Below are 144,179 nucleotides of genomic sequence, written 5' to 3'. Positions count from 1 at the left end.
CCTCGGGGGGTTGATTTTATATTATAAAATATAATATACATACATTTAATTCATTTCTGTGAAGAAGACAACAAAATTTAAGAGTTATTTTAGTTTACAAGTTTATATCTTTACTCATTTATTATAGAACCAGGCTGCTTGGCCTATTAAAATATATGTATGATAGTGAAATTAAAAGAAAAGAAAGAAAGAAAATACATCACAATATCCACAGGAAATAGTCTATTCAGAATTTTATACAAATTGCTAGTTTTACACAAACTTCCTGCAGGTATTAAGTTCACTATTTAGGTTAATTGTACAGTTAATTGTTCTATGCAATTAATATAATGAAATATGCATAAAGATATTTCAAAAGAAGTAGGCTACTTTTACCCCCTGTAACTGTATGTGGGTGGGGGGCGGTGGGGGTCGTCAGTGTATACCAGGTTACAAAAACGAATTTGATTGTAATGACATTTTTGAAAGATTTCTTCAGACTATGAGACTAAAATCTTTGAGGGTCCAGAAGTCCACAACTTCTGAACATCATAATCACTGTTACAGTCATCAAATGTACTTAACAAAGTGAACTACTTGGTTTAAAGGGACCTATTGTTCTCATTTCCAGCAAAAGCCCCTCAGTTCACCCTCTGTCTGAAACAAGCCGTTTGACCTCCTGTCGTTTTAAGGCCCCCCTCCCTAAAAGCCCACTTTCTTCTCATTGGCCGGCCATGTTCCAGAAGTCTTTGGAAGAATTTCCAAAGGCAAACCGTAACCTTAATAAACTCTTGCAGGTTTCCTTAAAACTTTCTGCTAAAAATCTATGATGTGTATATGTACACATAAATACCTTAACTTACAGAAGCACATGTAAGTAACAGCTGCACTGATCCAATCTGCTAGGTTGGTATCTGCACAAATACCAGAGCTTATTAAGTGAATCGGTCACTGAAGTTTAATACAGTTTCTTAAAAAAAAATCACATTTTGAGGTATCAGTAACAGAGAGAAAAGGTCAGATTAGTGCATGACTGCATGTAAGCAACAACAAAATATTGTAGAGTAAAAGCCCATGGATTAGCTCAATAACAATAATAGGGAATCAATGATAATACAAATAAGACAAAAGGCAAGCTAATGGGCAGCATGTTACATCACCACCAGAGGTCATGACTCTAGTCGGCCCAATTTATTTATTTATTTATTTGATAGGGACAGAGCACATTAATGAACATCAGTACAATAATAGAAGATGTAAACATGCAGTTTGCGGCCTTCATCGTGGGCCCCTCTGAGCATTACAGGGTCAGGATAAAGAGGGAAGAAAGAAGGAAAGAAAGAAATTATAGAACAGAAAGAAATCAAACAAACAGACACAAAAATAAATATGGAAAGAAAACATCAAGTTGGATGCAAAGATGACGTTTCATAATGTTGCAGATGAGACCTACACATTGATGTGGACAGTGGACTTTAAAAGACCATACACCGTACCAAACACAGCATTTGGCACTGCTGTCTGCTGTCACTGCGCAGCTCCACACATGGCCTGAGGGAGCTGCATGACCAGCTCACTGCCAAGACTCATTTCAGCACCACTGCTGTGGACAGCTCTACTGACACATGAGCAGAGAGACTGTTACCTTTCACCACAACACATATAAAACATGTATTATTGGGACCTGTTTTGCGTAGATAGTGCAATAAGTAAGAAAGCAGCATTGAATTAAATGAATTTCACAAATTAAGATTACAGTTTAATCCTCAAATGTGTGACAGTCTCTCTCCTCTCCCTGTTATCTGTTTTCACTCACACTAACGTGCTTTCCGCAGTCGCTCAGTAATTGAATTCACGTCGCTGACAGAGGATGCAAGCTCAAGAGAGGTGAAAGGCAACAGGACAGCATTTACAAGACAAACACTGCATTAGACAGAAAGCAAACACAGGGAGCGCTTAAGAGAGCAACCAAGCTCAAATAAACAAGAGAAGAGACCAAAACTCAGCGAGGGGTACAAAGACTGATCATCACAGTACGATGCACGTAGGTTCCTGGCAACAATTACCTTCCAAAGAAACAACAGACAATCAGGCTTAATTGGAGAAGCAAAAGAAAATGCAGCCATGTGGGGTCAGAACGTGCCGGCAGAGCCTTTGTTTTTACAACACATGCTCTCCTTTAAACCACATTTTTATCAGCTAATTGACATCCTTTTCATTTATATTCTGTTTTATCATTTAGCGGCTTATATACTGCCTGAGACTGCATCTCTAGGCAACACCTGTCCAAAGCCTGTAAACAAGCACTTTGCACCAAGCAATGACTGTGCTGTGCTGTTGAAGATGTCTTTCTTTCTGGGAGACCAACAAACAGTCATTTATTTAACTCTCAATAAACAGTGTGAACATCTTCAACTGCATGCTAGCTCCCCCCAGTGATCACTGGTTGTCTGACATCTTTATGTTGGTCAAAAAATAAATAAAGATTCAGCAAATTTCTCACAGGGCAATTCCCCTTTTAATAGTTCTTACTCTGGAGGCTTGTGTTTATTTTATTACAAAAAAACAGACACAAATTAGGGTTTATCATGAACACATGAACTTGTTGGATAGTGAGGCCATGCAATTCTTAAAAATCCAACTCATTTCACTTGATTAATGGCATAAATGTTTTCTTGTGAAGGAGATTGTGGATAGAGAATATGAAAGTCTGAATCCATGAACAGCTCTGCCTACAGTCGCGGCCATCATCTGAGAGAGACAGACAGAGAGAGAGAGAGAGAGAGAGAGAGAGAGAGAGAGAGAGAGAGAGAGAGAGAGAGAGAGAGAGAGAGAGAGAGACGACTAACAAAGGCTGGGACAGTTTTGTTTGATAACCATTCATTATCAGCTGCCCTCTCTCTCCACAGACCAAAGAGCAGAAAGCCTCACACAGCCACAGCCACTTAAAACCAACAATGCCAGGCAGCACACCATTATCCACCATGTTTGTGTATAAATGCATCCCTGAGGGTTTTTTTTCCAGTGCACAGACAGCACAATATTGCCACGGTGATGAACAAGGCACACACATAATGTCATTGACACCTGTGCAATCTAATGCAATGCAATACAACAGCTTTGCAAAGCTTATAATTTCCACATTTAGTCTAAACTGTGTTGCTTTTGTAGTGGTGTTGTTAATATTTCAAACATTATTAATCAGCAACCGATGTTTTTGGATTTGATTTGTGTCAATATTGTGTACCGACAGTCAACATGTAAATATATATATATATATATATATATATATATATATATATATATATGGCCTTTTCACATACAGAATCTAATGTATTTTATACTTGGCAGGGAAGACCTCCAAGCACTGGACACTGAGGTCATTTCCTCAAATAAATAGCAAAACACATACACACTACAATTAAAAAAACATCAACATGGTGGGCACGGTATATTATAATCTGACTCCAGTATTTTCAAACCCAGTGTTTTTAATTTTGACTACTTCTAGGCCAACCAATAAATAAATGTATAAAGGATACAGCATTTCTACACCAGAAGGTTATTACTGGCCGTGTAGAGAAGGCTCTGAACCAGCATTAAACCATGTTGGGTCTAAAAGGAAAATATAATTAAGCGGTAAAATCCAAAGACTTTAATTAAATTAAAGGGACTTAAATTAGAGGGGCTCACAGGAAAACGATGCATGCATGTAATCCAGCATGATTTTATCTCCCTGACAACAGTCTCACTGTTTACTGTCCACTCTCCTCGCTGCTATATTGAATTACTGCGAATGCAAAGAGAACAGCTTACTGCTACTGTGGCTTTTATTGTGAAGCAGCCACAGGAAACAGAATGTGTTTGTCACTGTAGTTAGCAATGACCACAATCATTCATCAAAATCTACAAAACGAGACATGGTCCTTTGTGTCATTTCTTGACAGCGTGATAGAACAAGGAGGAGCAGCCACAGTGAGCTAGTGGATGAAGAGCTGAACTTCACTGTGCACTGCAGTTGTGTGGAAAACTATTCGCTACTTGGAAACTTCTGACAAAGTAGCTTCTCAATGAGTGTTTGCTGTAGCCTTTAAACTGCACTTGGCTGTTGCCACGGTAACCATGGGTGTCATCCAGGACTGAAATCTTAAGGATTACAACTTTAAATAAATAAAACATGACAAATACAAATAATTAAAACACGGTAGAGGCTTTATTTCTAGTGTCTGGTCAAATGTTTCTGAGGGGTGGGTGTGTGATGGGGGGACTTGGACCTCGAGCATCTTGACTACAGCCCTGCCTCTTATACAGCATTTGGACCACTGGAATTTTGAATAAATTAATGAAACATGCAAATAAAATGAATAAAATAAAACAGGATGACTGTAATTTTAAATTGCCCTCATGCACAATGCCAGTACAATCCTATCAATCAACTATGGCTGCTTATTTAGGAACCAGCTGTTTCCATTCAGCTGCGCTGCCAGCTGTCAGTCCGGCCAACTCAATCATCAGTCACGTCCCCTTTCGTCCTCTGGTCTGCAGTGACTCCTTCAGCTGTCCAACTGGCAGCACACCTGCCTCACTGAGTGTAAATACTGCTGAGCTGCGGCTGTAAATCACAGGTTAAGGATGGATAGCGTGTGGGCAGCGCTTCATAGTTCATCACAGATCAGTACAGTACTTAAAGGTCATCAGTTCGGCTCTGAGAAAACACGCCTACGTGTGTCGCGGAGTAATGACAGAGCAAGTTTTTAGTCTGCAGGCAGAGGCAGTTTTTCACTGTCTGGATATTTTAGAGGGGTAATTAACAAGTCTGCAAGTCTTTAATCAAACTTATTATTGGATCTACCAAGAGAGGACTTTCAGGGGGAAACAATTAATCTACCGTTGTGTTGTCTGGAATTGTTTGGACACACACACAGACACACACATCATTAGGAAGGCTGTGCTGCTGGTCAACATACTCGTTATAATAACCGAAACAGTTGGTTCACATTACATACTGTACATTCACATTTTAAGTTCCTAAGCATCAGATCAATACTGTTTTATAGTTTTATTTTTATATCATGCAGTCAGTTGAAGCTAAGCATGCCATGTTCCTGACATAAAGTGCAGTGATTGTATTAATATAACCAATTTTATTTTTGTATTTGTTTTATTGCTTCCAACTTATACCTCTGGAATACATGTTCTTTTTCCAGTTGGCTTCTGACATTTACACTAAATCCAGTATGGTGTATGCGAGGCAATTGCATCCTCCCACTACCAACCTGATTCCCATCCATTTCCGGCCTTTTTCCAGAAAAGTATAATTTCTTGTCAGTTTGCACTTTATTTCTTATGATTGATTCATGTTCACTGTTTTAATCAGTGTTTAAGTTGCATCTTTAAAAGACCTTTAGCACAGAATACTACTTACTATTGAAACAACATTGTAAAATGAGAAAATAAGACCACAAAGGATGAAATTGGTTTATTTTATGTGTTGCGTTTTTCCAGTTTCATTATTCATTTTGCATTATGGCAGTTTCACATCGCCTCCTCTGACTGGCTCATCACTGTAGTTTTTTATGCGCTACAGTCTGCTGTGTTGCTGTGTGCCCTATAAAAAAAATGTCATATGTGGTAACCCAAAACGTTCGCTCCTCTAAACAACAACAACATCCCTAGCTCTTCACTACTTGCACTCACAACTTTCAAGCCGAGACTCTCTCTCCCGAGGAAAAAGATTATCTCAGCTGCACAAGAAGCCACAGAGCAGCGTGGAACAGACTTCTCAGTGAATGCCTCCAGACTCAAACAGAAATAAAAGATCCATACAGATCATTGTCTGACAAAAAAACGACAGCCTCCAGGACCAAAATGGGATTCTTCCAAGGGAAAACTGTACCGTCGGAGAAAATAATGGAAACAGTATTACAGTTGCCAATAATGGAGGCTCACAATGTGATCCCAGTTTGGCCTCCACAGTAGATCTCAGTAGTTACTCATATAGGGTTACATTAGGTTCCCGTGAACATATACCCTCACCTCAAGGCTGCTGGGACCAAAATGTCCTTAACTTTAGGACAAGACACAAAACCAGACGCTGCCACATTGCAGACCGGACTATATCCAGGATAATGCAGTCTGTACAGAAAGATCAAACATAGAAGACAAGATCTAAAAGAGACTCAATGCTTACAGGACAAGAGCTTTATGGGGCGCCATAGAGCAATGAAGATAGAGAGAGGAAGACCTGCAGCCATGACAGTACCTGATCTCCTATAGTTCATTTAAACCAACACTTGAAATACTTGAAATGATTTTCTGCTACCGACCTCCTTTTCATTGTTTGGTTTATCCCTTGGTCAGGCTACATGCAACACCAGGTTAGCACATAGGTTAACAGAAACCATGATCTTTTCCTAAACCTAACCAAGTAGTTTTGGTGCCTAAACCTAACCAAACTGCGACCATTTCCCAACTTTAACCATGTGTTAGAAAGTCTTTCTGGCAGAAAGGCCTGAGGCCTATTAATGTTTGTTTATTAACTGGCCCCTGGCCTCCTGTCATTTTGCAAAAGTGGCCCCTGGACAAAGCGAGTTGAGCGTACCTGCTGTGTGGGAATGTGGCAGCCCTCTACTACATGACCCCTTGTGATACCACACACTCAACACTCACACTTCATCACAGGCCACTGATGTCACACATCATGCCTTGCTTGTTTTAAATTATCCTTAAAGATCCCCTCCAGACATGTTTTAAGACATTTAAAAATACTTTGCTTTGAACAATAATTTGTGTCTGATGTGTTTTTTCAACAAAAAAGTTGAATTATCTGATAATTAAACTTTTAAGCATTAAATATGCTTAAAATTACATCTACTCCTTCTCCCTCTATAAGAATATGCAAACATGTTCATTTCAAAAGTTTAACTGCTGAAAACAAGATGTCTCCTACTTCACTGAAAAATCCATTCTCTCTGTATGTGCACTGGAGGTTTCATGTTTCCATGTTACAATTGTGTAAATTGCACTACGATTGGCTTCCAAACTAATTCTGCTCATATGTTTTAAACTCAGATTTGAGGTGAGCACAGAGAAGCTTTCCCCCTCCAGCAGATTAATTTGAAAACAGCTTCTGCACATACGTCATTCTGCAAAGCGAAGCTCAAACATCTAAGTGAAGTGACAATAAGCAAAACGCATTTTGGAGTTGGAGTTATCAAAGTTTTTGTCAGGTATCTGGGACAAATTTGATCCCCCAGGACATAGACAGCTGTGTACATCATCCTAATCTAATGTGTGGAAAGTTACAGTGACTCCAGAAGAACATCTGAGTGTCTCTCATGAGTTAATTCCATCAAAGTGTCTTTTGAAGATTGCAGTAATTTACAAAAACACCCAAAGGCACCTTTGCGGTCAAAAAGAAATTAAGCAGACAGAAGTTGAGTGCAGCTCTACTGAGTGGATATGACTCAGATAATAAAACACAAGAGCGAGAAAATTATGTCAACAAGAAAACAGTAAAGTTGCTCGTTAAGTATGGCACATGGGCAGCTGGCATATATACAAAAAGAGACGAGCAGGGTGAGTCAGCATGCATTTACAGAGCATTGACCCATCTGCTGATCTAGTTCTCGTAAAACAAGACTTACGAGCCACATGAACTTTATGTGTGCTCTTCAACGGCTTACAAGAGGCTCATAAAATGAAAAGAAGAATAAAGTTTAAAGTTAACACTGCATTTTGGCAAGTTGTGATGGAAATTTGCTGGAGATAAAGCACAGCCACAAGGCCAATAAACAAGGAATTAGCAGCAGCGTGCGCTGTGTATTCAGATCAGGGAGTTACAAATCATCACATAAACAAAAGTCACAGGTGTAAAAAATGTGATTCAGTGGGCCAAAAGGAAATGATTATGAATCACATACAAGGATAGGGTAATTAATACACCAGTGCTGTTCTATTCTTCTTAAGAATGGAGTAGTAGGGATACCGAGGGGAGTGATTAAAAGCAAATTAGAAGCATCTGAATGAGTAGTGTTTCAACATTACCCATTCACTGCGGGTTTGAAAAGGTTTTCATCATCAAGCTACTCCACATCTCCAAGGACCCCCACCAACAAAAAAAACAAAAAAACAATTTAGTTTATGTTTAATTATTCTCTCTATCTCTCTTTATTAGTACTTCAAACCCAAATGAGGTATTTTACAAACACACACATACTAACCTGTATCTCTCTCACACAAGCACATGCACACACACCGAGATAAAGACAGACATCCAAGAAGCTGCCCGCCCAGAATAAGCACAAAGCTATTCTAGTGTCATTTAAACCTTCATTAACTTTGCTTTAAAAGGGCCAGTTCAACCAAATCACAAATAACTGTTTTTGTAGAGGTCCAGTATCTAGCCACACAAATAGTTTTGGTCTTATTAGTTCAGGTTTTGAGATATGTCTCTGATATTTCTGCCTCTACCCCAGTTCTATGGAGGTAAAAGGAACAAAATTAATTTGTTTTTCAATCTAAATAAAAAACAAAATGACAAACAAAATAAATGTCACCTCTATTGTATAGGTGTGAGTGCAGACATCAGAGACAGATATCTCAAAACCTGAACAAATAAAACTAAAACTATCTGCGTAGCTAGAAAACATTAGAGGTAGATGAGAAAAAATGTTGTTTTTCTGCCAGTTGAGAGAAACAAGCTTTTAACTTGATCATTTTAAATGAAATAACAAGACCGGCCCTGTGAGACTGTATGTCTGTATGTATACATCGGCTTCCTAACATGCTCACAATGACAATGCTGCTACATTTAGCTGCTACATGGCTGTTTACCATGTTAACCATCTCAGATATAGGGTGTCAGCACATTTGCTAATTAGCACAAAACACAAAGTACAGCTGAGGCTGATAGGAATGTCATTAGTTTTGCAGATATTTGGTCATAAAACAAAGTATTGGACAAGTAAAATTTTTACCTGATGGTGGTGCTAAATGAAAAGTTAAGGGATCACCAAAGTTATTACAATTCGTTCTGTGGGGAACATGAATGTGTGTACCAAATTTCATGGTAATCCATCCAATTTTTATTGAGACATCTCACTCAAAACTACCAATGTCAACCTCATGATGGCACTAGAGGAACAGTCAGGGGATTCCCAAAGTGATAAAAAAAAAAAATCATCTGGGCATCATTGATGTTTGTACCAAATTTCACAACAATCCATCCAATAGTTGTTGAGATATTTCAGTCTGGACCAAAGTGGCGGACCAACTAACCGACCAACATTTCCATTTTATATTATTACTAGCACTGGTAGTAGTTGTAGTAGTAGCATCCTTGAAACACAGAAAATATGAAAATATTGTGACAGCTTGTACACCATCAGCTCACTACCAGAGCTCAGCCTCTCAGGGGATTTGGATTTGGGCTTGTGTCAAACTTGTATCATGTCAAAACGAATGCATATTTAAGGCATCAAGGCAGCCATGAGGACAAACCCCAGGATGCTCAGCTAGATCAGTATCAGCTGCTAAGCTGTAGCCGGAGTCTATCAAAGCCAGACAGTGTCTCATTGTGTTGCCTCCTGCTCGCTGTGTGTAGCTGATAGCATCAAGTGAAACATCTTGCCCTGCTGAGCTCCCACGTGTCTTACTATGTCCTTAATGAGATTTTATTGCTAATTTCACTGCACTCTGCAAACAGCCCTTTCATCTGTAGACAAAAGTCAGTGGACATTTGTTTTAAATTTTAATTTGGAAATGCATGTTTTTTCCAGCTGAAATGCAAACACACACTTCTTACTATGATGTTGATCTGCTAACTACCCACACTAGCTAACAGTCAAGTGCTGTTTTATATGATGAGGTTGATTAGACTCCTCAAGTCACATTTGATTGGATGCATTTTTGTAACTGCCACCAAGTTCAAGATGAGTCATGAAAAATTATTTCACGTTTCACAGGAAGAGAAAAGAGAGGGATTTTGATATAAAAATTCTCAAAAATGATCTTTTCTTTTTTACACATATTTAGCATGTAACAAGAGATAGATGACACATGTACATTTACTGTGTCTTTATATTATTATTTGTGGGACGTTGTCTTCCCTTTATTAGAGAGAAGAAGGTGTAGACAGAGAACGCTGTGATTGCATGGTCCTTAAACTCCTAAGCAACCAGGACGCCCCAAATTTACTCAAACAAGTAAAACAAATCTGCCATTTGGGTGAAATAATAAAAGTTTCACAAACATGCAGAAACTAGAATCACTATATCTTGAACTAAGGCAAAGCTCGCCACGAGTTTAAATAAACGAATGGTTTAAGATTTGACAAAATTTGTGAGCAAAGTTTAATTTAATTGGAAACATCAGTTACAAAGTCTAATTACCTCATCCCATCGACACTTGCTTCACACTAAATGCTGTTGAGGTCCAACTTTGTCTAGTGGGGTGTGCATTGAATATGTATCATGGTAGAAAAGCTGATAATGCACGATGGGACTGGGGAAGCACTCTGTGCATTACAATGCAGCCTTTGCTTAACCACAATTAATGCTTATAAGGAAAGTGCATTAAGGTATTTCCATGCTGGATCCTGTGTGTCTGGCTTTTTCTTTTACGTCTCACTGCAGCATTCAAGTAAGACATTCAGGAAAAACATTTTAAACTCCACTTATACACACATGTAGAGATGCAGATTCAGTAAAAAGAAGTGACAATGATTCTGAATCAACCAAAAATCAATTTACCTCAAAAACACTTTGTATAAACTGCAATGTAGCACCATTTAATATACATTAATAACACCAAGTTGCCCTTCAGAGAGAGCCTGGTGTTTAAATTTACCAGCTGACATTTTTAGATATAATGTTCATAATAATAATAATGATTATGATTTTGCAGCAAAACAACAGCTTACAACATGGGCTGTCATCTAACGTGCTCATTATATCATCAGACAGTTTGAAAGCAAAATCAATCAATAAATAAACAGCTCTGACACCAGCATAGAAACAGCTTGTAATTTCTTTTGAAAATGTCCTCCAAGTGCTCAATAACAGATTGATTAAAAGCATAATTAGAAAGAGGAAAGACGCTAAAATGCTTCACATTAAACAAATGCCAACACGAGTTAACACACTCACCTTCCACAGTCTCTCAACCCGGGACAACTTGCGTGTTTTCATTGTGACAGAGAGGCTGCATACGAAGTGGCAACGTTAGAAAGGGCGAGAGAGGAGTGATGTAGATGCAGGGAGAGACGGTGAATAATGACCTGGTCATAAACGAGACACACCTCAGCGCTCAGGGAGAATAATCCCACAGTCAGCATCTGAGCACTAACTTCCACACATTAAGTTGACGTGAGTGCCCACGTGGGTGGGTGTGTGTGTGTGTGTGGCTGTGGATGTTGGCATGGACTTTTTCTAAGTGTAACACAGCCCTGCTTTCTCAAGTAAAGACCACGTCATCGAAGAGACCCCAGAGCGCCAAAGAGAAGGCGACACCGCTGCCGTCACACCAGAGGAGGTCACATCAGAGCCCTCAGGGAGAACAGGGCACATGACAGCCGCCGACGGCCGCACTAATCTCTGAAACACAACCCCAGAAAAGAGTGAGGACGGATGAAGCCAAAGCGCTCGGCCCCCTTCACAACATTCAGCACTGAACCACTTACCTGGGCCATTAGCTGCATCTTGCCGTTCAGCACAGATCAGCATTACACACCACACACAGAGCTTGGCCACTTTATGGCGCTTTTTACCCTGGGTTGTTTATCCTGTCTCCCGTCTACTTTTCTCCCAGGAGCAATTTACCCACAATACCACCTTTCTGGATTGATAAAAGCGCTGCTCATACAGATCCAGGCTGATGCAGGCTAGAATTTGAGAGGTCAAAGGGATAAAGTGAGGCGTCACTAAGTGTGCATACTATCTGTGCCCTCAAGGCTTTGCAGGAATTCTAATTACAGTGTTAAATGTGAGTACCTGTCGGGTCCCCCGGTAGCTCAGCGGGCAGAGTGCGTACCATATAGGCCTTTGCTACATGTCATCCCCTCTCTCTCTCTCTCTCTCTCTCATAGTTCCTGTCACTCTCCAAGCTATCACTATCAAATAAAGGCAAAATATGCCCATAAAAAAATGTGACTCCCTTGAGCTTCGTTTCCTTGTGAATGATGAAAAAAACAATGCAGGTCGAAGATGCTGGTTTCTGTAAACTAAAAATAGTCAGGAATGTCTGACTGTGTGTAACGTGAAAGATAATATAAGATAATAGACACCCGACTATAAGATAATAGTCACCCGAACTTGCAGTTCCCCATCTTTAGCATCTTTCAGCTAATTGTTTTGGTTTTCCAGCCCACAGCTTTACTGATTTGGTTCAGTTTCACCACTCTCGTCAGAACTGTTTAAAGCTACAGCAAAAAAGCTCTAAAACCCACTGTTTGCTACTCATACATGGTTCCTTCAGGAGTTGGTAGAGACCAAAAACAGAGCTAAAAGAGAGTGAACATTGGACTCACATCCATCAGGTCAGAAACACGACTCCAAATGAATGCTAATGTTGTTCCGTGTCTGCTTGATTAGTAAATAGGCGACTGCTTGTTCACCATATCAACTTTATGAGGTAATAAAATGTCACTATTGTGTTCACAGCTTATTGTGCTGCCCCCAAGTGGCAAATTAATGAATGTGAATTTAAACAACAATCGATTTACTGTAAATAGAAGCTGGAAAACATTACTAATTAGCTTATGCAAATACTGAATTAACTGTTGTTCAGGTTGAGGTCTGGCCAACATTAAAACATCATGGACAGCTGACAGTCAGACTGACGGAAAGAGCTTTCCCCGTGAAGCTGATAAGGTGTGTATGTTTGTCTCAATACATAAACCATAATGTCAGCGCAGCAAGATGTCATCCTAAACACATTCAGCAATAAAATCACTGTATTCCCATGATGCAACAGCCAATCTGGCGAGGGGAGGAACATCAATCATCGCGCTTCGGCTTTCCTGTCTTGTGGTGGGGTACGATTTGACAGGCTGCCAGCTCCAGAAAAGCGAATCACTCAATAGCGCTCCCCATTCTCTCCACCTCCGCTACACCAAACAATCATTATCTCCCCCATCTCTGTTCTGCTCCATGTGAGCTCCACAGTGAACATCATCACAGAAGTCGGCGCTCGACTCCCAGCTCAGGGAAAAGCAATCTTCTTGCCTCGTCCCCCGAGCTCTGGGTCTCATTCAGACTCCTGACTCCTGGCTTAGAGGAACAGGAGAGAAATATTGACTAGAGATGATGATGCACGCGTAGGGAAAGCTCCACAATGCAGAATGCACCTGACAGAAAAAGCTCTCAAAAATGACAATAACCTGCATGTGGCCGTACACAAGAGGTAAGTTAACAGATATACACTCTCTCACACACACACACACACACACACACACACACACACACACACACACACACACACACACACACACACACACAGTACCAACGCAGAGAGAAGATGCAACTAACAACTTGTTACTCCGTGCCGAGTTGGACCGGCCACCTTCATGCTGAGCTTTCTAACAGAAGTAACAAGCTACAGACCCACCTTCATGGCTGGAGGGACAAAACTTTTCTCTCCTGTCGCTCCTGGCAAGACTAGAATGCACCGAGAGGTCTGGCGAGGATGCAACATGAAAACCTCATCTCATGCGTTATTCATCAGAAGACTAAACCAGAGCCTGGAGGCAGGAGAAGGCCCACATCGTTCTGTGAGTGAACACCAACTCCAACAGACTTTTGACACAGCAGACATTTTGACTTGTCAAACACAGGTGGAACTACAACATCCATAATGGCTGCTTTTTTATTTAGTTGTGGTTCCAGGGCTCTGGTGCAGTGCATGTTAATTTAATGGCATGGATTACTGACACACTTAAATGGAACACAGCCATCATTAATGTTATTAGTTACAGCTGTGCTCTTCCTACAGTGACAAGTCTAACTGTCTGATATGACGGTCTACTACTACTAAGACGTCGCCATACTGTGTCTACTAGAGGTGCACCACAAGTGTACAGCGTATTTAGAGTTAAAGAGTGGTCTTGGCTGGTGTAATATGGAGAGTTAAATCATTCAGAGAGCTGTGCTTAAAGGAGAACTTCGACATTTTGGGAAATTCTCTCTTGCAGAGATGAAGATCAATACCACTCTCATGTCTGTATGATAAATATGAAGATACCACCAGCAGCTGATATCTTGGTGTTAAGCTTGGCTGAACATAAAAACTGGAAACAAGGGGATTCAGCTAGCTTCATCCATCTATCAGCACCTCTAAAGCAAACTAATTCATACACCATGTCTCTTTTGTTTAATCCCTTCAAAAACAAAGTGTAAAGACAACAAGTCACAGAGGTGCTGACCTTTGGACAGAGGCAGGCTAGCTGTTTCTCCGTGTTTCCAGTATTTATGCTAAGCTAAGCTAACCTAACCTGCTGCTGGCTGTAGCTTCGTCTTTAATGGACAAACATGAGAGTGGTATATCAATCTTCTCCTCTAACTCTCTGCAAGAAAACATATTTCTCAAAATGTCAAACTATTCCTTTAAATATAGAACTCTGTGTCATCTCAGTTTTGTGAGGTGATTTTTTTGCAGCACCATCATGTATTGGCGCTGATAGTGCTGCCACGAAGATAAAAAATGATGATGGAGCTAACCAGCTCATTCTCAGCCTCAAGGATGATTTGATATTCAAGCATATCCACTGCATCAGGATGGAGATCTATACACTAGCACAAACTATTTGACTATCTTTTTCCTCTGCAGTGAAAAAGCTACAGTTACTTGTTGCTTCTGTTGTTGTTTCCCTCCAGGATTTACTACTCTGTGATATGACCCTGTTGACTTTGCAGCCCTGCCTTTCTTTTTGCATGTGTTTATCTACCAGTTAAATGATGTGTGTCTGCGTGCACGCGTGTCTCCCAGAGGCGTGTCGCCACTGTATCATGGCGTGGTCGATAAGAGAATCTGCCCGTGTGACACAACGGATTACTGCTGCCTGGTCTCAGCCCGAAAAAAAGACTGTGAGAGGACCAGGAGAAATGGCAGCTCCGCTCTGCTGCTCTAATGCCAGCTGACAGAAACGTTATAGGAAAGATTTCCTTCACTTGCTCTAAAGTTCCGTCTTCATTATTAATGATCTGCTTTGGATTTATTTCCTTTATTTAGAAAAAACACATTTGTAAACATGAAGCGTTGCTGCACAGCAACAGAAGATCAGAGTAAAGGGGAAGATCCAGTGCCTTGCTCAAGGACACCTCAATGGGAATAATTGGCTGCTGGCAGCTGAGATGGGCCGCCTGGTTTTACTACACACCCTCTGCAACCGATATGATAATTTGATCTTTTCCCCCTCTTGAATTAAATGTTGCAATTAAGCAAAGCCGCTGATGATGAGCCTGTCCACAGGTCAGAAGTCCCTTAATGTGGCTGACTTTTCGAGGTGACCGTATAACCTTTACAGTCCTAATTAGAGGTGACATTATGTTCCACTTCTTGGATCCGGATGAGACACTTTTGGCCGTGGCAACTGGCTGGTTTCAGCTACAGAGACTGTGCAGGAAACCATAGCAACTCGGCTTTTTGTGTTTGTTTGTTTTTTTTGGTACAAGTAGGATTTTCGGCTTTATTGGCACTGACGGTGCATCAGTGGCAAATACCCTGTCTGAGTCTGTGTCCACCATCCAAAGCCCGAGCTCACCTACTGTACTGTATGTTGATGAGTACAGTACAGTGTGGAGTTGGTGCATTAATTGGAACACAACAGTCTCTAGTGGCAAAACAGACACAGTGCACATAAATAAATGGCTCCCTGCCTGTGCTTGACATTTTAAACATCAATGAAACGACACAGTCCTCTGGATAAAAACTGTTATTTTAACAAATGGCAGACAAAAGAGTAAACTCATGCTTGAAATACTTGCTCTTTCCTCCATCCAAAAGAGCTGCACTGCTGATTATCGCGACTAATAAAGCTTATCCTCAAAAGAAAAACATTGAAAAGATATAAATAAAACAGAGACATGAACACAGGGAGAACAGGAAATGGGGACGAGCTGGGTTAAAAGACAGTTATATTTAGCTACACACTCACATAAAGTTAAAAAAAAGCTGCAGAAATCTTTAAGATCCACAGTGAAGTTACATCTGTGGACTGAGCTAATCTCCTGTGTAAAGCAGGGAGGCGATGTGACTGCCATCAAGAAGCAGAATATCAAAAAATGAAGGCTGACGAAAGGAGTGAATTTTTCTTTTACTGCATGAATATTTAATCTGAATCAAAAAAAATTGACCACATAGATTACAACTAATGTTAAAATGAAAATCTGTGAAAAGTGAAGGGGATTTAAAATGTGATATGAATAAAACTTGAATCAAAATGCACGGAGGCTTAATGACAGCCAATGATGTGTTTGTTACTTCACATGATCTTCAGAGCAGAAAATCGACCACCAGAGACTGAAGCTCAGCATCAAACCATTCTGCAGGATCCTCGTCTCATCAGGGAGTAATAAGGCTCCTCTGTATTTAAGCACTGACTAATACCCACTGTCAGCCTGTGTAATAATACAGTAAATCATCAAGAGGAAGAGGGACAGTCTCCCAGCGAGGCAGCAGCCTGCTGACGTGCTGTTGACAGGTCCGTGGAGGTGGTTGGAAGGGGGGTGGGTTAGTGTGGCGAGGGATGATCGATGGCGCGTCAACAGAGCATTGAGGTGCTGGGTGGGGGATGGATGACCTGTTGAGATGCCCTCTGGGATCAGAGGAGCAAAAAAAGAAAGAAAAAACAAAACAGGTCGATAGTGAATAAGCCTGTCAGCAGCAGCCAAGCCACTGAAACAGGAGTAGAGGCTGATGTTCATTAGGAGCCAAATGTTTTTAGAATGGAGGGGGGGAAAAACACACGTCATGCTCGTTACGCTGGTCGTAGCGTGTTGCATGACACCGACACAGGACGCTCAGTGTGCAATGTGAGAGCTGCGTCATCTCCAGATGGCAGTCAGAGCAGCAGTGTGTGTGTGTGTGTGTGTGTGTGTGTGTGTGTGTGTGTGTGTGTTCCCAGAGCTTACAGCCTCACCCTCTCCACCTTTGCAACCATGGCAACGCCGAGCAAGAGGTCCTGCGGAGGATGCTGTGCTATCCTGAGGGGAGGAGCCGCATTGGGTGACGGCACGTTTGCCTTGAGTTTTTTTTCTTTCATTTTCTTTCATTTGATTTGTTTTATCATTTTATGACGAATCTCATTCAGTTTGTCTTTTCTTTACCTGAAAATCTCTTTCCACATTTGGGATTTAATTGTTTTCCTTGTGTGAAGCACTTTGTAACTAAATCTTGCACCTTGCATTTTAACTCAAATTTGTTATTACATTTTGAGATTAGCTTTATGATCCAGTGAAGCTGCTTTAATCAATATTTTTATATTGACAATGGATCAAATGACCACGTTATGTAAAAGGGGTCATAGTGATGAACCCACAGAGAATTACTGTATCAGAAACTCTGCAGTTCCCCTCAGATCTATGGAGCATTTCAGCATCCCTCAGCTCACTGTTTCAGACCCACAACTTTAATCTTTTGGTTCACTCTCACCACTTTCATAGTGACGTTTTTAGCAAAAAAGCTCTAAAACCCACTGTACACTACCTGCTCAGCACCAAACAGCAGACAGACAAAGTAAGCGACTAGCTGGTGAACATAGTGGAGCCAGATATTTTCCCCAAGAGTTCGCCTGAGAGCAAAATGGAGCTAAAAGGAGTGTTAATATTTGACTTCATTTAACAGAAACATGACTCCATGAATGCTAATGTTGCTCCATAACTGCTGGATGCATAAGTAAGCCACAAGTAAAACTGTCAGATAAAAAAGGTAAAAGCAGAATTGCCTGTTGTGACTTCAAAATACAATCCAAAGGGATTCCCTGGTGGTCTGGAGGATTAAAGTGCTGACCCTGAAAAGCAAAGTCCCTTGTTTGAATCAAGCCAGGGACCTTCGCTGCATGTCAATCCTCATCTCTCTCGCCTCTTATCTCCTTTCATCTCTCAACTGTTGACGCTGAGAAAGCCGTAACATTTCCCCCAAAACACTTAAAACATAATAACCTGTTCAGATTTGCACACACTTTGACAGCAAATCTGGAGTTTTCCCACTGGACCGTGTTGTAAGAGGGGGGGTCACTTCAGGACACATCATCATTCTACACGAGTAAAACAGGTAACAAAGCCATCAGAAGCCTTCAGTTAGCAGTCATCACCTGAAGCATACAGTTAGCCCGGCCGTGGAGATAATGAGGACAGCCTATCACATCTCGCCGCTCTCTGTCTTTTATCTGGCTGTTCTTGTTGAGCTCCGTCTGGCTGATTTATCTGAGCTCCGGACCTCAAAGGAAGCACAGAGCTAAACTAAGACTTGGGAAGCGGGCCAAACTGTCTTACTCAGATCTGGAGTATTTCTAAGTAGAAGGCACAGTTAAGTGCATGTGAGGACAGGCAGGGTGTGTGCGTGTGTGTTTGTGTGAGTGTGTGTGTGTCAGCCCTGGGCAGTGGCATCTAATGTGAATTAAATTTTACACTTAAATCACACAGTCAGGGTGATTTATGTTTCACTCCTTTGGAACTCCAATTTCCTACGATCCAAAACAGGCTAACATAATTATGCGGACAGGCAATTTGACTTTGATAAAGTACAATTTTACCTTTGTGAAACTTAAGCAAATTAATTTACAGATGACAGCCATGCAGGTGTAAAGACACTTTGCAGGATGAAGGCCTGCGACATCCAGCTAAGAATACACCCTGAAATACAATGGTTACACTATAAAAACACTCCAGTAATCTCTAAAGAGAAATCAGAGCTCTTTGTGTGCATCCCCAGAGATGTAGCCTGCGTAACTTTGATGTTTCAAAACCACGTCTTTGCCGCTAGCCTCCTAAGGGAGAATATGTGAGGAAGCTGGTGGGAGGAGTATCTTTCTCTCTGTCATAAGGGCATTGTTGTAAGTAAATTTCGTGCAGGAGCATCCCATTAGAAGTAATATTAAAACACATTTTCAGTGTGCTTTTAATCAAACAATCTGTAGCCTAGGAGGAGAAAAGATGACTAATGCATTACAGAACAGCCTGCCAATCTCAGATTAAGATAGCCCTGTGGGAAATGAGCTTTTCAGTAATGACTAGTGCTTATAGTTAAACAGGAATTCACAGTTGGAGTCACAAAATCAGCAAGGTTTAGGTATTTTGAGTAAATATGTTGTGTTAGCTTATAAAGTATGCATTTATTTCTGTGATGATTAACAGTATAAAAGTCAATATAATATGATTAACTACAAACTTCAAATTCTGCTAGCACCCTCTCTCCCAGCATCTTTAAAACATGCAACAGAGGAGTAAGGGAACAACTGAAGGAGGCCGATTTTTACAAATTTGGTAAGAAAGTCAATATAAACACCAGCATTGATGTGTTTCATCACAGTGCAGTCATATTGTTGTATAAACCTGTCAGTGTAATCATGATACAAGTAGCTGAAATCAGTGATTAAAGTACAGCAGGTGTTCAAAGCTCTGAGCTCTAGCTTGAGGCAGAACCCTGCGATATGCCTTAAGGTAATGTAATATATCCCAAATCTCTAAATAGTCTTGTTTAGCAGAGAGTGTTTAGATCACCAAATCCAGTTAAATTAAAAGGACTCCACAAAAAGATGGTGAGGAGCTTCACTTTGAGATGAGCCATTGGAAGTCAGACAGACATTGATTCCTTGAATTGTCTCGTTTGAATCTCTGATTGTAATGACTAATCACTTTCAAGGGGATTTCTTTTAAGTTTGGTCTCATATTTTAATTTATATGAAGGAGGAAACAAAATAGAAAGTAAACATTCTGAAAATGTGCTGTTGTACTTCGCATTTAATTTTTTTTGTCTTATTTTATTACCATTAGCTTCTGTTGTGTGCACAGATTTGTTCAATGATTTCCTTGTGTCTTGAGCCTTCATGTCCACATTTTTAAGAAAACCTGCATGAATAATTGCTTTGTCACTCATTACACATTTGCAGACTGTGATCCCTGTAGGGTCAATGTTTGCATTTTCTCTGCTGTTGTTGTCCTGACTCAATGCACAAAACTTGCATTTCACTGTGATTGTACCTTATGTGATTACACAAATAAACGTGATTGAGCTGGAACTTGATTGAAAAGTCAATACAGGTCATGAAAGTGGGGTGAGATGTCAGCGTATTTCACCTTTACATTAACACAATTAATTAAGGACACTTGTGGGTTTCTATTTGCAGTAAAGGGTAGTGAGGAGGAGAAAGAACCACTGCTGCTGTCTCCCCAGGTGACTCAGACTATACCACAAAACACTGACGCTCACAAAGAGCACCTCAACAATTAATCAATCCCACAACACACACACACCTCCTACCAACAAAGATGCAGCACCTGCATTTTGTGAGCTCAGAAGAACGCTGCAGTAAACAAATTAAACAGTTGTTTACTAAAATCTAATTATTTCCATCTTTTTTTTTATACCAGTTTTGGTTAAATAAAGAAGCAGCTCAACCTGCTTCTGGAACTGAGGGATTTTAGAAAACAGGCTGAACAACCATGCAGGTAAATATCTGGATACATTAAATGAAATTCATGACATTTCCAAATATATTTTTGCCCATTCCCTCTGCAAAATAAATGGAAACAACAATAGCGCATTCAAACTTTTACCGAAGTGGAAGGGGTTGAAAATAGCACTCCTTGAAATGGTCTCCCCATCTCCTGAGGCTAAAGGCAATTTCATGCTCCAGCACGACTCGGGGGAACATCAGGACTAAAGGTGACTTCAAGGTTAACAGTGCAAACCTAATAAATATCTTGGAAATCCAACAGCTCCTGGTCACACTCACAAAATGCAATCACAAGGTTTAATTGCTGGAGGAAATCATGATTTAGAATTTCCCAGCAATGAAGTACCTCATAAAACAAACACAGAGGCTCTTGAAGGAAATAAGAGAAAATACGGCGAGAACTTAGAAATTGCCTTTTTTTTGTCGAGGCGTTGTTGTTGACAGTGTCAGCGTTCAGCCTGTTGCCAACCTTATCACTTGATGTGACAGACATCAATAATTCAGAGGAACGTCACAGTGTTGGCAGCTATTTAAAGATGAAAGGCCAGTCAAGTATACTTGTGTTTGCTGTAGGTTTGAACGAGTGTCATCTGCAAACAAGCAACATGCGTATTAATGAATCACTTCATCAGTGCCTTCATGGAGGCAGAGAGAGTAAAAGTTTTCAGGCAAACCGGAGACTAAAGCAGCTGTGTTCATTCTAATCTTTAGTTCAAGGAGGGTTAATCAGTGAACATCTGCTGTCTTCTGAGGTCTTTGGTCAGAAAAAAAAAGACTATAAAGAAACCAGAAACAACCTCAGATGATGAACCATGATTAAGGCAAGAATAAAACATTTTGTGCTGGAGAAGAGTTGCACAGTGTGTTTAATTTGTAACTATTTAACTTGTATTTACTGTTCTGTATTTTGCTGTGTGTGAACTATCAGAGAAAGAAACTGTTGGAAAGACAACGTGGACATTGTTAACTCAAAGTGGTACAAAGTGTACATAGTTCACGTCCGTCCTGTGGAAGAAAGCAAAGCCTTACTTTCATTATGCACATCTAGAAGTTATGAGGCTACATTTGTAAATCGTAGGTCATACACTGTCTCATATGAACAACCTTATTACATTTTTTTTGTCACTCGAATGTTTTAACAATTATAATGGCACTGATGTACCTGCAACAACATGAACATCATGGACCAAACTAAGCAAAAGCCACCATCGCTGAGAAGCGAAGCCAAAGTGTCTTCAGCTACAGATCTTCTCATTGTTGCTTGATAGCTAGAAGCTCCAAAAAAATCAAACTGGATGGACATTTTTATCCAAAAAGTGCAGCTTATCTCTCAGAGTACAAACTGAATAACTAGCAACAGTAGGTCAAAGGCTACTGGAGTTGGTGTTCGGTCTTGAAGACAATTCCGCAGCTCATCCAAGAGGCCCAACGTCCCCGTAGACTGACTAAATTTAGATTTTCTGCTTCAGCACAATAACTGCTAAGATGGTGACAAGCATGTCAATCAAAGCATTAAAATGATCATTCAAACGACAGTGGGTGACATCACACACTACATCCATGTTTTACAGCAGTCTAGGACCTAAACCTGATGGTAATTTCAGCACCACGGACAGCACCAGGAGAAAGCACAGCCTCTCCCTACAGACAGACGCACAAAAACTACAGAGAATCACACCAAAGTGTGATGATTTTCACATCATCATCATCATCATCATCATCATCTTCTTCAGCTGTCAGGCACCTGCCAAGGATGTGGATGCTCTCTCTTAGGTGTTGAGCCAACAGAATCTGACAACATTACGATGCAGCCAAACACAACAAAACACAAATTCAAGCAAGAGTGCAGCCGCCTCGAATAAAAAGCAGCCTTTTAAAACTTTCTTGACCATCCTATAAAAGTAAATCCAATTACAGAGCTTCAGTATCTCAGGCCTATGACTGTATATATGTGTATATATGCATGTTTGTCTGAGTGTCTGTTTGAATGGGAATGATCTAAACTACACATCGGGAGATTTTTCATGGGGGGGGGGGGGGGTATGTTGGCAAATAAAGTATTAGTGTCTTACATCCTCATCCTCCTTCAAGCATTTTTTGCGGTACTGGACGTGAGGTCTGCCGTCGACGAGTTGCTGAGGGGTCTTCGCTGCGTTTTCCTCGTCTGCAACCTGTCCACCGAGAAGGTGGCTGGCCTCAGGTGGGTTCGGGAAGGAATTGGTCGTGTTGATCTTCCCGGTGAATCTCTGATACAACGAAGCCATAATATAGGTCCAGTCCAGATAAAAACAACTTACAGCATGTCAGAGCCAACAGACCGGTCTCGCCTGATTTGGGGGGGGGGGGGCAGATCTATTGGTTTTCTGTGCGCTTCGAGAAGAACCGATGGCAGGCAGCCAGTTTTCACCTCCAGGATGGAGCAAAAAAAGATAAGGTGAAGATACTGAGCTAGTAAATAAGCATCTATGGGTAGTGGATGACTCACAACCTGTATTGATAGACCGATAAAAAGCTGAATCCTTCGCAGCGATGTCCTTTTTAGCTTTGTCCACGCGCACAGCAGACTGGTGGGCTGAAGGTGTCAATAGTTGCTCTCATCTGTATTCACGACACGTTGTCTTCCCTCTTCAGTTTTCCCGATGCCTCCTTACAGCGAGATAGCAGACGGATGCGCTGAGTTTCCGATCAGATATTCGATCCCCACCAGACTCCGGGCGATTGTCCGCGAAATAAAAGAGCAAAAGATAATGTTTCGACACTTTCGGCTCTGTTTTTTGGTGGACCGTCCTCACGCGTGAAGAGTGTGAAGGACGCAGAGAGCCCGGCGGTCCTCTCCTCAGACGCGCTCTGCATGAGAAGTGACCAGCGACTGAGAGAGCAGCCTTCACTGTAGCGCTGCTGTCACTGCAAATCTCCGGCTGCCGTTTTACGCACAAAAACATGCACCAACACTGCACACGTGTCACTAGAATGCACCTTCATTTGAAGCCTCTAATTAACTAGTGCCTCTCATTTATGATTTCATGATCGGGGTCATAAAATGTTCTCCCAAATGATCGTGTTATGGTCCCAGGACGGAGCTCGAGTGCCTCTCTGTGGCGCACTGGATTAGAGCAGGCTGACCACACACCTGAGAAGAAGTCTAGTTCAGAAGTAAAACAACAAATATCCTTGTTTTCGTGTTTTCTGAGACAACTCTGCTCTTACAAAGTGAGTGGATCTTGTATGCTAAACCCGAGATCAATAAACCTATACATTCTTTCAAATTTCGGAAAATAACCAGAAAATACAGTCACAGGCAGCAAATATTTTAGTCCTGCATTTGAATAAAATGCAAAAAATGTATACAAACTAACTTAGATAAACCTCTCTCCTGAAGCATCTTAAAGTTGCATAAATATTTTCCTTAATATCCCATCTTACAGTAATAATTCAAACCATGAAAGTGTCTCTTCCTTCTCTTAATTTATGCAGTTTTCCTCCTTCTATCATATATTTTCAGTCAGTCCACATCCACACGTGTTATTCAGCTCATACACTACATTGCAAGTGATTTCATGCTTGAAATGCTCACAGAGGCCAAAGCAATGCAGCTCTCTGGTAAATGTAGAATATTGGCTTATATGTGGTAGAGGAGGGGAGGGGGGTGGGGGGCTCTTGAGTCAAAGTGTTAAAATCTCTGCCACCCCTGTCATGAATGCCACAGGCGAACACCCCTCAGCCTCTCACTGTGACAGCTCAAACTATCACTCCACTGGGGCCGAGCTGTATTTCTGGGAAATAGGTCATCTTCACAGGGGTACAACTTCAAAGCAGCACTAAAGCGTGGCTCCAAACAGCCCCCCCCCCCCCACACACACACACACACACACACACTCGTTCTGTTGAATACCACTGTTTCGCATCTCCCACTTAGTCAAATCAAGTTCATTTTGTAATCGTTTGCAAAGGCTACTCAAGGCTGACTGACTACAAGAGAAATGGAAATATTCTGTATTCAACTTTGAACAAAGAGCGAGTTTCAATTATTTATTTTTTTTATACAAATGGTGAGTCATCTCTAAACTCTGAAAGAACTGCTGGAGGCTCATTGATTCATGGCTTGAATTATGAATGTAACCTCTATAATAGGATTTGTATCTGGAATACAGAATATTGATTTCAAAGGTTTGGACATTCATTCGAAAACAAGGACATAGGGCATTACTGCCAAATTAAAGTTAGTCCCTTATCCCTCCCTTTCTCTTCAGTTTGAATCAATTCTCCTTTGTCCCTGAGTATAATTCATAAATTAATTGAAGCGCAGTTTTGCGTGGTGCTTTTTAATTGTAGCAGAGATTTATGTTGAGGGCTGAACATCTGGGCTTCCAGCAGCCTCCTCTTACACAGTGGCTCGCCTCGGTCCCTGTCATCATTTGTTTCTCTAGTTTATAAATGCCTTTCCCGGGTCCGTGCACCCCCGGGGAAATAGGTCCGAGTCACTTGACATCCATCCCGGCTTCTCTGATAGATGTCTTCCAATCTCCCTCACCTTGTTGGGGAGCTATTGTGAACCGCCTGGCTGCTTTAACGCTCCCCTCAGGACCGTGCCGGGGAGCCTGGGCTCAGCTTGACTTCCCTATCGCCTTCTCGCAGATACAGCAGCTGACTGGAGCTGAGCCTTTCCCCCCGCTCTCACAAACATCACTGCAGACAAGCTCTGCGTTATAAGAGGCAAAAATTTGGAGAGGCATGTAATAGCAGCTATAATGAGGATGATAGCTGCAGCATACCTAATAACTCTGCGGGTAGCTAATGGTGCCGTTGGAGCCAGTGCAAGCCAAAACTTACTTCAGGTGTGATGTGGGACATTGTAGTTATATTTCAAGCTTATAACAGATGCATTTTAATCCAAAAGACATAATACACTTCTGTGTTCTTTATGATGCTGTGAGTGATGGCTTTATGAGGCTCTGCTGTGCAATAAACTGGGTTTAGAGTTTACTTTTGATTCCTGGAAGGGATTTATACACAAAAGTTACCAATGAATTTAGCTGAACATGCACAGATGTTATCTTGTTAGGTAAGGCCCAGAAGGAAGTAATTTACTTTCCCTTCATTGTTGAAATGCAATAATCCCAAAATGCTAGTGCTCACATGCTCCATAGAGTGCTGGAATACTCCGAGGTAGCCTGCAGGTCAAATCCCACCACTGCGTAAAAGATACAGGCACTTTAGTTTTGTTGGCAAGAAAGACTGAACTGGAACCAAGAAGTCTGAGAAACAAAAATGGCGAGCAAACCATTGTCCAGCATGGAAAATAAATGTTAAAAAGTGGTAACAAATAAGACTTTAAAATGCTTCTTTCTTATCTGTTTTAGCATTAAGAGTTTACACCTTAAGAAAAGCACGTTTAAGCCCATTTATAGTATTTTCTAATTCAAAATATGTAAAACAGAGGCAATAGCTTGAGGCACAGCTCGGTGTCACAATACAATCATAAATGTACATGATTCATAATATCATATACACTATAATGTAATGCACTGCGTTAACTGAAATGCCACCACAGGCTACCTTGTTTCCATCTGCATGCTACACACAGCAACAAAATGACACAAATTAATTGGATGGAAAAGCGAGCAGATCAATCAATCAATGTCTTGTGGGAGAGCAGTAATATCTAATTTCCTCTGAACATCACTCAGCTGAATAAGGAAATTACTGTGCTGCTCTCTCCATGCATGTAACAGAATGGATTTAGTTACAGTCCGCCATAATCACATAATTTTGCACCATTTTTCCATTTGGTATTAGCTGGACACTAATGATTTCCCTTGATGCTGAGCTGAGCCAACCATGGAAACCCTTTTTTTTTCCTGTCTGTTTTTCTGTGTCGGATAACATGGCCCAGCTTTGCTGTGGACTGGATACATATATTTGATCTTAAAGCTCACAAGAGCAGCTCACAAGACTGTCCATTACTGGGAGGTAAATAGTTTACTCTTACACTGATTCAAAATCATAAATTCATAAATCAAATAAACTGAGTTGTATACATACATTTGTCCAATTATCAGAACAAGACTTCATGCAGGAAATACACACCATAAATCACTATGATCCCTCTCGAGCAGAGGTTTTCAAACTGTGACGCAAGAGGCAAAGATACTGCATGAGGTGAAAGGAACAAGTGCATCTAAAAACAACTGGAAGTTAGTTATTGTAATTTGGCCTGCTTACCAACACAGTCAACAGCACCAGCACTTTAAATCCCTTGGCGCCTGATTGCCACACTTTGCATCAAAAATCTTATTTCTAAATACACAAACACGACACACACATTTTTATATTCAGTGTGACTTACACGTTTATAAAAAGAAAGACGCTGCTTAGAACTCCAGAACTTCCCTGTTCTTTTCTTTTCTTCAGTATCAAAGTAATACAGTGACAGTTGTCTGTACATCCATGGATACATAGTAAACAGTAACTGCTAATAGCTAATTCGGCATACTGTGAATGGTGCTAATTTGCCCAAATGTGAACAGATATAGGCTAAAAAACACACCTAACTCAATGACTCCATAGCAACACTATACTTCATGTTTAGATCCATCATAGACCCCAAATTATGGAAACTGTAGCTCCAAAACTATTCCCTAAATAGTAGTAAGACAAAGAATAAAGAAAGAATAATAATAGGAGTGACAAAATACATTCACATCCACATTTCTATGTTGCACTGGCAATAGTTATATATTTACATTAATGTTGGGGGGGGGGGGGGGGGGGGGGGGGGGGGCTGAAAACTCAACAGAACAAAAGTCAGGGTGAAAAAGTGTGTGTGTCACATGACGCCTTTCCCTTCAGGATGTTATATTGAACATGTCTGGATATAACACTCATTGCACCCCAGGGTAGAAACATCGTCTTCTGTCAGTGTTTATCAAAATTTAATTATGCCTCACTGAAGGCCAAAGTCAATAGGACAGCGCAGAGGAATACATTCCTTATCACTGAATTACACCCTAACAGTGCATTACAACACTTGGCTCATTTCAGACCATGTAACGATGTTGAATCCAATTACTGTGTGCTGCAAGTCATGGCACTTTATTACAATTGTGACCCACTGCACAAAAGCAGAAACCCTCCACAAATCACTCACGCAGACGCTGAATTCAGTTCAGGTCACATTTACCTGATAATATGCTAATGCGACCGGCATAAACACATGCTGAGTCTCGTGTAGATTGCACAGTTCATGTATCATTTTTATGGAAATCCCACTATAAATTCACATTATGGTAAATATTCTAGTAAGTGCTCATTCCTAACTTTCTCTAAACCCATTTTTCACTGAGCCGTGTGTAAAATTCAACTCTGTTAACAGCTTTCCGGGGCTGAAACCAGCTGAGCATGTTGCCTGTTGGAACTGGCATGTTATCATCCTCTACAGAGAATAAGTGCTGAATCTTCCAGCACATTACGGATGAAGGGGAGCTATGTACTGAGCCCAAATTGAAATGGTAGTAGATAAGTCACTGAGGAAATGGAGTTTAATGCTGGCTGATGTGGTGGAATAGACTGTGGCTACGTTTGAGGGGAGCAGCAGACTCCAGTTGCGGATTGTGGCAGCAGCAGATGAGGAGGAGGAGAAGGAGGAAGGAAGGAGGGAAGGGGAGAGATAGGGTGCGGAGAGACCGAACAAGAGAGCGTGTCACTAAGAATTTATTGTCACGTGTGTTTGTGTGTGGATAGATAGATAGTGTCTGTAGCAAAACATGGGCTGAAAAGGGGTTGAATGAAATAAAGGAGCTTATCACATGAGAAGCGTGAGACGTAATCTAAACCACCCTGATCTGATTCTCCCGCTCTTTTTTCATTCAGTTATTGGTTGCGTATTTTTTCTAGTGATACAAAATATACCATAACACACATGCATGCATACATCCATGCATTCTTAAATCATCTCAACCACATAGAAACCTCTAAAAATGACCTTCAGCTTGTGTCTGTTCTTACCTTTTACATCACTTTAATTGCTTGAGAACAACAAAAGTTATCCTAAACTTCTACTCCTCATCAATCTGGCTCGCAGCCCATTTGCATGCAAGTACGAGAGCAGCATCAAGTTAAAGCTGAGCAATTAGCTGACCTCAAAGTCACCTGAATGATTTTCACAGAAACAAAAGAGTAAACAAAATGTTTAAATTCAGAACATGCCAACAAGGATCATCTGAAAATCCAAATACCTCGCACAACAATGCATATGTACTTCCATCCAACTTTTCCCCTCGATGGCCAGCTCCCAGTGAAGTCATTAGATGGCAACACATCACAAAGAATAACAATGAGGCACTGAGCGTCCTCCACAGCATATGTAACCAACCATTCATTAGGAGTCGGCTCTTGAAAAGGAAATTAAAAACGGGAAGCATTTGTCCATTAAGATCCTCAGAAGGGACGTCGGGAGCCGGCGCTCCCCTCCTGCCTGTCCAGTTGCTATCAAAAGCAGCCAGCAGCCTTCTCTGTCAGGAGCAGGAGACTCACCCATAAACACAGACATTCCCCCACAGCGTGCCATGCATGCTAAAGGGGCCCCTTACCCTTCTGGAGGGAGTGCTGGTGTCTATCTTCAGCTGGGTGGCTATGAGGACAGACATGGTGAAAAGTGCCACTTGCCTTTCCCCCCTCGCTGTGCTCACACCTTTGTGCTGTGAAGTTGGGACTGCTGTAGGTGTCTGAGAAGCCCCCCCCCCCCTCTTTCCTTCCCCTCCCTCCCTCCCCTACAGCTAAGGGAGAGGATAACCCGGGGGTCCAGGAACCCAACCAGAGCGCCTCCCTCTCTCCTGGCAGGGTGAATCAATCACAGAGACACTGGCATTGCCTTCCCAGGGGGGTGAGGGGGTGGGGGGTGCATCTCCTCCTCTCAGGCTGCTTTAAACGCTACTTATCTCTCCCTCACTCCCTGGCTCACTCGCCCGCTCACACACACACACACATACACACACACACACACACACACTTAAACTCCTCTAAAACAAGACTTTTCTCAGCAAAGGTGGAGAGTTCAATATACATATATATACATACATACATACACGCAATAAACACAAATTGTTTCTCAACACATCAGTACCAATACTGCCTGCTAGGCATTTTCCCCTGCGAGTGTGTGTGTGTGTGTATGTAGGGTGTGTTTTTCCAATCAGAGTGTGTCCACATATTACCAAGAAATGGATCAATTCAGTCGTCTTTGCAGCTGGGTTGTGATTAAGCGCAACTTATATTTATGCTGCCTGTCCTCCACATCATAAAATACAACCCCTCTACCCACACACACTCACACACACACACACCCATCAAGCCATGCTAACGGGACAGAAGCCTGGCACAAGACACACTGCTGCTTTATTTATGTAGCATTTGTGCCTTGCGCATTGAATCCCAAGGCTGAGACTGAGTAACCAGTTTATTCAACAAAACCACAGCATGGAGTCATGGGAAAGAGGGAACGACATGGCTTTTGTAAAATATAAAGAAGTCATATTTCTCAATGAAAATCCGAACCATCCTCTCCTTTCTTAATCTAATCAACTCAAGTGAATGTGACAAAAGCCGGAGGCAGGAAGCCCTGAACCTTGAGAAGACCTGCACGTATAGCAAAGCATTCATAACTCTTTCACTGAAATGGTGCACGGAGGGTTTCAAGAACAGTGAATCACATGGCCACCTACAGTCAATCCCCGGTCAGATATGGACTCCTCGAGGGGCTGAATCACATCTCGTATTGATGATGCTGTCCAGCACTTTGCTTGTGTGTGAAATCAAGATGCTGAGTTGGTGTGAACATTGAAGACGTACTGTATGTGGTGCGAGGTCATTACAGCACCATCCCAGTGCAGAGCAGTGCCTCAGGTTTTACACTTCACAGCTATGGAAGTTTGTATCTCATTTAACATTCATGAGCAAAATGTGCACTATTTTAATACGACCTTGCCATTTGTTCATTGGAAAGTGAATAAAATAAAGTTGAGACTATGTTCTTATTTCACTGACAGCGGTATGTTTTATAGCCTGTGGTAGGAACTGCTTTGAGGTTTCACGGCGCTTCATAAATACTTATATTTAAAGTCAGCTGAATTTCTTTTTGACCGTGACTCATGGACCCGTTTAAAGTCTTTCCCCCTGCAGCTGCAGCAGTTTATCACTAATGACTGCCGGGCCTCAGCTCATATTTTACATGTTTGATTAGCACACAGACGACACACCCAAGATGACAGCAGCAGTTGATAGAGAACTGCACTAAGTTAAAGGGAGGCAGTGTAATCACAGAACATGAGACAATAAAGTAAAAAAAAAAAAAAACACACCAACAGCTGCAAAAAAATTTTCATGTTAATCAGGCCAACATGTAAAGCCATACTCTACACCGAGGATAAAGATGAGCTAAAGTTCATATTTGCATTCCCACCACAGGAGACAAGGTTTCATCTGATAAAATAATTGCTCTGGTGAAGGTACGGGGGAATAATAAAGTCCTTTGAGTTAATACAAGACGTGGTGGTTGCAGTTGAAGCCATCGCTGTTAACAAGCTGATTTTGTGCCATGACATTTCCCCAGGGTCCTTTAAACAAGCCCCTGATTGGTCATCTTCCGCATTAATTTTTGTCACATTTACAGCCATGACGTACACCTCTATGATTATGAACATTGCTGGCTTGCAGTAAGTCACTGTAATTGCAATTAGAGCAAAAGGTCAGCGCCGTTATTGGTGTAAAGCACAGAGGTGATGTGGCGTTCTATCATACTGACAGAAGATTAATGAAGCACGCCTTGAATTTCTTTACTTGTTTACTTTTACTGCACAGAACCGCTTACACTAATTTACTAATTTCTTCCATTTGTCCTGTCAGCTTCCATTAAAGCATTTTAAGAGCTGACGTCAAAACAAAATCATTAATAAAGTCTATGATCGATGGCATGGACAAACTGAAGGAGACATTACTTTATATCGGAACTTAAAAATCCCAATGGCAGTATGTCTTTTTAAATCACACATATCAGCATGTTCGAGGGAAACGCCTAAAGCACTCTAGATCCAGAGAGAAAGCTGGATTTATCACCAGATACCACAGGGATAATGAAATCATCAGTTCAGGTTTTGGCTTATCTAAGAGTGCTTAACTGGAGTCTACAGCTGCTGAATTAAAATGATAAATCATAAACTGATCAATAAATAAGGCTGGTAAATACCAAACAGCTCTATGTGGATGGCAAGAAGCAAATCATCCCTAATAGTGTGTTCCTATTGCCTTTTTCTGTGAGCAGCAAAGTAAGAAGAACTGAGCAGAACTGCCTCAAAGATTACTGACAACCTTATAAGACTAAGGTCTAAACCCAAACGGACATTCAAAGGACTTATGTGACTGCGTGTGTAGAAATGTGCATCAGAGGCTCTTTGTTCGCGCTACTGTGCAGCATGAAAGTATCATCTAAACTCAATTCCCAACTTTGTGTCCCATGGTGCCGTCAAACCTTTATGTCCTTCGCCCAGCTCCGATCTTGACCTTCAGTCAGACCACAGTACCTTTCCCTGGCTAATCGACTCAAAGGCCCCAAGCACCCTCCACCAGCGCTCCTCCCTGCGGATCCCAAAGATTCACACAGCTGTACTTGGTATGCTTCTCAGATCCGCTCCGCTTTGAGCTCAGGGAAGGGCAGTGGTGCAAAGATATGAATAGAGAAACACATCACTGTTTGTCAGAATAGGAATGAGTCAAGGAATACGTGCATATCGGGCTATGATGTGTTATCATTATCAGCAAGACGCAAGCGGCTTCACCAAGACCAGAGCTCTATCAGGTCATCTGTCACGCGTGACAGCTACAGATGAAACCTGTACCCAAGGGAGGAATGCAAGAGCAAGACTGTGTCCAGGTTTAAGAACTTAGTGGTGCTTGAGGGTGGCCAGGAGCCGCAAAACCCGGACAGCTTTCATAAACATGGTTCTCATCTACAGCAAACCTTCCCTGTAGGGCCAGTCTCAGCACAGCAGTTAGTGGTGACAAATGACTGCTGCTGAATGGTGTTGTCCCTTGCTGCCATGCGTCCCTGGTTGTTTCTCAGTCTCTGAATTTCATTTCATTGGACAAAGTGCTATTGTTTGCCACTGCATTATCTCTCTCAATGCGGTCACTGGATAAAATAAACAGATGGTATCGAAAAATCTGCACGTAGTATGTGTGTGTATGTGCACGTTAGGAAAATGAAGTCGTTTTGTAACGACTAATAGCGGCTGTGGGCCGCAATACAAACATTTTAAGCAGGCGATTGAAAGTGCAGTGGTTCAATGCTGAAATACAGAGGCTCACGAGATGAATACAGAATGCTTTTGAAAGGCATTTCATCCGTAAATATTCTTGCTGCATACAAATCTTTTCAGTGAAAGTTTGTCTGTACGATTCTCATCCAGGGAACTTTAACATTCAGCTCAGGCTGCCGGCAAATCCTTGACACGCAATTTCAAACGGCTCTGATGCAAGTTCACTCAAAACTGACCTGATCAAATAGTATACGATCATGTTCCCTGACATACACACTAAATATAATATACTACAACATGCAACATGACCCCACAGACACATTTATAAGAGCTGTGTGCCTGAACATTTGAGACTGTAACTGCAACTTGGACATTTTTGCAGAGAGTGAAACAATACCATTCGTATCTTACAGAGAGCACAGTCAGCTGACTGACTGCCTCTCTGTCTCTCAGCAAATGCAAATGATGGAAGTCTAGACTCGGGAGACAGGTACTGGCCTCGAAAAACGTCAGGCAACGGGAAGCACCAGAGGCAGCCAGCACAGCAGATGAGACGAGACACCGTAAGGCAAAATATGAAGTGTATTTTCTGCTCCGTGGTGTAGGAGGTGCAAATGGATGCCAATGATTCAATCTTGGCCATGACTAAATATGGTTAAATAATGCTGAGTAACCTTTCCATCTGATTTAAATGCATTTTAAATTGTGTAAATCTAAGATGCACTTTGAATTCTGAATAAAAATTATGAATGGAGGGTTGTTGATGGGACTCAATATGTGCAGTGCCCTAAAGCGCGACAAGGTACTAGAAGCAGCAAATACACAGGTCCATGTAACAGCCTAGTTTCTACAGAGCGCTTTTGGGTGTTGGGATTTGGGTACCCTCTTGGGTGACATTTCATTATCAAAGCAGTCGTGAACATAATCTCCACGGAAAACATCAAAAATACATCATCACAGCAGCAGCTGCAGCTTACAAACGCTGCAAAAAGCTTAATGCAGTACAGCAATGGACAGCAGTAATCAACAATGTAATGTGGTCAAAATTAAATTGTAGAAATGTATTTTTAGTGTTTGCGTTGTGCATCTCCCAACAAAAGCTACAGCTTCTCTCTTATTATGAATTACCAAAACTTCCTATTAACTCCTGAAGAAGGACTTGAAATGACCTCACTGAAAAGGTGCAAAATGTAATGGCTTAACAAAAGATTTGATGGGATTAAAAGCTTGAAACACCATAATTGCAGATGACTGATAACCTGCGTTTTTAACACTTGTCTGTGAAGAGCAGCTGGTTTACTCTCGGCTGTGACTTGTTCAGAGTTAATATCCTAACAAAGTGTCGTGCAAATGAGGGCTGCAATTACTAAATACATTTATCAAAGAAAAGACAAGAGGAGAGAGGGGGCAGGAAGAAAAGAAGAAAAAGAAAATGATTATTATGAATGTATCCATGTAGATTCAGCTTGTAAGTCTCTGTAAGTCAGAGCTCTCTCATTCTCAGCGCAGGATCATAATAACCAAATCAGGCGTAATGAGTTTTAGTGAAGACATGTCTGCATTTTCTCCAAAATTTGCTCCATCCTCTGATGAAGGGAGTTCAGCTCGGATATCCACAGCCAGACTTAATGATTTCTTTTCTATGCAAATTGACTACAGATTATGGTAGAATGTAATAGGCTGTGCCTAGGAGTCCTTAAAGAGTCAAACTTTGGTCACAGAAACTTTAGTGTTCAGGACGCTTGGGCTTTCATAGCATCGAGCTGCAAGTGGTGTCAGCAGAAATATGGAATATAGAGAGGTATAGCTTCTCATCGCAGTGGTGGAAATCTGTTTGAAAGGAACTGAGTGGAAGCTTGTAAAGCCTGAGTTCTAAGAGAAAATCTGTCAAGATGCAGTCAAGTAGGAAAAGATTGGCAAGGAAGCTTGATCTTGAGTCAGTGTGTGACTTTGTGCATCCAGCAGAGGGCAAACTAACTCCAGGATGGGATGATATCAAGAGCCAATCCAAGTCTAATCTATGACAATGCAGTAGCACTGACTAATGAGTGAATCCCCACAGAAAGCAGCCACACATCCACATTTGACAGGATGAAATTACACCTAATTATATCAAACAAAATGAGCAGAACTGTGAGATCTAAATCAGACTAAATGAATTCAGTGAATCGATGGGGACACGTGACAGGTGTGAAATCTTTACCCTAAAACTAAAACAAACATATTTAAAATGTGAACTCTGCATGTGGCACTATATGTCTCATTCAGCTTACAGAAACACCTAAAAATAGCCTATTACATACAGCCTGTGATCTGAAAACATTTTTGGAGAAGACATGCCCTCTAGAGGCAGACAGATTTGTCACAATTTAAATATTCCACAGCTCCTCCTCGAAGTAACACATGCAGGGAAACTGATTCACGCATCAACACATTTTTATCCCTCATTGAAACTGCAATCGATGCGTCTGCCTGTGCAATTCAAGTTAACTTTGGGTCTTTGTGCGAGTGTTGCTGGGAAATGGCATTATGGGAGTGCTATTGCTGGGGCATTACTTTACAGACAAGATTTTTTTTGTGGGTTGATTTGTGATGTTTTCTTTGTGGGAACATTGCAAAAAGAGCAATCCCTTCAGTTTACCTAAGTAGGTAATACACAATCTGGCAGTTGAACAGAGTAAAAGTTGTCTCAAAGAGCTCTAACAGAAAATAACAACCAGACTCTTATCAGGACAACCTAATTGGCTTGAGTGCACATGGAGAAGCTGTGGACAGACACTCCATTTAGGCCATGAACTTTGCAAACAAGTCTCTTATCAGATGATTTGGTCTATTGAGCCTTAACTTGTAAAGGCAAGTGGAAAACTACCAGTGAGGAGACACTTTTTAGAGTCTTGATACCGGCAGATCTGTTGCTAAATAGTGGCAGATATTTTCTGATATAAGTGATCCTGCACATTCATATATAACTGACTATGATACTGAAGTGACATTTCAAACTATAACATTTGTGCAGTGAGTCACAGAAAGGAAACTCTGAATCTGATCTGGAAAAAGTACCCAAAGTGTAAAATCAAGATAAAAGACCCAGAAGACAGCAACACCTCAACATCTCAACAGCACTTAACACGACTCTGATCGTCTTCCTGTTCTTCTGCTGAGGGTGAGTCCACAGCAGAGGAAATAACACCGTCTCCTCGCGCACCAGTCCGCCTCCAAAAGTACTTTACCAACGCTCCGCCAATTTGGCGACGGGTGGATTTTAAGGCTAATGGTTAGAAAAGAAATGCCGGCTAGATGTGAGCAAGAAGTGGAAAGAGCAGGCTGAAAACATAAATTACCTTTTCTCCCTTGGTGGATCCCCCGCGGTAGTGTCCTGCACCTGCTGATGAGTTCATGGTCCCATGTAGCAATAGTCTGCAATACAAAAATATTCACCTGAAACCGACTGAATATTCAACTTTGATCTCTCACACACGCGCGCGCACGCATGTGTGCGTGTAAGGACGCACGCACGCGCGCCCACACAGCCAATAACCACGAGAATATCTGCGCTTTTTGAAAAGCCCCATATGGCGACATTCGCTCACTGATATTGAGCTCCAGCTATTACCGCAACGAGCGAGATGAAACGCCACCCACCTGTAGTAATAATGCTATTTCAAAGTGTTGTCCAGTGGTAAATCAAAGTCGCAGCCTCCCTGTATACAGTGTGCCCTTTCTGCCCACGGCTGCCGGTGAGACGGATGATCGGCAGAAAGTTTCTCCACGAAGACAAGTCACTGTAGGATTTCCAGTCAGCAAATGAAGTTTCTTTTATAGTTCTGTGCAGAGGAGTTGCTTAAAACGAGCTGATCCACGGCCAGTTTGGTGCTCCGAATTAGAATATGCATTTACAAAGAAAAAGAGAGAAGGAGAAGCGAAGCTGCAGCTTTATCAGCAAATTGCATATGCGTCTCTGTTCCCAGGAGAGAAGAGCCGCTGCAATCCTCAAAGTGTCCACGTTTAACTGTGCAGTTTGAATCCACTTAGTTGAATAGGAGTCTTTATTGGCCGCCTCATCTGCACCTTTTTGAAATGTTCACGCCCCATCCAGTATGTCAGAACATATTGAGGATGGGTTGTGACAAGTTAAGAGCGCTTTTGTGGCGCGCAGGGAGCAAATAGAATCAGTTCAGACCAGCATCTATAGCTTCTGCGTATCTGGAGAGGTTTAGACATCTGACTCTTGCTTTCACAACTCGTTTCTGAATAGTTTGTGTCTCTGATCCCGTTATGAGCTGGACAACAGCATAACGCTGTGCGTCGTTTGCCCTCAGGCGCGGTTTCAGGGCGGAAACTTCCGCATCGAGCCAGCAATTAGAAGCTTTTAGCGGTGGGTGGTGATCAAAGGCGAAACTATGTCACCCTCTGGCCCCCGTAGCGGTTAATATTGTTCCATAGGCCTAATGAGGTAGGGGTGCATTCATTACAGAGAGTAAAGTGTGAATTTAGTGGAACCACAGGGAGCAAAGTGGCTGCGCACTCTGCAAATACTAATGATCCAGGGCTGGGGAGTTTTCTCTAACTTCAGCTGCAGCTAATTAGAGGGAACAAAGGACAGGCTTTTCTTTTGTTAATAAGAAAAATACGATTGATATTTAGTTAAGGATATTTGTGTAAATCCTATGAGGGGGGAGGACTGTTCTTTCCACTTCCGTCTTCCCTTTTTTCTTCTGCAGACTTGTGTGATGTCTCAAATCAGAGATCACACTGAGGTACATGACTGATTACAGTCAGTGGCCAGTAAAGACAACCTTGATACTGCTGTCTGTGGAGAGTTGAGGAAGTGTTGAGAGGAAAACAAAGTATGTGCTGTAGCCCCCCCAACTTTCTTTCTTGCTGTTATTTTGCCGCATTGCACTGGTGTTGGAACATAAATAATTGAACAGTGGAAATGTGGTATATAATGCCCAAAGACACGCAGTTTAGGTATGACAATTCCCCATTGGGCTGCGTTGGCGAAAAAGTAACAAGGCAACACAAAACGCATTCATATCTCCTCCCCTTAAAGGCAGATAATAAAGAAGAAACAACAAAGCCAGGCACAATTTGTGCTCTTTGTTGTACATTTATGAGTGGAGACAGTAGTAACATCCAAGTCCCAATTGCAAATTTTATGTGAAAATAATTCAAAATTTATATCAATGTTTGTTTTTTGTTCAAATGTGAAAACCATGCCACAGTCATTCTTGTGTTGGTGCATCACCTTCAGATGAAGTTTGCTCTCTCTCATTTTATAACTTCAAAAAAGGACATTTCATGATTGCTTTTGTGTATTGCAGAAAAGCAATCATGCATGAGACGGGAGAAATTATAAAGTAGCATTTGTGACAGAGGGCCGAGCAGCACGGTGGCATCCTCCATCGCAAAGCCATCATTTACAGATCAGCACCATGGACAGCAGCCAGGCAGCTCTGTGGTGGTGTTAATGGAAGAACAGGCAAGGGGCTCTGAAGCCACAGGAGACCAATTACAGTTGTTATATTGTTGTGGGAATGTTCAAGTGGAGTAGAGGTTTTAGACCAGGAACTGAGTTACATTTAACCCAAATAAATTGGAAATCAGCCAGATGAAATAAAGTGGGGGAGCATGAAGGAGGGAAATCTGCATAACAAATATGCTTTCTGGCGCTCCTCTCTTTTTGTCTTTCTCTGTCTGTGTTTGTGACCCAGCTTTAGTTTTATCACAACAGATAGACAACCTGCAGTACCAATGAAGCATATGCATAATGATAGCTTTCAGTGGACCTTCACCAAGTGGGGCCATTTTAGCAATTGTGGTAAATAATTTGGAAATACAAAATGTTCAAAAGCTAGACAGGTTGGAGAAAAAGTTCAACCAATTCAACCAGTGATTCCCTCTCTGCTTGACAATTAAGAAGAACTTGCTAAAAATCACCTGTTCTTAATTGGTTCGTTGTTTATTGGTTTATTTCCATATTTTCTCTAAAATAAAAAAAAGCATAGGTGTTGACAATAGTAGTAATAATCACGGTGTCCCCTGAGAAGACTTCATTTATAATCACCGTGCCATCAAGTCAGCTGAATGATTATCTATACTGATTTATATCTTTATAGCACAAAATCAGCTGACTATTACAAAGTATCAGTGTTCCCAAGATCCTGTTATCAACAAAACATTTCCTATCAGATGGTATGTGAGAGCGCCATGAATCGTCCTGCATTTTCAGATTTTGTTTCAGTCCCTGAGGTCTGTAAGCCCGTTATTTAGATGGGAAATATACATCAGGACATTTAAAAAAATAAAAAAATAAAAAAATAAAAAGGGAGACATAGCATGGCAGGATATTGGTCAGTAAGATCTGCGTTTATTTTATTTTTTAAAGCTGCAGCAGCAATTGCACGTTTCAAAAAATAAGTTGGAAATCTTTGACTTGCATTGTACGCAATTTTGGGATTCAGCCTTTGGAGGACGCATCCGAAGTTCCTACAGTTTTAATACTGACAAGACAAGAACCCAAAGTGTCTGCTAAAGCAAGTTAATTTCTAAATGGCCTTCATGGATTTGCATTTGACTTATTTATTCCATCACCACCTCTGAAACCGCAATCTAGACACAGAATAAATCATAGACTTCTTGCTGGAAATCCAATTTTTCTCCCAGTTGGCCTTCCCCTTTCCACATTAGAATATCAACAAAGTTGACCACATGGGCTGTGGGGCGATAAATAAATCTCTGTTCTGAGCACCACAGATTTAATGGACCTGAGGATCTCAGGGGCTGGAAGTGTACATTTTGGGGAACACTTGCAGCATGTGGAAAGCCAAACCCTGTAGTGATAATGACCTGAATGACCAGGGGAAGCAGTGCTATCATCTTAAAAACCTCCTCCACTTAATGATGTGTGGGCTGCTGAAGGGCTGACATGAGGTTGGAGTGACATAAGACTGAATACAGACAGCAGCAGCAATTCCCCCTGCCCTTGACATTCATTTCCACTCTTCCACTTTGCCTAGAATTACTTAACACAGTTGCCTGCAGAAACATGGGTCATATGGTGCCTCTGAAATACATTTGTAGTGCCAGACATGGTGGGGAGCTCTTTAGAGGGCAAGCCACTTTCCAAAAACCTACTTATAACTGAGAGGAGGAACGACTACAAAGCCAAAAGAGCCATATTACTGTTTAAGTTCATATGCTTTATTTGACCACATCAATAAGAAACAAGACCATACATAAAATACATTAAGGCTGGTGATATTCCATATTTTTGTTATTGTCAACAACCTGAAAAGCCCAAAAACAACAACACGTCTCAGCCACAAGTCCATTTTTTCCGTACTGAAGACATTAATCCAAAAGAAAAGGCTAAATAATTTCCTAAAACAGCTGGGCACTGTAGTTTTTAGCAAAAGTTAGGAGTTACAGGAGTAAATCGTGTATTTGTTTGGGACTATTTAAGGCAGATATGGGGAGCTAATGAGTATTTATGGCAGAAGGATGGTGCATGTTTGATGGACTCAAATATATGTTTGCTGTAGTGAAGGACCATGTCACCCAGTGCAGCGGTGAGACAACACACAGAATTATTGTCAGTAATATCACTTTCCTGTTGGTTTTGCATTTAAACAAATGTTGATTAAAATGTTGTAATGAAGATCCTCTTTGTATACAGTATGGGTAAAAGAAATAAGGCACAAACTTGAAGCGTTGAATGTTTTCATTGAAATTGTTGCGTGTATTATTGATGTGTGTTTGGTAGATATTGTAGCTGGAATTGATTCAAGGCCGGCCCTGTAGAGACAAACATACACTCAGTTTTGCTAGTTTGGTTAACTCAGCAAAATGTTGTGGCTTAACCTTTGCCAAAATGATGGTGGATTGACTGTAGAGTTAACTGTTGTGCAATAATATAATGTGTAATGTTTGTGTTCAGGTCACTTATCTCTGTTTTGTCTCCTCTCCAGGGTGTTCAGGCTAAAAGAGTCCCCATGGCATCTGAGTACCATGTTAAAGGTTCCGGGAGATACCATGTGGTAATTAGTGTAGGGGTGTTAGTGTACTTTCATCTGCTGTTCAGGTTTTCTATGATATCTGTTGTAATTATGCAGACTATTTGACAGTATTGGAGTATAGATGTAATGTTTTAATGTATTTGTTGTGTTTTGTGGAGTTTTGATGTCAGGGGAAAGGCGGACTTCCCTATACTGTGGTAGGGGTCAAGGCTATATAAGAAAGCCCGGTTGCTGTCAGGACCACATGCTGCCTGTGGTCCACGTGCTTTTATGTGGAGCATTATGACTGTTATTATATCTTCATTGTGGGTGAAATAAACACCTGGTTGGTCTGCACCTAACCTCTGCCTCAAGCCTCCTGCTGTTAATGTCCAGCCGCTACACAGCCATCCTAACAAAGGTAAAAGATAGTTCCACATTTTGGAAAATATGCTATTTGCTTTCTTGCAGAGAGTTAGATAAGAAGATTCATAGCACTCTCATCTGTTCAGTATGAAGCTACAGCCAGTAGATGGAAGATGGGAAACATGGCTGTGTCTAAAAGTATTAAAAAACACACCTACCAGCACATCTAAAGCTCACTAATTAATACGTTACATCTCGTTGTCGTAATCTGTATACCAAAATGTATAAACAAGTTGCAGTTTTACAGGGGGTTATGTGCCGGACTATTTCTTGAGAGGGAGCAGTGACTAATTGGAGTCACTGTGAGGTTGCCAGGCAACAAGCAGAGACTCCAGGAAGTCACTGATCCCGGCCAAGAAAGCAAATATGCATATTTAATAAAATTTCAGACTATTCCCTTAATCAATAACAAAAATGAGCCATTGACACAATGGATTCCCTAGCCCCTAACTGTAACCCTTAGCACTGCAACTAACCCAAACCCTTGCCCTAATCGTGTGACCAGTAGCTGACAAACAAGTGAATGAAAGACTTGTGCAACACACACACATACACACACACACACACACACACACACACACACACACACACAAAGACCCACTGCATCAGCTTTCAGGGGCAGGTCTCAGACTTCCAGCCACTTTATCTCAGGTTGTGGTCAAGAGCAACTTCCTGTCAGATTGTCTTTCAGCCATGCAGTTCCACACATCTCCTATTTACTACTCCACTGACATCCATATAGTAATTACAGCTGACCCCAGGGCCACATCCAACGTATTTACATAGAAATAGTGTGTACCAACTACTTGCAGGCTGTACAGGAGGTAGTCCATATATCCACATATCTGTATATTCAATTTGAATTGTGCATCTTCATCTCTCTCTGGCACCTGGTGGATATTGAAACCTCTTCTCTAAGCTATTTGTTGCAGAGTGGATGGGAAGATTGGCTGTTGGGAGATACAAAGTGTGACTGTCTGTATTAAAATGAGCAGTTCTTGTCTGTATCAGAAACAGTCCAGTGTAAGAAAAGCTCACAAAAACAACTCGCACCAACAAATGTGTTTTGAAATGTGGAAGTGTTTCTGTGGCACTGGGGGATGTTAGTGATGCTCAATTGCATTCAGTATGGCCATTTGTTATGAGGCACAGTCAAATTTGTTTGTGGGATTTTTGTCAGAGCTTTTGAGTGCCCCACATGGTAAACATTCATCACATGGGGTGTAATATGACAATCTTACATCAGTGTGAGGAATTCCCAACCCAGAGTCAGTGTTGTGGCTGTATTAGAGGGATAAATCATGCCATTAGTGGCTATGCTGTTTCACAACGCCACAAGGAATGTGTTGGCCCAGATTAATCTTCAAAATGAGCCAACAATTCAATAACTTCCACGGTCTATGTGCAAACTGTCATATTTTATTACAGAATTTGTCAACAAAGGGATGAGAGGAGACAGATAGTACACAAAATAAGCCTGCAAGAGATTTCATTTGGACAGATTTGTGTGGGCTCACAACATTGTGTTTTGTACTGAGGAGCTAAGCAAACAACATTACGTGCATGCACTCTGAGTAAGTGGCTGTCACGTAAGGTACATGCTGCACGGACAAATCTCTCCATTTTCTCATCTGAGCTGCATTCCCAGTAATTTGCCATAGCTACAATGCCTCTGAAATGCTCTCAATTATGGACGTCAAGAGGTCAAGATGTTCTACACTCCAATCAGATGCAAGCAGGAAGGAAACGACCTCCCTGATACTGTTGCTCCATCACATTATTCCGGGGACACCCACCTTAATGCATCCCCTTGGCAGCACATTAAGCCTTATGTGCTTCATGAAGAGGGATTATAAAGGGAAAAGTGAGCCAAATATCTCACATTGACAGAAATACTCTGCGCACACACAAATGTGTACATATTCCAGCTCAAAAACAATTACTCATCATCAAAGCCTTTTGTCTCTGCATGCTTTGTTGTTTTGACAAAGAGAGGGGGACCATTCATCACTGTGAATGGGGGGAGACACTGTGAATTTTCACTGTACTGTACTTCAGCATATTCAGCCACAGTCAGCGCTGCTGGATCTTTGGCTTTGAGACGGTGGTGATTTGTGGTTTATGATTTATGATTCTTGGGGCTTGGAAAACAAACCTGTCCTGCATGTGTACATTTTTCACAGTGGAAAAAAACAAAGTTGGTGCTCTGACACTATTCACTGCGTTAGTTAAACAGGTCAGCAGCCCCACACCACATTTATTATAATACATCAACCACACTCGGTAAGGGAACAAGTTGGAAGGGGCTTCTAATGCAGTGGTTGGGGCCCTCACAAGGGTTTTCAAGATTAATCTGAGGGGTCGGGAAATGTTTACTAAAAGAGAAAAGAAGAAAAAACATATTTCTGCTACATTAAGTTATAATTATTTTGATTCCTCTTTGTCTCTTGTGATTATTGGATAATTTTTACAGCTTCAGGAACCCACAGTGTTTAAATGGAGAACACACACACACACACACACACACACACACAGTGAGGTGCAGACCAGTGTGAGCAGCGTGGACGCGAGTCCATCAAAATTAAAGCACATCTCATCTCCAGTACAGTATGCTTTGTTTATAAATAATATTATTATTATATAATTTATTTGTTTAAATAATTTGTTTATAAGAAATATAAATGACCAAAAGTACAAAACATATGTTACAACCATCTTTTCAGAATATTCTCTAATAAATATAAACCCATCAATACGTAAAAAACTATTAAATATCCATTTTCAATACAAAGCAACAAATTCTGTATTCTTTCAACCTCAACCTCTTTCAAGTTATTTTTAAAAACAAGGTAAACTCAAATCTTCTATCTCTTAATATTTATGGATAACCCTAATTTCAAAGTCAATCTGCAGTTGACCCTAACATATTGCTCTAATGTATGTTGTACAAACATAAAATCATAGCTGGCTGGACAAAGACTGGAGTTTTGCATATGCTTCAGTCACAGACTGTTTACTTCCTACACTGCTCATGCACTATTTTTGGCCTGATAACTCTGTTTGGCTGAGGATTAGAGAAGACCTTTATTGTTTTATGTCTGAGATTATATTTAACATTTCAAAGAGCCCTGATCTTTTCTTCTGGCTCCTTCCAGATGACATGCAGAACATTAGCAGGAGAATCTGAGATGCCCTGTCTCTTTCTCTGTCGACCTCTTTCTGTCTGTGTGTTAGAGCTGCCCACATAGTTACCAAACTGTCTTTATCAACACCTTGTTTATTACATCTAAATTTAACTATGTCACTCAACCCATGGGGTAAATAAGTTGATAAAAACAGAAGAGAAAACAATCATTATACTTTTTTACATGTGATCTCAGATAACTTGGTTCACAACACCAAGAAAAACCTTTGTCAGGTGTGAGACGCGTGCAGTCTCATCGCCTCCCTCATCAAACTTTGAAGTGATCCCTTGGTTGCTAGCAAAGAGAATTCTGGCAATTCCCTAATGGACTTGGACGCCATGATTTATTCAGCAGCCTCACATTCAGCCCAGCACCTGAATTTGGGATAGTTTTCACTCATTTCATGTTGGTTCACTGCATCTTTCCCCGGACTGTCAAAGACCCTGTTCTAAAATACATGATAACATGAAGGTCTGTGCTGTGGTCCTCTGGCTGTTTTTTTGGAAGGGTTGTGCAAATACCCAAAGAGAACTCATTTAGACAGCCTGTATATTTTACTAATTAGTCTCTTTGATAATTCCAGTTACCTTCAAGGATGTACATAGATATTTATTTTCAACCAAACAGACAGACACTGATGTATGATTTATATTGCATATAGCCAGCAGGAGCGGTAAAGCAGCATCTATTCCTTTTCATAAGGATTTCTGAGTTGGGCTGCTGACCTCAGCACCTTCTGCCTGACCAACTTTGAAAAGTAGCTTTAGGTAACACAAACAACAAACACTAAAACAATTGTGACATATAGGAATGTTGCAGAGCATTTGGCTGGGAATTCACTAAACCCACTAATGCTAGAGTTTAATCGCATGTGATATTTTTTACAGCTAGTTTACAGTAACAGGAAGGGTGTGATCAGTAACCTAAATACTACCTGCAAACTGGGTGCACACTTAATTATTGACAGATGGACTCCTCGCTCTCTTACCCAGCTGAGAGATTTAGGACAGATGCATCTACTGGTTGAAGAAATTGGCCTATTTTGAAAGGTAGCCTTGTTCCCTTTAGAAATAATCCATCTGGACCCTCACGTCAAGGGAAGCAAAGTTAACAAAATGTAGACTGATGAAAACATAATCTAACACTCATGACCCTAATGGTCCTACAACTGTCAACTTGTCAGTGAAAGGTTGGACTAATTAGTGTGCTCTGACCCACAGTCGAACAGGAACAGGGACATCTGTAACGAGACAGTTGGTCAGACTGAGCAACAGCATCAAAACTTAATGAAATGCCCTCAAAAGCTCTGCCGTACCTCATTGTCCTACCTCACAAACGGAAACATTTCAGTAATCTGCTGGAAGGAAAGGGAGTCATGCCAGGGATGGGCAAGGGTCTGCAAGTCTGTGTGCAACCAAAGTCTGTCACTGATTGGCACACCTTCAATAACAAAAGGAACTATTCACTGAACTTGCTCTTGTGTATGAAAAGACTGAGTCTACATCCATGCTATTGGCTCTGCAAGGCTATACTGGCTATATTAAGCTAAATGCTAAAGTCAGCATGCTAACATGCTCACAATGACAATGCTAACATGCTGACTTTTCAGCAGGTGTAATGTTTACAGTATTCAATATTCTAGTTTAGCGTGTAAGCATGCTACCATTTGGTAATTAGCACTAAATTGAGGCTGAATGGGATGTCTTTAGTTTTACAGGTATTTGGTCATAAACTAAAGTATTAAATACATTTGACTTGATGGTGGTTGATGAAAAGGGATCACTAAAGTTATTACAATTCATCCTTTGGGGGACATGAATGTCTGTACAGAATTTCATGTCAATCCATCCAATAGTTTAATTTCACTTGTAACCAAAAATGTCTCAATCTCCATTGCGCTAACATTAGATGAAAAGTCTGGGATTACCAAAGTCAGTAGGATTCATCATCTGGGGACCATGAGCGTCTGTACAAAATGGCAATCCATCCAATTTTTTTTTTAGATATTTCAGTCTGGACCAGAGTGATGACCAACAGACAGAGAGACAGACAGACATTGCTATCCCAAGAACCATGTCCTTAGCTTGGCTAAAAACCTGGAATAAACAAAACCCTGGATTGATTTGCATTGCTTTAGGGTCATATCATTACTGGTTTAATTTATCTGACTGCAATATGAACAGCTTTATTGACTACATACTGTAGCTTGGCTGAATGCACTTAATTAGTTAATCAGTTGGGGTCTGATATTTTATTACTTGGAACTTTCACAGAGTTCATTATAATCTTAAAGCCAAATGTTCTTCTACAGAAAATAACAGAATGAAAGCAAAGCTGTGTGGACAGTCGCAGATTATTCAAATGTAAAAGGCCATCTTTAAAAGTGTGGCTACAGCTCTCAGCAGAGGCTTGGTGAACCACTCAAATACACAGAATTTAATTGGCTCTACTGAGGTCTGTGTTAGCCCTGTGGTAGACTGGCAACCTGCCCAGGATGTACCCCATCTCTTGCCCAATGTGTGCTGGGATAGCTTCCATAAGCAGATGGAGGGATGGATACTGAGATCTTCCTGTTTGACTGCTTGTCCTTCCCTCAAAATGCTGACCAACAGCATTTCTATACACAATACTTAAATCAGAAAACAGACAGGGATGGCCTTACATACATTTTTATGCCGCACTTCTCAAGGAAATGTCTTAGACAAAAGTTATATTAACCTGTCAGTTATATCCAAGCAGCGTGCATATTGATTATTGTTGAATTAGGTATAGGCACGCAGCACAGAGTCACTTATTTTAAACACCTCAGTGTTTTCTCTTTCCTCCCCTTAGTCTTGTCCCTTATCTCTTGTCTATGATTTCTGACATTGTGTCCAGTGTAGAGCAGCAATGAGGAGAAATATGATTGCCTGTAAATCACTTCCAAAGCCCACACTTCATCATAGCTCATTGCTATGTAAACAAACAACATGACAGCTTGATAACACAAGGCATGAGCTGTATTTTCTGTCTAGTACTCAGTATCACACTTGCAACAAACTGTCATAGATTTTCCTCCCTTCATGAGCTTATTACCAGGATTCATATTTCTGGGGAGAGAAAAACATAAATATAACAGAAGTAAATTGAAGGAAGGTTTGACATTTTTTTTGGCACACTGATATTGGAGTAAGTGTGATCCGTGCTGTAATGTTATAGCCTTGTTCCAATAGCTTTGACAAGCATCTGTGCAGTGAATACGCAATGCATTTGGACTCTCATTGTCATGGAAAACAGACACTGTAAACACAAAAATGTCTCATTTTCCTTTGATGCCTTGTCTCTTCTGTTCATAAAATTTCTCAGGTGGCTGTCATAATATGTTGAATTGAGCGTAATTATTCAAAATTCATACAGGCAGGGATGTTTTTAGTTAACTTTTAATAAACTTTATAAAATAAACCTGCAGTTTTGAGCATGGAAGTTCATTCTTGACCTTGGGGACAGTGTGACAAAATAAACATGATTCAAAAGTTAAAGAAAGACAGAATAAAAGAATTTAAGAAATTGTGAGCATGAAATAGTAGTATGTGGACCTTCGAATTGTAATAATTCTGTCACATAATCCTGCACTGACCCGTACAGCAGCAACACCTCAGCAGAGGACAATGTTAGGATTCATTTATATCAACAATCCTTGTAAAGAAGAGAGACAGAAAACATTTAAACACAGACAGAAGTTTGTGAATAGCTAAAATCCCAAACTTTATGAATCCATTCAAGAATGTATTGAGGTTAATCGTTCGTGATCTTTAGACTGTGAAAGATTCAGTCTTTTGTCAAATGAGAAGAATAATAAAACCTACACAGACCCCTTTATGATTTGGAAGAATCTTGAGAATTATGAGCTGGATTAAACAAATGACATACTTTGGAAAGAACTAGCTGTTTCTACCTGCTTCCAGTCTTTATACTAAGCTAAGCTAACTGCCACCCATTTGAATTTCTCAAAGGTCAAACTATTCCTTTAAGTGGGATCATTTAAACCCAAACAGAGGTGACAACTGAGCTGAAGGAGTGTAAACTCTACTGTTGCTGGGAATTAATTCATAAAACTGTTTATTGTAATAGTTTTGTGACACAAAAAATGATGACTGTATGTTATTATATGCTGATGCATAAAAAATCCTCAGCATAAAGAGAATTTTTGGTGAATAACAGGATATGGTGCCCCAAACAACCCCCACCCTCACCCATATGTTCACCCCCCTCTACTCTCCTCTACAGACCTGGGATCTCAAAGTAAAGCCCACCTCAATCTTTTCTGTCACATTCACTTCACTCCCTGATATGGCTTGAGGACAGAGCATCAGTTCTGGTGTCTCACGGCCCACTACCCTTTCTCCTGGGTTTATATGGGAACTTGAGCCCTATGAATTCATCTCCTCTATTGCTGCAGCAGGCTTGAGAAATTCCATAAGGCATTATCTGAGCCAGACAACTGATTTATGCAGCAAAGAGGTTGCTTTATAGTGCCATACGACATACAGGATAATGCTGCAACAAAGGCATTTTACACGGAAGGTTTCTGTTGCAGTTTTTCCACGAGTGAGCAAATCACTGCAGGAAAGGTGACAATGTTGAAGGCTCTCATGGGATTGGAACAACATTGTTTGCCTGCTTCTATCAAAAACAGCTGCGTAAAATGGAAAAACAACTTCTAATAACATATAATGAGGTAAAGTAATCTCTGACCCGAGCCAGACAAGCTAGAGATGGCCCATTGTTCTCCTTTCCACAGGGTATTCAGAGCAAAAACAGAGAAGCATCTCACCTTGACTCATTGCAACACTACAAGGGTTACTGTATCATACAGTGCTCTGGGTGTCTCTGAGGAGTTGAGAGTGCAGCAGAGAGTCCAGGATATTAGAGAACTCTTAGATTGGATACTAGTATGAAGTGTAAGACAGAGCAGAGTGGGATTTAACCTTGGCTTTAATAAGGCCTCTTGGGTGTGCCTGTAAGGGAGGCCACTGTCTCGCAGCTCTTTGGTGCTTTACCAAAAGAGAGGGACTTGAGTGTCTCCTCAGTGGTACATAGGAGAGACAATTGAGTAAGGGGGAGAAAAGATGACAACATGGAGATGATGTGATAGAGAGGAACAGTGAAGGGCCCATGTTTGATAGACAAAAACATCTCATTTTACATGCTGTTCAGATGTTTTCATCCTGTCACATCAATCAATGATTGCTCGATGTGGAGAAAATCAGGTTGTTATAAGTGGATCAGAGGATATTTCAGTTTGTACTATTTTTGTGTCCTTGCCTTTAAATAAACACTGGCTGAGAGAAGTACCAATGCTTTTCTCATCTGAGCAAATGTGATATAAACAGCTCATATGGAGCATAGTGCATTGACCTGTGTGCTCGTGTGTCCTAGTTTGTCTGTGTGCATGTGACTGGGTGCTTTAGTGATTCACAAGTCCAGTCAGACACACTATTAATGATATAATGATATGTGGTCCACATTGAACTCGTTGGTTTGCGTCTGCTCTGGGTCACATCATTGCATAAACATAAGTGGCTGGCTGCAGAGGGCTGACAGCATGGTCATGTTTTTTGCACAAAGTAGTGAAGCAGTGAAGCTGCTCCTGATTGGAATCTTTGATGATGCAACCGCTGAGAGCAAGTGAAGGTTGGCCAGAGAGACGCACCAAGCAGAATTACAATATGTCCTGTTTAATATGCAAAAGTATCTTAATGTTATTTTTGACAAATGAGTTGTGATAGTTTGATCATGGGGCTCACACATTTTGCTTCTTCACTGTCTTTTCTTCTCGTCCTCATGAGAAGGGTCTCTCTGTACTGGCCCCTGAGAGCTTTACATAAGACTTGACTACTGAAAGCTGTTATGAGAAGTTTCTGAAACTTGTAACTTTAAGATCAAGCGATTCCTCTTCATCACTCCGCTTATGCCCTTGTGTTACTCAAGAATGTGCTATAAACTGCTGCTCCACTCCTTTTCCTCTTCAACCAAGAAAGAAACTGTCTGTGCAAACCTGTTAATTTGGTTTTGTCTGGCTCTTTGGTTTCAGATATCACAGCTTGCCGACTGATTTTATGACACCCATTCCCCCCCACACACGCACCCCTTTCAGCCCCCTCTCTCTTTCTCTATCCTCCTCACTCTCTTAGCTCTTTGGATATATTCCCCTATGATTATAAATAGATTCTAATTAGCTCCTCCAGCCATGGGCAATAGAATTGTTCATCAAGTAGGGACTGCACTCAGAGGCCTTTACACATTAAAGCTTGTGCAAAAGTCAGAAGAATAGCAAATCCCCTCTCTGCCTCAATTAAATTTTTTTTTTCTGCAAAGCAGGGATTAATTTCCTATATTTTATCAGTTCAAAAATAATTCTGCAGAGCAATCAATTTCCCTCATGGGTCAAAAGGAGTACGAAAGGTCAACCCAACCTTATGACTCAAAGTTACACAAACTCAGAGGACACTGATGTGGTGCAAAGTAATGAAATATAATACTGACAACAAAATAGTGCAGTGAGTTATTAAAAAAACAAATTATATATATCCTTTTAGGATTTTATGTCTGCCTTACCCCACTGAAATGAGGGTCAATACTTGACCTTCAGTCCGCCCAGCGTCTCTTCATCAATCGGCTGATAATTATTAGATTGATTTTGACTCCTTTATGTAGCTTACCGATGTCTGTACAGTTTAATAATATCTGTTCATAACATCTAAGCACATGTGATACACTTTCTAATCTCACTCAGACCTAAAACTTTCCACTTTATTCAAAGCTCGTCAATGCCAAAGACTTGATTTCTGAGATATGGCCAGAAGAAGAGACAGAGAACGAGTCTGTCTCTTCTTCTTCTCATGTCCACTTTCCTAATTTTGCCTGTTTAATGTATCCCAATCAAACAAAGTCCTTCCAGAAGTTTCTTTCTTAAAAGTCCGCATTTTTGGTCTTTAATTAGACAGTGATGAAAAACCCTCTCTATTTAAAGGTAAGTAACAGTCATTCCACACTGTGTTTAAACTCCCAGTTGTCAGAAGAAATTATGATGCAAATTTGTCCCTGAAATATTTAAACATTTTATCTCTTTGAAATTAAAGATTAAAACAGATTCACTATCCTGAAGCCTTTTGAAGTTTGTGTACTCCCTGTGGTTCTCAACACTCACACTGAGCCTCATTTTTACAACATGCTAAAGTTTTGAAATGTGTTCTTCACGTAACTATGGAAAATAATTATCTGGCAGTGCGGTGAATTAATATGAGCTGAATTCTACAATACCTGTTCTTGTGCAGACAAAGAGCCCAGCCAGCATCTGGTTTCATGTTTCTTGTCTCCTCTATTATATTAATAGGATCCATCTGTTCACCTGGCAGCTGTCTGTCCTGTTATTCTGCAACTATCTATGCAGCTGCCTTTTTCCCTACCCTGAGAGGCATCGCTGCTTTGTCTCTAAAAGCCTCCTGTAAGAAATATACAGGGAAGCTGAAAAGTAAGGTGGTTGTCAACCTGATCTCATTCTTGTTGCAGGAGCAAAATAATGATCTGATGTTTCTTCAGACAACTGTGAGTCTGACTACGTGATTTATCATCTTTCAGTAATGGCGTCTTTTGTTTTTAACATCTTTTATAAATGCATGCATAATGGTATCCCAATGCAACACATAACAATGTCAGGGTTTGCATATTATGATCAGTAGATTGCATGTACGACACCGATAAAAACAGAAGGCAATTACTTTGTAGGAATAGCAGAGGGGATCCGCTGCATTTAAAGACTTAACACCCACATGATGGCTCGCATGGCTAGCAAAGTGTAAGTCATTAGCCTTGAAAAAGCCTATTTTATCTCCCAGTCACAGTGCCTCCATATTCTCTTGAAAATTAGTCCTTAATGCTGATAGCCAAAGGGCATCAATTAAGCTCAACAACCAGAAAAGAGCTCCTTGAGCATTTATCCACTCAGCATGTAATTATGTTTTATTTTGCTGAAATGACTTATTGTTTTAAAACACATTTGTCTGCTAATACTTATATAAACTTACATAATAAATTTTAATCATAGAGATTTAAGATGAGCATGAAAAGGTGGAGAGAGTCTCATACAGAAATGTGGACATAGGTCAGATGGGTCTACCTTCCACTGGATGCCCGAACATCATTCAGAAAATGCAAAACTTTGTGGCAAATGTTGAGTTTTTGTTGGTGTAATACCACATTGCGTTAGCTCAGTAAAGACATATCATATGCATATTGCATATTTAACCTTTCGCAGGGTTTATTGTTGCTCTGCCAGCTCTACAACCCTGAGATGTCTTGACAGGACTGCTCATCTCATCCCTCATAGTGGAACAGAGAATATTTTACTCATGGACAGGATGTCTCTCAAGTATGGAAAAAAACACCACAAACTGGGTTACTGTTTATCACTTGAACAACTGGAAGAACAAAAGAGATAGAAAAAAGGGATGTTGGACAGGCAAGGAAACAGCCAGACTGCATTTCTCATGTTGAACTGTAAAGGGCAAATTGATCTGATTACTATTCCCAGTGTTGTATAAAATAGAGCCATGCTGCCCTCTATCTGTAATATGCCAACATTGTTCTCCTCTACTCAACACAAATGAACATTTATTCAACTTCAGAAGAAACTTTGAGTTTAATCTTCATTACCATGAAGACTTCTTCATGGTAATACTTCATCTGTCATTCACTACCTCACTATTTATTGTGATTGTTTAAGTGCAATACATGTATAGTGCAATACATATATAGTTATACACTACAGTGCAACACATCCATACATATATATACATTGTTACTGTATATATATATATATTTTTTTACCTCACTTCACTTAAATACTGTAAATGTGTATATTTTTTATTTTCTATTTCTTATTTTTATATTTTGTACATACCTTTAGTTCTAAATTATGCTATTTTCCTACTCTGGAATGGGAGCACCGGTGCTGTACAATTTCCCCCCGGGGATCAATAAAGTATTTCTGATTCTGATTCTGATGTGTTTGTTTTGTGAATTGAATTAGAAGTTGCACATTGTAGTTTATAAATATCATGTGGTGCTAAAAGAGATCCCTTATTATAAAAATGGCTTTCTAAATCTACAACAACCAGCAAATAGAACATTGAAACTTCTTCTTGAAATGCCTTTTTCATGTTTTATAAGTTTTTCATTTCATTGTTGTAAAAATAAGAACATTTGAAATAGGTCAAGGATCAGTCGGTTATAATAGGCCTTTTTCATTGAAGACATTTTGACATGTCACAGTAGAAAGATCACAGGTGTAAATAAAAAAAATGAATGATGGCTGAATTCCATTTAGTTGCTTCAGTTTCAGGGTCCTGGTATTGTGCATTCTGGCTCACTGCCACACTGTCTCGGCTTACTGGGACACTTGAATAGAAGACAGCCATCATTAAGGTTATTAGTAACACCTGTGCTTTTCCTACTATGACAAGTCAAAATGGCTGCTGTGAAAAACACAAGGATTTTTAACAGAAAGTGAAACAGATATGTAAAATTAAAGCAAACCTATAAAAATATGTCAAAATTTAGTTCCAGCATAAAACATAAAATAATTTATTGCATAAATATTAAGTCCCTTTAACTCAATATTAATTGTAGAATCTCCTTTGATAGTAATTACAGTCTTGAGTCTAGGTTAGCAGGTCTTCAACAGCCAAGAGTATCACAGATGTAACACTAAACAGCAGCTTCATGTGTTTCAAGGTAATTAGGTCAATGGTGGTTAGTGGTGTAAACGTACACCAGCTCCAAGGTCATCATTTAGAAAGTGACACCTATACCTGTGGCGTCTCACACTTCACTACACTGACATCAGGCAACACTGCTGACCAAAAATTAGACTTTTAATGCCACAGTGCATATTTATTCATTTGACCACACAATGACTTAGATACATCTATGAATTCCGATCAGTTACTGTAGTTACTTCCATATCATGAAACAATGCTGATGATGAATTCTGTGATAAATAACAATCCAAACCCAACTCTAATAAACATTTTTTTTGAGCATAATCCATGGACTTTTGAAGCAAAATCAATTAAATTACCTAAGAATGCACACACTGGGTTACACTACAAGACACATTTTCCAACTCTGCATCCAAACGTCCATCCTGCTTGCTTCACTATCTTAATATAGACTTTGTCTATAGTGTATTTAAAACCACATTATTCCTATCAAACTTGAGAACTGCATGTGAGGATTTCTTTCTTTTCTCAAAGGGAAACATGTTGGTGAACACTTCTGCTGACAGTAACTACTCTGTACTTGAGGCGATTGTTCTATTTGTCAGTGCTCATTTCAGTACCTAGAAATTATATTTGATCTGTACTTGAAGATTGTATTTTGACATTTGATGTGTGTGTGAATGATTATGCTGTGTGTAAGGCCTAATGACTGTACATTTATACACTTATTAAAATACTTTATTGCATGCATCATCTATCTTTCCTTTTCTCTTTTTTCCTTTCCTATATTTTTGTCTGGTTCAGTTTACTTCCCTTTATTCTCAATAATATTTGCCTGCTTTTGTTATCACCACATTCTAGGTTTGTCAGTTCCCTCATGTTGTCTGTCTCATCTATGTGTCATAACATGTGTAATACATGCTGTGCATGACATATATACAGATGAGTGACAAAATTAAGGAAACCCCAACATGAAGTGTCTTTGTGAGGTGTTATCTGATCTTAAACCTGTCATATAGCATCCGATTGTGCTGTTTGAACATTTACCATATATTTCTGACACTTTTATGCAATCATTCTCCGTTGTTCAGAACTCACCACTGCAAGTAAAGCTGCAGATGAGTGACAAATTAAAAACAACAACAACATCAACATAATGTACCTTTGGTGTTATTGGTCCACCATGAGTTGCTAGAAAACCTTCAGTGCTTAGATTGCTCAAGTCTCTGTAACTCTACTGGACGGATTAACACCATTCTTCCAAAAGATATTCCCAAATGTAATGTTTTGATGCTGATACATAGCACCAAAATCTCTCATCGGTGTTGATTTGGGTTTAATTTTTACACTTATCAAAACAGTGACCTCTCTTGCCCTTTGTGAAAGCATCTGCATTTGTTATTTTTCTGCACTCATTTATTCAGGTTTTCCCTTTAATTTGTCACTCGCCTGCTATGTATTTCGTTTGAATTGTCTCCAAATTATTAGTATTAATAAAAAATAATAATACATTGCCAATATTGTGTGTGTCTTGTGTTGTATTAACCAGCAGGGGGAGCTCATAGTCTAGGAAAGAGGTACCAAGGTTTACCATTGAAAGGAACAGGGCTGTGTTTATTTCCAGTTAATGTTCTAAAGGCTTCACTCGAAGAAACTCAGTAAGTTGTAACTAAAAGCGGCCCAAAAAGCAAAATGCACGTAAATACGTAACACCCACTGGCTCTTTTGCATATTATGTGTAGCTGCTGGAAGCCGACCCCTGAGGGCTTTTCCGAAATTTAACCCCTGCATGTACAGTATGTCTGCCAATGTGCAGGCTACCTCTCCCATACACCCAATGCAATGCCTGCATCAGTGTGCGTACGTGTGTGTATGAGAGAGAAAGAAAGCAGGAGAGGGGGACGTTGTAATACAGTAGCCTATGGAGATCCATTTGGTCGTGGTCTATCTGAAGGGATGCTATCTGGACGAGCTCTGAACCACCACACTCGCGCATTAAAGTTAATCCATCTTTGTGTTTACCCCATGCTCTGGAGAAGGCTGATGACTGTTGGAGTCACTACAGCTGCTGCTGCTGCTGCCGAAGATTTGCATGAGCTGGAGCACCAACGGTCGACAATCCCCATCCAACCCGGCTTGAATCCAGACTCCATCTTTTTGAGCCTTCCCTAGCCATTATTTTATTTACTAAATGCCCATATCCCTCCGCAGGGTCAGAGAGTATTTTGAAGAAATTGTTAAATGGTTTGCGCAGTATTTTTATCGCGTCTTCTTATCGATGTTATTCAACATATGCCACACTCACGAAACATCTCTTTCTCGGCGAGCCACACCGATTTGGAAATATTTCTGTGCCGTAGTTGTGGTAGGGGGAGGTGGATCTAGTTTTCGAGGAGCCTGGAGGGGCTGTGCTTCGGTGCCACTTATCATTAGATATGGCCACCGTTATAGAGTATACCGAGGCGTCATCTTCAACTTAATTTAGTGATATTTCATAGTAATCTCGCAGTTCGGCCACTGTGGCAGGCGGGATGTTGTTTTTGACAAGCTAATGTTTGTTTTTACATGTCTTTGGAGGCGGTTGTTACTGCGTGGCAGGCTGGCTGCGAGAGTCTCCTAACTGGCCGCTTGGTCCCGCAGCTTGTCGATGCTGAAGAAAATAGAACCAGTTGCCAACCAAGCGGTCGGCACCCAACATTTGCTTTGCGCGTCGCTGTACATTCGCTGAGGATTCACATTTAAAGTTTCATTTACGGAGTATCGACTTTTGTAGCCGCTTGGACTTTGGCTTTGATTTGTTTATACGTTAATGGTAAAATTGTTGGCCGTAGACTTGGGTGGCTAACACCAACTAGCTATATAAACCGAACTCGTGCGACGACAGCTGTCATTGGAGAAAGGAAAGTGATCCCCCCAAATGCGTGTGCCATTGAAGCGGTTTTCTGTTGGATGTACATCATCTGCCTTTCCATCAAATGGGCAAAGTTGGGAATAACATTGCAACGTTGGAATATAATGATATGCGCTATGCATTTTTGAGAACTGCGGTGTTGCTTCATTGGAGAGAGGCTAGCTAGCTCAATTAGCTTGCTAGCTAGCTGGGTGATAAAAGTGCGACGTTTCATCCCCCAGTATTTTGGACATGAAGAGGATAATTCGCTATTCATAGGGCTGGAAGGTAAGCCACATTGAGATGTTAATTTGGTTATCATGCTAGCTAGATTTGTTTTACATTCACCTTGTGAAGCAAAGCTGAGCCAACATTATCCACCTCCAGTCTGATGTTGGGGGTTTGTCGCCGCCTTGGCTTTCATGACTCAGACTATTCAACGGAACGGAACATTCAATAGAACGGTTCATGGGGGCTATATAATCAGAAATAGGTGGGTAACGATAAATGTTCACTGCTTAACACAACATATGCGATCGACATTCACGCACAACTAACGGTAGTTTGTAACGAAAAGCAGAAATCAAGGCTTACGTCATTGTATAACGTATCATTTTCACTTTTTGTGTTGCATTGTAGTTCCCCAGAACAGTTCCGTTTCATTGAATAGACCGAGCCTTTGTGTGTGTTGGGCACAAATGCTCATTCAAGCCCTGCACCCAGTCTAAGGGATAGTGTAGTTAAGGTTACCCATTAAGTTTGCCATCATCCCCAGACTGTAATATTTAACACTAACTGTGGGACAACAGACAGCTGAAGCTTTAATGTTCGGTGTTTTGGCAAAGGCGCTAGTTACAAGCTAGTACGATGAGTTGGCCAACTAACTGCAACCATAGGTAACCTGTTTGCTATGTGAACCTCTTTCAAAGTTGTCTTACTGGCTAATCGCTCTCAACGCCGAATCCGATCTGCTATTGCCTGTTAAATATGAAAGATGGATTAATTTATTTCCGCATTTTCTGTCACATTTAACTTAGACGATGTCAATGTTACTTTTGTATGTGGTCGCCAAAGAAAAGGCGACAGAGTTCAACACAACAGGCTAGCTATCGTTAGCAGTATGCAACTGCTTTGTGCCCAAGCTTGAGTTAACAAAAGCTAACGTTAGCATGTCTCCAGTTGTGCCTGTGGTGGTCGTGACTGCCTAGTAGTGACCGGATCCTAACCTCAGATGCCCCAACAATCAACGTTATTCTCATCACTTTATCTTGAGGGCTACCTGGTTGTAAATCGGGTTATAAAATTGTCCTCACCCATCTAATTTTTGTTACATCACCACTTACATTATCTCGGACAAGAGTGAACCCCCTGTTTATTTTCTCTTAAGGATTTAAGCTAGGATTCATAATTTCTAAATAATTGTGCTGACAGTCTAACCACTGTACTGAATAATGTTTCTTGTGGAGTTTGGTGTTATTGGACCACCATCTGTCCACAGAGCCTGGAGGCTGGTGTAGGCCAATATAGACATAAGAGAAAGAGAGAATTACCACAGATCTGCAGTGAAAGATGGAGTCAGTTCCACAATGTCTAAGAGGACAATTTGAGACCTCTCCTTGTTCATTGATACAAAATGCCTCTTTTTTTGGCCCACCATGGTTTATAAACCATTTTACTGCTTTACTGAAAATGAAAAGTAGCAATGTTGACTTTCACATGACTCATCCTAAAGATTAGTCATAATATAGTCTGATGTAATTGCATTTTGGTACAGAAACACAAGCTCGCTAGTTGCTTGTGCAGATTTTTGCTTTTACCTTTCCTGAGGAGGAACCACCAAAATCATTACTGGTGGGTGAAAACATGGTATGTCTGCTGTTTGGAAGCAGTTTGCTTTTGAAAAGGATAATATGGTGCTAAAGCAGGTACTCTTATCTTTCTCCCTTTTCATATTTCTTGCTTTTTTTCCAATTCTGGAAAGGTTAAGGGGTGGTTCTAAGTAAAATAATAAGAGTAATGGTGAGGCTGACATTATCAAGTACTTGGATTACCCTAGATGTAAACCTAATATATGTTTGATCTCAGTTTTATTGTTTTCGGTTCTTGTTATTTAATATTTGTTGGAGCATATTTATCACAACCCAGCTTTAAGAAGTGTTACTGTGTATGTTTAGCTTCATAATCGTAATCAATTATTTTAATTTTAAAGCCACATTCAGGAAGGTTTGATACTCCAAAGTAAACTTACTGAAACGCAGCTGTGATATACTGTACTATGGGCTTACCAAATAGCTAACTATTGTGTTAGCAAACCTGCTTACATCCAACAGACTCAAACCAACATCCTATTGGATGTTACTGACCATGTGAGGAATGTATATTCAGTATTCTCATCCCTTTTAGCCCTGTTATTTTAGCCCTGCTTAAATATCTTCAGCAGCCACTCATTAAATTTGTCTACATTGACCATATAGAGAAAGCAGCAGCTACAGTCAGCCGTCACTGTCTACACTAGATGCATTCAGCCAGTACTGTTGTGAAATTAGCGTTTGACAGTGCTCCAAAAAAACAAAAAAATCTGTGAATCTTTTATTTATTCAAACTTATTATCATGCAACAGTTAAACTCTCAGTGAACACTTGCTGTGCTGCATCACTAAAAGTCTTACTGCACTGCCTTGTTGAAAGGTTTGATATTCACAAAACACACATGCGCAGGAAAACACTTTTCAAAGCAGCTTGTGCAACACATGAACAGACAGCATACAAACAGGTGACACATTAAAAGAAAAACCTGAATAAATGAGTGGAGAAACACAACTAATGCAGATGCTTTCATACAGGGCACGAGTGGTCACTGAATGGTTTGAGCACCTTTTTATTAAGACATGCTCCTTTTGGATTTTTTAATTTAATTTGGCATCCAACTTTGGGTTTACTTGCAGTGGTGAGCTTTTCACAATGGTCTCACATCATATAGTTTAAACTATAGTTACGAGCAGCCGAGCGGGAAACACCATTCACATCAGCCCCCAAGAACTATAGAAATTTCAACAAATTGTTGGCAGAATGACTACAAATGCACCACCGCTGGCACTTACATCAAAATAAAATACAATATTAACATTAATACAATCGATTCAGCTAATTTTTAGAAGCTACACACTGTTTGTATATGGTTTCACCTGGGGACGGACTCCTATTAATACATAAGCCAACAAAAGAAGCTAATTTAGGCTATGAATGTGGTGTGACTACAAGGTTAGCATAAGGGCTAACCACCGTGGAGTAATGAGTGAACACTACCATGTCGGAATAAGGGATGTTTTTCCCATTCTGCCGACATTGCGTGAATGCAGCATTAGTACTTAAGAGTCAAAAAGCAAGATGACCTTTGAAGACGTGCTTAAGTCATACCGGGTGAAATCCATTGTAGTCAGCAACACTTTGTCACAGAATAACTTGTGTAAAGCATAGAGCATCATAATTATGTCAGTGTGTGGCAATCACACTGACAAAAGAATGTGGGCAGAAAAACACAAACCTTTCGTCAGTTTTTCCCTTTTCCCAAAAGATCTGATGGAAGAAAGGCTTGTCCCTGTTTTGGACATCTGATTGGACCTGGGTATTAGAGAGGTGCACAGTGGCATGTTTTTTAGCTTAGAGAGTAAAGTGGCGTTTTTAAAAGCTGGTGTGTTTTCTCTCACTCTAGGGTACAAGTATATCTCATGAGCAAACAGTATTCACATACAATGCAAATAAATGTTTAGTCTGGCTTTATTTGAGGGGAATTTGACTGCTGCAGTGTTTTTGCATCTTTTGGATGTAAACTGCCAATGGATATTTTCCACCAGGAAATCCAGTAGTCCGCTTTCTATCAATGAATTGGTGTGATAGAGCACAAGATAACCATGATTTTTTGTTTTTGTTTTACTTAAGTAAAAAAGTTGTTTTCAACACAAGTGAATGCGTCTTTGGATAACATTTTCTATCATAGTACATGACATTTTTTATACCCCACTATTGATACATAATGTGTTATAGTACATTTTTTGGAAAACTCCTATTCAGATACTGTTTCTAGATAAAAATAAGCAACTGGGAATGTTTATTTTTGACAAATCCAGTGAATCAAATACCTGAAACGTCAAGATATTTAATCGCATTGATGCAAAATCCCGAAAATCCAATATTGCCAAAAAGCAGTCCTGGTCACTGATTTTACAATATCTCTTACAATGGCCTAATTCCCCCCGAGATATTACAGGGATAGATACTTTGGTAAAAACCGTATAAAGCAATCTTTGGCAGTTAACTAATCGTCTCATGGTAAATGTTGTCAATTCACCCCATCCCCTAAATTAAATCTTAATCCGTTTGCCTTTGTTTCTCCAGTGCACTCATGCCACCTCTACATTTCACTTCACAGTGTAAAATGCAACTAAAGGGCAGCATTCACCATATTTATAAACATACATATGGAGCGGTTTGTAGTGGGCTTTCTTTCGGTGGGTGGGTTGCAGCAAATAGAAAACCTGGAGCGGCTGGAAGTGGAGTGATTACTGAATCCTTCAATTAAGAAGTGGAAATTGCTGCTGCTCCACACTGCTCACATTGGGCAGAAGCTGAGTTGATGAACATTTCTCTGCTCAGAGTGCAAGAAAATGCAGGGATCTTGGGGTGGACAAAAGGTAATGCACCCTTGGCATACAAAATGCTTCAAACCAATTGAATATGATCAGAACTAGGTGGGTTTCACTGCCAATAGGATGCCCAGGGGGTTTTAGTTTGGTGACACATGGTCATGTAAAGCTAAGGAAAGCATGCAGTTTCGTGAATATTCATCAGAATCGATTGCCAGTGAAGTACAAGTCATCACACGTAAGCTATTGAAGGCTATATCCTTCTTGCAATATTATGCATGTAAAGCTGGGCACAGACTGCAGGAGTTTTGGGCCGATTAATCCCAGATTCGCCCCTCCTGACAATCGGAGGAGAAATCTGGTCCAGGACCTTTGTCGGTACAGATGTTCGGCTCAGATTATCTGCTAATGCAAGGGGTTTACAGATCCAGTCTTAAACCTTACGAACTGCTCGCAGACTCATCGGGGCCGCCCCGATAATTTCAAACATGTTTGATATTTAGGAGTTAAAATCTGGATGATTATGGGACCACAATAGCCAATGAGAGAGACGAGCTACTGTTAGTCCCGGAGCAGCTGATGGTTGCCAAGCAATGGTAAACATTCTAGCCTTTGAGGCTAACATTAGCTAGCATATTACTGTTGACAGTTATTAAAACTGACAGTTAAAAAATCTCACCTCCAGTTCTCACTGAAGAATAGGCATCCTGTGTTGACCGTGTCTCCCCAACCATTTTCTCATCCAGACTCGTTTAGCCTTCTGCTTTTGTTTTTTCTCTCTGTGAAGAATTATTACAGCAAGTTGTTGCACCACGTCAGTCTCCATTTTGTTTACATCTGCTTCCCCATGAGATCACATGATGCCATGATAATCGTAATAACATCCTGTAGTGTGTGTGATGCGACATTATTTTCAAATCTTGCAGTGTGCATGTTTGACATTAGTGGGAAGAACATCTGTGAAGTTTCTCATTATGTGCGTGTTGTAACCGGATTTCAAAATCGGTTAGGATTTTAAAACTCCTGTAGTCTGACACAGCCTTGATATGTGAAACCTTGTGTAGGCACTCCACTTTGTCTAAAGCTGAGAAAGAGCCAAATCAAAAATGCTTTAAAACATAAGGACATCTGGACAACTTAGTGAACAAAGCTGCAAGCCATGTTCTTCCACCATTTAGGAATTTTCCCATCTCCTTTTTCCTATCCACTCTTTCAAAGCCTGTAAACAATATGAAAACAAAATTGAAAATCAGCACCTGTTTTTCCTCATAATGTTTGAAAAGTTGAATACATTTTCCAAGCTTACCGTGCAACACTAATCATGATCTCATTTTTGTTACCTTTTTTTTTTCAGAATGTCATCAGAGGATAAGACTGTGGAACCCTCTGACCAGGGACCCTCGCCGCCCTCCAACAGTGTAGGGGCCACGTCCACAGGAAGTCCGGCCCACGCAGACAAGCGACCACGTGGCAGGCCGCGTAAGGATGCTGCTGCCATCCTACCCCAGGCACCACCCTCATCCACGTCTAAGAACAGAAAGAAGTAGGTTTTCACCTAATCTTTTTGTGTTTTTATACCAATGGGAATATTCTCATTCTTTGAAAGATGCAACTTGGTGTTGCTGCTTATATAATATAGAATTTGAAAGAAGATTATTACTTAACCTTTTTTTTTTTTTCAATAACTGTCCTGCAGCCCCGTGCCAGGTCCATTGGACTTTGTCTCCATATTTAGGGTTGTCCATTTGGTATAGGAGTAGGCAGTGGTGCATCTGACCTGTTGAGATGACGCACCCATGTATGGAGTCATGAAAACACTCCCTTGAAATGACAGAAGTTATTTCCTCGTAAAAGTTGTTCTTCTGGATAAAACAAGATTGAACCTGGTACATAACCCAGAAAGAGATAAGAGACAGGTGTTTGTTATAATCAAATTAACTCTTAACTGGTAAATCTAAACTAACCATGTGTTAAATGGACTACAAACAAACTTTAATAAATCTATGATCTTGCTCTGCAGTATGGTGCTTCTCGCCCCCAACCCATCTGCTAGTGTTAGTATTTCAAATTAGAACACCTCAGTGTGTGTTATTACTTATTTACAGAGCTTTTTTATTTTTCTCAAAAATATCCCCTCTAAGTAAACTAATAGTGCAGACATGGTTATGAAGCAGCACCAAAACCATAGCATGAAATCTGGGTAATGTGGGCTTTCTTTACAAGAAGTTCAAATCAAGTAAAAGTGTTGCCATAGAAGATATCAAAAACAAGGCCCTTAGTCACTACAGCTCACTGTAGCATATCACTACAGCTCACTGTAGTGACGCTGTCATAATTTCTGAGAAATAAATTGTAACCTCGATTATTGTGTATGGCATATATGTGTTCTTTGTAAAATACAGATTATTTGTTGATGTTGTGGTCATTTAGCTGGTAGTATATCGTTGATAAAATGAGTCCTTGTCATATAGCGGTTTTTAACAGCTCAAACAGCTTGATATCAAGGAACGCCAACACAGAAATGTCTTATGAGGCATTGTACAAGGTGCCTGGCTTCTTTGTGACTTCCATAGCAACAAATAATGCAGCTTAGAGCTGCTCTGTAATATAATGCCCGCAAGGTTCTTAACTCTCTCCTTAGTCTGTCCTCTCAATCAATCTTAATACCCTACTCCCAATGGATCGTTTAATCTGCAAGCAGCCAGACGATGCGTTAATGCCACAGTGGAAGGATGACCTGGGACAGAGTTGAATTGCTCCATGTTGATGAACTAGTGGTCAGGAACAACCCATCAGTGGAAATGTGTTTTTCTTCTTCTTCTGCTCTTTTTATAGTTATTTATGTTGTTGTAATGGTCAGAATTAAGACTGTAGTTGCTTGTGTAAAAACAGGTTTTTAATAAGGCTCCAGAAAATTACTAAAATGATTATCACAGTCATTTAGCTCAATATTGATAGCACAATTATTTATCCCATCTTAGATTTTATTGAATTAGATCCACAACCCCCTCAACAGTGAGTTCATATCCCATAGCACGCCCCCCTCCACCAGCTCGCAACAATGATCAGAGCTTTGCGGATGGACCTCAGGTTGTAGCCAATTCAATACACCCTAATTTCTATGCTCGCTATTGGTCATAAAAACAATAGGCTAATGGGTGGCTGGTCCTACCTGTTTGGCAGTTTAGAAACCAAACTATACTAACTGTAATAGGATGATAACTGACACACTATGCTCAATCACATCCACTTGAGAGTGCAACTCTGAATAATCCTCATAGAACAATCTTGTGTTCAGACCAACTGGCTTCCTCTTCTAAAAGATATGAGCAGTGTGTATAAATATTAAAAATGACCAATGTTAAGTGTTAAAAGTCAGTTTGCTTGTGACAAAGGAGGATGTGTCAGAAATCGCTCTTGTAGACCTGGTTGTTGGAATTTACTAGATTTGCCCACGCTCCATCTGCTGTTTAGTCCATTTCAGAATTGCATGATCCTTGTCAGGTTTTCCAGGCAGCACCCTGCTAGCTGGGACTACTTACCACAGCATTATTTTCACCTTTTCTTTTTTTCTCTCTCTCTCTCCCTGTGGTGGGACTGTGGGGGGGATAAGTTGTGCAGGGTATGGGGTTGAATGTTAGTCTTGAGCATTTGTCAGTGAAATAACTGGCTGTCTCAATGCTGAAATGTTATGCCTTTTAGCGTAGTTGCATATAATTACAGTTGAATGTTGTGTAGCAGTCTATGTAAAGACGTCACCACCACCACCACCAACTACTTTGCGTGTATACACCAGATTGTGGTCATAGATGAAAATGTCACACGCAGCTAATTTCTGCTTTTGGTTTTGCCTTCTGGAGTCAAAACCCACTTAAATGTCATTAGCTTTAGACAGTAAAAGTGTTTGCTGTGAACATGTAAAGGAAGGCCGATGTGGTACTCTAAACTTGAACGTGATACGTAGCCGAAAGATGTAAATGGTTTGTTGCGCTGCTGCTGTGAACACATTTAGCTGGGTCCTGGTGCATAGCTGTCTGTAGCTTTACATGTCTCCCAAAATGAATATAACTACAGTCTTGTCTGATTTTACTTTTTACTGCTATCTGTACAAGCTCCTTGTCTCGTAACATCGAACAAAGACCTTTTTAAAAGTTTAATGAGAGTTGATTTTGGAAAATATGCTCAGCAAATGGATAAATTGCACCAGAGATTTATTCTAATGTAACAGCATATTGATTACTAAATTGTTGCAGTTGTTTTTCTTGGTTTAATTTTCTAATAATCACATTCAGTTATCAGTTATTATTATTATTCTTGCCTCATGAGAGTTGTATACATTCAGAGACGGTTATACACAAATGTCAGTGTGGTCCAGAACTACAGCAAAACAGCCCGTCTTTGGCTCCGCTATAACTGTTTGTACCTTTTACGATAACGTGAAAAGAGCTCTTTGTTAGAATTTGGTTGTTTGTTTCTACCATATTAAGATATTTGTGTTTGACTCCAGCTTACAGGTAATTATGTTTTAGCCAAGGTTTGCTAGAGGCCTCTTCTGTCATTCTTGGGTTTTAGGGTTGTTCCTTATCTTGACATGGAAGTCATTTAGAGGGAGGGGTTGATTTGGCATCGAGCCATTTGTGATTTTTCTCTCCAGTGGCACCGAAAATTACCCCACCCCCCTATCCCTGCATCTCCTCCCTCACTTCCAACCCCCTGTATCCTCCTGAGTACCCCTGAGACATGCTGCTCTCATTTGGCCCGTGTTTGCTCTCCCCACTTAGCATGCTAACAATTGATGTTGCTATTTAATTTGTATCCATGACAATTATCCCCTCCACATGGCGCTTCCAAGATTAGTTTAACAGAGCTCCCATTGGAGGATGCTGACACTGACAAATCACTCCATACTGTATGTAAAAGAGGGGTATGTGCTTGTGTGTGCGTGCATCTGTATAAGTTGGCACACAGGCATATGATTGGAAACGTAGACATGGTTGTCTGATTCGCTGACAGGGCACATTCAGTAAGATACAGGGTTGCACTTTCTTTATAATTGCTAAAAAATGTTCTTGTTTTAAAATTGTGATCATGTCTTCAAAGAGATGACCAGGGGAAGCGGAGAAAAGCCTAAATATTACATTTAACATGGCACTCCAGAGAGAAAATCTTGAAAAGGAGCAGTAATGAGATATTTTTGGGTCACTCAACAGGAGGTAGACACATGAGAAGGGATATCCCGATCAAGTTTTTTTTGCCTTGGATCTCAATCCAACTACTTTAATAATAAATATTTGCTTATACACAGTTCTGATCCAATATTTTGACAACTGAATGGCTCTGCACTCAAATGTGTAACTAGGTTTAAAGCTTTCCTTGATAACATTGTTTAAAATTTTCCTTAGTGTCCTACAGAGGGGAGTGTCAGTATGTAGCTGTTGTGGCAGGGAGTTTCGGACAGCATTTGGGCAGCCTCTGTTGGTCGTCTGCATGAACAAATACAATAAATGTAATTGAATGCAGTTTGTTTCCTCGTACTGTGCCGTAGTTCACTTGCTTGATACACTATTTTGCTATTTTCTATACTAGTGTCGATACAATACATGAGTTTTAGTACGGTTACTAAAATTATACTCATTTTAGATAACTTAATTAGAAATATAAACACGTTTTTCTACAAAACCCTTTATTAAATTGAATGAAAGTCAAACTTTATCTAAACACAAGCAACTGTACCAAGACTTTCGCCTCAATAAAATGATTTTGATTTAAGAACGAGTAAACAAGATTAAAATCTGACCAGACATTCAGTGCCAGCTTTTAGTACTTGACAGTGTTCCACGTTCAGTGCTACGCATGTCGGTTAGTGCTGATAAGGTTTGAATGCACATGCCTATCTGTAGACGGTTGTAAGCTTTATTATGCTAATAGCACAGCTATTATTTGGTTCACCGGGTGTACTGCACTGGTTTGGGCAAATACAAACACCCCTAAAGTGATTAAAAAATGGATCTGGCTTCATATAACCAATTACAATTGAAATAAAAAAGAAAGAAAAGCAGTGATCAAGACCAATGGTAATTACACAGGGCAGCTTAGGACATCACTACGTATCACTACAATCTTTTCATGGCAGAATCTTCACTTTGTTGAACAAGGTACTTCTGAACAGCATTTTGGTTTTTGCTTTGAAAACTCATTTGTGGCATAGCTTTAAGTTGTAGTTTAAAATCTCAAATAGGTCTTTCAAAAATGTGAATACGATGATCTTGCAGGTTGGTAATGACAAATTATTTTATTAGTCAGTGGAAAATTAAATGGAGCGTTGACCTTTTCACAAACCCGCTGTTGAAAACATTACTGTGACCTTATTACTAATGTATGTACGTACCCCACTGTGACGTTTTTGACTTAAATCTCAAGTGCAGACAAAATAAGCCTTATTTTCAGAGGTTCAAAGTGTCTTATTCTACACACAACATGGCTATAATAGCTTGCTGTCAACAGATAGAGTAGCTGTTGATTACATATGATAATGAGAGGTGGTTGCTGTGGGTTTTTTTTGTTGTTGTTGTTTTTTATTGGCTGACATGTCCATGTATTCATTCAAGATTCATGAAATATGTGTAATACGTGATAATTCTATTCCATTTGGAGTAATCATTAGGATTGTTATTGTACCTATACATGGACTTTCTTTAAAGCACCATAATAATCAAAAAGTTGCATAAATGATTGTTAATTTAAATTAATTATTTAGTATTCAGAAACATTAAGATATAATATTAATTCTCTGGACAAAACCAACGGTGCAGAGAATACACAATACAAAGCTTCAATGAACAAGGCCCAAATTATTGGGATGTAATGTACATCACAATTCCTAATGATTGCGCCACTCTAAGGATATGTCTGTTCAAGACACCAAACATGACTCATGCACATTTATGATTTGATTTGTTTGCGGTGCCTTAAATTACAGAGCTATTATCATATGATAAGTAATGTCTGTATTCTGATTTGAAATGCAACTAGAGCGTGTTCAGTTAGACTCTAATGAATTGTCACCCCTCAAGGGACTGTGAATGATAAAAGTATTTGTTCCATGTTGCGCTGAAGATGAACACACACATTTCCATTGTGGTGTATGAGCAACAGTGAATTTTACTTCGTTATGTCACCCTACATGGGAATAGTCAATTATTTGTGGATGTTACACTAATGCCATAGTTCCATTCCCAGTCCCTTTGCCTGACTCTTCATGGCAGGGTTATCCAGATTGGCCTGCCTCCATCTTTAAACTTACTACACATACTACCAGTCTGTATTGTACACCCCCCACTACCACCCTTCCGCCTTGCCCAGCAGCTTGAGTGCCTCCATTAAAAATCGGTGACAGCTGTGACTATATTTAACTAATTCATGACCACACCGCCACCCCCCCTCCCAAGGCAAACCAAGGCACTTTTTCTTGTCTCGTTCTTTCTCACTGCCTCTATTTATTTGTTTGTGTCTCTTCTTCACCCTAGGGGTCGCACCAGAGGGAGGGTTGTTGTGGATGAGGAGGACAGCATGGATGGGACTGAGATAACAGAGTCCATAGGCCCTCAGGACACAGGTGAGACTTTGCAATCCCCTCTTTTGGTCCATTATGTACACATTGGTTATGTCGGGAGTGATATAAGACTTGATGATATCGAACTTGCTCATCCAGGCAGGCTCATGCAGAGAGTGCTTCAAAACGGTATTTCAGTAAAGGTAGAGGAGTCTCCCTCTCCTGGAGAAGGATGGATGAGAGCTTTTTTTTGGCACCCCATGCTTCTACTTCAGGGCTATAATTGAAAGGGTTTAGCTTGAGCTGTGAAGCTGCAGTGGGTGTGTATTTTTTTTTTTTCTCCCCTTACTGCTTCCATCTCTCCTCCTGCTCCGAGATTGGCATTGAGGTGCAGTGGGAAAAAGCCCAAGGCTAATGCCCTCTAAAAGCTTTTTAAAATCCCATCAGTCTCTCCAGACCCATTTATGTGCTTTTTTATGTGTGTACATCACATCATGTGACCATGCCTCCCATTCTCATACATCTCAGTGCTGCCCTGTTACTGTGCTGGAGATACTGGGGAAGGAGATTCTATAAGCTTTGCTTATATTATCTGTGGTTTACATTACACAAACAATAAGCAATTATTAGGAGTTTTAGAACATTCCAACAATTTTACAAATTTGTTTCTGTTTTTGTTTCAGAAGAGCAGATCATGCACTTGAGTTTTGCCTTTTCATTCTACTCCTATGTCCGCTTCCCTCGCTGGCTCTCTCTGCCTCCAGGTGTTTGTCAGAATGAAATCTACAATTTCCATACAGTTTCGTCCCTAAAGGGATGTGTGTGCGGCTGAGGTCCAGCAGAGTATGTCTGTGCTTTGCAAAGGTCAAGACATGGGTTTAAAATCCCCTATGTTAATCTTATATACCTATAACAAGTCACTTAAAGGTTTTATGCAAACCACAAAACATTTAAACATTTAACATTAAATATATTTGATATCATCGCAAACTACACAAACACATTTTAACCTTTAAAATTGTTGCATTGTAAAATATGAAATGCTTATCAGAATAACGAGGTTATTGTTATGAATTATTATATATTTTGTTATAAAAAAAACAAAGGTGATATACGTTCCAGTACGTCACTCATATCCTGAGACTGTAAGAAGTCTTCCACAGGTACATTCAGTTATTAGGGGGTAATGAGCTTGAACGTGTCCTTGTGTAATTCCATTGGATGACACTGAATCATTGCAGTATTAGCCTAATTACATCTCAATGAAATGTTAATAAAAATTTTGCATGGCTCAAAGTCTCAGTGAGAGGTACATTTGGGAGTTGTTTTGTATGATTAGCACAGTGAATTGAGCCTTTTTTGGTAATTTAAATCAAAAGGACTGAATTGAGTTTAGTTGTATTTCAGACTAAATATTCCCCATTAATATTAAACCCCACTTCTTGAGACATTTTGGCTGCCATGACTTGTTTTTTCCCTGCCTCCATTGTTATTGCTATTCTGTACAAGAGCTTGATGTTCCCAGTGGGTTTACTGTAATCAGTGCTTGAGCATATGGTCCCCATATTTTACCATCCATCTCACTAATAAAGGCTGTGTTTTGACCTGGAGGAAACTGACGAGAATGCAATCAACCTGCCCTATGATAGCTTGTATCTGTCAGAAGCTGCATGCTGATTTTACAGTCATATTTGGCAATGAATTGTTGAATGGGCTGCAATGCTCACAAATGCTGGGGAGGGATGCTTAGTCTTTTCTTACTAACTAACTGATCATTTCATATTTCAGAAACACCAATCCAACCAGTGGAAACTGTGGAAGTGTTGACCACTGAGGTGCCAGAGGAGGACAAGCCCTCTTCCCCTCTGGCCCAGAGCCCTCCAGCCGAGAATTCAGCAGGACCATCTGTCCCAGCGAGTAGAGAAGTCAAAAGCAGGTTAGAAACACTAAACTTCCTCTGAACCAAAACTATTTGAGAAATTAAGATTGTGTTTGTATGAATGTGTACATTTACAAGCATTAGTATGTATTTGTGCATTTGTGTCCAGCAATGTGACATGCTGTTTGCCTTGCTGTGTACACATGCATGGATGAATTGAAATGGAGCCATCGGCTGGTAGAGACGGGACTCTCCTCCCAGGTGCCACTCTGTTAAAGGTTGTAATCAATCTCCTGGCCTGTCTCTGCTATCGATGTTAATGATGGAGGGCAGACCAGCAGCATCTCCTGGGATCTTATTAACAAGGCCATCTCATCCCTTAAAAATGTGATAAATATTTACCGCCCGGTTTTATTTCTCAACTTTCCAGCTCTTGGCCACTATTTTCTCATTTGTTGCAATGTCTCACATTGAATCTGCAACACTTTTATGTCCACTTATTCTTGTAAGGTGGTGGCTTTTGTTTGCTGAAATATTCATGCAGAATTAACTGCTTAATGTACTTAAAATTTTGTTAAAAGCAAAGCTGTATAATGCTAATGAAATGTTAATAAAAGCACTGTATCAAAATCTATATGTGACCTCAAAATTTAAACTTGTAACAAATATGATCTACTTTCTATTACACTGAAGATTATAGGTTAAGGTGCATATGAGAAAGGGTCTGGCCTGCTAGTTATATACTGTGTGTGTGTGTGTGTGTGTGTGTGTGTGTGTGTGTGAGAGATGTACACCTGCCTCACAAATGTAGCCATTATGTGTTTATATGTATGTTGCTGCCTAGACAGTCCCATTGCCAGAAGGAGGAGGCCTTAATTCATGGTGACATGCATGGCGCTGTATTAAGTCACAGTAGGTATATATAATTAAACACCCCCTTCCACCCATTTTCTTTGTTTCAGTGAGCGTCTCTGTGCCTTCTGTTACTGCGGTGGCCGTAGCCTGCTGGGTCAGGGGGATCTGCAAGTATTCAGCACCACGCCTCAGCTTGAAGCACTCTTCAGCCACAAGGGTGGAGGAGGCTCGACGAGCGATAGCAGTGATGGTGATAAAACCACTCAGCCAAAAATGGCCGGAGAGACCACCTCAGGACAGAGGGAAAAGTCGAAGTAAGTAGGCCTGGCTGACACTGTTGTCACAAATAATTTGGCTGTCAGTGTTGGTCAGGACAGTAAAGCCATCTGAAACGCGTTTATGACCTTACTTCAGTGATCCTTTGATCTTGAGTCCCTGTACAAAATGGACACTGGTGGGGAAATAGCCAATGTCGTACTAAAGTCTTGATTGCAACCAAAATTTTTACTTTGCCCTTTTGGAAATCTATTATTTTGGTTGAAATTACCTTTTACCCTTCCCTTGGAAAGCAGTGTTGGTACTCAGTGGATTATCCTGCTGGAAAAAAAGCAATGGAGGAGCATGCACGCAAAACAATCATAAGCTAAAGGGCCTCTCTCAGTTAGCAGGTTGCCTTGTCATTCTGCATTTGAAGGCTAAATTATCACTTTGCCTGAGCCGTCAGTGTCCCCCAGGCCCAGGGATGCTACATCAGGTGAAGGGTGCACGTCAGCCTTTCCCGCGTGCGTGTGTGTGTGTGTGTGTGAGTGAGAACACTCGCATATTTGCACACTGTGCCAACAAAGGACCCTCCTCGGACTCTTTTGGACAGCTGCCTAATTTGTTTTGGTCCTTTGGAACCAGTTGGGCGTCTCTCTGGGTTCCCAGTGACGTAATGGGCAATCGGAGCAGTATGAGTCTGGCAGCATGCCAAGCCAACCAGAAGCTGTTGTGTTGTTGCGGTGTGATTGGACATTGGGGCCAGTCCTCAGTTGTGCCACACAGAGGCGCAGGAGGAGAAATTATGTATTGATTTGTCAGAGAGGCAGAAGTGGTGGACAAAGGGGAAAACTGTGGAAATGTGAGGAGGCGGGGGAAGATCATTTCATAATTGGTGATAAAACTTTGGCTGTAAACAATGAGCTGCCAAGGCTGTTTGTCATCAGTGTGCCATCATGCTTCCAGAAACCAGTCTCTTGATTTTGGCCGTTGGTTTGTTTACTGGAACTTAAGTCCTTTTTAAATGCTAATGCTCCCTCTCCACATTTTCCGCATGCTATGCAGCTCACTAGTTCAAGCCAGGGACTCGGGGAAACACATCCTTTTCAACAGATTTTATGAGACAGAACAGCCAGCCTCTTGTGCACACACCAAACGAGATGGCCCTCTTCCTCCTCCTCTTCCTCCTCCTCCTCCTCCTCTCCCTCCTCTCCCACAGCTTTTTATTTGCTCTCTAGCATTTTTCCCCCAGCTCATTCTCTCTGTCTTCATCTCTCTGCTTTTGTAAAAACTGCACTCTACCTTTATGCCTCTACTCTTGATTCATTCCTAAATTGATTTAGGCTGTCCTTCGTTCTCCTGCGTGGTATATCTTTTAGCTGTCGTCTTTTTAAAAAAAAACAAAAAAAAAAACAACCAACAACAAAACAAAACCTGTGCTGACCTGCTTTCTCTGCAAACGTCTTCCTTTGTTCCAGTGGGTCTGAAAGCTGTGAGGAAGAATCAGACCCAGCCAGTCGATTTTGGGATGAGCTTTCTCATGTCGGCCTTCCACAAGATCTTAACGTCCAGTCTCTTTTCGAGTCAGGTAAGAGCAATAGACTAAACGTTAGTACTCCTTTTTACCAAGCATTGTTAGCTCTTTTAATGGAGAAATACCTTTTTTATTTATCTGTGAACGCTCAATATGTTGATGCAGAATCTGCACCAGACATTTATTTGATTCTAACCTTTATGTCTTGAAATTTCAGGGCAATGCTGGGCACATCAGAGTTGTGCCTTGTGGTCCGAAGGTGTTTGTGAGGGCGAGGGACAATCTCTGCTTAATGTGGACAGAGCCATTGACTCAGGGAGCACAAAGGTGAGTCAGGGGAGAACATCCGTGGACTAATAGGTGTTAACACCATCTTAATGTGTTGGGGCAGCAGGGAGGGACCGCTTCAGCGAGGCACAGCCAAAGCTGATGGATCAGACTGGCTGGTAAAGGTCGGCCCGGCAGCGTGGATCTCTCAGCTGTGAAATGGAAAAGGTCACGCCACTCAACAGGGCTGAGCTCCCATGGCAGCTTAGCTTCTAGTGTTAGCAGTGGCACAGCTCACAGCTCTCCGATTGCGTTTGCAGCCCATTGGTCATGTAGCCCATCAGCGAGTCTTCCACTTGATCTCCAGAGTGGCTATTAGCGCACGCTCGTAGAACTGAGAGAAATAGGGAATGGATGAGTTCCTGTCATGAATGTTATCATCAGGGGGCTTGATCCTAAACTCAGAAAGATGATGACTGTTTTTCCAAAAAGACATTAAAGGATAAAGCACCATCTTTACATAAGTGAAATTTGTCATAAAACATGTTACAGATGTGTTTTTGTGTTGGTTGTTTCCTTGGCTGTTCATGGCATTCATTCATTTTATTTGTGGACAAAGACATTTTAGACATATTTAATGATCCCACTCTCCTTTTCTGCAGCACTGTGCATACTGTAAGCGCCTTGGAGCATCCATTAAGTGCTGTGCTGAAGGATGTGCTCAATTCTACCATTACCCCTGTGCGGGGGCAGCTGGGACCTTTCAGGATATCAGGAGTCTCTCGCTCCTCTGCCCAGAACACACTGAATTGGCCACTCACAAATGTAAGTTGAGTAGAATTGGATACATTGTATGTAAAAGCTATAGTAAAATAAGTTAAAATCAGAAATTTTACAAAATGACATTGTATCAAGTGTGTACCATCTGATATGTGATTGATTTTCATGACTTAAATCCTGTTTCTTTAATTTTCCTGCCCATAGTTGTAGATGATGTAAATTGCGCGCTATGTGATAGCCCAGGGGACCTACTGGACCAGCTCTTCTGCACCAGTTGTGGTCAGCATTACCATGGGGTATGCCTGGACATGGCCGTGACCCCTCTAAGGAGGGCAGGTTGGCAGTGCCCTGAGTGCAAAGTCTGCCAGACATGCAAGTGAGTCAACTTCCCGCCTGCCTAAATAACGTGTCTTAGACTGAATGTTTTTCTCCTCTCTAGCTTTTCTTTCACTTTTCTTCTTACTATTTTTCTCTATAGCTACCAGGCATGGTGCTTACTGCTGGTTTGTTTACCTTTGTGGTTTGCGAGGAGCTAACTGGATGTTGTACCCTGAAGCTCAGTCTTGTAACTTCTGACCTTTTTTAAACAGCACAGGAGCTCTGCTAGCAACCAGCCTGTTTGCCTCAGGTGAACACTGTCCATTGAGCTTTCTGTTACGTATTTACAGAGAAACCCTAGTACCGTGTTGTTATTACTGCATAGCATGGTATTTTTCAAGATGAGTGGGAGTTCATGATACATTGTCACAAACTGTAATGGGTGGCTTGAGAGTTGAGACTGACTCCTGATCCTCTGATTCCTTCTAACTGTTTGACAACGCAAATCCTTTAATCATTGGCTGTGTAAAGCATTGCTTTTATTTAGGCTGTTGTACCAATCTTAAATCTCACCTGTATGTATATAAGTAAACATAATTGAAATACATCCAGTGTTGGACAGGAAAAGGCCATTTGTGTGTACAGTCAAGCTTTCTTTTTTGTTTTTCAACCAATTCTTCAGCCTTCCCTTACTCATTGCCAACCCCACAATTAGAGATGTTGCACCCCCACACACTATGACGCACAGCTACATGCCCCGAGCTACTCCATATCAGCTGGGCTAATATCTTAGCATACTAACATCTCTGCAGGAGTATGCATTACGTTGTGTGTGTTAAAACCATGACAATAGAATATTGCATTTACCATTCTGATGCATCCCTGTATTAATTATGTTAACAAGCTACATTCACCACCGTTTGCGACTATAAAAACATTACACAAACATTGCATTGGACACACCATAATCAGGGCGACTTGTTGCATGTCCTCGCCTACACATTGCTGCAGGCCTGATCTTGTGTATGCGTGTATCAACAATGGGTAGTCGGTCAGCCAGTCTTTTTGCTGGTCTGGCAAATGTAAGAATTTTACTGTGAATGACTATTGTATTTTTTGGAAGTACAATATTTAAGTGTTGGCAGGACATACGCTAAAACAAAAACAAATCATTCTTTCTCCATTTTCTGTAAAAGAAGAACAGAGAGCACATATTAGTTATGGCTGGAAAAGGCTAGTTGTCCTCTTCCTTCATTCACATGATAACAAAAGGAATTGATATTTGCTGTAAAACAAACAACAACAGAAAGAATACACCTCATGTGCTTTTGCCTGGCTTGGAAAATCAAGCAGGTGCTCAACTGAAAACTAAAAGCATCATGTAAAAAATATTTTGTTCCAAAAAGAGAAACAAGACGTCTATGATCATGCATGTGACTACTGTACATGAAATTCTGCGTAGATTTTTGCAGTATATGTGCAATATGTGAAAGTTCCTATGCTGTCCCATTTCATATAGCCTTCTCTCTGTCTTTGTAGGGACCCAGGAGAGGACACTAAAATGCTGGTGTGTGACATGTGTGACAAAGGCTACCATACCTTCTGTCTGCAGCCTGCTATGGACTCACTTCCAACCAACGGATGGAGATGTAAGGTAGGGAAGACCTTGCGTGATGCTGGATGGCTTATTTAAGACAACATAAAATAAGGGATATTCTGACTCGTATGTAAAAATATTTTTAAGTTATTTTGTTATCATGGTGCCCAGATTGCTTCCACCAGGTGTAATTTTGCAGCAAATTGCAACACAAAATTCCCACTGTGTGTGCACAGGGATATTCAAATTTCAAGATATGAATCTTTGCTGTGGCACAGAAAAATGTCTACCACCCATGAGAATATGACTTTTTAGTGGTTTGTATTCACGCTTCCTGTGGTTAAGAAATGACTCACACCGGCTGATCTTTTAAAGCCTTCATTTCAGCCTAGACAATGTAGTGTGTGTACATGCGTGTGCATGTTAATCGCATGCATCCCTCAGTGCGGCCCCGCCCTCTATCTTCCAGCAGCGTAAATGGTGTGCTTGTCACTCAGGCAGCTGGTTACGGCCACGGCAATAGAGCCAGCAGGTGATGAAAGGTCTTCACACTTGGCTTCTCTGTCTGACTCAGCACAGGAGGAACACAACCCACACACATCCTCGCTGCTCGCTTCTCCTGGGCGCCTGCCACTAACGCCTGTCCCAGCTCACATAGTAGTTTTGTTCCGCGTGCAAATGTCTTGCTGAAGTAGAGATAAATGAAAAATAAGTCAGTTTCAGTGCTCTGTCATGTTCCTCTTGATGTTGTCTATCAAGAGAGAAAAGCGTACTGGCTGAGTGGCTAGTTGGTCTACTAAACTGCAAAGTCTCTATATTGCCGAGAGCAAGTAAGTGCTGGTACACTTTTAATGAACAAACTTTATGACACTGTCTTGTGAAAAATAGGACAATTAGTTGAATCTACAATCTTAAAAATGATGACATTTTATCACCTAAATATTATAGGGATGTCATCGACTTTTTTCTCCAGATCCCAATGAGATGCTTTAGTATTTTTACTTTTTAGCATTCATAATACATTTATTTAGTGTATATTTAGCCTAAAGTAGCCCTACACAAACCTATTTAATTATGTGTGATAGCTCAATAAGTTAACAACTTATGGGTTAAGTAAATATAGCCCACACCTCTTTTTTGATATTTGATAGTATTTTATGATGTTTTGTGTTGAAAATAAGTCTGTACAGTTGTGGCGAGAAGGTTTTGTCAAAACTTAGGCAGCATCTCTTCATATCCAGCATGAGCAAAATACTGAAGTCCAAACGCCGTTTTGAATGAACAGCAATACTTGGAAGGCATTCTGCTGAAATAGAAGCCAAAAGACCACTTTTTAAACCCAAAGCAGCTCTGTCTGCTGGTGCACGCTGTCAGTGTGGATACTTCATCAAAAATGCTGGCTGTTATTTATTTGCTTGCGCCACACTGTGCTCAACAAAACTGTTCCAGTGATTTTTGAAAAGCAGTGGGACTGAATTTCAAGTGTCGGCCATTTGTAACACTACTTGGCAGTATTTTGCAGCTATGTAGCCAGAACCTGATTAACTTGATGCCAATGTTTTAAAACTTTTTAATCTCAAAAAATGGTTTAAAAAAAAGTCTTAATAGTATCTAATAATAGAATGTTTGTACTGTTATGTGTAAACCTCATGGCATTTATTAACAGTGGTGGAAAGAGTACATTTACTCAAGTATTGTACTACTTGCTACTTTAAACTTCTACTCCACTACATATTTTTGATAATTTAAGTTACTGGTTAATTGCAAATTCAGGTTGGTAATAAATTGATTATACTTTAATCAACAAATCAATTATGATGTGTTATCATAGGTTAAGATAAGAGTTTATTGATCCATGGGGGGGGGGGGGATTCACAAGCTACCAAGCAGATTAGAAAATTGCCTTGTAAATCCATCTCATGAAGGCCTAAAAATGTTGATGTTTTTTAGTCATATTCCCCAGCTCTACCTCAAAAATTTTACTGGAAAAGAGTCATGGTCTTAAATATACACCCATTCGCTGTGGGCCTGAGAAGGTTTCACGCTTGTTTCCCCTTCCGTGGCTGTAGTGCCGAATCTGTGTAGCAGAAACCCTGTATTCATACTGCATTGGGTCTGAATGGTTTTCGATGTCATGTTAGTTAGAAGGCCTCCTTTGCTCCTCAGAACTGCAGAGTATGCATCCAATGTGGAACACGAACCAGTAGGCAATGGCACCACACCAGCCTGCTGTGTGATAACTGCGTCCAAAACCAGGACCCTGCTCTGTGCTGTCCTATGTGTGCCTGCATCCTGGACCCTGAGCATCACAAAGACTTACTCTTCTGCCACACTTGTAAGAGGTAAGGAACATTTGTTTATGACTTAAATACAAAAGCAACACTGTTGTTTTTTGTTCTTATTTTATTCCTGTGTCAAATTTATGTCCCCTGGTAACACTAAGGAAACACTAAGAAAACCACAGTAATAAATATGTCACATTTTAGGAATTCAGAGATCCCTGTCGAACAATCCTTTAAAATTCCTGTGCACTCCTTTCAGATGGCTACACCTGGAGTGCGAGCGTCAGAACTCAGGCCAAGCAGAAATCCACCCCCGAGAGGACTATGTTTGTTCCAACTGCAGGTCTCCTGCTGCAGAGCAGGCGCTACAGGCAGAGGATATGGACACCGGCCCAGAGCTCAGCCCTCAGCCAGCCTCCATGCACACAGACTCTGAGACTGGCCTACAGCTGGCTAAAAAGCACACGGACCTAGAACCTGGCAGTCAGCTGCCTCCTGAAATGCACAATGACCCCAAACCGGAATTACTCGCTGTTCCATTGCACTCAGATCCAGAGCCTGTTCAGGCTACCGTCCAGGAGGAGAAGCTGACCACGTCAGCCCAGAATCCTGGTGGGTCTTTGTTCCAAAAATGTTAGATGGTGCACAGGAAGATTACTGCTCTGATCTTCTTTGTGTTATCTGGACATCTTAATTTTCCTCTATGCCCAAGTGTCCCTCCTGAGAATGTAATCTGTCTTATCAGCATATTAGTCATGTCTTGTTATTGCAAGGACGAGCCAGGGAATGTAACTCTTTTGATTATACGAAATCATAAACACAAGCACCAGGTTACACGATTGAAAATGAAAGAGAATCTTTGTAGTTGAGGGTTCATTCATTCAGCCTCTAGCCATGCAGAAGCAGTTGAAAGTTTTGGCCACGCAACATGAAATTGGTCTGTAGTGTCAGCGCTGATGAAGTTTTGAAAGTTGCAGTTGTTGCAGATGAAAGGATTGGGAGTTGTTTGGACCAAGACCAGAGAGAAGCACTCCCTCTTTTATTTGGAGGATTTTCTGAGGACTCCCCCAATAACCAGATGGTGTCCTACTAGTGAGAGATTAAAGCAACTCCATTGTCTTTGTAACTCTGTGTTTTGAAAATTAAAAGTACTTTGTTTCTCCCTCCTGTCTCCTGGGGAGGTAGTATGTCCTGCCAGTGAATTAGCAATTGATACTTAAGAGCACTTATTTTTTTAAATGTCACGTCAGTGCATAGCTAAGTGAAGCTACATAGTTTAACTTGAGGCAGAGATGGGAACTTCCAGTTCGTCTTTATTAACCTTGGACTAAGCCAGACTTGTTAATACTATTGAAGGAGAGGTTGCGAAGGCACTGTGACCATGTTTGATGTCAGTCATAAAGCTGTGTGCGTGCTTTCCAGCAACAGGTGCGTGGCACTAAATCAAACCACAACAGAGTGTGTCGGTCATATAGGGCCTTCAATGGGATTCAGACTATAAGTTATGGCCACTGAATTCAGGGACTTAAAAGACCTTGGGCAGTATACAAGAACTGTGTTGTTTTTATTGTAGTTCCTAATTTACGGTGAACTTTTCAAATCAGAACCAATATGGAGATTTCACTCTATCCCAAAGAGACTTGACCTGGACATAATTTGGACATAAAGAGCTTTTCCAGCTAAATACCATTTAGTAGCAGAGACACTATCCCCCTTGTAAACTCCACCCTTCACATCTGTCTATTGTTTCTGCTGGTCACGGTGCTTCTTCCATTCACTGTGGTGCAACCTGTAGTAACACTTTGAGTTACATGATGTTGGTATCTGCTTGTATGAAGCTCAGGGCTGCTTCTCCACTCTGGTCCATGTGAGTTCTGCCAGCAGTGGAGTAAAGTATCAGGGAAATTAACGGTGAGCTGGGGATGCCAGCGGTAGCTACGCTGCCCACTCTGTCTAGACAGCAGACTCCACAAGCAGAAGAGAATAGATAGGAGTAGCATGATGGTGATGATATTAGATCCCCTGTCTACAAACCTGCCTTGGAGCTATGCTGCCTCATTCATGACCGCTCACATAGCTTGCTTGCTCTGCTCACCATACGCATGTGCTCTTATTTTACAAGCTTCTTCCTGTGTTCATCATCATTGGATTTAGCCGGCAAGGCGATGCTTCCACTGCTGTGGTCTTAAAGACGAGTGTACATGTGATCTGTGTATTGATTTAAAAGGGGCTTTTGGAGGTTTAGGTTAAGCACCTCAAAATAAGACGCGCTCTACCCCTGAAAGATATCGTTTGGGATTTTGGGTTGAAGCCTCTAATAAGAGAAGGCAATTTATTTTAATAATGTGCTGAAATTTACTGAGAAACTATTTTTTTTGGCTTTCTTGTGTGAGATCATGACTACCTGCAACATGTAATGTAATGTAATTTAAGTCATTAACCAGAGCTGTTTATCACCTGCCTGGATTCACCACCACTCAGGGTTTAACAGCAGGCTTACCGTGACTTAACTGACAGATGCTGTTAGATCCACTCTGTGACTGTAAGTTAGACCCGGCTTTAGGCCTTTGCTGCATTAATCAAAGCCGTGTATTTATGTCAACCATCACCTTATTCACTGTAGGAGATATAGGAAGCAGGGATTTAATATGAATGAGAATGTGTGTTCAGCTTGGTAAATAGTTGAGGGCTGGACATGGTTGGAGGCCCATCTCCTAATTGACTTTCTGGCATCGGCACCGGATGAGCACCTGCAAGCTGCACAGTCATGAGCCCAGAGCACACAGACCCTGGGATGTTGGTTGTCATGGTTACTCCCTTCCCTGGCAGAGATGCTTAGCAGGTGCATGTGTGTGTCAGGATCAGTGTGACATGGGAACTTGTGGATTGAAATGGTGGGTGCCTCGTTAAGACTAGGCTATCTGTACGGTCAGAGGCTGTCTGGCAGAATATGGATGCCTGATAGCCAGGAATGACTAGTTCTATTCATACCAGACTAGTCAAATGCAATGATGGCTTTAATACAAAAACCAGATAGAGAGAGAGGATAGGGGGCACTACAAAACCAAATGGATAGAGAGGATAGGAGACACCACAAAACCAAATGGAGAGAGAGGGTAGGGGACATTAGATTAATGCTAAAATATAGCCTTCATTGTCTTTTTATGCACTGGGACTGCTTGTCACTCGAAAGCCACCCCTTTTCAGTATCACTTCTTTTCAAGGCTAATGCAACAGTTCATTGAATCCAAGCAGTGAAGTTAATGTTACATCCATATATAATATGTAACCTTTTTCTATCCATTGAACCACATAGGCTGAAATGATATTTTCCATTTATTGGCTCACAAGATAATTGGTGATCTGCAACACAAGGTTTTATCTAACTAAAAAGGAAGGAGTCTCTGCATGTCTGTCCTTATCTTGATAACTGTTCCTTCGATCGAGTATGTGCATTGGTGTATTGCTGAGGGCCCAAGGAAGTGCAGTGACGAGTGTGAGCTCTTGAGATCTACGGGACATATTTGGTAGTAGTGTGTTACTACCGGAAGTACCAAAAGTACACACTGTGTAGTGTATTGTATTAACTGCCACACCGCTGAATGGCATGCAGGGTGCAGCTCGCTCTCCACCGCTCGCCACACTACATTCAAGATGTAGAAAGAGAGATTCGAGAGACCAGAGAAGTAACATTATAGCAAAGTCTTGAAGCAGTCGGCCCTCTCTGAACAGGCACGTTTTCAACGGGCACTGCACTAGTGTGTTAAATTAGAGGTTATAAATGATTATAGCTTGTGTTCATCTTTTTTCATAAAAAAACAAATTTATTTTAGTTGTAGAGTTTCCATGACTTAGGGATTCACATCATAATATAGTCTTGTTTGTTTTACCATCAAATTAGAAATAATGCGTGGATTGAATGGATCCAAGCAGAAATATCTCTTTTCTCTCCATCAGTTTGACTGCTGGGCATCCTAGCCCAACATTTCCCTGTGGCCCACTTTCTTTATTCCCTTACCATTTTGTGTTCAAAATCTCTCCAGACTCCTAGTTCTCTCTATTAATGAATAAATAACCTTTTTTATTGTATATAATCTCTTTGATAATGAATCTTCTCACTTTTAGATGTCTCAGTGGGCGCAGACATTGTCGAGAGGCAGGTTACTGAACCTTCTGTCAACAAAATCCTAACAGAATTCAAACCAGGTTTGTACACACAGCCTCTTTATTTGGTACTTAATCTACATTGTGGAACCTTGTATTGATTTGCAACAGTGATTGTCGTTGTAAAGTTTGTATTAGTTGTTATGCTCACATTTTATCTACATTTATCTACAACATTTCTTTTGTAAAAAACATTAGCGTAACATTGTATTGGTTTCCACTTCTATGTTTTTTTCATCTGTTAATGATGGGCACGATGTAAAGACTATGTGTATTTCCTCCTACAGAAACAAAACCAGCAGCACGAGCCGAGCTTACATCTACAGAGAGTCCTGCGTCTTCAGCGACTCCCAGCCAGGAGTCTGAGTCTTTTCCAGACCAGCTCTCTATGGAGACACTACAGACACAGGATACCACATTACAAATCAAACCAGCAAAGACAGAGGCCTGCCCTGAGCAGGGCATAGCCAACCCCAGCACAAAGGATTTTAAGGCCATCATCTCAACCACCAAAGAACCAAGTACTGCATCAGTACCTTTCACGGACCAACCAATGGAGGTCTCACTACCCCAGCCTTTGAGTATGGATGTAGTCAGGTCTTCTTTCCTGGAAACTGCTCCAAAAGAACTTAACAAGGAGAGGAGTGAGGGTGTTTTTCACAGGAACCTCTCAGAGACTGTTAAGCCATCAGCCTCTAGTACATCAGAGGAGATGTACACTACACCGGAGAGCAAGCCTACTCTGTCACTTTCCAGCCTGTCTTCAGAGGAGAACCCACTTAAGACATCTGTGGAAAGGTTGGCAGAAATGGTTTCCTCTCCTTCCCACTCCTCCCCTCTGGCCCGAGGGACATCTCCCAGAGAACCAGCCCAGACCCAGATCCTACCTTCACTGGGTGACCACAGCAGTGTAATACCCACCACCACACTTATACCACTCACCCCTAAGATTGGAATGGGAAAGCCAGCCATCACCAAGAGGAAGTTTTCTCCTGGGAGGCCACGAGTGAAACAGGTAGGGACGTGGATATCATGTCACAGAAGGCCGCTAGTTTGTTTTTGGTTCATTATCTGGTACGTTCTTATTCGCCTTATTCACTGTCCCCCCAGCCCAAGTAATATACCCCCGGAGTGTAGGCTAATAATTGGTTCTCATACCTTGTGTACTCCTAAATGACTTGTGTGTAAGTGTCCTGTGGGCTCTGCTATATGAAGGTGGATTAGGGTTTTTTGGTGGCACTGGGTTGATTGAAGCAGCTTATACGGCTCAATATATGTTTTTCAGTTATGTTTTTAATTTTTTTCCTCAGTCAAGTTATACCTTGCAGTACACTATGCAGGCATAGCAGAAGGACGGCATGGCGAAAGATGCTTTTTCTCAACTCCCTGTGCCCTCTTCACATGTTTGTGCACCACATGACTAGTTAGTCACAGTGTTCATGCAGAAGTTAGTTCAAGTATTAATTATTTCCAGTAGGAATTGTATTTTTTTATGGTTAAAACACCTTTTACTGAGAGTCCTCACCATATTCCACCTCAGTTGCATTTTCATCAGTCACTCTGTTCACCTCATGTCCACATTGCAAACATGCACCATCTTATTGTCCCATAGAGTCACAAATTACAGTGATCATTACCATGTCTCAGTTATCTCCATATTAGCTGCAGTGGGTCACTAGTGACTGTGAAACAAACTTCTAATCTCCTAATATTAGTGTCCCACTGTCATTAAAACAAATGAATTATAATAGAGACGCTGAATGTAGACTCTCTCGACGAATAATAATGGGAATTGAATCACACCCATGGCTATAATATATTATGAATGATGCTGGTGAGGGTAGATTAATTTAGTTTGCAAAATGTGTTTTTTTTTTCCCTCAGATATATCCCATCTCTTAAATAAACATTATATAGCTAATTTATAACTAATTTGTTACACAAAGCCTGGGGACACCTTGCTTCTCTTTAGTCCAGCATGCTTTTGTCTGATGCGCTCATGTGCTGCCATGCTCACGCAATTCCCCTTGTTTTGTCAACATGCCAAACATACACGGTTGTCATGGCGAGAGGTTGCAGGGCCTCTTTCCTGCTGTATGGTGCCATGATGCCCTGGCAAATTATGCTGTGTGAAATGCAACTAACACAAATTGTGCTCTCCAGTTTTGCCTTTACAAAGAGTCCATTAGAAACATAAGTCTTAAACTCATATGCATGAAAAACCTTAAGGATTGGCTTTAACAAAGAACATAAACTATTAACTTATCCTGTTCATATTTTGGCACTTCAGATGCTTTCTAATACTGTATATTCTGCATAGATGGATGTGTATTGAGTAGTTCCCAAATGGCTACATTAGAAGCTCACTACATCTCTCTAACATCTTTCTTTGTATGTTTTGTTTCTTCGCTAGCTTTGTTTTTAAGTTGCTGCATTTTGTCGCCCTCCTCCCTCTCTCTCTCACTCTCTCACCCGCCCCCCCTTACCTTAGGGTGCATGGAGCCCCCATAGCAGTGTGAGCTCCCCCTTGTCCTGGTCGCCAGACCAGCCAGAGGGGTGGGACGTCCCAAAGACCAGGCAGTCCTCTGGCAGCCCCGGCTGGAGCATCAGAGTGGTAAATACTGTGGCTCACCAGAGACGGCAGGGCAGCAGCTGCCCTCTGTTAGCCCTCTGTTTACCCTAGTGACGCACACTCCCCGAGTGTTCCTGAAAGTCACTGTGTAGCCTACGCTGACAGTTACCACCACCTTACAGTGAGAAGAGGAGATTCATAGACCAATGGCTAAGCTAATGACTTTATGAAGTAGAACAGAAAGATGTGGCTGTATTGACAGTAGGTTTGCTGGCTTTGCAGTTGAATTGAGAGATCAAGGGTACAAGGGGTTTAATGAAACATTCACAGTCTACACAAATATGTGGGTAATAATTTTTAACTAATGAATGAATGTATCCTGTTTTCTATTTGTCAGACATGCTTTGCTGTGCTCTCTTCTTTTCTGTCTTATTCAGACCTGTGTAAAGTATTTATTTATTTATTTTTATTTTAACTCAGTGAAGAGCCTGTGGCAGTTGGTTGCCGTGGTGACAGTCATTACTCTTAGCAAAGATGGGTGAGGGTTAATTTGTATGCTGTGGCAGAGGTCCAGTCCAGGTTAAATGCCATTGTACAGTCTGTCAGGAGGCACAGTGGATGGGGACCTTGGTCTGGGATCAGTGTCAAATGTGGGGTAAATGGGAAGGGATTTTGGGCAGGTGCTGGAAGGTTCAGTTAGACTTAGGTTTGACAGTCATGATTAGGCAGAGGCCTCCTGTCGGAAATGTGCCAAAGGCACAGTGGAACTCGCATTTCTAGAACAACAGCTCAGAGGCCTTTTCTCAACTCTCTCACTTGCTGGCTGTCTGGCAGAAAGTGTACCTCTTAAATTGCAGAACTTTCCATTAACTATCAAAATGTCAAGAATCAGGTTGATTGATTTTTTTTTTTCTTCTTGTTGAGCATTTTCATGATGTCCAAATGTTAGATTTCTAAAAAAGTTAAGATGTCTGTAATTTTTACCCCTTTTTAAAATGAACAAATCTTTTCAAAGCCATATCAATGTCAACATATTTACTTAATAAACATATTAAGTAAATCACAGATCATGAAGGCTGTACATGCAGTAGCAGCTTGCCTTCACCCAAACAACACAGCAGAACGACATTACCTTTCTAAAACTGGATGAACAATGCTCTTCCTCTTGTGCAGTCTGTGCAATCAAGAATATATACAGACCTAAAAGCTGAAAGTGGGAGTGGTGAAAGGTTCCCCACAGCAAACCTTTAACTCTTTTTGTTCATTGAGCAAACTATGACTTGAACAACCAAACAAGTGGCGCTTGTTTCTGCCCATTTCACTAAGATGGGGAGTGATCATTGTCCCTGTGTTGCCCCACTATGTGTCCATTTCCACCCCATAGGTCTGGACATTTTATGATTCTTGTCTTGCCTCCACAGGGTCGAGGCTCAGGCTTCCCTGGTAGGAGGAGGCCCAGAGGGGCAGGTCTGTCAGGTAGACCTGGACGTGGCAGGGCCAGGGGCAAGAATGGAGCGAGTCCCAGCATCAACCCTGGGGTATGTGCTGTCAGCTGGATGACATCTCGACATCTTTGGCAAATATTGCACTATATGCAAAGCAGTGTTTGTTTTCTCTCCAGCTGAAGACACTGCTGATGTATTGTAAGCAGAATTAGTGTTGCAATGAGTAAACTGTTTGCTAGTTTCATTTTATGCACATTTTGTGAGGGCCAGTTCCTCAAAACCTCCAAATAATGACTCAGCAGTTATGAAAGTAATAGCTGATAGAAACTATTCCTCAACAGTATGTGTATCCTAATTAATTATATTGGATGATGATGATGATGATGATGATGATGATATTGCTTATGTCATCACACTGTTTTTTTTTCTCTGATATGCAGGTCACCACAATAGAAACACCATACCCAGTCAAGGAGGAGGAGGAGAATGCCATGCATAACACAGTGGTCATATTTTCCAGCAATGACAGTTTCACGCTAAAACAGGTGTTTGTTTGTTTAATTCTTAAGAGTTTTGCAGATATCTTTCATTTTGAGTCGTCATCCATGAATTTCTCCTTTCACTTGGATGGCCTGAAATTAAATCTGTGCTTAAAGACCTCTCCCACTGGAGATCATTAATTCCTGTGGAGATACTGCCAACTGCCTGCAGGAAATGCAGTCGATTATATAACTCAGGATCGTGTTGAAATTGTTTTGTTTCATACTTTCTGCCTTCAAAGCAATCTTCCTGTACCAAGTTTTATTCTGTAAACAAGCGAGTGACTGATGGCCACTGTTAAATTTTCATCAAGGTTTTAGAGATGGCAGTAACTACGAAGTTAACAGTGTGAGGCAATAATTTGGAGCTTGAAATCCAGTATTGTTAGATAATAACTATTCATATAAAGTGACTGAGCCATTAAACAATACAGCTGATGAGCTGCTTATCAAGGCACCAACCCCTGAATGGCTCAAGTGAAACCGGTCAGTGCTCAAAAGACTGTTCTGTCTAGAGTGTAAAGCAGGTGCTGAAAAGGGCTCACTCAATCATCCTGGTTAAATTAAGTCTTAAAAGGCCATTTTTCCCAATGTTTTCCCTTTTACCTTGCATTTCAATGTGCTTTTATGCATAGCTATATTTGAGGGTAGAGGGCAACTGCACTGCTCTTATTGACTGAGCATTTTCTTTCCTTCAGTATTCAGGATATGCAACAACATACAATATATAATGACTTCTACTTACAGTGCCAGTGGCATTGAAGGAATATGCAGAACATATTGATATCCATGTGATTGGGTGGTGACAAGCAAACTGAACTAAAAGTTCAGCAGCGGTCAGATTTATTCTTCCTGATGAACTGAAACTGATACCAGCTGACTAGTTTCTTTGTTTTGTTTTTCATCATAAAAAGATACAATTATATGAACTGGGAAAATAGGAATAACAAATATGGGACTCTGCAAAATGGGGTAACTCATTATGTCTTCTTTCCTTTTAGGACATGTGTGTGGTGTGTGGGAGTTTTGGCCTTGGTGCAGAGGGCCGTCTTTTGGCCTGTGCTCAGTGTGGCCAGTGCTACCATCCATTCTGTGTTGGCATAAAGGTACATCTACTATTGAGTTTGCACAATGCACATACAGTATACTTATGTACATAGCAGAATTACCATCCTATCATACACAGACCTACATATAAATGTCTCATCGTTACTTTCACAGATCACCAAGGTGGTGCTGAGTAAAGGCTGGCGTTGTCTGGAGTGTACAGTGTGTGAGGCTTGTGGCCAGGCCACAGATCCTGGCCGCTTGCTGCTGTGTGATGACTGTGACATTAGCTATCACACCTACTGCCTGGACCCTCCACTGCAGAACGTGCCCAAGGACAGCTGGAAGTGCAAATGGTGAGTAACTTTATCATCATCTCACCCAAATTTGCTTAAAGCTGGGGAAGGCAGTTTTCATCACTGGGCAAAAAATACATAATAAGCTTTCAGTCTATTGTAATTCAAGTTGTCTGAGAGGAAAATAGACGTCTGCACCTCCTCATGGCTCTGTTTTCAGGCTTCAGAAAATCTAGCCTGTAACAGGACATTTTAGCCAATCACGGGTCGTTTCAGAGAGAGGACGTTCGTATTGGCTGTTAACCCTACCCCTACAAATGCAGATGCGTGTACGCAGCCATTCAGAAGGAGATGGTCTGATACAGTGGCGGAAAATACAGCAGGAATAGTTGGCATGGCAATTGAAGGTAACTTCATAGCTATGTAAAAAGCAACTGGTTGACCCAACGGACTCCTGGGCTGGCTCGCTGGCAGTTGTTTGTAGTCAAGATCAAGGTTGTGCGCGTATGAAGCATGTGGACGTGTCCGTGCTTGTCTGGTGGGCAGGGTGTAGAACAGAGAGGGGAGAGCTGTATTTTCAAATTCTGGCGTTCTATTTGCCTTTTCCAGAAAACTGCCTACCCCAGCTTTGAGTGTACTAAAATCATGAAACAACTGTACACATTGAAAACTCTGTTTGTTGTTATGATAAACAACTCAGGCAATTTACCATGTTCCACCTCTTTCAGATCAATAAATGTCTAGCTTTCTTACCCATCTCAGTTTGAAAATCAAAGGCATGAAACTATATATGATAAATACTTTCATGGAGAGGACGAATTAAGATTCCTCTAAAAGGTACAAATGAACAGGAAATCATTTCATATTTGCAGCATGTGGACATTGAGGTGTGAAGGCAGGACATTTGTACCACAGTTATCCTCTTTGAAGTAACCTGGGTAGAATGACCTTTGTCCTCCCTGTCTCCTGCAGGTGTGTGTCCTGTACCCAGTGTGGCGCCACCACCCCAGGCCTAAGGTGTGAGTGGCAGAATAATTACACCCAGTGTGCCCCCTGTGCCAGCCTTGCAACATGCCCCATCTGCCTGGTGGACTACAGTGAAGGCACCACCATTCTGCAGTGCCGCCAATGTGACAGGTGTGTAGTGTTTCTACAAAAGCTGTCAGCTCAGGAGAACTGGCCTCTACTCATTTTTTAATGCACTATGTTTTTGGGTTGTCTGTACGTCCGTCTGTCCGTCCTATTCTCGTGAACAGGGAATTTCTTCAAATTTGGCACAAACGTCCATGTGGACACAAGGATGAACTGATTAGAATTTGGTGGTCAAAGGTCAAGTTCACTGTGACCTAAAAAAAATTTATGTGGTAATTATGACAAAATTTCACACAGATGTTTAATGGGATATAATGATGAAGTAATGACATTTTGTACCCAAAAGGTCAAAGGTCAACTTCACTGTGGCCTCATAATGGAAAAATACCTGGAATATACCTTTTTTTGGCCATTATACAACACCATAACTCAGCAACAGAAGGGGAGATTGTGACCATATTTCACAGTTGGATGGACACTGAGTAGGTGACACTTTGACTTGAAGGTCATTGTGACCTCAAAATAGGTTTTTAAGCCATAATTTAAGAATGAATTGGGTGATTCCAGATTTCACACACATGTTGACTGGGACGACACAACAAGTAAGCAAAAACTAGCACAGTACGGGCTTTCTTCCATCTTGTCCATTCTGCCTTTCACTTCTTGCCTCAATCTAAATTTCGAGCATCATCAGAATCACATGACTGCAAACAACGTATTGGAGCGCTCATAGTGCAACTAAAAATGCCAGGAGAAAACAAAAGCACCACATTTTGTGTAGCTATACTCTATAAGAATCCATCTTTACATGCCAATACATCTATGATAATCGATAATCAGTTCAACAATGTGTATTCATTGGATACACATCCTGGATTATATGAGTCTGGACAGACATGGATGAAACTGCAACTTGACTGGTTGGTGGAGGCACACAACAGCAGGGCAGAAATTCTAGTTCAACATAATTGGCTCTTATCTAATATCTCTTCTCTTCTATTCACAGATGGTTCCATGCATCTTGTCAGGGTCTCCATACAGAGGAAGATGTAGAAAAAGCTGCAGACAGTAGCTTCGACTGCACAATGTGTCGAGCTTTCAAGACCACTAAAGGTGGGAGCACAGTGATTCCTCTAAGTGTGTTTTTTGTGCATGTGTGTGTCTGCTGTGGAGTGAATAGACTTAACTATGACATTTGATCCTCCTGCTTCTGATCTTTGTTTTTAATGGCTTTTGTGTGTCCTGTGCTGCTGCAGTTATGACCAAGGCCAGAGACGCCATTGAGCCTGTAGTTATGACGCAGATTGTCACAAAGGCCAAAGAAATGGGTAAATTCACAGTTTACAGATTAAAAATTCTTTTTACAAGATTGTGATTTGACTTTAGTGTATACTTCAGTATATGCTCATTCTTGCCATGAATGATCAATGAATGACCACATTTTTTTCGTGGTCTTTTTTAGATCTGTCTCGGACCTACACCCAGGATGGTGTTTGTTTGACAGAGTCGGGTCTCTGCCAGCTCCAGAGCTTGTCTGCTACAGCGTCACGGCGCAGGAAACCCAAGCCGAAGCTGAAGCTGAAGATCATTAACCAGAACAGTGTGGCAGTGCTTCAGGCTCCTGTAGACCCCCTCTCAGAGCTCTCTCGTGATGAAGACATAGAGGACAACAGAGGTACTTGTCTTCTCACACAAGCTTCTTCTTTCATCTCGGACTGTTTATTAGAGGCCTTCAGAACAATAGTGACTTTGACTATCAATGTTGGCTTTTTTTTTTGCGTGGATTTTTTTTCTCCCAGTTCAGCTTTTAATGTTTTTCAACATTAAACAGCTACGCAGTTCAAACTTAAAACTACTAAAACATTAACAGAATGTAGCCTGCATTACAGGTCCCCTACAATATTTTGTGTGTTGTTATTGTTGTGTTTAATATCTGTGGGGATTGAAGTCTGTGTTATAGTAGGAACCTCACCTCCTCAACATACAAAATACTGATGAGTAAAGAATGTGAATTTGAATCTCACTGCAGTACGCTTGCTGACATATTCTATCAGAGTGCATATTATTAGTTGAACCTGCTGGTTGCTACTTATTTTGCGGTGCATTACAAATACTATCATGAAACATTTAATGTTTTTCAAGCTCCACAGTGTGTTTCAATAAATAAATATGAATGCTTCATATAATCAATACCGATCAATTAAAAAAGAGTGCCATGATCAGCCCTGGAGATTATCGGCACAAGATGCCCCTAATTAGTAGAGAGAGAATTTTGATATGGATAAATAAAGGACAAACTCACTTTATTATTAAGTCAGAGTTGAAAAAATTGCAAAGCAAAGAAAAGGTCTCGGTGGAAATTAAGGTCTGCAGTAATGGAACTGGTGAACTTGATTTCAATCAGGCTAATGTCGTGCTACTGAGTGGAGTTCAGATAGAATTGACCCTAGTGCTGTGTTGAGGGGCCTGGCCGGGGTGTTCTCTGCCGCAGGGCTGTCGCTCATCATCAATGCTCTCTCCCTCTTGCAGAGGCGGAGCTCCTAGATTGTGAGGTGAAGTCTGACTCCAGCCTGGAGCGAGAGCCAGCAGAAGACGACTCAAAGGGGGCCGACGGCGGCAAGAAGAGGAAGAGGAAACCGTACCGGCCGGGTAGGGCACCTGATTGAAGGAGACAGCTCCTCTGAAGCGTAAAATGGTGCAGTACATGCCCGACGCTGTCGCTGTAGCAAAGCACTGCCATCTCAGGGCCTTTGATGTACAGAGGGCTCTATCTAGTGTTTCTGAGCCTTCATGCTGAACGCACTAGACAATTAATAGAACCACACGCTCGAACTAAATACATTTCCAATCATATTGCCTCCTTGATTCTAATGAAAATTATATTTTTTGAGAGTATATGTATTCATTTATTGCTAATAAGTTAATCATTCTCCTTTCAAGGGATTGGTGGGTTCATGGTTCGCCAGAGGAGCCGTCCAGGTCAAGGTCCAGGCAAGGCCAAACGAGCCCTCTGCAGAAAGGATTCCTCTGGCTCCGTGTCAGAGAATCCCTTTGGAAAAGAGGAGGGTCCGTACACCAATAATATATACACATATCTGTATTACAATAGATTATCCCTGGATCTGTCAATTTATGTGTTTATGTGATGTAATTCTTTTCTTTGTAGTAGGATGGACAGAGGCTCTGCCTGATACCCCTGTGGATGAGACGCCCACTGGACCAGAAGTCCCAGAAAAAATAAAGAAACGCTACCGAAAGAAGAAAACAAAACTGGAGGAAGCTTTTCCCACCTACCTGCAGGTCTGTCACCTTTGATAGCACACTCTTACTGTTTGACAGGAACAGTAAACTAATACTTTGTATAAACAGAATGGGCATATAACATGACATTTTAATATCTGTGTATAACCTCCATGAATCCATATTGTGTATTGTGTATTATAACTCTGTGATCAGTGTCTTTAAAAAAGATGATTTGATTAAGAATTCTATCTCAATTTTGTAAAAGAATATCTACAAATAACTAACTTTAATAATAATCAACAATTACTTTCACTCAGTCCATTTTGCTAACACAGGTGCCATATCTTAAACATTGCATATTCTAAAAGGCACATTCGTTACAAGAAAAAAATATTGCATTAGTTAGTTAAAACTGCACTTTCATCAGTTGATTGCAGATCTTTTTTGGTTTATTGTTATGCAAGCCTCCCATTCATATGCACAGATTGTCTGGTCTTGTCATGCCATATCTTCATAAAATGCGTTTTATCTCACCCTTGGGAAGGTTGGGAATCCAAAGTACATTGCCTGGAAACCACTTACAGAACTTTGGTGCACGGTGCCCCTTCTGTTAGCTTTTTTTGAAAGCTAAACAGCCTAAAGGAACTCGCTGTGGAGGATACTCGTCTCTTATCAGGCTCTTTAAATGGCTTCTGTCTGGGTTGTGAATTGACATACAAAAGCTTAACTGGAGATGACTTTGAGGCTCTGTGTCTCTAGCCAGTATCCCAGTGTCACCTTTTGTTGGCCAAAACATAGATATGTGATGTGCATTAAGCCACTGGCAGCTGTCAGTGCTGCTCTTTATCCCACCATAGTAGGGGGGTGTTCAGTCTAAGCTAAAGGTCCAACACGGTGAAGCACATTTCATTAATTTTTTAAACGGCAACACGTTGGGCTTTTAATGTCTCGGTGCAGCAGGGAGCTGCAGTTGCATGTCGCTGAGGATAGTAAATGACTTGTGGGTATAAGTGGTTGGGGGAGGTAGGTGCTGACAAGAGTGAGGTCAGTTACAACATGACTCTTAGTTTCAGAGCTCTGTTTCTCTTCGGCCAGTTCTCATGGGCCTTCAATGTGTGCTGAATAATCCCTATGTGACACGGTGATGTATTTCCCAAGAAGGATGTCAAGAAAGGTAAGCTGACAGTTCCTGAAGAAAAGTGTCAACACAGAGATTTGACCAGTGCTTTGTGTTGTCATGTTCAGGAGGCATTCTTTGGAAAGGACCTACTGGACAAAAGCAAGCAGAGCAGGCATCAGGGGGTCGAATCGGGTTTACTGGAAGAAGGGCAGGGCCGAGTGGAGAGGAAGCAGCCCACCACCAGCTTCCTGGACCCTTCATCAGACCCCCTGCTCAGCGCCTCAATGACATCCCTTCCCACCAGGCCGGCAGCAGCACGTACGTATACACATTACTTCAGTTCACCAGGACAAGGGATGTAATCATTCATTGATTCAAAGCGCGGTGTGTTGGACTAAATATTAGATAAGACCAAAAAACTGAGAATGCCTTAAATTAGTGTGCTGCAGAGGAATCAATGCAGGTATTGGAAAAGCCTGACACAACAGGGGTATCCTTTATTCTTACTTCTAAAGGATATTTCTTACTGGCACCTAACAATGTTCTGTTATTCCATACATTTCTCTCCCTTGTCTATGCAAGTGTCCTCATCCAGTGAGAGTATTAACCCTTTTCAATACATGTTCAAACCGCATTTCACTCATTCATACAAGACAAAGTCAAAGTGTCAAAGGTTAATCTCTGGCCATTAGCGTTCAGACTCATTTGTGCAACTGCGGCACCATTCAATTTACTGCTACACTAAGGAATTACACAGACTTTCACTCCATAAGTATCAAAGTTTCTGTTCTCTCTGCAAGCTTGCTCTATCTTGCCTGCCCACTCACTCTGTGTCTTGCTCTCAATTTTACATGAAATGGAACGTTCCCCTTTTCCTGACTAGAATGACTGGTTGTGCAGTCAGAAAACAATGTGCCATGTGCCTGAAACAGTATAGTAACAGTGGCTTGTCAGAGCCGATTCCAAATGGAAAAGGTATACTGTGTTTCAAGCTGTCCACAGATCAAATTAGAACATGATCGTTACCTTTATAATATTCTTAGTGCAACTCCCTCCTCAACAAGAAGCTTCAGCCACACTACTTGTCACTGTTTTCACATCAACTGATAGAGATTCCACATCCTATCTGCCATCATCATTGGCGCTGCGTACTATGCAGCACACAAACACGGCCAAATGGAGCACAGCCACCACCATCAAACTGTTTGTCAACACAGCTCATTAACATCTATGCACAGTCAAAATCTACTACTGAAACCAATGTGTACTTAATTTAACCAGCAGAAAACAATTACAATGAACTACAAGACTGAACATTGCTTTCCTTGACGCAACCAGTGGCTAAACTGCAGTAGAAGTAAACTGGGATTGTCTTGTGTTTGAATTGCATCCTATTGCATCATGTAGTGTGATGCATATCAAATCAGTGTGAGGCGAATTGGGACAGGGCCCAGTATGATCTGGTTCCAAGTTATTAAAATACCTGAACTTGTTAAACTTAGTCCAACAAATTTCATATCAAATCTTTTACCTCCTCAGTTTTTTATATTGGCAAAGATTGTCAAATTGCTGCACACCTGAATGTGTGGCAAATGTGTCAGAGGGCAGCACAGCTTAAAACCTTTTTATTAGCAAATACATATATAACAAAACATTCATGCAGTTGTTTAGCTAAGAAGCAAATTTCAAATGTATCTGGCAACACTTAAGCTTTAGTTCTATTTAATGGGCAATCTTCAATCAATTTTTGTTATTGAATATTAAGTAGTAAAAAAGTTTAGTTTTAGCTTACAATAATTGTAAGTAACAAAACAAAGTAGAATTATTTTGAGAGATACCAACTCAAATCCAGTAATGTGGTTTAAAAATAAAAGATAGCTGTTATCATGAGTGGTACTACTAGGTCTGAGGCTGATTTTTTCAGTTCAGAAAATGGTGTGCTGCTATTTGAAAGAGTGAAAAGTATCAAAGAAAATAGAGAAAAAATAAGACACTGTGACCTTCTGATAATGGTGTGATTTTTCAACCGAATAACTTTTTAAATTCTGTTTTGTATTGTACATAAATTCTTAAGGAAAAAGACATAGCATAGAAGTAGCATAGAACTGATGTGTCATGCCATGCTTACGGGAGGAGCATTTTGTCAGAGTTTGCAAAATGTATTTGCAGTCAGTCCTTTTTTTTTTTTTTTCATTTCTTTATTTTGAGTTTATAGAAAGTGATGCAAAGCTTGAGACCAAAAGAGTTTTTAGTTCCAGAAAAACTTTATTGAATGATGAAATCCATAATGTTTAAAATAGAGAACTGTGTTGTCCATTTTAAACATGTTTAGTATGTTGATATCCCAGCATTATAGTTCATATCTAGAGTCACTTTGATTAGTTAAATGATACTCTTGGAAAATACATTTGGTGTAGTACATTTCAAGTCTTTCAGAGGCCAGTCGATTTAGCTTTTGTTTACATACAGTTTCCTCAAGACCTTCTACATGTGGCACCCAAACAAATGGTTCCAAATCACATTCTCATGTCCGTTCAACATCGTCATCAATTATGATTTGTGACGGTTTGGTTTTTCTTTCTTTTTTTGTTCCTTTTTTCCCCCATCTACAGAGACGTCTGAGGAACCATTAGTTGATCTATCTGATGTTCTGAACACTGATGCAGACATCTTGGGAATGCTCGGAAAGCCAAGCAGTGACTCTGGTGCGTCATGTATCTCACAGGCAGTCACAGTGGCAAGAAATTATTAATAGTCACCTAGCCGTGGGTTTATAAAATATTTTCCTCGCGGTTTCAGAAATTTCCTCAGACAACAAGTTTATTTTGCTTTCATCACTTAATGATTTTTTTTAATGTCACATTCTTTAACAATACTTTTTGTTCATCTTTGGTTTTATCTTTTGTTTGTTTGCATTGTCTGAAGCGTGTTGTGCTTGTTCTGTCTTCACTATTTTTTCACTCATTTTATCTGGTTTTGGGTTCTTGTAGGTCTTGATTTTTGCTCCTTCCAGGTTGACAGCTCACCTCCTCCTTTTGGTAAGGGTGCTATGGCCTACTAATCCCTTGCTTTAGTGCAGTCTTCCTCTCTTACGGTGTGTGTCTCTATTTGAGTGTGCATGTATATAAGCTGCTTCATACTTAGCTTTTCTCAACCATTTCAGATTGCTTTAACCCTCATTAATTGCGTAGTGCTTACCTAACCCAGTGCACAGTATTCACTCAAATGTGTATGGTATGTCAGTCTTTGTTTGTGAGCCTCCTAAACCCCTTTCATAGTGGTGACATTTCTTAAATAAATGAGAGAATTCATAGCTGCCTTGTCAGAGATGTCTTCAAGATAGCAAAGAAACAAACTGACAAAGACATCCTGGCATTCAAGAAATGAGCAATTTAGAACCAAGCAATTTAGAGAACAAGTGGCCTTGGCGAATGTCCTTCCAGTTCCTGAAGACTGTGAAGGTCTTCTGTTCTCAGTTCTGCGGCTGCATGACAAAAAGCACCGCAGTACATGTCCTTCCTTCTTTGTAAAAACTACTTTGTTCATCTTAAATGCCTGATGGGGTTCTAATACAGACATTGCCAACTCATGGGTCCAACTATCCTTATGTTGGTGAAAGCTTTGTGTTGAAAAAAGTATAGATGAAATGTGAAGTGTAAGAAAAGAGTTGTTTGCAGTGATAGTTATGCTGTATAATGTAACAAGCTTGAGATATTCCGGCATAATTTTGATTAATCTGCTTGCAGTTTAGTAACCCAGATTATTTATAATGTTTTTTTTACGGATTGGATCAGCGATTTTAAAAGCTGATGAAGGTTGCATGGCTTCCTTTTTAAAGAAATTGACCAATGTAATTGATGGGCCAGAACAATATTTGCCTACACAAACCTGTAGTGTGTTTGTGTACCTTTTACTGAGAATTAGTTTGACCTGTCTGTCTCTTCACAGTTCCCAAAACAGTCCTTTTAAACAACACAGGAACCCTAAGGAGCTGTAATCATGTACTGTTCAGTTTTGATTGCATTCAACAGGCTGTTAAGACAATAAACATGTTCTTACTTCAAGTCTATATTTATGACCACGTTCTTGGTTGCGTATGTTGTTGTTTGCTTTGTGTGTGTGTTTGTGTGTGCGGGTGTGTGCATGTTATGATTTGTTTTTGTATGTCTTTGTGTGTTTCCACAGCTGGTCTGGACATCGGGCCCCTGACAGACGGTTCCCTGGTGGCACCCCAGTCTCAGGCTGGCCGGAGGACACCTCGAACCCTCCCAGAGGAACCCCTGGACGGCATTCTTAGCCCAGAGCTAGACAAGATGGTCACTGATGGTCAGTGTGGGAGATCAGACATCCAGACACTTTCAGTTGTTTTACAGTTATTTTAAAACTTCATGCAGGACAAGTAATGATCTGTTTTCTCTAATTCTTTCGTTGTTTCAGAATCAATTCTCAGCAAACTTTACAAAATTCCAGGTTTGTAATTTCATCCTTTCTTGCAAAACTTTAAGCTTTTATCCACTGTTTTCTTACACTAATTAATGTGACTGTGAACTCCCTATGCGGTGTTGTTTGCAATTGGACCATGGTTCAGTATCATAGCATAGCTGTAGCACACTGGAGGAATGAATTCTGACATTGCAGTTTATTAATTTTACCCACCTTTACTCCTACCTTAATGGGTATATATACATATATATATATATATATATATATATATATATATATATATATATATATATATATATATATATATACACACACACACACACACACAACATTGTACTGTTACACTCTGTTACAGAGCTGGAGGGCAAAGATGTGGAGGATCTCTTCACAGCAGTCCTTAGCCCCAGCACTAGCCAACCACCTCCACCACCACAGGTGCCTCACCCCCAGGGTCCAGGGCCCCTCCCTTCCACACCTGGCACTAGTATGCCTCACTCCAATGCAGGTACATCATTAAGCACCTTGCCGTTGTCAGAGATGGCATTTGACTCTGTTGTTTTTGAAAATCTATGCATCTAATTCACCTCTTAAATCATGTGTGTAGGGAATCCCATGTTTCCAAGGATGCCAATGATCAATGGTATGATGGGACCAAACCAACGCTTCCCGACAAATCCAGGAGCAGGGCCCTGCATCCCAGAAAATTTCTCTCCCCTTAACCGTATGCCTTTCACTGACAATCCAAGGTAATGTACTGCCTCCTTCCTTTACAATATTAAATACTCGATTTTTCTTTTTTCGCTCTGCAAAACCACCAGAGTGTTGTGATTAAAGATGAGCCATTCTCCTTTGTTGTTACAGAGATAGAAAGTTTAATCAGATGCCTAGAGAGGCAGTTGGTTCATGGCCCTCCCCTGCCCATGGCCCCGGCCCTACGCCCCCTGGATCTCTGCCTGAGGGAGAGACTGAAGCCATGTCAAATGCTCAAAGGAGTACACTCAAGTGGGAGAAGGAGGAGACACTTGGAGAGCTAGCCACTGTAGCACCCGTCCTATATACCAATGTCAATTTCCCAAACCTCAAAGAAGAATACCCAGGTTTGTATATGACTTAACATGTATATTTCCCCTTTGTCCATGTTTTCTATTGTCACCATTGCTGTTATTTCTGGGTATTTGTTTGGGTGTACCCACTGAACTGTCTCAGCTACACAGTACAAAAATACCATGTATTTTCTGTGAGACTGTTGGCATGACAACTCCTCCATTTATTCTTTCCACAGACTGGTCTACAAGAGTAAAGCAAATTGCTAAACTTTGGAGGAAAGCTAGTTCACAAGACAGGGCCCCATATGTGGTAAGATCACTCACACTGTTGAATTTGCCAGTTTTCTTCTACTAAACACTTTGAACCATGCTAGATATCAAACTATCACTACTAGTTGCACTTCCATATTAGTATGCAGAAGGCAGACTCCTTTATCGCATCTGGCCTCTTGCCTCTTGCCAATGCAATTTGAAATCTGGCCATTCACAGATGAACTAATTAACATAGAAAGCCCTGCTCAGTGTCAGAACTCACTATGGTTTCAGTAATTAAGTTCACCAGAAGTAATTTCATCTGGCAGAGGCCAGTTTCAAAGACCTGTTCTTGATTTAAAAATGCTATGAAAGAGAATTTAATGTTACATGCATACCAGTTTTTGTGGTAGTATGACGGAAATTTAGGAGAAAGTTAGGAGATTTAAGGTTGTATAGGTAACGTCTTTTTTTCTGCTATCTTCTGTTACTGAAGTATTTATGTCTGATGTGTTTTTGCTTTTCAATTGTGATTGATTTGCTGTTTAGCAAAAGGCAAGAGATAACCGAGCAGCCCTGCGCATCAACAAAGTCCAGATGTCGAATGAGACGGTGAAGAGGCACCATCCGCAGCAACAGCCCCCTGAGGTGTTTGATCCCAACATACCACTAGACACAGAACTGCTGTTTAAAGACCCTTTGAAACCAAAAGAGTCAGAGCATGAACAAGAGTGGAAGTTTAGACAGGTAAGAGTGTATGCAATGAAGTCAGCGAATGCAGCGGCAGGTCCACTTTATATTAAGACAGCTAAGAAGTGGTGGTTTAGTAAAGCTCCCTAAACAACTGCACTATCCTCCACATTAACCCTGATGACATTGGTGGTTAGTAGGTCCAGTTCATTTTTGGCATGAGACTGATATTTGCTGCATCCCTTCTGATGTCTAATCCCACTTTTCACTGTGCCCTTCCAACAGCAAATGAGGCAGAAAAGCAAACAACAAGCCAAAATTGAAGCCACACAGAAATTGGAGCAAGTTAAGAATGAGCAACTGCAGCAACAGCAACAACAACAGCAGCAGACCAACAGCCAGTCAGAGGGAGATGGCAACAACAGTGGTAACCAGAGTCCAGCCTCCCAGCCCAGCAATGGCAGCATGTCCCCCATACAGCAGCTCAACTCTAAAGAAGGCTTTGCCAGGCCGCAGTTACCAGGAACACCCACTTCAGGCCCTCCAGAGGATGTGTTCTTACGACCCCCTCCACCCCCTCCATCTGGCCCTTCCTCCCAACCTCAGTCCCCACAGGTATTCTCACCAGGTTCCTCTGGTTCCAGACCCTCTTCTCCATGGGACCCATATGCCAAGATGGTTGGGACCCCAAGACCGCCAACTCTCGGGCCAAATACATGTCGCAGAATGCCTGTGGAATCTGGTAAATCACCCACCTCCTTGATGGAGCAGCAGGACAGAGGGAGGCCCTCTCCTGCTCATGAATCTTTTGGCTCTCCAACATCCATGAGCAGTGACCCTTATGCCAAACCTCCTGACACCCCAAGGCCAACTGGGGAAATGGACCCTTTCCTGAAGCCCATGGGTCCCCCCAGGGCCAGTCAGGCTGCTCAGGGAAGACCTCCAATGGGTTCTCCAGGCAGGGACCCATACTCAAGACCCATGATAAGGAATGAGGCCTATCAGCGCATGGCCCAGAACAGGATGATTCTGTCTGACCCTTACTCAAGGCCTTTATTAGCACCAATCCCTGGAAGTAATGAGTCTGGCTCGGTCCCTCTGTTCAAAACACCTATGCCCCCTCCTCAGGCTCAGGATCCTTTCAACCGATCAGGTCCACATCCTACTGACAGGTTCTCCCAAAATCAGCAGAATGACCCCTATGCTCAGCCTCCGCATACCCCAAGACCATCTGGGAATGACAACTTCACCAGTCCTCCAAGAATGGGCCAGCATCTCCCTCAGGTGCACTCATTTGCTCAGCCAGGTCCAATGACTCAAATGTCTAGAAATCCCTATGCTCATGCACCTTCCACTCCAAGGCCTGACCACTTCACATATGACCCCTTTGCCCAGCCTCCCAACAAGCAAACTGGTGACCCTTTCTGTCAGTCTACAGGTAACCAACGATCCATCAATGAACCCGGTGCTCAACCTCGCCCATTTTTTGAGCCCTATGCCAGACCTCCCGGCACCCCACGTCCACATGACAACTATGGACAGCCTTCAAACACCCCTAGCCCATCATCAGACCCTTATTCACAGGCTCCTTCTACTCCTCGCCCCAGTGGGATGAACCAGTTCACTCATCAGTCGCACCCTGGACAGAGGATGTCACCTTCCCACTCAGTGGACCCTTATGCTCAGCCGCCAGGTACTCCACGGCCCTCTGTGGGAGACAGGTTTTCCAAGTCCCCAGGTAGCCAGAGGGGGCAAATAGAGCCATTTACTAGTACACCTGGGACATCAAGGCCAGGGAGTATTGACATGTTTTCACAGCCTGGGGTTCCCAGACCGATGCTTAATGACCCCTACGCCCAGCCTCCAGGGACCCCACGGCCTGTTCCTGATGGGCTCAGCAGGCAAGGGCCAAGACTAGGACCAATGGGAAGCCAGGATCCTTTCTCTCCACCTCAAGGCAGGCTTCAAGAGCCCTTCCCTCATCCAGGCTCACAAACACCAAAACACCCTGGTGTTTCAGAAGATGGATTTACTCAGTCACCCTCCAGAAGACCCAGTCAGACACCTAGCCATGATCCATTTGATCAAGCCCCTATGACCCCACGTCCACAGTCGACAGAGAAAATGGAAATGAAAGATCATTCAGGTGTGGGTAACAATGGAAGTATCCCTCAAGACCCAGGTCAACTGTGTAACAACCCACAAATGCCCTGTGCTTCCAGTGAGGCTCAGGGTGTTGTTCTAGCTGAGAGCGAGGAAAGACTCAGACAGGTACATGAATACTGTTGTTGATGTTCAATTCTAAATCTCAACATTCATACATTACTATTGAAATTCAATTTTTGCTCTGGTATTTCATGAATTGTATGTCATTTCTTAACAATGTTTTTTAAGATTTGTTTTGTTTTTAACATCCTGGGTCATATCTTTTAAATATGCCATCATTGCTATCACTTATTGTAATATTTGACTCACCAAGTCAGTTATTGAGATCTTTAGATACATTTTTAAACAAACTCCCACTTTAGCAATATTATGGTAAACCATTTATTTGGAGGAAAACCTTTAGTGAGCACACCTGAAACGTCTGACCAGGGCACTCACACAGATCTTCTATGGAAAGAGGGATTACAACAAAGTTGGACCAAGAACTCCAAAATTGAATAGAAAAAAATTAGATTAGATAGATTTGATAATAATTTTATATTTGTCTTCATTTTCAACTAAATCTAGTAAAACTGTTTTTTGTTTTTTTTTACACGGACATGGGGAAGCACAAAAGAAAACAAACTATAAACAGCATATAAAACAAATAAACTTGCCACATCCCTAGTTCTCAGCAATGTTCGTGAGTAAACTGTTTCTAAGTCAAATCAGAATGATGGCCAAATTACAAGAATAAGTTAGTTTTCAGTTGACATGGATGTTTTGTTAATCACTACATCAGAACATGTTAGGTATAGGAAGTGAAAACTTTGTGTGCATTTGGAGAATTGAAAGCATGCAATGGTGGTCAATGGGGGGAAAAAAGGACATTTGACTTGCATTGCTACACATAAGCTGTGGTTTTTAAGTAGTCCAAAAACTAAAAATACAGTATTATTAGCTATACATGGCCCATTGACCTTGAGTTTTTGAAGGCTTAAATTTCTATATGCGTGTTGTTGTTTTTTGTAGCGACAACGAATTAGAGAACTAATCCTCAAGCAGCAGCAACAGAGGAGTGCTATTCGACAGGAGAGGGGCCCTCAGGAGCCTGCTGGCAACATAGCCCAAGGAACACAACGACCCTGGCCCCAGGAGGGCCCTGGACAACAGGGGGAAATGTTCAATCGGCCTCCTCCACCTTATCCTGGACAAGGACCCATGAGAGGGCCAATGAGGTTTCCTGGACCTTTTCCAGGTGATCAGCGTGTCCCTTTCCCTAATGACGGACAAATCCCCCGGGGTCCACATCCTGGAGATCCTAATTTGAGACATCAGGGACCAAGGTTTGTGTTATGATATTATTCTTTTTATTACACTTTGTGTTTCAGATTTTCTGCGATTGATAATGCAGCACAAATCTAGGAACGCCCTTCCTCACTATTTGTGTATGTTTTTATCCTATTTTAGGTTTGCATTTCCAACTGGGGTTCTAGGACCTCATGGGGCCCAAGAGTTCTTTCCCCGGGGGCAACACCCAATGCAGGATGTCCCTCCTCAAATGAGACGGTCCATGTCTGCAGAAATGGCAAAGAGTATGGGAGGCAACCCTATGGGGCTGCCCCAGCACTTCCCACCACGTGGTATGCCAGTGCAGCAGCACAACATAATGGGCCAGCCTTTCATTGAGCTGCGACACAGAGCAGCAGAAAACAGGCCACGTATGCCATTTCCCCCAGGTGCCATGCAAGGAAGCAACATAGATCCCAACCTGCAGGGTCAAAGGCCACCAGGCTTTCCCGGAGCACCCATTTCCAGGTTCCCTTTAAATCAGGGGCCCAGGATGGTCGACCCCATGGTTAGTCACACTGGCCATGTACAGCTATCTGCCAGCATGGACAATCTTCATCAGCAAGCCCAGATGTCAGGAAACAACACACTCAAACAATCTCCTTTGATGAGATCCATGAGCCAGCCTGCTACAAGTGAGACCCAGAACATGGTAGTATCCATGATCCTGACTGCACCCCCTGCTGGGCAGAATGAGATGGTCTCAGTGACCAGCAGTGAGGCTGTGGAGGAGAAACTGGATACAGAAGAATCAGCAGTCAAAGATCTTGAGGACGTGGAGGTGAAAGACTTGGTGGATGCTGACTTGGAAAACCTAAATTTGGATGCTGAAGATGGCAAAGACCTAGATCTAGAGACAAATGACTTACACCTTGATGACTTCCTAACATCTGGGAAATTTGACATCATTGCCTATACAGACCCTGACCTAGATGACATCAAGAAAGACATGTTTAATGAGGAACTGGATCTCAGTGATCCTATGGATGATAATGCTGACACCACAGAAATGAACAAAACCTCGATCACAGGAACTGAGGCTTCATCTAGTTCAGCATCTGTACTGGCAAAGTCAGAGGCCTCAGGTGAGAAGTCTTTAGCTGAAATCAAGCTGGAAGCCCCCGGGAGTCAGGATTCTGCTTCTTTGGCACCTGGGCAGGAAATTAAAACAGAATTCAAGGACTGTCAGAAACCCCCTGAGGTCGTAGACCAGCAAGTTGCTGGAAACACCTTAAGCTCAAACCAACAGGGAGTGCTCTCTGATTCCACCCCAGTCCTGTCTAGTTTACTCATTAAGCAGCAGCCTGAGGAGCAGTCATTAAATCCAATTGTTGAATCTGTCAATCAAGGAGGTAACCTCATGCCCCAACAGAACCAAGTCACTGACACTCAGCATACCTCTGGACTTACAATGACTCAAACAATACCTGACGCCACCACTGCAGGAGAAGCTTCTATGTCTGGCTTTGGGGCAGACCACCAGGTGGGGCTAGCCTCTGGAGTGGACCAGAGCGGTCTGAGCCAGGCCCAGCAGGCCTTGTTAAACCAGGCGCTGAGTCAACACGGCCAGCAACATCGTCCTCTTCTGTTAGAGGAGCAGCCACTCCTATTGCAGGACCTCCTAGACCAGGAGAGGCAGGAGCAACAGCAGCAGAGGCAGATGCAAGCCATGATAAGACAGCGCTCCAGTGATTCCTTCTTCCCCAACATTGGTAAATTGTTCAGGCCGAAACATCTAGTTGTCAGTACAGGTTAATGTTTGAGATTTTTTTTTTTTTTTTGAGAATCTTTTTTGCAAAGTGATTATTTCTTACAGTGGATTATTTGTCATTTGCAGATTTTGATGCCATCACTGACCCCATCATGAAAGCTAAAATGGTTGCACTGAAAGGCATCAACAAAGTCATGGTTCAGAACAACATGGGAATGACCCCAATGGTCATGAGCAGGTAAAAAGTTCACTTTGGTACTGTGTGAATACATTTTCTTTCCCAGCCGCTAGGATATTGTGCAACTAATTGAAGAATTGCTACTGTGATTGATTGAATGACTAAATGGTGCATGGCTGTCTGTATTACAGACTTCCTCCTGGTCCTGCACCACCTTGTCCTGAAAGCACACCACTTCCTCCACAAGTTGTTGGACAGGTAATTGAATCATTAATCTGCTTGGATGTCATTTAAAACTATATAATGAAAAATATGTAAGTTGCAAATGTATAATAACAGACTTGTCAACCTTGCTTTCAGGATGGCAAATTGACACAAGTAGCAAGACCGAATCCTCCAAACTTTGGACCAGGATTTGTTAGTAAGTTCTCAGAAAATGTATATGCATTTTCAACTTTTTGGTTTGAAGGTCTGTCAGGCCTTGAAATGTTAAGATGTTTGTTTTTTATGCTGTCAAGATTGCTAACAAAAGAGTCTTTTTCTTCTTTCAGACAATGCTCAGAGGGCCCAGTACGAAGAGTGGCTCCAGGAGACTCAGCAACTACTTCAAATGCAGCAGAAGTTTCTGGAAGAGAAGATTGGAGCTCACAGGAAGTCTAAGAAAGCCTTGTCTGCCAAACAGAGAACAGCTAAGAAGGCAGGGAGAGAGTTCCCTGAGGAGGACGCTGAGCAGCTCAAACATGTCACAGAGCAGCAGGGTGTAGTGCAGAAACAACTGGAGCAGGTAAATGTTTGGCCTGTCAAGCTCCACCACTGATCTATCCTAGCCTTCTTCTGCACAAATGCTGCCCTAAGCATTGCTCTATTATTGGTCCTATGAGCAGAGTTTATTGTTTTCAAGTAGGAATTGGCTAGTAACAGCCTGTGGGCCAAATCTGGCTGTCCACCAGAAGTAGTTGCCCACACATGGGAGCAAACGCCAGGCTGCTTAGGACCATGTTGTGGACAGTGTGTGGTGCTGAAATAAGGTCTAACTGAATAACAGATGAAGAAAACCAAAGAGACATATATTATTTTCTAACAGCAAGTTTATTTGCAAAGACATCGTGACATTGGTGTAAGGGTAAGATAGGGATAAGATTAACACATGTATAACATTTAAGAGGGTATCTATTGGAAGGTATACATCTAGCTATTTTATTTTCAAGCAGACTTGAAAACTAACATCCAAGCAAAGTTCCTAAAAAACAAAAGAATGTCAGTTTCTGCACTGCACCTGTCAACCAGCTTTGACTCTCTAAAAAAGCAGTGCTGAAGAAAATGCTCTTGGCTGATTGTACTTTCCAACCCCTGCTTTAAAGTAAAATTCTTCTGTTACTCTTTGAAAGTAAAATCATTAATTTCTTCCCTTGGGTAAATCCATGTCCTCACAAGTTTGTCTTGTAAATGTGATAAAACACTGTGGAGGAAATACATCATATCTTTGTAATTTTCATAGAAAACTCAATCACATTTTTCTTGTGTTTTGTTTCAGATCCGCAAGCAGCAGAAGGAGCATGCTGAACTCATAGAAGAGTACAGAGTGAAACAGCAGCAAAACAATATGACACCCATAATGCCTGGGATGCACCCAATGCCGGGCCCCGCTGGCATGGTCCCCAGTGGGCCACAAATGGTCCAACCTCCAGTGAACCCCATGATGCAGATGCCACTTCATTCTGGCCCGCCAAATGCACCTCCGTGTATGCCCAACCCACCACCTGGCTGGCATCCTAGTGCTCCCATGCCAATGGGCGGACCGGGAATGCCACCTATAATGCCCCCCCAGGTACCTGTGGGAAATCCAGGCCAACCTCATCAGATGCCAATGGGTAACATACCTCAGCACTCACAAATGCCTGTGGATCCTCAGCCACCATCAGCTCCACCAGGTGGCGTAAAACCTATGCAGGCAAGTGGTGTGAAGTTTGATGACAACAACCCATTCAGTGAAGGCTTCCAAGAGCGGGAGAGGAGGGAGAGGCTTAGGGAGCAGCAGGAGAGACAGCGGGTGCAGCTAATGCAGGAAGTTGAGCGACAGAGAGCCCTGAAACACCGTATGGAAATGGAGCAGCAAGGGATGATGGGGCCAGATGGGAACATGGCACCACTCACTCAGATGCCATTTTTTAACGCAGAGCTGCCACAGGACTTCATGCAACCTCAGAGGCCTCCTTTGCAACAGCAGCAACAACTTGGACCAATGTTCCCCCAGCAGCAGGGCATGCAGCCGGGTATGGGCTCACCACCTGGGACGTTTATGCAAGGTGAAAGGAGGGCCATGATGGGCAATGGAATGATGCCCCGTGACATGGGGCCTGGTTTCGGGTCTGATAATTTACAAGCCCTACAAGCACCTAACTTTCCCCAGGGTCAGCCCAGACCTCGTCAGTTCAGTGGACCAGGAATGATGCTTCCAATGCCAGGTGAGGGTCCACCATTTGGAGGTGACTCAGCTACACCACTACCGTCTAACTTTCCGGGCTCAGGTCAGTCTCTAATCCAACTCTACTCCAACATCATCCCAGATGAGAAAGGCAAAAAGAAGAGGAGCCGCAAAAAGAAGAAAGATGATGACGCAGATTCAGTCAAGACACCTTCAACTCCACACTCAGACCTTACAGCCCCTCTCACGCCATGTGTCTCAGACACCTCCTCAACTCCAACCAGAAACATGCATATCTTCGCTGACCAGGACTTGTCAAGGTCACCCTTACTGGGATCTTCCACCCCCAGTCACTCAGAGCTGGAGAGGCAGCTTTCTGGAGGCCAATCTGGACAACCTGGTCTCTCATCAGATGCAGCAAGAACCCAGGCTCAGGAACATGACAGGATCCTTAACAACATAAAGCTGGAACAGACTGATGCTACCGAGTGTCATGGGCTACGAGAAGGGCCCATCGGCTCAGGAATGAGCTCTGTGAAGGAAGAGGGTAATAAAGGGAGTGTGTCTCCCTTCCCTGCAGGGCAAAGTCCAAACAAGGGGGAGGCTGGCAATGAACTACTGAAACACCTTCTGAAGAACAAGAGTACACCACCATCTGGATTGTCCCAACAGAGGTCAGAGGAGAGCTTTCGCTCGGAGGAGGAGGATCCCGCAGACTGCAAATCTCTGCTGAGGCAAAGCTCCATGGACAGTAATGGGGTCAGTCTTTGTGTTAGTCATACAGTTAGAGCGCTGAGGGGGTGATCAACATAGTGAGTCATAGACGGGCTAAGTGATTCAGATGGGAGGCGCGTCACAGTTAAATTGGTATGAGTCATAGCTGCCAGTTTTTGAATGAGTCATAGTTATGTGTTTGAAAACATCTAACTTGAAGACATAATGCTGCTCAAGTAATTTTAAGTTTATCCATGCCGTCTTATGCAACAACATCTTTTTCTTATCTCCAGGCATACTCAGATGGCACCCCAGACTTTCCTGGACCTCTGCTTCCTGAACAGGAGAAGAAGAAAGGGAGGAACAAGAGGGCTCCGAAAGGAGGGGAGAAACCTGCCTCTCGCTACAAGAAGAGGAAGAAGGAAGGGGATGAGAGGCAACTGATGCACTCTGGCCCTGACAGTGTAATGACCCAAATCAAACAGGTAAGATTTTACCACCTTATAACCTGCTCCTGTAAAATTGGTCGGAGCTGCACCACTGCACGTCTTTGGGCACAAAGGATGGTAGAAAGATTATAGCTTGAAATCTTAATGCTTTATTCAGAATTTTACAGTATTAATCACTGCCAGAATAGAAAATTGTCTCCACCGAGTGCACAGACAGTTATTTCACATTTCATAAGCATATTACTGTAATTGGGTACTTGTTGGATGACAGTTGCACACACAGGTATTAGAAGCTGTTATTATTCAGGAGAGCAGAAGGGGATTCGTGATTATATTGCAAGTCTGTCATTGATTGAGGCTTATTGATTTAAACTTTATGAAGTTGACTCACTTATTAGAAATGTAGTGCTGTACCATCTCATCATCTCAGCAAAACTAAATGAGCATGTACTGTAGTATGCGAGATGAAATTTTCTAAAGGGTAAATGTGTGGGACTGTGTGGCTTTGAACTGGAAAATATTGGACAGTTAACAGTTTCATTCTTCCCCCATTTACCTGCCTTGTTCTGTGGTCTGCAGTGAGGTAGATAACTGGACTAGAGATTAGACTTTGAGGACTCTTATTATTCAGATATTTAATCCAAAGCCAAGGCCACATTTTCAGAGATGCCAATTGAGGCAGGACTGGCTATATCTGAGTTTACTCAGTCGGGGCATTTTACCAGAGGTAAAATAACTATGTAAGGATGACGTAACCCTAAATACCAAACGCACAACAAATGCTAATGCTTGAATTGACAGAGAGGGGTTAACTGGTCATCCAAACAAGGAAAGTTATCATTAAATCCAAGATTAATGATGCTGGGTAAATAAAGTGTATGCAATGTTTTATATATATATACACACACACACACTGTTTTGTTTGGTGTTTCGTGCTACAACTTTGTGCTTACATACTTGTTCTGATTTCACCCCGACACAGCAGCTCTCCCTGCTGCCCCTCATGGAGCCACTGATTGGGGTCAACTTTGCCCACTTCGCTCCCTATGGCAGCGGCCCGCTCAACGGAGAGAACCTCCTGTCTGGTACCTTTGGCAGCGCCTCACTCGATGGAGTCTCTGACTATTACTCCCAACTGGCCTACAAGGTGAGATCTGCTTACCTTAGAGTCGGAGCTGGGTAAACAGAGTGATGTGTGTTTAGTGTGTCTGCAGCATGATGTGCTAACATTGCATTGGTTCTGATTCCTATAGCAGAGTAACCTGAGCAATCCACCAACACCACCGGCGTCTCTACCCCCCACCCCACCACCTGTAAACCGACAGAAAATGATCAATGGATTTGCCACGACAGAAGAGCTGGCCAGCAAAGCTGCTGCCATGGGTAAGCATTCAGGAGGATATACCTTAAAGTTAAACCGCCCCCCCCATCTCACACTACCATAACCTTGAAACTGAAAATTATAGAAATCAGATATGGAGTATTTCCATCACTGCAGGCAAGCCTAGTGAGTACTTTTGTATTGACATTGTGCTCCTGTTTCACACAGTGTCTAAAGGCCTGGTCCCAAAGCCACTGCATGTCCCATTTAGGACTGAGGAAGACCTACTAGCCCGGGCCATCGCGCAAGGACCCAAAACTGTGGATGTTCCAGCCTCCCTCCCGACCCCTCCTCACAACAACCAGGAGGAGCTCAGGTAACGGATAAATAAAAGTGATTCTCTCCAGCTGTCTTTTGGAGGGCTACTGCACCATTAAGGACTGTCATAACATTTGGTTGCGTTGATTACTCAGGTAATCATGTTATCATAATCGATTTTAGCTGCATGGTCTTGACAAAGGTGGTTAATTGTTTTGTTTCTCTCCATAAAATGATAACAGTAACAGAGGACAGGAGCCTTGCAAGGACCGGGACACACCTGACAGTTTTGTTCCATCCTCATCTCCTGAGAGTGTGGTTGGCATGGAGATCAGTCGCTACCCAGACCTGTCTCTGGTGAAGGAAGAGCCACCGTCCCCCTGCCTGTCCCCTGTCCTCCCCATGCTTCCTGCGCCTGATGGGAAAGGTAAACATGCATAACTCCAACATAATAAACACAATTAAAACATTTATTTGGATGCTTTTGTGTCTGCAATTTAAACACACAACTCCAGCATGCCTTAACAGTGTAGCACATTTTTATGAATGTCCTCCTTTTTCATTCTCTAGGTTCAGAAATCAAACTGCAGGATATCAAAACAGAGCCTTCTGCAATGTTCTTCGGCTCCCCCTTTGGCCCCATGGCAAATGATTCCAAACAAGGGCTGGTGTCTGTAGCTATCACACTGAGACCAGCTGCAGCAGAGGTAGGAATACTTCAATACTTTTTTTTTTGTTAGTCCAAAACCATGAGTCAAAAAGGTGGCAATTTGTTTCAAAATATTTACCTTAAAAATCAACATGAGAAAAAAATGATCCATGAGACTTTTGATGAAAGGCCTAATCAACTCATACGTTCATGATGTCGGTTTTTGTTGGGATTTTTTCTCAGAACATCACAGGTGTAGTGGCAGCCATTTCAGACCTACTGTGTGTGAAGATCCCAAGTAGCTATGAGGTCAGCAGCACCCCAGACAGAGGGCCCCTATCTATACTCAGTGGTCCAAGGGTGGGCCCCCATGGCATGGAGCCTCGGCCTCCCATGCTCTTCCACGGACAAGGAGACAATGGAGGACTTCATGGACGGACGGGACAGATGATAAGGCCCGGTGGAGCACAGGGGATGATGCAGCAGCAGACACATCATTTCCGTTTCCATCCCAACAGCCCAGGTGAGGGAATAAAACTAAATTAAACAAGAGCATCTCCGATTCCCCCAAGTACTGTAATACAGCCTGTAATTGAAATGTCATGTCTGATTTAAGCTAAACATAATGACTACCTATGAAAAAGCACAAAGCAGCAACGCAATCTCAATATGTAATTGTTTATCCTTAAACGTCCACAGGAGCAATTATCTTTCTCAACAGTATTTACAAACTGCCATTTTGTCGTACGTATCATTATTAGTCTGGGACTGAGAGTACCGTATAGCCCAGGTGCTGACAGGCATACTTATTTATTTCAGTGATTCTCTCAGTTAATGAAATAGAGTAAACGATTTTTGTTCAGAACACTGTGGCACACAAACTCCTGCTTATTGCTGTCAAAACACTAGTAACAGGCCTAATGAGAGTTGTTGACACAGAAACATTTGAATATGAAAGTGGATATTTCAAGAGTCCATGGTTGGGGACAGTTGCCTCAATTGTCTCGTCTCATTTCTTTTACTTCTGCTAACATTTTATTTGTTAACTTAAAGTCAAGCATCAAATACGTTTACTATCAGAGAATGCATTTTGAGAAATTGAGAAATTTTAAAACATATTTTCTGTTACTTTAGGCGCAGCTTTAGCTCGAGGACCTGACCAGAAGACCCCTGCCGGCCCTGGATGTAAACCTCAGTGGTGCTGCCACTGCAAGGTGGTGGTTCTGGGAAATGGAGTGCAGAAATCCATCAAAGATCTCCCTGCACACATGAAGGTACCAAATTAACTTCGCTTAAATACTCTGGACGTCAGCAGGGTGGTATATTTAGTAGGCTGGAGCACTTGGATGCTTTAAGTGTGGTTTGGTGACTAATGAAGTACAACATGCTTTAAATATACAGCTAGTTCATGAACAGTTCATAAAAAGTCCTCTCTGCCAAGCAACTATGGATCATTTTATTATTGATTTCCAAGTGGGGGGGACTAGATGCGCCATGACTGTGTGCCTAGACCTTACTTAAGAGGATATATTATCTTCGTTCAGCCTGAAGGGCCGTACACATCTATATACACACACAGCACCACAGTAATACTGCATATATCCTCTGATTATGTAAATCCTGCCTGCTGGAGTTAAATTCATTTCAGATCAATTAGTGGGTTAAACAGCATACCCCATGACTTCAGTCTTGAGAGTATTTTGGTTATTTAAATATTGTAAGTTTTTGATGTTTATTTCATAACTTCTTTTAACGTCAGTTGAGCTTAAGCAGTTCACATTGGTCAGGCTTTGATTTAACGCCTCATTCCTTATTCAGCCTGTTAAAAGTACTGATTTCTCTCTTTAGGAATCTGAAGGCCGTTTGAAATCTGAAGAAGACCTGGTCTTCTGCAGTCACAGCTGCTTCCTTCTTCACCGTTCCTCACCATCCCTGCAATCCAGATCAACCACAGAAACTAAGGTTTGTACCAGTGTAACACGAGCGAGTCTAAATAATATGCAGTGAATATGATTGTTTTTTGCTGGACATCATGGCTCTTGTCTCATCTTTTCAGGAATCAGTGTCGCTTCTCCCTGCTTCTGAGCAAACAGAGAGCCTTTCTAAAATTCAGCACCAGTACAGTAACAACATGTCATCGCTGGATGTTCATTGCCTGGCCCAGCTTCAGCCCAAACAGTCCCCCCCCTCCACCCCTCCTATCCCCTTCCCCACAGCAGGTGAGACATCCAAGACAGAGACCAAGTCTGATGCCATTAAAGTGACAGTGAAGCTGAAGGCCCGGCCAAGGTCCCATGATGGCTGGCACCAGGGAAAGAGACAGAAAGGACTCCGCTGGAGGAAGTGGACTGTCCAGGTGGTGGTGCCACGAGGGAATTCCCAACTCCCAGATGAGGATAAGATTGATGAGCTCCTGAAGAAGCTGGGGGCCTCCTTGCGCCCTCCTGCCATACTCCGGGACCAGAGGCGGTGCTGTTTCTGCCACCAGTTTGGAGATGGGATCACTGACGGCCCTGCTAGGCTTCTTAATCTAGATCTTGATGTATGGGTTCACCTAAACTGTGCCCTGTGGTCAACAGAGGTGTATGAGACGCAGGCTGGAGCCCTCATCAACGTGGAGCTTGCACTGCGTCGTGGCCAAACGGTACGCTGTGCCTACTGCCAGCAGACTGGAGCCACCAGCGGCTGCCACCGCCTACGCTGTACCAACGTCTACCATTTCACCTGTGCTCTGCAAGCGCAGTGCACCTTCTTCAAGGACAAGACCATGCTATGTCATGCCCATAGGCCCCGGGGAACAGCTGGACAAGCATTGGAGCATGAGCTGCGTTGCTTTGCTGTCTTCCGACGTGTCTATGTCCAAAGAGACGAAGTGCGTCAGATTGCCACTGCTGTGCGGCAGCCCGAGTTAGGCTACACCTTCCGAGTCGGCAGCCTGGTGTCGCATGCAATAGGCCAACTAACCCCTCTACAAATGGCGGCCTTCCATTCCCCAACAGCCATCTATCCAGTTGGCTATGAGGCTTGCCGCATTTACTGGAGCATGCGCCATGGCAACCGCCGTTGCCGTTACGTCTGTTCTGTTGAGGACCGAGAGGGTCTGCCAGAGTTTTCCATCAGAGTCATTGAACAGGGCTACCAAGACCTGGTCCTGACTGATGCCTCTGCTAAAGGTTTGCCCTTATGGATTCTTCACAGAAATATAATTTTTTCTTTTCAGAGTAAAGTTTTCAACTACCATGTGTGCTTATCTCGCTGTAATTAGGAGTGTGGAATAAGGTTCTGGGTCCTGTGGCTGAGAAAAGAGCTGAATCAAGCACTCTGAAGCTCTTCCCTGTTTACCTGAAAGGAGAGGACCTGTTTGGACTCACAGTCCCTGCCGTCACCAAGATCACTGAATCGGTTTGTATCTGCTTTTTGCGGTTTTACTCAGGTTAAAGAATATGAAATTTAAACAAATGTGTGGATCACATTCTGTAGAGGCTGCAGGATGTAACCCTTTTTTAATCATTTATTCCAGCTCCCTGGAGTGGAAGTTTGTGAGAGGTACTCATTCCGTTACGGACGCAACCCTCTTGTGGAGTTGCCTCTCCTGTTCAATCCAGCTGGCTGTGCACGCGCCCAGCCAAGAACCAGCTCTCCATACACTTCACTGGTGATAAGGTAACTTTGAGTGAAGCTGACATTAATTATCTTTGTGGGCATATGATGTCTCAAAGCAAAACACATTATTTAAGTGACATTTTTTTCACATTTTCCCCCTCTCAACATATAGGCCACATCCACAGGCTGTATCAAGCAGCAGTGCCAGGTCCAACCAGAATGTGGCCCAGGGAGAAGGTGGCGCCCCCCATAGCAAGCCTCCAGTAGTGCACCCCAGGTCTTCCCAGTACCGCTGGATGAAGAGTGAGTGGAGAGCGAATGTCTATCTGGCCCGCTCTCGCATCCAGGTCGGTGTAGAAACAGATATTTCATTTATTTCTCAGTTTTTCTCAGAGTAAGACTGATACCCTTGGATTCTGTGTACAGAATGAATACCTGCTTGTGTAATGTATTCACAGGGCCTGGGGCTGTTTGCTGCTAGAGACATTGAAAAACAAACTATGATGATTGAGTACAATGGAACCGTCCTCCGAAATGAGGTTGCCATCAGGAAGGAGAAGATCTACAGATCTCAGGTATATATATGTAATACTTCTTAAGCTGAAATTCATTTTGTCTAAAGTTACTTTTATCAAAACAAACAACAAGTAAATTCTCCCCTCTCCCTGACAGAACCGAGAAGTGTTCATGTTCCGCATCGACAGCGAACATGTTGTTGATGCCACTCGAACTGGAGGGCTAGCAAGGTACTACAAGACTCCATTGGTTATTATGACACATGTGTGCTAGTGAAACTAGTAGTAGTGTAGTGTGAACAGGCAAAATAGAGTCTGAAAAGCAGAACGTACTGTTTCTTTGCATTTGGCTTGTCTTTGTTACAGTCTCCCAACACACCACCACAGACCATGGCCTGCATACATGTGTGGGTGGCTTGTCTATGGTGGATAGGGTTATCTTGTTTTTATATTCCAAATGATCAGCACGGTGTAGCCGTGACCAGAGGCATTATGTTTTCGAGTTGTCCGTCCATCCCATTCTCGTGAATGTGATATCTCAAGAACGCCTTGAGGGAATTTCTTCACATTTGGCACAAACATTCACTTCCACACTCAAGGATGAACTGGTCAAAGGTCACTGTGACCTCACAAAACATGTTTTTGGCCGTAACTCAAGAATTGATGTGGTAATTATGACTGAGTGATGAATTTGTATCATCATGTGAAAGTTATTTTGAAGCTGTTTTTATTAGTTTAAAAATCTTAATTTGAAAAAAAAAAAAGTTCAATCTATACTTTTGCGCAATAATTTTAAATGTAAAATTGAACATGCTGACTTTATCGTCATGTGAAGAATGTTGCGATATTAAATATATCTCTTTTCATTTTTGTTTTGTTTTTCAGATATATTAACCACTCTTGTGCCCCCAACTGTGTTGCTGAGGTGGTCACATTTGAACGGGGTTACAAAATCATCATCAGCTGCATTCGCAGAATTGAAAAAGGAGAGGAGGTGGATATCTTTTCTTTGATTAGACTTCTTACTTATACAGTGGCATAAATGCATGTGTCAAAGGTTTAACTGTGATTCTCAGAAACTGATCTCTCACTCCCTGTTTTCCAGCTGTGTTTCGACTACCAGTTTGACACCGCGCAGGGTCAGCACAAGATTGCTTGCCACTGTGGAGCTCCTGAATGCAGGAAGTGGATTAACTGAGGAAAACAAAAAAAACGACAAACCTAAATGCATTCCTTGCTATAGTGTGTGGATGCTGTGATCTCTTCACAGAGAAAAAAAAAAGTCTTCACACTAAAAGTCATTTTATGAATGAGCAGAAGGCCCTGAACCCTTGGAGAGATGAATGAAGTTGCGTGTTGGTTCATCAAGATCATGGAAGTAAATGGGTGGAGGAAGGGAAATGTAACACAGTAGCAGGATGTGACTTGTGCCATATGTGGGAGGCTCTGTTGTATGAGATGCCTCTGTATGTATCTGTGTGTTTGTTTGGTGTACATGGGGTGCGGAATCCACCAGCGAATGAGAAAGCACTGTGCAGGGTGCGGCCTTATTGCTTACTAAGGGCAGGCCCTTTTGTTTCATACTGTTAATGTATACCGTATGACTAAATGTAGACATCACTGAATGAGGAATGTACAGCAATGAAAACCGCGAAGGGAATATTAACTTGCACTAAAAAACGAAAATAAACAAAAAAAAAACACACACACACACACACACGAAAACTTTTAAAATACTTGATTCCATGAGTCAGTTTTATCATAGGTCTCTGTCATGTGATTTGTGTGGAATTCGAGAGGTTTTGTATTTATTACTGAGTGAATGAATTTTATTCTCAAAATGATGAGACTGAGTTAAAGAAGGCTAGATTGCTATTGTTTTTGAAGATTGAGGAAGACATGCTGTTACTTTTGTATAAATGTACATAAAGAAAACTATAGGAATAACCGACCAAATACTACCTTAACCTTCTTGATGTTTGGGTGTTTTTAAATTGTTTTTGTTCTGTTTGTCATTGAAATTTATTTAAGATGGACGTTATTTCAGTTTGAGAGTATATATTATGATTATTCTGTACAGAATTTGTAATATAACCACAATAATTCACAAAGTATTTTTGTTGTATTAAAAGTAAGGTATTGTAGCGTAGTGTTTTGTGACTTACACATACTTTGACCACTCAAAAAAGAAATATTTTTGTTGACTAACGTTACGAGTTATCAGTTACAGAATCAAAAAAAAAAGACGACTCTTCAAATAGTAAGAGATCAGTGTGATCTGTTTGCTGTTAATCAGGTTTGATTTTAAAGAACTGTGAATTAGGTTTTGAAACCCAAAAACAACTTTTTAACTTTTTAACAGAAATAGGAACACCGACATGTATTTACCTGTTTTTGTTTTTACATTGCTTTTAAAATGAGGTGCAAACGTCTAATGATATTGTGAGTTAGGCGAAACCAGTGTGTGACAGAAAGAAACGTTATGGGGAACTCTTGTTTGGAACCGTAGGTTGTTCTACCTTTTTAGGACAGAAATGGCATTCTCCTTAATCAGAAATATTTCTTATACTGACACTTCACAAGTCACATGCTTAGAAACGGAAGAGTTTTTGCGTGCACAATTTCAAGTTGACTGTAAAATTTTGGAGACAGTCTTAGAACTTGTAATGTATATGGCATGTATTTTTTTAACTTTCCGAAGACTCAATTGTATATATTTTCTCAATGAATGGTTGTAACAAAATTGTTTCTTGGATATTTTTCTTCTCTTGTATGATATTACATCATCCTGCCAGTGTGTTTGTGCTACATTTTCTTGGTCGTGTAGTCAGATTTTTTTTTCTTTACTTTTTTTTTCCTTTTGTTTTTTTGAAAATGCCTTTTGAGGTGTACAGAGTATGAGGTTTGGAATTTGTGGAATTGAATTTAGAAACATTTACAAAAATAAACTATTTTACATGTTAGCAAGTCGTGTATGTGATATCAATGATAACACATTTTAAACTGTTACATTTGAAGAAATGAAGCCATAAGAAATCTTTAATTTCCCTAGCATTGGTGGTTGAATAGTCTTGGTGGTTAACCTTTCTTCAACTTTGAGGAAAAAGTCAAGCAAGGCTCAAGGAGATTTGAAAAGTATAACAATTATTTACATGAAATGAGTGCCCTTTATAGGCAGATTTATTGCCAAGGATGCAGGCAAATATATCAGTGGCTCCCAACCTTTTTGGCTTGTGACCCCTTCAGGGCTGTGACAAACTTATTTTCATCATCTATTAATAATTTTGTCTATGAAATGTCTGAAGATAGTGAAAATGCCCAGAGCTCAAACGACCATATCTATATTGTGTATGTGCTCTCCGACCAACAGTTCAAAACTTAAAGATATTACGTTTATTATCATAGAAGAAGAATGAAATCAGAAAATATCCACTTTTGAGGAGCTGGACCCTGTCAATTTTGGGAATTTTGGCTTAAAAACAACTAAATCGTCATTTTCTGTCGACTGATCACTTTATCGTCTACCAGTTTCAGCTCCATTCCCCTATAAATGAAGCTATGTCTACTTCTAACCCATCATCACAGACGACCTTTTCATTTGAAGGATTTTTAGAGGCCTGATGAGTTGAAAGTATCAGGTATTTCCCAAGGAAGTAATCCTATTTTGGTATAAGATATATTCTTTCATATCTCTTCAGATTCATCTTGAGACCCAAGGAGGGTCCCAACCCCAAGGCACAGATGTACATGATCATTTTGGGTAGAGTTTAACTGAATTCAATCTGCTCTGTGTGCCGGGCCTGGATGTTCATGAAGCATCGCAGAGTCACTACTGGGAGTCTCATTGCAGGTATGACTAAAAATACTGTTGCCTCTAGATACCTCTGATAGCGCCAGAGTAAGACGGATAATGTATAAAAACCTCTTACATGCACTTTGAGCAAGGAGTAGACGCTTTCTATAATTTCAATTTACCACCAACTTGATAACAGATAACATTTTAGTATATTAGTACTGGTACGTTTTGGGGCAAATATTGTATGATTAAATCAACATATAGTCTGCTATGTGCATTTGAAGGTGACAGGTTACATGTAATATGCAGCTCATTTGTGCCACAGGGGCAAATCAGGGTAATCTGGCCATGTGAAAGCACACTAAACTTTAACTTTATTAGCTACATTTGATTGATTGTAATTTAAACCTTAAAAATCTGTCAATCCTGTTTCCACCAACACAGAACTACATCGAAGAAGTATTCTTTAGATTACAGAAGGTTATTCATGGTAATAAATAAAATAATACATAATAATGCTTGAGCTAGAATATATATATATACCAAAGGTGACCATGCATTATATGATCCTCTTAATTGTACAATAGTACAATTTCCCCCCGGGGATCAATAAAGTATTTCTGATTCTGATAATTGTGTACTTTTAATGTCTGCTTGTATGTGTTTTAACCTGGGTCAAGAGCTATTATTATTTATTTTTTTATTATTATAATTTTTGTGTGTGTGTGTGTTTGCCGAGGGTCTACATCACATTTAATTCTTCCATCAAACCAGTTAAAATCTGAGTCGTACTGACATCTGTTGGTGAATCATCTGTATACACGTGACACTGTCCGGTGTTATGTCGAAATTAGCTTCCCCTTCAAAAACGCATTTTCCTGGCTGTGTGCCCTCCGCCTTGCCTTTTCTTGTTTAGCCACCGCACAAGGAAATGACTGTGAGAGGGAAAGGGAATGCGCTTAAGATATGACATATAAACATGGCGAATTTACAGCCAGCCCCACTTCCTTATAGAACAAACTAGCTCGTGCTAATAATCGCCTCTCATTTTAAAGAGACAGTAAGCAGGTTAATGGACTGTGTGATTTCAAAACACTTTATGAACACCGTTGTTTTTTTTTTACCAGAACTCCAAAAAACCGACGGAGTGATGCTGTATTTCTTCCTCTCTGGCATAAGACCGAGCCGAAAACACGGCAGGGGACACACATTTCTCGGGGGTGCAGACTGTGACATAACACCTGTAAACAGACAGCGTTGAAGCTCATTTGAAGATGCGTGCTCTGCCTGTTTTCACGGCCAAGCCTACTTCCTGGTGGATGAGGCAGCGCCTCTGTGTTGTCGTAGTAAGTAGACGGGGCAGCTGAAGTGAAGGTGGAGGCGGCTGTTGGTGGTCTGCAGTCGCGATACAACACTTATTACTAGCACACTTTTTTTTGTTTTCCACCTTTGAAGAAAAAAATGGGAAGCACGGTGATGGAGTCCAGCAAGGAGAGCTCAAAGAAAATGCCAAAGAAGAGGAGAAGTCTGCGGATTAACATGCCAGTGAGTCGGTGAAGTATCAACTAATTTGGCTTCTTACTGTGACTGTTTAAAAAAAACAAAAAAAACTGGGCTTGTTGTTGAACTTTTCGCGAAATCAGAACCGAACTTTCAGCCGTTTTTGGTGCATCGTCGCGTGCAGGACAGCGTGCATGACTGACAGCTGTCTCTGTATCACGACTTTTCAGGTCGTCAGTCTGATAACTGTGTTTTTTTTAAAAGTCCATGTTAACGTTAATCTATGGCTGTCACTAACCATTATTTTGTTATCGATTAATCTATAGATTGTTTTCTCGATTAGCTAAACGATCATTTGGTCTGTCAGAAAATAGTGAAAAAATGCCCATCAGAATTTCCCAGAGCTGAAGGTGAGGTCCTCACATGTCTTGTCTTTGTCTAACCAACAGCCCAAAACCCAAACATACTCAGATGACAGTGGTGTAAGCAGAGAAAAGCAGCAATTCTCACCTTTTAGGCGCTGTAACAGGAACAGTTTTTCATTTTTTGCTTAAAAAGATAGATGCATCGACCAATCATTGCCTGTGCATTTAAACATTGTGAGGAAAAACAATTGACATCAAGCAAAGGAAACATTTCAGAGGAACCAACCTGCGCCAAACCAGCAAGTGATGATTCATTATGGCCACTATACTGAGGGCCTTTGTTTATTTAATTTCTTTTCAGTAGCCCAGCCTGATTCACAGTTGCCTCTATTCATCAATCTGGGCAAGTAATGTCTGGGATTGTGTGTTTTCTTTTTTTTCTTTTTTTTTGCTTCACAAGCCTACAAAGAGCTGTGAACTGAATGGCATCATTGTAGACCTCTAAAGCTTTATTGAACCTTCTGTTTTTCAAGGTCAAAACAACTTTTGGATACTGTGACCACGCTTTGGTGACAACTTATTTGTTTTGTCTTTTAGCAAGGATAACAGCCATCTTACTGTAGCTCACAGGCATGTATTTTTTGGATGGCATCCATCAGATCCACCTATTGCATGCTTTCCCGACATAATTGTAAATGGATTGGATACAATCTGTGTTTCCTGTTCCAGATTTTGTACAATTGTTAATCATTTGTAAGATATTTTTTTTGTATTTTTGTTGGAATACATTATAAGAAAAATGCAGCTGCTTGTGATGTTGCTTGTGAATACAGCACTGTTTCTGTGGCCAACACTCAAGTGCTGGATGTTGGAGCTTTACACCACCACATGAACTTCTACATAATCTAATACAGTTGCAGATATCAGAACAGGTTTGCATGTTCACCTAATTATTTCTGTGTAATTAAAGTGTATTTCTGCTGCTGCAGCATGCATAGCATCCTTTGTCCAAAGTGGAATGTAAAACCCAACCCTTGGTATGGTACAGGAAGGAGCGTGTTATGTGTTGCATTTGCTTGCAAAGGTTTCAGCAGTGGCGAAACATGTTTTTCTTCTTTTTGAGTGGCACGCTAAAAGCCAGGTGTTGTTAAACATTTTCACTTTCTCTCAAAGCAAAGAGCAATGTCAATATTGTTTTAAAACCAGCTAAAGCAGCATGTAGTGGCCAAGAATGCATTAATGTTACCTGACATGCCATTTTGTTTTTCTGTTGTACTTCCTGGAAGTTAGCTTTATCCTTGACACTCAGATCTCTTTTTATGTGTAGGACTTTGGTGCGTTCACTTCCCCACAAGTGGAGACGAGGGGCTCAACCAAAAGTGGCTCTCAGACGGTACAGAAATCATTTTCATTTAATGATTTTTCCTTTACTTGCCAATTGTTTGTTTTCTCAAGCTTGTTTTTTTCCAGCACATGATTTATCTTGTCTCTTTGGCTTTGAACACATTTAGACGTGGATTTGGGAGAGCAAAATATTACACAAGGCCATCTCTCCCATTCTGCCAACCCTCTCTGGCTTACAGTAACACTACGCCCACTGTGTCCAGGCATAGCAGGATCACATACAGGAAATTGATTTTTACAAAAAGAAAGCAGCCTCTTCCTACTATCTGCTCTAATTGATTTGAATAGATGTAATCCTTGACCATTAACTCATATCCACCAGAATACATTTCAGTTTTACCTCAGTAATATTTGTGCAATGCAGACAACAACCTGCATTTTGCATTCATAGTTTCGAAAGAACTGATTTATATCCAGACAAAACCCTGATAGCTGTTCACTTGCCTTAACAAGCTCTTGCACAATGGCAGACTGAGAGATGTTGGCAAACAGAAAAGATGGGTGTGTGCGCTTGCTCCCTCAGATTTGTCACAGGATTGGGTTAAACAGAAATGTGCATGGCCGGCCTTAAGCAAATACCATCCTGAAGCCTTGTTAAAGAGACCAGACATAACAGTCCTTGCCTTTTTTTTGATTTGGTTTGTTACAAATTATCAGTTATTATCAGTGCATTTTCTTTTCCCGTAGAGCAGCAGTGGCTCTTTTTGCACTTCATACCATCATGCAGCTTATCTGTCTTGTTGAGACTGGCTATTATATGGGCTTTTATCCACCAACAATGTTACCAAAACACTCCTGTTACATTTTATTGTGTCCTGTAAATACAACCTCCGAGCTGGAGATCACTGCATATGATAAATGCTTCTCTGTATCAGAGCCCACAAATAGTTAAAAGATTTGTTGTTGGCACATCGAGAGCAGACAGCAGTCAGTGGTGGGAGGAGGCTCTCTGTCTCCAGCTAGATTGGCTGCCGTCTCTCATGTTTTGTTTTGGTGTCTGCACAGCGAATAGAGAGGGATTTCTCAGTCTGTTTGCATGATATTGACCTTGCAAAGAGAGACTTATAAACACAGAAAGTCATAATGCAAAATATTGTCACTATTGTTTAACTAAGAGAAGCGCTGACCTGTTATCGAGAGTGAGGCCATTAAACATCATGCCCTGTGAACGCACTGTGCAGCACAACATTATGTCTTAGTTAAAAAGGGAAATGGAGAAAGATTGGCTTTGTGCAATGTTTTATAAAATGGTTTCCGTTACCAAAGATTGTGAATGCAGCATAAGTTGTTGTGAATTGGGAATATTGTGTCCTGTTCAGATCTAATTATGTCTTGTACAGACAAAATGAGAAAGAAAAATGTGGCATCATAGAGCTCTCTGGTTGACAAAGTCCAGTAATCAATGCTGTTGGCCTTTCCTCGTTCAACAACTAGATCATGAAAGAACATTTGCTTTATTATACATATACTGCTCTTTATGAGATACCATTAAGTGTTAACAATGTGGCTAACTCAACAAAACAATGGTTCGTACATGGAAAAAAAAAGAAGAAGTAACCAAAAGGGCAATCACTGGCTGTCATTTCACAATAAATCATTCAGTACGGCCTTTTGGTTTGGATCTTGTTATGTGCAGAATTGTTCACAGCATGGCTCTGCAACCTCTCACTGTCTCACACGCTGAATGTAAACTACAAATTTACAAAATAAAGCTGCCTCCTTTTTCTGTCTCAGGGAGAGCGTCGCATCCGCTCAGCCAGCCCCATCAAAGGAGTGTCTGCGAGGAGCCAAGCCAGCGCTTTTCCGCTCCCATGTCCTCAGTCAGCTCCAGTGCAATCGAAGACCAACTCAGGTTCACCCAAAACTATCTTCCCCTATCCCTCCCATCAGAACGCCTCACCCAAGTCACCCCATCGCCTAAGCTTCAGTGGTATCTTCCGCTCGTCATCCAGCTCCACACCTGCAAGCATCAAAATCTTCTCCAGAACCAGGAGAGGTGAGTTGGAAAGCTGACACTGCGCTCACTGCCCATTCGTGACGAACACACGGCTTGTTGTTGGTGATAACTGAGAGAGTGACTGGTTTGTATTTGGTGGATTGACTACAACCGTATTTTAATAGTTTTATAAATGCAAGTTTGTCATCTGGTGATACCGCAGTTATTTTGTGCAAGAGCATCTAGGACGAAGACAGCCGTAAAGGAAGTAAGACACAATAGATGAAATTATGTTATCTGTGTTTGGGTTTCCTGCTGTACGAGGTAAAGCCGCATACAGGAACCTGTGTCTATTTGATTGAGTTCATGAGTTCAGATATTTTGCCTGTGACAGACCTGACATAAAAAAATGCAGCGTTTTCTCAGTTACACACAATGAACATTATTGTGCCAACAAGGAAGTAGAAGCCTAGATTACCCCATGGTAAAAAAAAAAAGAAAAATCCACTGCTTTGTTTTGGGATGTCCTGCAGGCCAACATGGTCACGAGCCTTGTCAGACAGATAGGCGATCACTTGAGTGTGAATAGATGTTCCTTCATTATCAGTCATCCTCTTGATGTTAACAACTATGAAAAGGAAATGGTTGGATTTGTTTATGGTCAGAATCAAAGAGGGTTTTTATTTTTAGCGCCACAACTACTAGCATTGAGCAATGCATTTCAAAGCCAGTTTAGTAGATTAAGTTACAGGTTTGGCATCCGACTCCAGCCATAGTACATTCTTCAATATCAAAGTTTAAACTCATTAATGACATAATGGTAATATTGGTATGCACTAACAAGTAAAATGAGACAGTCTGGGCAGAACAAGGGCTTGTTTTATGAAGAACAGACCTACCGGGCAGATTTTCAGCTCTCATGTCTCCATGTATTTGGGCGGCTGATTATTACATAACAAAAACCAGCCTGTTTTACACGGAAACAGCCCTGCTGGAAGCAGCATCAAACGGCACAAAGATGAGTCATATGTTTTTGGCTCGTACATATACCCATTCTTCTGTTTCCTCGCAGAGGGTCAGCTTGGCAGTGGCTGGTGGAATAGTTCTGTTAGAGGCCAGACCTCAAGAGTCGGCTCGCTCCGTTTCCTCTGGAGATTGTTATTGATGGTAACCAAACTAAAACACACCAAAACACATCGACTGCTACAGCCTTCTCATGCCAGGATTTCTAGAGTCTGATGTGGTTTGAGACATTACATCCTCTCAGTTCATTTTCTGACTAACGATGTGGCTTTAAATGATGATAGCAACAAAGTATGCTTATAAACAAATATCATGCAGAAACTGAGTGGCTGCACCAGCTTTTCTATTTTTATTAGTGGGATGTTTTTGTAGTCACCCTACTTTCGCCACAAGAGTGTGCTGAAGGCATAGTCTTGTCTTGATTTAGTTCTCAAACTAGTGTTGAATAAACTATCAATTGTATAACCCCTACATTATTATTGTCAGTATTTTATTTTACCATTTTAGTAAACATAGAGGTATTTTTTCAGAATTGTTGCTTTGTATCATTTGCATAATTTTTATTAGGTGACTGTTTTCTCAGGTGCATTTATATCCATATCTGCTACAAATATGATCAGAAAGTCTTCTCATTCCCGTCTGGTCTAAATATGTGTTTTCCCATCGCCTGGACATTGTCAGTCTCTCACTGCTGAAGGCAACTGCAGCACTTTCATACCCTTATCTGGAAGTGACCAGACTCTCAGGAGCTCCTCACACAACCATGCCATGAGTCCCCCCCCCCTCTCTGTCTCTCTCTCGCACTCTCTGTTGCTACTGTGTGCTGTATGTTGTCAGTAAATAAAGGAACCAGGCAGTTTTAACTTTCCAAATTCACAAAAAGCAGGCCTTACAAGGGCAGAATGGTTTTATTTTTATTATTTATTTTTAGTGGGGAAGCTAAGCTAGGTATGAGCTTAACAAAATACACCATGGACACACAGATGTGTGTATAAACGGTATGTAAAATCCTCATGGATCTAAAACTTAGCAACCGTCAACACAAGCAAAAGTGAATTTATGGTATTAGGATTATGAAAACTTTATCACAGTGAGTATCCCAGGATGTTTGAGGTGACTGGTTTCATCACTTATATTTCAACCCCTCACTCATATTGGCCATTGACCCATTGAGTGGAGTGGAACACTTGCACAACATGTTAATTGAGATCTGTACTGGACATGCTGTAGCTAATGTGAGCAGCAAATACTGAGTGGGCCATCTGTTAAGGGTAGGGGAGGCTGGTGGTATTGAATGGAGGCTTTCTGATCAGCTGACAGAACATGGGATGTCCCCCTGCTTTCGTCTGACGGGGGCTGGCCTCAGCAGTCTTAAAGGTCAGGCCTCCCAAAGTTATAGACAGCTGGCTGTGCAAATGACAGAGCTGCAGGACTCTCAGCTCAAAACCACAACCTTTATGTCTGTATTTGTAATCCCCTTTAACTTTGAACTGCAAATTCAGAGGAATTATAAAGGAGGGAGTTTTTATCTCGGGGAAACGCTGAGATTGTGTGATCCTGAATGTATGTCACATTGTGTGAAGAGGGAGTGAGATGTGCCTGTGCTGACTTTACTCTGTGGGCAGAGGGAGGGCAGTGAAGGGGGGGCGGGGAGATATGCAGCCTGAGCCAATCGCTGGCGTATCCTTCTGGACTGGCCTCCTTTTACAGGCTCCTGACATGTGTGCTATATTAAAGAGACGCCACCCACAGCTGCACCTGACAATTTACAGCACTGACACCGCGTAGAGGGGGGAAAGGCGCTCCAGTTGATATTTTCATCACTTGAGAGAGAGACATTTCTCAGCTGAAGCTGTGTGGAATTTACAGCTTTCATACTCTCCGTGTCTTTTCCATCAAATGCATGAGCTGACACAGATACTGTACACTGCGTCCTGCTGAGTCTGTGCTCTGTGGCCCTGGAGGATTTTTTTTGTGCCTGGAAATGCAAGCTTAGTCTTGCTGCGGTTTTTGTTTTCTGTTTGTAACTAGTACTGCTGGCTCCAAGAAAAAGTGGAATGCTCAACTTCATGGAATAGCCAAAATTAGTTTTTTCCTGCAGACGAAGCCAGAAGACTGTTATATATATTCTTCATCCGTCGATTGAAGGTGATCAGTTTCCTCCTTTAATTAAAAGGACCATCTCTCTCCTAAAGACTAAACAGCTTCAGAGACTAACCATTCTACTCTAGATCTGTGGATTCGCATCATTTGGATATACTTTTCAACTTAATTTCTGTACAACTTTCTCCATCTAGCAAATGGAGTAACTCTCGTGGGACAGTTTTGAGACATCTCTGCGCCCCTATCGTGATGCGGATGGTCATGGTCAAATTTAGTTTTAAACCCGCAACCCACTGCGTTCCATGAAGAGGTTTGGCAGCCTGAGGAGGAGCAAGAAACGGAAGGAGCAAGATGGGCTAGGAGGGAGGCATCAGTCCGAGGCTTCATGTCTTTCTGGTAATGTGCTGATCTCTTCACCTGCTCCGTTACTCCTTTATCTCCACACTTTCCTGCAGTGTCCAGTAGTCTTGGATTCAGATATTTTATGTTTACAGTCAAACAACATCTATACTTTCATCTAGTTAACACTGTGTGTATATATAGGTGCTGAATGCTGTTCATTTTGGCCTCAGGTGCTCCATATAGTTTAGGTGCTGGTTACATGACTGGTCTCTGGTTTCACAAATGCATGCTGTACATCTGTGACAGGACACAGACCAAAGTGGTACAGCTATATGTGAGGGGCTGACCGGGGGCAAGAGGTTGGCTGTCACTTTGCCACATTCATAGAGATGCATCCGAATTAGGGCACATACTGCATGATGCTTCATGCATTGTGCTTGATTAATATGTCTCCACTAATTTAAACGTCCAAGCGATGTTCTCTATGACAGACGTATGTGACAGCAGTCTTGTTAATGCAGTGGCTGAATTAAATGGAACAGCATAAGTGAAATGTGTTTATTTTGGAGTAATCCTGTCATTATGGTAAAGTGATTTATAGACACTCCATCCGACACAGTGTCAGGTCAATGTCATTATTTCTGTCCCATATCCTAAGGGAGTCACACAGAATAGCTGCTCTATTTTGAAAGCTTAATTTAAATTGACAGGAAGCATTTGAGCTGAAGTAGAGACAGTCAGAACATGCTAAGCTGAATTCTTTGGTTTTTTTTCCTCATGCGTGGGGACAGTATCTCCATACCTGATACTCCAGGTTTTAATGACAGGAAGCTGGCCATGAACAGTGACAGAAAAGATGGCTGGCAAACAAAAAGCACAGACCACCATGCAGACTTATTGCAGTTATCGTAGCGTAAGTGTTAGCTCGTAATGCTCGATGAGTGAAGCACTGGGACACACTGTGTGGCTGTTCAAGTGGCACTTTATCACAGACTTTACTGCTCCTGATTTAGAGTCAGTCTGACCTCAGTGGAGTAGATGAGAGGAGCCAGAGTCCTGTCATAATGATGTACGTCCATATGTGGCTGTATAAGATGCTGAGTTCATCGTAAAAGCAGTATACGACGTGGTGACACCTCGGCCTAAACCGCAAGTCCTTTGATCAGAGCCTCTACACTGTATAAGTGCAATTACGTCGCTTACTGTTCACTGCACCCTTTAAGAAGCTGACATCTACTTGAGAAATTTCAGTAGTTGCCAATTAGAGGATGTCTGTGTGCTTCTCGGCAGCACTGTGTGTCTGTTTGAAGAGTGGCTGCTCATTTAAATGTTTTGCCATGATGCAGTTTTTTGGGCCTGCAGAAGCCTCACTGTCGCAGTAGCCCTCCCTTGACTGAAAACACCCTGTCGACTCCTCGGGGGGCACCCACACTGAGAGGATCTGCTTTCATAGGTGTTACGTTAACACAGATCGCAGTAAAGTCCAATAGAACAACCAAGTGTGATTAGCCTATGCAACCTTCTGAGCAGCCTCTACACCTCTGAATCACTTCCCACATCTCAGATTTTTTTTTATTAATTGATTAGTCTATGAAATGTCAGGAAATAGTTAAAAATGCCCATCACAATTTCCTGAAGCCCAAGGTGATGTCTTAAAAGTGAGAAAATCAGCAAATCCTTTAATTTGAGAAGCTGGAACCAGAGAATATTTGGCATTTTCTGCCTATTTTAGCTTGAAAAATGACTGAAATGATAAATTGATTATGAAACTTGTTGCTGATTATTGACTTATCGATTAATGGACTAATCGTTTCAGCTCAAACTGTAAATTATGGCTACAACTGACAATTATTTTGTCAGTTTTTATCAGTTAATCTTTTGGTCTATCTTTTAACTTTTGGTCTATAAAAAGTCTATAGTGAAAATTACCCATAAGGAATTCCTAAATCCCAATGTGTCATCTTTACATTGCTTGTTTTGTTTTGACAAAAATATTCAGTGTACTATCACATAAGACAAAAAAAAGCAGTAAATCCTCACAATTGAGAAGCTGGAATATTTGGCATTTCTAATTGAAAAATTGCAGATGAATTTTCTGTGAGTTGACTAATTGATTAATTTGACTAATCGTTTCATCTCTAAATTAAATAGCTGCATAATGAAGTGATGTGGAAATGGCAATTCACTCTGATTATCAGGCTAAGGAGAGATTTACCTTACAAATCAATGCTCCCTATTATTCTGTGGTATGTTCTAAGGTAGCTTCACTCTAAAATATTATATATGCAAGTTTTTTTTTAATATGTAAAGTTGGTTGGACTACTTACACCAAGATATCCATTTCCTGTTTCCTGGTTGGTGTCTAGCTGCCCGCTATTAACCAGAATGGAGAGAGGGCTCCCAGCCCTCCTGTTATCTCCTCCTGTGGAATGTGCCACAACAGCGCAGCTAAAATAAGAAGGCTACACAGCGGAAGCAGGGTACGCCAAAGAGGGCTGGTGCATGCCAACTAAATGTCAAGAGATAGTGTGGAGTGCACTTGGACAAACCAAGGAAAAATGTTCACTCGACACATGAATGTCCTGACTTGAATTCTCTTTTTATAATTCTCTTTTCAAAGGTAATATTTAGATAACAGAAAGCCCTAAATACTTTTTACTATTTCTCAGTCATATGTTCAAATGACTTATTAATGGTCTCAGTTTTCTCTGTGAAACAAATTCTTGTATTTTCACGCCGGCGGTTGAGTCCTCATGTGACATTTATATACTCGCGGCTTTACCGTCACACTGGTGTTGGATATGTGGACGTAACAGAAGTCAACTGGAAGTCTCATGGTGGAAGACTTGTGAACCATTTGATCCACATCACACATGCCACTCATTGTCTGGCCTCAGAAATATGTCAGAGGGGTGGAGCCGTGTCACATGTCACCCTGCGTAAGATTGCGATGCCTGATGTGAAAGAGCTTGTGAGGGCTGTCATGTGACTGACACCTTCAACCTGACACTGCGGCAGGAGGAGCTGCGTCACACACAGCTGACTGTTACACTGTCAGGTTTAATGCAGCTGCTTATGTCGTAATCGGCCGAGTTATTGTGGAGGAGCGCCAGGAACAGGAAAAAGGCGGCCTGCATGATTCATTGTGTTTCTTTTTCCAATATTGATTCCATTATTGATTGCTTTTTAGATCAATTATTTAGATGAGCTTTGGAGTGCCATCAAGGGATTTTTCATTAATGCAGAGTGATGCAGAGTGATGCAGATGTCAACAGCTGTCAGTTCACTGCAGTGTCATTGAGGAAGCAGAAATATAATCACTTACTTGATGAATACATTTTAAAACGGGATAATTACATTTACATTAGAATATGCAGTAAAACCAAATGTAGAAATAAAATAAAATCATCATTAAATATGCCACCTTATAGTTTCGTTTGTCCAATATTCAGTGGATTTGAAAATCATTTTAAAAAAGCTTTTAAATTAAACTTTTGCCTTCTTGTCATATTCCATTCTGTTATTCAGTTTTTGTTTTGAGGCTTTTTAGCCTTTACAATTTCTTCACCATCCACATTTTAATGTAAAGACATGCGGCCAATTAGTCACGCTAAAAAAGTAATGTGGTCCAACCCACAGAGATGTAACACTGTTCAGCTTTAGGCCACTGATCCCACACAGGATGAAAACAAACTATTATAAAAGCAAGAGACGAAACCAGTGTAAGATTGGAGGGCACACTACAGAATGGATTAACAAAATTTAAAGGCTCTGCACACCCACACAGGCGTTTTCACTTCTGGCTAATTAGACCTGAAGTTAGGCAGAGCTTTGTTATAATTATATTCCCACACAGTTATAGCATCAGGCAAAAGAGTGGAAACACCTGTGTGGGTTGACAATGACTGCGTAGGGCCTTTAAAATGTCAAAGCCTTTTTTGAAATGAGCCTGCCAATCATACAACATTTTGTAGATTTATTGATTATTTTTAAACATGTATCGAAAAAATAAATAACACAAGCTGGACTCTTTAAGTTGCTTTGTGTTTTTATATTTGTCGAAGACGTCTATTGAAGCTAACACATGCTGCTAATTGTTATTCAAGTTAATGTAACTGTAGTTTTGTAGCTGTCTTTGTAATGGTGGTTGGTTGTAATGATGCATCCCTGTCTGCCAGCGACTGGGCTGAGGCCTTATCTCTGGATCCGATATGCATTCCTTCTCTGTAGCATTGATGGTATCTGCGGCAGTCACGATTGTAGCACCTCATTCTTGCCAACTAAGCCCATCAACGATGTCAATCCACCCTGCGTTTTAGTGTCACTAATGCAGTATGGATTGACATCAAGAGAAGCAAGAGATAAGTTGTGGTATCTGTTGTAGACCTTTTTTTTTTTATCTCCCTGCAGCCTCAGGACTCTCCACACCACCCACCACCCCAACCCAGTCGTCCAGCCAACCAGTGTTCACCCAGGAGGCCCAGCCGAGCAGGCCCAGCCCAGAACGCCTGGAGCCGAGCTCCCGGTCCCGCTCGCTCTCCACGCCTCCAGACACAGGACAGCGCTTCAGCCTTCCCTCTGCTAAACCCCCAATCCCTTCCTCGAGCCCCGTGCCATCTTACTCTACCTCACAACCAGTGAGTCTCACGGCAAAGATTTACCATTTAAAGTTGAATGCTGTTTATTTTAAAAATTAATGTTGTTTGTTTGCCTCGAGACAATTCAGTTGCTGCTTGTGAAATAAATGAACGTCGCTACGACTCAAATAGATTTTAGGTGTGACTTTTTTCTTAGACTAGTTAGCAATGTTAGAACGTAAACATAAACTTGGTGTGGAGACTGTAGCATCTAACGGCTCCACAAAGTAGGTGCACTGTTTATGGAGCAGAGATATTTCACATGACAGGTACAAAACTAGGTTTAAAGGTCACCTTTTGAAGAGAGTGGTATGAGTTCACAAGTAATGACTGAACTGTCCTGAGGCTCAGGAATAACAAATGCATGTGAATTCCTAAAATAGGTCAAACATGTATTGCTTTTACTCAAAAATAAGACTGAGTGAGTACTGAATTTGCAGGTAACGTGCTGTATCTTTGCACTAATTCAATATCAGTAATACTAATTCATATTTCCTGAAAATACTGATAAATACAGCATGGATCACAAGATGTTAACTGATAACTGTTATTCCTTTGTGGCTAGTCAACAGTGGCCTTGCATGCCTTCTGTCCATGAGTCATGTGCTGCTGTTTGTGTGTGTGTGTCATAAGGGTTCACTTGGACAGCGGTGAACAGAAAGCATGGATGATGCAAATCTTTTGAATTCAGGCTGTTTCTGAACAGGACTGTGTTTGTTCTGCCACTGATGCAAATAGTGCGGAGAATGTAGATATTGTCTTGGCATTGAAGCAGTATCTCGGGTGTAAGCGAGTGCAAAATTGAGTGTTACTGCAAAAAACAGGACTACTGCAAGTAGTTCAGGGTTTTCATTGTGGATTGTATTTAGGATTCACCACAGTCTGAGTCAGGAGGTGATACCGGATTCCCCAGAGCTAGTGAGGAATTACTTCTGTGCCCTTTTAATGAATAATTATCTGAAGGTCTGTCTCCACCTGTCTGCTGTGAGTGATTGTGGATTCTAGCCAGAGAAGGTTAAATCAATATTTCATCACCAGCATTGTATACTGTTGATATTAACACCCAAGGACTCATGATTGTGGTTGAAGAGCGATGAGTCAGTGCCTGTCAGCATCTCTGTGCCCAGCCCCCCCTCTTCTTCCCTCTCCATCATACATAAGGGAGGCTCACAAAATAATCTTGTGATGCTGCTGTGGTTTTCTGTTGGCCAAATCCAATTTCAAAAGCAATTCATTTAATGGATTTGTGTATGTCCGCCCTCCCTGGAGTTTGCTGTAGTACCAAAGCAGGCTGCATGCCCGCTGTAATGCAGCAGGGCGAGATTTATGAAAGTGCAGTAGCAGTTGTTGGCTGAGAGAAGCGCTGTGTCACCATTGCAGGGCGACACTGGGGACTGTGTTGCATCCCAGAGCAGGTATGCAGGCTTTCTCATACTGCTGCAGTGGCTTGTTGTGGATATACTTGCAAATTAGGGACCAAGGGAAATAATGTATCAACAAGCCAGGCTTTTGAGTATGCAAATCTCTCAGCATGATGCAGCGTATTCCATGCTGGGAGCTCGCCTCTGTGTGTCTGTGAGATGCAAATAGCATCGTGTGCGTGTCATATTCTCAAGTTGCTGCCACTATCAAGGCTCCAAAAGAGTTGTTTTTGTAGAGCTCGGCCATGTTGTTCGTTTTGTCAGAAGAAATTAACTCTTCGGTGACAAGGCATCCCCAGCTTCTTGCTGCTAAGCAACGTAAGGGATTTCCTAATATGGTGAAGTAAGCAGGTTGCTCTGCATGGAGGGGTGTGTCCACAGAGCGTGGAGCTTCCTGCCTTTTTCTCCGCGCTTCATGTGAGAGACTTTTCCCGTGGTGAGTGTTGTTTGGCAGATTATAACTCTAACAATGAATGCCGCTGGTTTATTGTGGTGGGGCTCAGTCTCTCACGCCTGTGTAGTGGCTGTTTGAGCAGCGTGTCGGCATTGGTTTCCCCCCCTACTGCAGCAAATGGATCAGGACTGTTCCACTCCGAATTTTTTAAAGGGGTGTGTGTAGTCTGATAATAATGTGCCACTAAAGCTGCGGCTGCACAGCACAAGGTTTTTGTCACGTTACCTGTGTATATTTAGCGGACCTGGAGGAGCTTTATATAATCGGCAAAACGCCGGTGGGGCGCGACGTTTTTTGTTTTTGTTTTGTTTTGTTTTATTTTGGTGTTTTGCGCACCGCACTTCGCTGTGACCACAGTCTGCTGGGGCCGCTGGGGAAAAGTCGCTTCACCCTGCTGCTCACTCACAAACCTACAGCAAAGTTTTGCCGTGCGCTGCCGTGTGTTGTTGTGAGGATTTGCTGCGCTCTTCACTTCAGACCTTTTCCTTTCCCCTCACAGGTCTACGGTTTATTCGAAGGCATGCTGGAGAAACTTGAACTAGATGATGATGGTAAGTGTCCCACTGCGATATCTGCTGACCCACTGCTCTAGAAATGCAATGTACAGGTGACTCACAGGGATTCCAGTTGTTTCTTGCCAAAATGATAGTCTGGTGTTTGTAGCATGCTCAGAGTTAGATGTGTTTTTAAAGACTGTTCGCAGTATCAGACAGTGCTCTCCACAGACATCATCCGCTCTGAATTCTGAAATTTGGGGGATTCCCTCTACACCAATTTGTCATCATAACAGATGCCTTTATCTAAATGTCTCAGTCGATATACTTTTACGCCGCTGTCTTGATAAATGATGAGGGATACCTGTGAAATGCGGGAGAGGCTGCTTGCATTTAAAAGAGACACTCAACAGGCCTCCTCTATACATTTTATCATGGTAATTAAAGCTTTTGAATTCATTGTCTTGCAGCATGTGAGGAAGGCTGCAACTAAAGAAAATACTATTTTTCATTGAGTAATCATTCAAAAATATCAGGAAAAAAGTAATGACAAAAGTACCCAGACCCCAGAGTTATGTCATGTGCCAACAATCAGTTTTTCAATTTATAAAACAGTGAAAATCAACAAATCTTTACATTTGAGGAGCTGGATCAAGTAAATGTTTTATTTTGAATTAAATTAATTTCATTTTGTCAGTAAACTAATAGATGAATTAGCGCTGTGTTTGACCGCCACATGTGAGAAAAAAACTTACTGTAATCATCAAACTGCATCTTCTGTGAAGGACCTAACTTCTTACAGTACTGCCTGTGTTTTTCCACTGTTTCTGTGCTTGTTGGTGCTTAAAGCAGAGCTTAATTATCTGTAAGATGGAGCAGTAAAGTGGCTGTAAGTGATCCAGACCCGTAATGGTTGTTTAGGCTCTGAGAGTGTGTTTTGTTTCCAGGCTCTCATTATATGTTCCCTGAGAGATTTCTCCTTCCTCTAAAAGTACTTTCCTGCTTTTTCTTCTTACAGCTGCTGAACCTGAGAGTGATATTTACATGCGCTTCATGAAATCCCACAAGTGCTACGACATCGTCCCCACAAGTTCCAAGCTGGTTGTGTTCGACACAGCTCTCCAAGTTAGTACTGTGACAAAATAACGTTTCTTTTGCCTGCAGACGGACCTTTATATGCTATTGAGGTTGCTTGTCTTGAGGACCGAAAGAGACATTCAGCCTAAGTTAATGTACAATAAGATAAGCGCTAATATTTGCCTCAGAGCAGTTTCTATGTTGATGGAATTGTCGTAAAGCTGTTAAACAGTAATCCCGAGGAGGTCTGACCTCTTTGATGTGTAGATCTTCAACCACTAAATCCACTGAAGCTCAGAGTGGAGAATCCTTATCTAAAAAGAAATGGAAATACTGAAACCAACACAAAGCCAACAAGAGTTTAGATTGAGCTTCACAAAATACATGACAAGTGTCTCTCAAGTCATCAGATGATGACGAGGGCTGCAACCAAAGATTATTTTTGACTGGACATTAATTTGTTGATTCTTTCTTTTGCTTAATCGTTTAGTCTGTGGAACAAGATTCCCATTACAAGTTTAGAGAGCCTGAGGTGACATCTTGAAATGTCTTGTTTTGTTCTACCAGTATTTAGAATAATAGAAAACACATAAAAGCATCAACTAATAGTTTAAGTGTTTCAGCTCCAGAAAAGATAATCACATATTGTTATGAAGTATAGTTTATAATCTAATTGGATGGTGTTTTTGCTTGACAGGTTAAGAAAGCATTCTTTGCCTTGGTAGCAAATGGTGTGCGAGCTGCTCCACTATGGGACACAGAGAAGCAGAGCTTTGTGGGTAAGAACACTGAATACAACTTTATGTCCTTTTTTTATGCTTTTCTGCTCTCATCACGTACTAAAATACTTGTGTTTATAGTGTGTACAAAAGGAACTATAGGTTTCATTGGTAGTTTCTTTATAGACTGTTTTCCTTGTTTACATTTTTCTAGGTTTGTTGCGGTTGTTGTCTAAGTTAGGCGTGTTTAACACTGAGGTTGAAGTTTTTGTAAAAGTTGTTAGAGCATAAATACTTGCAAGTATTTGGACCAAATAATAGGAAAAAAAGGCTTCCACTGCACATGGCAGATTCAATTGCCAAGCTTTCAATCAAATACCATCTTCTAAGAAAAGACAGAGCTTAGCAATTAAATGTGAAATTAGCAAGAGGAAAGATGCCTTTATTCTTCTTACTTGCTCTATAAATTTGACTCTAGCACCTTAATGAGACTTCAGTGTGCAGTCGGCATATTTTTAGTCCACAGTTTGCCTAGTCCTTGATGTGCTGGTTGTTAAATGAACACAGAGGAAATGCTGGGTATTAATGCAGCTGGTCAAGGCTAGTGGGGCATGATGCTATATTGAGAAGTCATGAGAGCTGTCATAAACCATTAAGCACAGCAGTGACTCCTCTGTATTGACCAGTGCTCAGAGAGGTTAGAGATAATAGTAAAGAATAACCGTTCTGTTAGTAAGATTGGCTTTGTTGTGCTGTTTTTTTTCCCTGCCTAGAGTTTATTGCAAGTCAGCCTGTGATGAATAATGAATGCCAAGTCAGCGTGAGGATAAAGCTGGAGGGGAGGGGGGGTGGGGGGGGGGGGCAGTGATGTGTTGTTTGGACCACGCCCTTGTAAGCACTGTCTCTTCTACCCAACTGCAGAACGCCTGCAGGCACGGCGTGTAGAGATTCAGTGTGTTTTAATGCCTGTTTTCATTGCAGGAATGCTGACAATCACAGATTTCATCATCATACTACACAGATACTATAAGTCACCGATGGTAGGTCCACTCGACAGATAACGTTTGCATGAGTTTTTCTTCTTTCATTGAGGATTTCTCTGTTTTTCTTTTCTTAAGCCAACGTCTATTTCTTGTATTTCAGGTACAAATTTATGAATTGGAGGAACATAAGCTTGAGACGTGGAGAGGTTACCACCATGATCATACTGACTTTTTTTTTATAGCATGCATAATGTAATGATTTTTGTAAGCAGAATATAAAATAATTTAATATTTTATTTCTTACTACACAGAGGTTTACCTTCAAGCAACGTTCAAACCTCTGGTCAACATATCACCTGATGCAAGGTACATTTCCTGACTTTAAACTATCTTTACGCTTTGACACGTTTGTGTGCACGTGAGCAGATTTTATTGTGCTACTTGTAACTGGTCATTGTGTTTGTTGTGTTGCAGCCTATTTGATGCAGTGTACACCCTCATCAAAAACAAAATTCACCGCCTGCCTGTCATCGACCCCGTCACGGGGAACGCACTTTATATTCTCACACACAAGAGGATCCTCAAGTTCCTCCAGCTTTTTGTGAGTCCAGCACAACCTCTGTCAGTCTGTCTGCGAATGAGTGTATAGCTTGCACAGCATTTTAATCTATATGATGGATGATTATATTACTTATGCTGAGAACGTGTCCCACTTTCACTTGTCTGCTGCCCCCTTGTGGTCAATGTGGAAATTAATAAAATGTGATGTGACTAAAATGAATCGGGAGAGTGATCACACTGAACACGGCCCTGCCTCACTCTCTGTGTGTGTGTGTGTGTGTGTGTGTGTGTGTGTGTGTGTGTGTGTGTGTGTGTGTGTGTGTTCAGATGTGTGAAATGCCAAAGCCAGCTTTCATGAAGCAGACTCTCGGGGAGCTGGGCATTGGTACGTACCATGACATCGCTTTCATCCACCCGGACACGCCCATCATCAAAGCACTCAACATCTTTGTGGAGAGACGAGTGTCTGCTCTGCCTGTGGTGGATGAGTCTGGTGAGATCACAAACTTTTGTTTTTACAAAGTCTAACAACACTAAATTAATTTTTTACTCACTGGAGTTCTTTATGTTCTCTCACAGGCAAAGTTGTGGATATTTACTCCAAGTTTGACGTGATTGTAAGTTGAAATTTCTTGACAAAACACCAAATATCACAGGCTGTGATTTGTTGTCTCACTTCATACAATGCATGTTCATGGTTGTGTGTAGAACTTGGCTGCTGAGAAGACGTACAACAACCTGGACATCACGGTGACACAGGCTCTGAAACATCGCTCTCAGTACTTCGAAGGAGTCATGAAGTGCCACAAAATGGAAACAATGGAGACCATTGTGGACAGGATAGTCAAAGCTGAAGTGAGATTATGAAAACACAAAGACGTGTGTGTACATTTAGTTACCCAGAAATAACCTCATCCTCATCTGTAATCGTGTCTTTTGTGTTTTCTGCCAGGTGCATCGGTTGGTGGTGGTGGACGAGCGTTCCAGCATCGAGGGCATCGTGTCCCTGTCAGACATCCTCCAGGCCCTGGTGCTCAGCCCTGCAGGTATAGATGCTCAGCATTGCTAGCACCAACTCCCCTTCTGTCCTGGACCCTGAGCTCTCTCCCCACCCCGCCCTCTAACCCTGTCCCGGGTAGGAACACACGCCTGTTTTACTCCCAGGCTGGTTGTTGCCTGTAGCTGGCTGTGAGGAGGCATGGTGCCCGACGTCCTGTTTGTCCTGCTGGATGCCGCCGTGTGCAGCAGTGTTGTGTGGATTGTTGTGTCGGGAGGAAGAGGCCGCCATCCTCTGTCAGGACAATAGAGTTCACTGCTGCTGGTTCAAAATCAAATCCCATATCTGATCTCACCAGTGCATTGAAATATATTTGATATATACCTGTCAGGAAGTAATACATTCGTAAACTGTGTCTTTGACACGTTCATAGTTGCATAGACAGATTGAGGGAAATAAAGATGGGCAACACCTCGTTTGCAAGAAATGTGGTGCGATTTGTGAGGTCTGAGAATGAAATTCAAAAACACTCCAAAGCACCAACGTGACTTGAGATCAAACTGAAGTGGGAACAAATCTGGTTTCAAAATGAGGTCAAATGTATTGAATCAAGACTATCTTCAGGTCTGTGCTGATTCTCATATCAAACTATTACTTCATGTATTTTTAACTTTAATATCAGAGTGCGTAAACTACAGCAAACAACATGAATAGGTCTTATCAGGATACGTTTAAGTAACATTTGCTAGAGTATGTTTTTTTTTTTCATTATGCCCCCTAAAGCTGTCAGTGTTTGATATGTGACCCAAACTGTGTCCATTACACAAGATGAGTCCATTGTTACTATATTTAAAACGAGTATAATTGGGCTTAGTGAAACGAAAACAAACGAAATGCAAACTTCAATAAAGGTTTTCACAATGTTTTGAATCACAAATGTTAAGTTTGAATGTAAACTTAAGGCATAACCATGCAGAGGCTTTACGTATTATAAATTCTGCTCAGTTTTGGCTTTTAATATATGTAGCTGCATTTTGCCAGTAGCAAGCTCTACTTTGATGTGAATATGTTTTGTATTTATGCGCTTGAAAGCAAATAACAGATGTCTGCATAATTTTAGTGACAGGCTGTAACTCCGTCAGATCGGCAAAGTGTTGTGAAGGAAACTTGAAATGTTTGTATCATCATTTTGTATTTGTGCATAACACAACCTCAATTTTGTGAAACTAACCGCAGCTTCTCTCCGGGTCTGAACAAAGTCCGATGGGGCAGTCGTTCAGGGCTTCAAAAAGAATGATAAATCTTGTTTTTGGAACAGGAAGCTCAGTTTAGACGGACATGTCTCCATGTTGTACAGATAAAAAGCGAGCTGAATTATGCTTACTCCTACTTTTATTGACTTTATGTCTGCTGGTTGTATCCTCACAGAAGTGGGGAGTTTAAGTCGTTAAAACTTGCTTGAAACATTGATTTGCGAAAAATATTTGGTAGAAGATTTATCATGAGAGATATCATGGATTTAAAGGCCTCAATGGTGTTTTTTTTCTTTAGCAGACTGGCAAGTTTGTCAAAAATCAAGCCATTGATGAGGTTGTGTTATGCGCAATTATTAATGATGAAAATGGATGAAAACATTTAGACAAGATTTGGTTGAAGTAACAGTAATCCTGTCTGTGCTACAGTTTATTATGCATCTTGTCTTAACTTCTTCTTCTTCCTCTTTTCTGCCGCAGATGCCTGTAAGGAGGAGAGCCTGACTGAGTGAGAGGGAGGAAGCGTCAGCTTGAAGTGGAGACGTGGTGGTAGTAAATAAGTTTGAAGGTTGAGGTGGGGAGCGTGAGGCTGAGCAGAGCCGGTCTGAAGGTCCCAGAGACGCCTGCAACTGATGCACTATAGAGGCTTAGAAACCAAAGAGCTAGACAGCTGAATGAAGTGGAGTTCCTGCACTGAGGATTGATTTTCTGAATTAATATTTTTTCTTTTGTTTGCTTGAACACTGATCAGATGTGCGCGCGCACACACACACACACACACACACACACACACACACACACACACACACACACACACACACACACACACACACAAAACCACTGTTTTATTTCTGCACACACTCATACACACACATACACAGAGATGCATTGTGGTCAGCAGCCGGGGGGGAAGGTGGGAAAGTCGAGACTGGTTCTAATGAATTCTGGGGGATGTAGTTGTGATCATGCTGCAGTCATCAGCTGATTTTTTTTTTGTTGTAATCTATACCGAATGTCGTCACCTCCAGGAAAACGCGTGTTCTCCTCAGTGTTTGGTGTAGAACGGTGAACATTCACAGATGCAACTTATTGTTTGGTAGCAGAACTACACTTCACCTACAATGTGGCCATTTTATGACTGTTGTCATTTAAAAAGAAAAACGTTTTCCAGTGCCAATACGAAGGGATCGATGCCCAACCTTTATTTGTGCCTTTTAGTTTCCCCCGGCCCACACCAGTTAAACCTGACAGTATTTGTCTTTTTATTTTTATTGTCAAATGAGTGCAATTATATGGAGTTTCTGAGGTTTTTTTCCCCCCAAACTGTTAAGCTATGAATGTGTAATATTTAAATAGCATTTGGCAAATTCTACCCTCTACACTTCCTGTATTTGGTGGTATTTTGTACCATGTCAGAAGTGTCAAGAATTTCTTTTGGATTTGCTTTAATTCTAAAAAAAAATCCTGAATAAAATCTAAATCATTTTGGCACAGAAACACGCAGTGGTCGGAGGCAAATACAGCTGTACATTAATATAGATTCTATCAGCCAAGAATTACGAGCGCTTCTCGCTCATTTTACATCAGTGATTTAGAGTCATTGCGACTTAAGGATGCATTTTTGTAATGGTGTTACAAGACGGCCTTTTTAGATGTTAAAAAACCTTTTTTACATTTATTTTCAGTTGCTTCGACGCTTCAGATAATCTGATACTCACAAACATGCAAATCAACCCGGTTATCTCAGCTGTAGCTCGACAGGACTCATCTCCATCTTTGACTGTAAATAGGATCGTTTTCGGGAAACGTGTCACATAAAGCTTTATTTTTATGAATGTGTCAACATGTTTAAAGAGACCGCGGTTTTAATGTTATTTTTGTAAATATATTGTGGCAATATGTCCAGTTCAAAGAGACTTTGTATCAGATCAACATGTACTGTAAATGTGCAAGCATGAGAAACTACACTTCAGCAGTATGAATGTTCTTTGTTTTACTTTTTCTATTTTTCTGGCTGCAGAAAAATAAATGGACACTGAATGTACTTTAATTCTTTGTTCTTATGTTTTAATTTAACCGTGTATACAGTGTTTTTAACTGGTCCATGGATGTCAGAGGGTCTCAAATACCAATTCATTATACCTCTTAGATACACGGGATGGCTTTCATGGAACTATTTTTCACTGCAGAGAAAACACAGTGGCTCTGCTAGATCCATGAGATCTAGAGATCTCTGTTCTTTGAATAGGTTTGGTCAACTTGGCATTTAGATACCTATTTTGACTTTTCTGCTCTTTAAACGGTCGGAGGGAAATTGAGGCGTATCCTGAGCGGTCGGCCTGTCGAGGTTACTGGTTATTGTGCCAATAGATATGATAAAGATCAGCCTCACACAAATTTGTAATTTATTTATTTTCTTCCCAAACACACATATATCTGTAAATATATCTACACCTCCACAATCTTCACGTATCCCCTGCAGAACTAAACGCCTTGACTGTCGTGCATTGACTCCTTTACACACACATACATTTATAGAACTGAAACAATCAATTATCAAAAATTATAAGTATAATTATTATTACACTATTCTAATGATTAAGTCA

At 41.3% G+C, this 144,179-nt stretch overlaps 3 protein-coding genes across 3 annotated transcripts in view; 2 read left to right on the top strand and 1 right to left on the bottom strand.

Moving 5' to 3' along the window:
- dpp6b (dipeptidyl-peptidase 6b) overlaps nt 1–22,957 on the bottom strand; it is a 58,249-nt gene extending 35,292 nt beyond the window's left edge. Inside the window, exon 1 of the mRNA XM_070918404.1 lies at nt 22,723–22,957. Coding sequence (XP_070774505.1) covers nt 22,723–22,914 — 192 coding nt within the window. The 5' untranslated portion in view covers nt 22,915–22,957. The remainder of the gene's footprint in view (nt 1–22,722) is intronic.
- Nucleotides 22,958–57,433: 34,476 nt separating this feature from the next.
- On the top strand, nt 57,434–119,471 carry kmt2cb (lysine (K)-specific methyltransferase 2Cb). The gene is made up of 61 exons (XM_070918329.1): nt 57,434–57,505; nt 63,214–63,402; nt 69,386–69,474; nt 71,200–71,347; nt 72,253–72,459; nt 73,882–73,991; nt 74,155–74,264; nt 74,867–75,029; nt 75,189–75,360; nt 76,842–76,956; nt 79,066–79,241; nt 79,441–79,793; nt 83,307–83,387; nt 83,633–84,360; nt 85,837–85,959; nt 87,339–87,455; nt 87,803–87,907; nt 88,903–89,007; nt 89,123–89,304; nt 90,217–90,381; nt 91,343–91,449; nt 91,593–91,664; nt 91,799–92,011; nt 92,866–92,985; nt 93,277–93,402; nt 93,506–93,636; nt 94,825–95,017; nt 97,312–97,404; nt 97,690–97,737; nt 98,885–99,025; nt 99,137–99,169; nt 99,498–99,647; nt 99,747–99,888; nt 100,004–100,239; nt 100,425–100,498; nt 100,990–101,187; nt 101,416–103,401; nt 104,308–104,621; nt 104,746–106,337; nt 106,463–106,574; nt 106,706–106,772; nt 106,875–106,935; nt 107,066–107,298; nt 108,049–109,698; nt 109,947–110,138; nt 111,085–111,249; nt 111,356–111,485; nt 111,652–111,799; nt 111,984–112,168; nt 112,312–112,448; nt 112,634–112,913; nt 113,525–113,664; nt 114,239–114,352; nt 114,447–115,563; nt 115,656–115,792; nt 115,911–116,053; nt 116,166–116,340; nt 116,452–116,568; nt 116,666–116,739; nt 117,394–117,502; nt 117,614–119,471. Exons 2-61 carry the CDS (start codon nt 63,215–63,217, stop codon nt 117,704–117,706), a joined length of 14,985 nt encoding a protein of 4,994 aa, XP_070774430.1. The 5' UTR covers nt 57,434–57,505; nt 63,214; the 3' UTR covers nt 117,707–119,471.
- Nucleotides 119,472–121,672: 2,201 nt separating this feature from the next.
- On the top strand, nt 121,673–143,623 carry LOC139295952 (5'-AMP-activated protein kinase subunit gamma-1-like). The gene is made up of 16 exons (XM_070918154.1): nt 121,673–121,849; nt 123,497–123,562; nt 125,308–125,569; nt 133,388–133,614; nt 135,989–136,040; nt 137,002–137,108; nt 137,758–137,839; nt 138,761–138,819; nt 138,923–138,968; nt 139,074–139,128; nt 139,237–139,363; nt 139,651–139,816; nt 139,903–139,940; nt 140,032–140,178; nt 140,276–140,369; nt 142,054–143,623. Exons 1-16 carry the CDS (start codon nt 121,766–121,768, stop codon nt 142,083–142,085), a joined length of 1,644 nt encoding a protein of 547 aa, XP_070774255.1. The 5' UTR covers nt 121,673–121,765; the 3' UTR covers nt 142,086–143,623.
- Nucleotides 143,624–144,179: the final 556 nt, after the last annotated feature.

This window comes from Enoplosus armatus, chromosome 14, assembly GCF_043641665.1.
Source record: "Enoplosus armatus isolate fEnoArm2 chromosome 14, fEnoArm2.hap1, whole genome shotgun sequence".
NCBI lineage: Eukaryota > Metazoa > Chordata > Actinopteri > Centrarchiformes > Enoplosidae > Enoplosus > Enoplosus armatus.
Note: the sequence above shows the minus strand (reverse complement) of the source record. Positions and strands in the feature narration are given on the sequence as shown.

Excerpts from the sequence above, each read along its gene's own strand:
- LOC139295952 (XM_070918154.1), top strand. The coding sequence starts at position 121,766 with ATGGGAAGCACGGTGATGGAGTCCAGCAAGGAGAGCTCAAAGAAAATG. Across the intron at positions 137,840-138,760 it reads AGAGAAGCAGAGCTTTGTGG|GAATGCTGACAATCACAGAT; the intron begins GTAAGAACACTG and ends TTTTCATTGCAG. Across the intron at positions 138,969-139,073 it reads TAAGCTTGAGACGTGGAGAG|AGGTTTACCTTCAAGCAACG; the intron begins GTTACCACCATG and ends CTTACTACACAG.
- kmt2cb (XM_070918329.1), top strand. The coding sequence starts at position 63,215 with ATGTCATCAGAGGATAAGACTGTGGAACCCTCTGACCAGGGACCCTCG. Across the intron at positions 99,026-99,136 it reads AGACAAGATGGTCACTGATG|AATCAATTCTCAGCAAACTT; the intron begins GTCAGTGTGGGA and ends TCGTTGTTTCAG. Across the intron at positions 111,486-111,651 it reads CAGCAAAGCTGCTGCCATGG|TGTCTAAAGGCCTGGTCCCA; the intron begins GTAAGCATTCAG and ends TGTTTCACACAG.